General features: G+C 28.0%; 8 protein-coding genes across 14 annotated transcripts; 5 read left to right on the forward strand and 3 right to left on the reverse strand.

The window, feature by feature from the left end:
* Positions 1-748: 748 nt before the first annotated feature.
* LOC107173211 (dynamin-1-like protein) lies at positions 749-12,765 on the reverse strand. Of its 2 annotated transcripts, none has more exons than XM_089222788.1 (3): positions 12,278-12,765; positions 2,382-3,794; positions 749-1,844 (listed from the first exon to the last, which is right to left on the reverse strand). In XM_089222788.1, exons 2-3 carry the CDS (start codon positions 3,768-3,770, stop codon positions 1,248-1,250), a joined length of 1,986 nt encoding a protein of 661 aa, XP_089078914.1. In that variant the 5' UTR covers positions 3,771-3,794; positions 12,278-12,765; the 3' UTR covers positions 749-1,247. The 2 variants fall into 2 exon arrangements, with proteins under 2 accessions (XP_089078914.1, XP_089078913.1); XM_089222787.1 differs by having other exon boundaries at positions 12,212-12,765.
* Positions 12,766-24,908: 12,143 nt separating this feature from the next.
* On the reverse strand, positions 24,909-36,005 carry LOC107173235 (VPS35 endosomal protein-sorting factor-like). Its single transcript, XM_015523688.2, is given in 20 exon segments — positions 24,909-25,127; positions 25,129-25,221; positions 25,303-25,437; positions 25,507-25,634; positions 26,153-26,315; positions 26,418-26,557; positions 27,867-28,050; positions 28,595-28,757; positions 28,826-28,995; positions 29,073-29,216; positions 30,983-31,158; positions 31,264-31,364; positions 32,914-33,083; positions 33,160-33,328; positions 33,394-33,561; positions 34,401-34,531; positions 34,603-34,805; positions 34,879-35,086; positions 35,467-35,557; positions 35,662-36,005. Coding segments are annotated over 20 exon segments (2,802 nt in total). The 5' UTR covers positions 35,700-36,005; the 3' UTR covers positions 24,909-25,100.
* Positions 36,006-39,704: 3,699 nt separating this feature from the next.
* On the forward strand, positions 39,705-44,537 carry LOC107173236 (uncharacterized). 3 transcript variants are annotated; one of them, XM_015523689.2, is made up of 9 exons: positions 39,705-40,476; positions 41,344-41,545; positions 41,739-41,991; positions 42,067-42,294; positions 42,358-42,569; positions 42,636-42,957; positions 43,070-43,258; positions 43,474-43,590; positions 44,146-44,537. In XM_015523689.2, exons 2-9 carry the CDS (start codon positions 41,367-41,369, stop codon positions 44,293-44,295), a joined length of 1,650 nt encoding a protein of 549 aa, XP_015379175.1. In that variant the 5' UTR covers positions 39,705-40,476; positions 41,344-41,366; the 3' UTR covers positions 44,296-44,537. The 3 variants fall into 3 exon arrangements, with proteins under 3 accessions (XP_015379175.1, XP_089079194.1, XP_089079193.1); XM_089223067.1 differs by lacking the exon at positions 39,705-40,476 and adding an exon at positions 40,603-40,619; XM_089223068.1 differs by lacking the exon at positions 41,344-41,545 and having other exon boundaries at positions 39,708-40,476.
* A 1,607-nt stretch (positions 44,538-46,144) lies between these two features.
* LOC107173219 (sesquipedalian-1-like) lies at positions 46,145-47,643 on the forward strand. The gene is made up of 3 exons (XM_015523654.2): positions 46,145-46,529; positions 46,602-46,790; positions 47,210-47,643. The coding sequence occupies exons 1-3, from the start codon at positions 46,325-46,327 to the stop codon at positions 47,497-47,499; spliced, it is 684 nt and encodes a 227-aa protein (XP_015379140.1). The 5' UTR covers positions 46,145-46,324; the 3' UTR covers positions 47,500-47,643.
* A 7,660-nt stretch (positions 47,644-55,303) lies between these two features.
* On the forward strand, positions 55,304-64,008 carry LOC107173205 (putative phospholipase B-like 2). Of its 2 annotated transcripts, XM_089223016.1 has the most exons (9): positions 55,304-55,667; positions 57,701-57,947; positions 58,087-58,181; positions 58,289-58,444; positions 58,572-58,797; positions 59,512-59,834; positions 60,522-60,695; positions 62,233-62,542; positions 63,778-64,008. In XM_089223016.1, exons 1-8 carry the CDS (start codon positions 55,465-55,467, stop codon positions 62,495-62,497), a joined length of 1,689 nt encoding a protein of 562 aa, XP_089079142.1. In that variant the 5' UTR covers positions 55,304-55,464; the 3' UTR covers positions 62,498-62,542; positions 63,778-64,008. The 2 variants fall into 2 exon arrangements, with proteins under 2 accessions (XP_089079142.1, XP_015379125.2); XM_015523639.2 differs by lacking the exon at positions 63,778-64,008 and having other exon boundaries at positions 62,233-62,615.
* Positions 64,009-66,526: 2,518 nt separating this feature from the next.
* On the forward strand, positions 66,527-72,617 carry LOC107173213 (putative aminopeptidase PLBD2). The gene is made up of 8 exons (XM_015523647.2): positions 66,527-66,749; positions 67,759-67,996; positions 68,071-68,165; positions 68,326-68,481; positions 68,776-69,001; positions 70,219-70,541; positions 72,001-72,171; positions 72,280-72,617. Exons 1-8 carry the CDS (start codon positions 66,550-66,552, stop codon positions 72,539-72,541), a joined length of 1,671 nt encoding a protein of 556 aa, XP_015379133.2. The 5' UTR covers positions 66,527-66,549; the 3' UTR covers positions 72,542-72,617.
* A 24,923-nt stretch (positions 72,618-97,540) lies between these two features.
* On the forward strand, positions 97,541-124,852 carry LOC107173233 (putative phospholipase B-like lamina ancestor). 3 transcript variants are annotated; one of them, XM_015523683.2, is made up of 10 exons: positions 97,541-97,967; positions 120,463-120,689; positions 120,774-120,891; positions 120,955-121,104; positions 121,166-121,412; positions 121,479-121,579; positions 121,965-122,120; positions 122,218-122,461; positions 122,540-122,785; positions 123,582-124,852. In XM_015523683.2, the coding sequence occupies exons 3-10, from the start codon at positions 120,782-120,784 to the stop codon at positions 124,125-124,127; spliced, it is 1,800 nt and encodes a 599-aa protein (XP_015379169.2). In that variant the 5' UTR covers positions 97,541-97,967; positions 120,463-120,689; positions 120,774-120,781; the 3' UTR covers positions 124,128-124,852. The 3 variants fall into 3 exon arrangements, with proteins under 3 accessions (XP_015379169.2, XP_015379170.2, XP_015379171.2); XM_015523684.2 differs by lacking the exon at positions 97,541-97,967 and adding an exon at positions 108,753-109,016; XM_015523685.2 differs by lacking the exons at positions 97,541-97,967; positions 120,463-120,689; positions 120,774-120,891 and having other exon boundaries at positions 120,963-121,104; positions 121,174-121,412.
* A 9,388-nt stretch (positions 124,853-134,240) lies between these two features.
* lwr (ubiquitin conjugating enzyme lesswright) lies at positions 134,241-141,193 on the reverse strand. Its single transcript, XM_089223598.1, has 6 exons — positions 140,849-141,193; positions 139,011-139,080; positions 138,858-138,941; positions 137,574-137,691; positions 137,336-137,480; positions 134,241-134,563 (listed from the first exon to the last, which is right to left on the reverse strand). Exons 2-6 carry the CDS (start codon positions 139,074-139,076, stop codon positions 134,497-134,499), a joined length of 480 nt encoding a protein of 159 aa, XP_089079724.1. The 5' UTR covers positions 139,077-139,080; positions 140,849-141,193; the 3' UTR covers positions 134,241-134,496.
* Positions 141,194-144,179: the final 2,986 nt, after the last annotated feature.

The raw sequence follows: 144,179 nt of genomic DNA on the forward strand, positions 1-144,179 counted from the left end.
AATACATATATTATAAAAGTCTTGGGGATCTATCTCCCTCGTCTCCTCTTAATTACACCCCTAATTATTACATATCAATATTAAATTTATTATTATTTTTAAACAGTTTACCTAAATGTTTACACAATTACAGTATTTTAAGTACCTAGGTAACACATTAAAAGGGAATAATTTACATAATTTATGTTAAGATGATGTTTGTAAGAAAGTTAACAAAAGCAACAAATTATATCTCTTTAATTTCTTGTAAAATTGTTCTCTGCTTGCAATAGTGTTCTCCTTATCAATAATATCATTATGTACTTCAATCACAAGCAGCCAGAAAAATTATAATTTTGGACATGGTTGGTGTGCACTAGTCTTCAGAGGCTGATTATTATACAATGATATAACTTGGAAATTATACATGTTGTGGGTAGGATGAGATTGCCTATGTTGTGCTTAGAGAAATATGATATTATAGAAGTTCACTTCAATAGGCATCGGTGGCTAGCGGGGTGGAGCACAGTCCCATCACTTCAATAATAAGAGAAAAATAAAAATGTTTACAATAATATTTCTTCAATTATGAACCATTATTAATATTGTTTAAAAACGTAGGTACATCATTATGGGTATTATTTTTCAGATTTTAACTATCATCATTCAACATTTTAAAAACAAGTTCCACATAACTACTTTTTTTTCTATTTAGTGACCTGCCTTGTAAATTATTTGCTCTAATACAAAAAATTCTAAAAACATATAATACTATAATACAAACATTTATTATTAATTATATTATTACATTTTAAAATTAAGAATCCCTAATATTGGTTAATAATTAACATATTGTTGTATAGTACCAAAAAATTATAGAATCTGAACAAAACTATTGAATAGATACTTACACATTATCAAGCAAGAGAACACTCAGCATCCGAAAAAAAATTGGTACTTCTGAGTTTTCCCACAATACACTCAGCCATAGTGGAACCTATCTTGATGGCAGGGTGTTGCGTGGGGATGCACACAATCGATGTGTTCCCTTGCTTGACAGAGTATTTAAGTTAATATTCAGTAGCTGATCTTATAAAATTGCAAACTACTAAATTCAGTAGTTGTGGTTTAAATATTAAGAAAAGCCGCTATAAAATCTTAAATTATTTTTAAAACATTCTAAATTATAAAAAAATTTCCCTTGTTATATTTCTTAATAATAATACAATTTAAAAATATTTAAACAAAAAAAAATGATTTTTAACTCATCAATAACATTGAATGTCAACCATATTTTTTAAAGCTTTATTTACAGCCTGTAACATCTTTTCAACCCTTGTTCTATCTTCTATTACGCCATCTTCCTCTACAAGTACTTCATCAAATGAACGGTTTAAGACATAAGGAGTAAAAACAAAATCATTCAAATGATGTTCAAAATCGTCCAAAATTAATTTCACCATTTTGTGATGAATGCGCTTGGGTACAAAGTCTCGTATGATTTCTCTTATGAAATCAAAGTAGCACTGCGTTAAGCAACGGTGGATTTTTACTTGCTTTGATGTTTCAATAGTGTTATCTAAATCATTTAAGCCACATAACATTTGTTTGAATTGTTGAATTTTTAAATTTTCTTCCTCCCGTTCATCTTCATCATTGTTTTTCACTTTGGTTGTTTTTATTGAGTCATTCATATAAGATGTAAGAAATGAATCTTGCATTTCGGTAGATGATTTCACCAATTGAAATAAAAAATTTGGATTGGTTGTATTTAAACAAGTTTGGTATGTCTCTATGTAAGACTTTATAAATTCTTTTATGTTACTTAATTTGTCATCCAGCATCTTGTGAAGGACATTCCTTACCTGAAATGAAATATAAACATTTTTTATACAAATATTAAATACCTAGGCATACTATATTAATATCTATATGATTAACCTTGTTTTTAATGTTGTAATCAAATACTATGTAGGTAGGTATAAATAATTTCAAATTTTTACTGTATTTCTACTTTATATATTGTTTTTATATGTATGTATTTATTATTATGTGTGTGCCTACTTTAAAGATTTAATTCTAATTACCAATTTATCATTGATATTGAACACAAAATTATAATTTTTTATCTAATTCTTAATATATTTCAAAATCTTTTGAATTGTAAAAAAAGTACCTATTATAAATTTATAAACATATAATATTTTTTTTTTTTTTTATATACGAGTAGAAATACACAACTATAATTTAACTTAAAAAAAAATATTTATAAGTTAGTCATAACGATATATTAATAACAAAAAGGTCACTCTTTTATAGATGACCAGCTGTATTTTCATCCAGACCTTATGCCAGTTTTTTTTTTAAACAATTCATATTTAACTTATTATAATAATACTTACATCTGAATTTATCCGCGGAAATCTTTTTAATGTTTCTAAAATATTTTCGTCAATGCAATCAAAAATTTTCAACATTTCTACACGTACAAAGTCCACACTGGACATTGATGGTTCAATGAGATTATCCAATTGTTTGCAGATCATATTTTCTAATGCTTTTTCATTCACAAAAGAACTATTGGTTATTCCAGCAGTGTTTAATAAAATTATACCAATTTGTTCATCGGTCAAATTGTGTAATGGATCAATCTTGTTAATTTTTTCCACATACTCTTCGTTAATGATTTGTGCGATCCTCGCACCACCCATAACTATTTTGTCCGAAACATCTCTTCTATTACCCATTATAGTATCACAGTATGATTTGGATATATCTTTTAATAAACCTAATATAAAAGAAACCTTACTGTCGGGTGTTTGCAATGTTTTTAACTCACTTTCAAGTTTTGTCTTAGTATCTTGTAAGTTTTTATGCAATATTGGATAGGTTTTTTTTATATGTTTAATAAGAATATCTTGTAAAGTTTTAGCTAAAACTTTGTTACCGTGCTTTTTATATATATCAGGATAGTTTGATCTTAAAAAATCTTTTTCACTTTTTAAAGTTTCTTTCATAGATTTACACTCATTGATGTCTTTTTGGCTTCTATTAACGACTCCAATAATACCAAGTTTTACCGGGATTTTATGACCACAAAGGAGGTCTGTTGTGTCTTGTATTGTACCTTTATCAATCAGGTCTAACTTAGTGACAACTGCAATGGTCCTTTCCCCTTCCGGATCCATTTTTCTAGCTATTTTTAAGCTTTCAGATGTAGATGGGTCTGTATTTGCAGTGACCACTGCTAAAATGATAGAATTTGGCTGTTTGACATATTTTAATATAAGTTCTTGGATTTGTTCATCAATATCTTCTGGTTGATCACCAACAGGTACTTTGGTAATTCCAGGCAAATCAACAAAAGTCAAATCGTATGATAGAGTAAAAACTTTTAAAACAATGGGGTCATGTGTGATACCTTTGTTGGAACCAGCTAGAAAATCAGTCTGATTTTCTATTTCATATCTAACTTCATCAAAATTGTCGAAAATGACACCAGGTTTGTGAAGAAAACTTGCCCAGGTTTTAATTTCGCCATTTTTTGTTAATTTCAGCATTGCTTCTCTGTCTTCTTTTGAGTATCTAATCATTTGAAGGATTAAGGGTGCACGAGTTACAATGCCTGTACCTCGAGGTAAAAAAGATCTACCAACTAAACTTTCAAGAACTGAACTCTTTCCAGAACTTTGGGATCCGACGACAACAATTTGAGGTAAATCGATTTTATGATCACCAATCACAGCGAACACGTCTTGTAGCTTGTTTATAGTTTGTATTAATGAATCCATTGTAAAATGTTGATGAAGTTATACCTTAAAAAAAAAATATTCTTAAAATAATTGTTACTATAACATTATTTAATTCACAAAGTTGTCAATAATTAATTATTTGTGTGGTTTCACAAATATTATATAACTAATATATTATTATCTTCCACATATGACATAATGATTATTCTAGTTTTATTTTAATGATATTATTTTAGTAGGTAGGTTAATTTTGGGGTTAATTTGGAATAGACATAATTATTAAGTAATTTCAGAAATTATAATTTGTATTTCAAACTTAATTTAGTTTTTTTAAGTAAATTAATAAATAAAAAATAAAAAAGAATCAAACTAAAAGTCATGAAATCAGAAATAATATATATATTTGACAGAATTCAACTAGGTATTTAATAATTACATATGTATCTATTACAAGGTGTTATGGACGTTATGGTACCTACCTAGTACCTACAGTATATTATAAAATAAAAAAAACATACTTGGAATAATAATTCATCATTTGTAGGTTACTTGAAATTAAAAATTTACAAACTAATCACTCTTCAGTATAGATTTTAAATTTTATGAATAAATTAAATAAAACGAAATTATTTAACTATCTAACTCTATTCTAATACATTTATTTTAACAAATCAAGTTTTTGGTTTGAAATTAAAATATGCTTTTCTTAAAAAAAAAATTATTTTTGTGTATCTTGAATTTTAATTGGTAGAACACCAGAACTTGTTCATTATTAAATTAAAAAAATTTCAAGCTCATAACATTGTATTTGCTATAATTTTTTACTGTTTCTGTGAAAGTTACAAAAACAGAACTGTTTTTTCAAAATGTATTAATGTAATTGTTATTATTTAGAAAATAATAGATTTTACAAATAAAAATGAAATTATAAACTAGATAAAATGTTCTATCCAGCTATGTTATATACAGTGGCGGACTGGACGACCGGGATACCGGGAAATTTCCCGGTGGGCTGCTGCTGGTATAAAATATATAATATTTATTAATATTATAATGGTGAAATAATAAATTAAAATATTATCTAATAAGTAATAAGTACCTATGTAATATAAAATATTATTAAACATAAAAACCTAGCTTTCTGATTAGGTATTTTAAAATGCGGGACTGGCTTGTGTTCGGCCAGACCAGGCTTACAGTATGTTACAATAATAGTAGGTCACTGTAATGAATGGTATTAAATTTGAATTCAATGATATAATATTATTGTGTACGAAAAACGAGATTTTGAGACGGTATGTCTATAATACTACTATAGGCAATAGGCATATTTTATAATATTATTGTGATTAAAGTAATTAATTTTAGTATTAGGCATTAGTATCTTCTACAGTAGGTTAAATTCATTTTTCCCCAAAAAAATACATTTGAAAATGTCATTGTATGTATAAAATGCAATAATATGTCAATATATTCTTAAAAGTTTCTTATATCCACGAATAATATTTATTTTTAAATTACAACAAAATAACCAAAATCGATATTATTGGATTTAATATATAATTTCGTCCAAATTTTTGTTTAATAATAATAAATTTATTTATTGCTAGTAGTTGATAAATGTGAACAAAGTGTATGGTTAACATATGAATTTGCTAGCTTTGCTCTATACACTGAGGTAATACCTCTTATCGTAGAGCAAGAATACTAATCTAGATGTAATTAAAAAATTTTATTTTATTTAAAATAAAGAAATAAAAATTCACAATTTGAATTTAAAATGTCTATAAGAAATAACTGTGTTTATTTATTTTTTAGATTTGTTGGTCATAATAAGAACAATTTATGAGAATCTATATTTTAAATTTTTAATCCTTAGTTATAAAAAACTGAACATTTCATAATTTTTCGATTACAATGATTGATAATTTTCAAGATTTTGATACATTTTGTCAAAGTTCAAACTTTAAATGATTATAAAAAAATTTGTGCCTATGCATTTTTAATATTTTTCAACCGCTATATAGTAACAATATATTATGAGGAGCCTTTCATTACCTTTTCACGCACTTTGGGACAACAAATACAATTTTATTGATATTTATAGAAAAACATTAAAAAACATGCAATTTTAAATTGCCGTAAACAGTTCAAAACAAGTCAAAATATTTTGAAAATGTTTTGGTGTATAAAAAATGCTAATATAAACATTTAGTCAAAATTGCATCTATCTATGGTCATTTGTTTTAGAGTTACATCAAAAAATAAAAATAATTTTTCTTTTGTTTTTCACGGCACTTTTGAAAACTACCAACTAGATTCACTACTTTCCTATTAGAAAAGATAATGTTGAAAAAATTCTAAGCATTTTTACTGTCCTAAAAGGTGATGACAGACACAAAAAAAAATTAAAAACACACATCCTTTTAAAAACAATACGAGTACATTCATCGCTCCGCTCAGAATCTAAAATAGTTATTAGATATTGTATAGACCGGTATAGCATCCACATGACGTATAAAAAATATATTATATATTTAAAAGGCCGTTAGTATATTGAGGGCCTCTACAATTATGATTTTCCCTGGCTGTGTTTTTCTCCCAGTCCGCCACTGGTTATATACCTATACAGTAGGTATACGTTCATAAGTTAATAGAGTACTCGAGAATAGTGATACCTAGGGTGAACATCTAAAAGCCATGATGCAAAATTGCAAAGCATAATATATTTCAATACCTATAACGGCTATACCCATTTGATATCTTCTTAATATACTATATAATATTATTATTAATATTAAATGTAATATAATAAAAAATTTATATTACATAATTTTAGCAACCATTCACCCTAGCTACTCCTTCACACCATAACATTTAGACATTATAAAACCCTTATGATTTTTTTTCACCAATCCGAGGTTCTAAATTCTACCCTATATATGTACTAATGTCAACCACTGTTAACAACAACAAACAACATTCTTCCCATTATTTTCAACCAATGTGAATTTAAAATTTACAATTTATAAGTTACATATTAAATTCAGTTATCATACCACTTTAATTAGTTAAATTTGATACAAGTTAATTCTATTAATTTAGCAAAAATTAATTCCAAAAATATTAATTTATAATACAGAAATTCATTATTGACCTAACCTGTATAAATTACCTCACATTTGCCTATTACAAAGACATTTTTAAATACCTAGTCAAAATAAATTCTTTATAGTAACATAATATCTGACCATATAGTTCTTATAGTGACATAAATAGGTACTGTAAAATTTTAAAATGTTTTTAATTCTTATACGTTATAACTATATTGTATTAATCAAATCACCAGAATTAGTTACTCTATTAGTGTATCTTACTCATGTACCTAGTAATGAATAATGATCAATAGTTGAATGATCATAATACCATATTACTTATTTATTATATTTTTTATTAAAATGAATAGGTATATTATTAATAGATATTATGTATGTAGTAATAATATAACTGATCAATTCTGTATCATACCTAATTAATAAATATTTACAAAATTGAAGAAAAAAATGTTGTGGAATTGAAAGGTATTAAAAAAATGAATTTGTTAAAATATTGATGAACTAAGAAAAATATGTAGGGAAGAATACCAAACCAATCGTATAACATTTGAATGATTAAGTCACGACTAATTAATTATTTCATATAATAATAGATTCCACAATAAAACATAATTAATTTGTATAATTTGAAAATACACCTAACAACAGGGTATATAAAATTATATAATGAACGTTTGATGTAAATTTCAAGTAACTATAGTTATATTTTTTTTTCAGTACAACAAAATAGGAAAATTGTTCCATGTGAAATCGAGTGAACAACCAGTATTATAATAGGTAGGTACATATTTTTATAAATTTATGATTTATCTATATTGTAAATTTGTAACAATTAAATTTAAAAATTATTTAACCATTTTAAAGAACTAAAACGAGATTCTTCAATTAAAAAAAATTACATGAATCATGTTTAAACAGTAAACACTACACACAAAAGTGTTGACCAATAAATTATAAGAAAATTTTAATTTAAAATAATACCACTTTTGCATATTTAATAAAATAACCATCATATTATCATATTTTGTATACAGTGTACGCTATTAATAGACTCACTATAAGAATACTTATTGACACGGACTACTACAGTACTACACTGGACTGGAAACGAGACGTTTACCGCCGGGCCGCTTAGTGTCCGCAAGAGAGGTGTAGTAAGGGGAAATAGTACATGAGCTAATCTGGCGCCATCTATACTTCAATGATAAACCACTAACCAAATATTGAATTCCCGCCAAATAGACCTACATTTATACATAATATATATTATATTATATTATGAAAATCACCGACTAACATATTATTACACATCGTATGTTATGTTACATCCGAACATTTCGAATTCTAAAGATAAAGATAATTTATCAGTCATCACCATAAACAAATTATACTGACAAATTACCCTAATTTTTTAAAAATGCTGCCTTATTAATAATTAAGCTTTAAAATGCGTAAGTGTTCAGTTGCTGGGTGTAACAGCCAGAATCGCGATATTAAAGTGACACTTTTCAGTGTCACAAATGATAATAAATCATCTTGGGAAACGGCAATATGTAGTTCAATAAGTAATCAGGTAAAAGACCTGAAGCAACACTAACAAATATGAAATCTAGAGGAGGTTTGTGTCACCCGAAAATGTTTTTGTTTCATTTATTGATAGATATAGAGGATTCGTTCAAAAAGTTTTGTGATGGTTATGATGTTTTTGAATTGACTGTGGACGATTTCTTTAACAAAAAACAAGACTTGATAAAAAAATTTCCATGTGTTACTCATAAAACTCAGATACTTACCTTTATAATAACATACTATATTACCACAAGAATGCATCAGTACACAAAGATTTCAAACATAGACCAAAATAAAAATAATGCAAAAAAAAAGAAAAATGCAAAACTTTATAATACCTAACAGTAATTATTGGTGACAAATATTGTAAATATCGTTCAGAAAAATAAAAAAATATATTAAATGTATTCAATGACGTGTATGAAACTATTATTTTATAATATTAAAAATAAATAATAAATAATAATGCAGTTATTAATTAGTTATATATAAGTTATAGTTTAATACGTTTGTCGTATCATTATTTATTTAATATGTGGTCGTATCATCCTATATTATATATTCGTTTGAAAGTATAGTAAGCCTGTGGTAAACCAGGTAGCGCTAGATTAGTTCACGTACTTATTCCTCTCTCTACACCTCTCTCGCGGACACTAAGCGTCCCGTTACCCCGTCACGCGCCTCCCATGACGTTTCCAGTCAATCCAGTCCAGTGTATAGTCCGTGCTTATTGACTATTATACAGACTTACAAATGTTTAGGTCTGTATACGTATACTACGACCACAGAACAATACGACTATGGGCACGTCGCACGATAACGGTTGATATTAATTATTTTTGGATTTTCTGTTGTCGTTCGTAAATTGTAATAGACTATGTAATAGCAATATGACATATAGCATTAACTATATATTGTTCTATGGTTTATACATATGTAGTAATAATATAAATAATACGATAAATACTACATAGAACCTACTCCCTATAAATGGCCAATGGCCTAAATAATTGATTTTGATTAGGTATACTCATGAACACAGTGGCGCAACCAGGGGTGGGGTTTGGGGGTTGTGACCCCTCCTGAAATGTTTTTAAAAGTCAAATATTTCAAAGTGAAGACTTTTTTTTTGCTAATTTATTTTTTTATATGTATAACCCCTCCCGAAAATAGATCCTAGTTGCGCCACTGCATGAACATTCTTTTATGTTCATGATATACTTACTATATAGACGTATCATCGTATCATGTAAAGAGATAGAGTGTTTAACAATATAATAACATTAATAACAAATACGCTATTGATAGAATATTTATTTTATTAATTTCTACATTGATAGTGTGTTGTGTTTCGTGAAGTTGTGTGAACTGTAAAGTACTGAAGTAATCCATCTACTACCAGGTACAACCGGTAAATTTGATTCGAGTAGAGCCATAAATTACTTGTATCACTACTATCACTGGTATCCAATATTCGGTAATTATTTAAATAAAACTAGCACGGAGGGCCAGTTATATAAAATAAAATAGTATCTTTTGTTGTTAAACGGGCCGGTCTCAAGTTTATTTCAATAGTTATAAAGTAAAACGGTCCGGCCTCGGTCTAGTTTAATATTATTTGAATAAGATGATATTCTGGTCCAGTCTTGGTCATAATTAAAGTTCACTGGTCTCGGCATAGAAAATATTAATAATACATTTTGTTGTCATTGGTTTTGGTCCATAAAAATACGAACCATGCAGAGATCTACAGTTTATCGGTTTAGCCCCCTCAGAACGTTAAAGCGTCAAGCTTCCCGGAAGTCGCTTAAGGTTTAGTCTCTCTAGTCTCTACTACGCTTATAAAGATAAAAATGTAAAGCATCCCGACAGATTTTACCAAATATTCGTTTATGCTTGAGTTGCCTACCTAAGCTATACAAAATATTTAAATTTTAAAATTATCATAAACCACTTCATGCCAAACTAATATTTGTACCATTAAGTTTAAAGGTTAATGATAATTATGAAAGTTCACTGTAACATTAAAGCTTACAAGATACAACACTACATTTGTTTTGCTGAATATAAGTTTGCCGTATTGCTGCGTTATAAACGAATGTAGGAAAAAAAGCCACGGGAAAAAAGCCAAGAAAAAAAATCCAGGGAAAAAAAGCCATAAGAAAAATAATCCAGGGAAAAAAAAGCCAAATTACAATAATTAAATATATATATCAAATAAAATTAAAGAATTAAATAAGGTATTATTTTAAAAATGTTTTTGGTACACATTATTGGTCATATTGTATACATTATATATATATAATTATTAATACACAGGTTATATGTTATTATTTATTATTCATAATAATATATTTTAGATTCTAAGCAGCAATGAATGAATTGATTTTATTAAACAAAAATTTTAAATTAAAAATTTATTTATTTATTTCAAGATAGCATGTAGTTCATAGTGTTCATACTGCAACATGTACATTTAAAAAAGAATCATCCTGTACAAAGTATATACCTACATTAATATTAATACATAATACTTATACATAATTATCTAGGGTGTAAGACATAAATCAATTTATTTCAAAATAATATTAATATCCACAAAATATTATATTATTTTTATTCAATGTATACATTTTATTTTTGTATATGAATACGGACAATACAGTATGATCAACTGTGTTAAAAATTTTAAATTAATTAACATATAACCTGTGTATTAATAATTATATATATTTATATTTATATATATACAATATGACCAATGTTTAAACATTTTTAATAATACTTTAAATTTTATTTTTTAATTTAATTATAATTATTTTTATATATTTGACCAATAATGTGTAAACAATTTTTAAATAATACCTAATTTAATACTTTAATTTTAATTGATATTTGATATATATATTTAATTATTGAAATTTGGCTTTTTTTCAGTGGCTTATTTTTCAAACGGCATTTTTTTCTGTGGATTATTTTTCCAGTGGCTTTTTTTCTGACTACCGTTATAAACACGTTTCCGAGAAATTGAATCCTAATATACAATTAAAGAAAAATATTTTTTTTATTCTTTTATCATGACAAATTATTTTCAAATAAAATTGTAAAAAAAAACCAGTTATTTGTAATATTATTTAAATAATAAATAATAAAAAAAAAAATTGAAAAATGTTTCTTTTTTGAAAATAAACCTATGGGTATGGTATAGACAATTTTAGAACTTTAATCACACACAGTTCAACATTTTATTGTAGTTTTAATTTATCCATGTCAATTAAGCGAGTAGTCGTCAAACTTTTAAGACAACAACTTCTGAATAATCTAAAGTTCTCAATATTGTGTCTTAATGTTCTAAACTAAAAATGTACTATTAAATAATTTTAGTACAATGGTCTAAAATGCAGCTAATTTTTATTACGTTAAATTAGTTAATTACTATACCTATCATCAACATTTAAAAATAATAAAACATAACTAAAAACACAATTTGTAAAAAGAAAAATTAAGTAGGTTGTCTTTTGAGGTCATTTTTTTTTTAATAAAAAATAAGAATTTCACTCGTAAACCGTAGTTTTATAATTATTCAAAATCATACGAATCAAAATTCTTGTCCAGAGTGGTAAAATGTGAATTATATTTATTACAGTATAATATGAATGCTATTTCATGTACCAAAGTCCCAATTCATAATTGCAAAAAAATATATTTAATTTATATTTTCTAGAACCATTTAAAAATATTATGTTTTATGGATATTACAGATCTATATTATTAAATAATGCAATAGGTACTCACAAATCGATGATGATGTATTGATATTGTATAGTTTATAAGTTATAACTTATTGTACCATATAAGTACCTTTGAATATTAAAGTTGAATGTAGATTGGCTGCGATAGCTGCGAAGAAAAAACTCAAGAATAATAATATTATAATACTATTATGAACTATCCTCTTAGAGACTACACACGATGACAAATCCAAATGAGAAATGACGAAGAGACGATGATGCTATTTATATTATTCATAATGATTTTTTCGAAAAAAAATTAATGCACGATTTCTCCCCACTCAAAATGTGATGATCGCCGTCAAAAGCGTTATCTGTCTTTATGAACCGATAATTTCTTAAAATATCGTCTAATGAAAAATAGGATTGTTTGTAGCCATTAGACTCCCATGATATAAATATTTTGCTATTGAGAAAAAAAAATAACAGATAAGATTATTCGAATTTCGTTTGTACACCGTGTATTGTGTGCGGTACTGCGCGGGTGTATGTATGAGACATGGTTATAATTATTATTTTTTACAAATACCTACTGCCAATATTTAATCACATTATAGTATATTAAAATATTAAACTACTAAAATATTATTACATGCATAAAACTGTCTATAACCTACATGGCTTTAATTGCTACTATACCTAGTATGTTGCCTAACACCTGATCAAGCATAGGGTGACCAGATGTCTCTTATAAAAAAAGAGGACATTTTTATTTTTTACTAATATTATGGATAGGTACTTTAAAATTATTCATAATATACAAAACATACTTGTGATATTTATTTAACACAATTTTATCATACTCAGTTGGCTGATTGAAGCACAATATAAACAGCATAATAAAAATCTAACATATCTATTAGAAACAATAAAATAAAAATAATCGACCAAAACTAAATGCAAATTCAAAACATTTATTTTTAACCTTTTCAAACAACCTTAGAGATTGCAGGCGTACAATCCATTGATCGGAAACTAATTAATCGGAATAAATATTTATTAATTATCTTTTGGTCTTATCATTGTCTAGGAAAGGCAATTGGTTTAAATGTTTTTATATTTTATGGCATAATATTATATTCTTATTCCATTGTTAGTTCTAAAAATAACCATACTGTGATAGTAATAATAATAGAAAAGTTCTTGTAAATCTTATCACAATATCTTATCACATCAACACAATTTATAACCACAGATTACATGTAATCTGTGATATAACTATCTACAGGACAACTTACAACTTACTGTCTACAGCCATAACAAGCCATAATCAGAATTTTGTCTATAATCGACAATCGTGTGCAATACTCATGTTATCACCAATTCTATAAATTATTTTTTGGAAATATAATATCGTTTAAAATACATTTTACCACTGAATAGAGACTACGTATAAAAAAGAGGACATTTTGACTTTTTATTTAAAAGAGCCCGGACAACAGAGGACACTCATAAAAAGAGGACAAATCCTCGTAAAAGAGGACGTCTGGTCACCCTAATCAAGCAGAGTTACAATCTTATATACTACAATCTTATAGACTTCATAGTCTTAGGTTTTTGCTCGTTTTAGATCTATGTTTAGAATAGAGTTCTTTATTTCGAAATTTTATTTTCAATACATAATATTTTAGTATGTTCTAATAATTTCCTAGTTTCTACATAGCGGTGATCGGTGACCAATTATTTATTATGCGAACAGAACGGAAAACTAATATTTAAGAATGCGGTTTTTTCGAATATAATTGAAAAATATCCAATTTGATAATTGAATTATGAAAATACAATTTCATAGATTTTATTAAAAAACCACCAGTAAAATATACATATATAATATCGTAATTTTACGATAATACTGTTTATGAAGCATTTATTTTTAGTATAGTAGCTACAAATATTTTAGTAAATATTAAATGTTATATTTAACTATTTAATCACTCATGAAATCAGTATCCGTGATTTACTAATTGATTATACGTGAATTTATTACACGGGTTTTTAAATTTAAATACACGTGATAGGATAACGTGTTTTTTAATTCACGTTCAAATTTAACAGCCCTAGTCCACATTGAATAACGCTAAACATGACCACACAATATGGTCGATTCATGCGTGCACTAGTGTGTATGCGGCTTTATATGTAATCAGTACCTAATCACTAAAAGTGATGAAACAACAAAATAGTATTCAGTGAATAAAAAATCTCCAAAACTAATTTTGTAAACACAGCTTTTACCACTCTGTAGTCGGTTTTTCTTTACATTTATTCTATATTAATTTTTAAATATAAAATATTAATGTATAATGGATGTTTTTGTTTTAGTAAATAATTTAGGAATAAAGAGTGAGGATCTTATCTATATTTTTTTTTTTTTTTATTGATCGTTTACAACTTCGGCAACAAAGGCCATTAGTTATTTTATTTTTTACATTACGTTTGCTTACTTATCTATATTGTTTTCCTCCTTTATTTAATTTTTAAACCAATTCCATTATACATTATCATATCATTATAATTTTGTAGACACATATTATTGTTTTATTTATATTATATTTATATTACCCTAAAATCGTGTGTTTATTTATATGGTTTTTTTTTATTATCATGTTGTATTTTATGCTAAAAATAAAAAAAAATAAATGAAATTATATTTGCTTACAGTAAAAAAATAAGAATTGTCAGGTAATGATTTTATTGCTATATTGATGTTTTATATGTATTATGTTTAAAACATTTTAATCATAAATTCATAAATGATAAAAATATATATTATTATATAATAATAATCAGCATATCATAATATTTAATTATTATTAAAATTGTTTATATTTTATCGTAGAACTACAGTGAAACCTCTAAATACCGGATATTCTTGGTCGGCGGTCGCTAACATTTTATTCGGTTTTCGGAGGTGTCTGATAAGAGAGGTTTAACTGTATAGGTACTATAAAAATCAAAACTTTTATAATTTTGGCGGAAGCAATAGCTGGCGAACACAATTTTAGATTGTGAGCTGAGTGATGAATGTATTGATTTTACCATGATGAGTGTTTTTTTTGTGTCTGTCATCACGTTTTGGGGCAGTAAAAATGCTTCGATTTTTGACTTCAGTACCTCGTTCTATCAGAAAGTGAATCTAGTTGGTACTTTGGGGGGTCAAAAGTAAAAACTTCTCAATACTTTTCTAAATAATCGAGAAAAACAAACTAAAAATTAAGGGGAAAACGGGAAATTTTACGCACATTCATTTTTCGACAAAATCGATTTTGGTTTTTGATGTAACTTTAAAACAGATGACCATAGATACATGATATTTTCACCGAATGTTTATATAAGTATATTCTATCCACCATGCAATTTTTAAAAATGTCCGACTTAAGTTGAACTATTCATAGGCATTTGAAATTTTCTATCATTATTAGTTTTTTTTAAATTAATATCGATAAAAATGTATTTGTTAGGCAAAAGCTTGAAAATTTAATACAAGGCTCTTAACATATTGTTACAATATCAGTTGAAAAAAAAAGAAATTCATAGTCACAATTTTTTTTATGAGCATTCAAAGTTTGAATTTTGACAAAATACGTTAAAATCACAAAAATTCCACAAGATATTTTAAGCTAGAAATTCATAAAAAATTTTCTTTTTAAATCTAAGATTTGAAAATTTGATACAAGATTCCTTAAAAGTTTTTCAATCTTTATCACAAATAAAAAGTCCACCGGAAATTCAAATTAAATTTTTATGAGCATTTGAAATTTAAATTTTTACAACATTGGATTTTCACATTTAGCGATTTCTTTATTTTGGTGTAACTCTAAAACAAATGACCACAGATACTTGAAATTTTCACTGAATGTTTATATAGGCATTTTATATATTTGATAAAATTTTCAAAATATTTAAATTTGTTTTGAGCTGTTTACTAACATTTAAATTTTTAAACTTTTTTAGTTTTTTTTTTCTATATAAATATCGATAAAAATTTATTTGTTCGGTAGAAAAGCTTGAAAATTTAATACAATGCTTCTAACACATTGTAACAATAGCAGTTGAAAACTAAAAGAAATATATAGTCACAATTTTTTTTATAAGCCTTTAAAGTTTAAATTTCGACTAAATACGTAAAAATTACGACAATGTTCAAATTACCTTAGATAGAAATTCATAAAAGTTTTTCTTTTTAATTCTAAGATTTGAAAATTTAATACAAGGCTCCTAACATATTTTTACAATAACAGTTGCAAAATAAAAAAAATTCTTATTCACAATTTTTTTTTACAAGCATTCAAAGTTTTAATTTTAGACAACATACGTAAAAATCACGAAAATTCATAAATTATTTTATGCTAGAAATTCATTATAAATTTTCCTTTTATATCTTAGAATTTAAAATTTTATAAAAGGCTCCTAACATATTTTTACAATAGCAGGTGAAAAATAAAAGAAATATATTAGCACAATTTTTTTTTACAAGCATTCAAAGTTTGGATTTTGTCAGCATGTGTAAAAATCACGAAAACCACGAAAATTCGCAAATTATTTTAAACTAGAAATTCATAAAAAATTTTCTTTTTAAATATTAGATTTGAAAATTTTTAATTATCTATAATATATTCTAGACAGATAAACCGTCTTCGCTCAGAATCGTTTTTCGTATACAATGATATAATATCATTGGATTCAAATTTAATTCCATCAATTACAGTAACCCACTTGTAACCTACTGTACAGCAGAGCGACATCCACGACTTACCCGCTTTTTTTTTATCACAAACGATGTTTACAATATGTACAATGTCCAAATAAATGTAGATATATTTCTATAATTAGAATTTTGACTTTTATATATCGTGCCTACGTCATTATCTTGTATGGCTATTAGCTATATAAACTATATACATAATAGTACATATTTACATGAAACATCTATACCTTGATGGCTTCATCCTTAATGTATAAGTATAATTTATTAAAGTAAGGCAGTTTTGATCTAAAGACATTGTTGTCTTGTTGATCACACTAATTATTTCTTATGTATATCATTATAGCTCCAAAATCTTCTAAGGGACGAAAAAAGCGACATCAGTAAGCGTCACCATCAAATCGTTTTATATTATGTGATCATATTATTTGTTATACACTTCAACACTTGAAGTAGAATACGATTGTCGATTGGGTGCATTGCTAATGCGCGCATACCCTTTTGGTTTACGATTGCGCGTGTTAGGCTAGTCGCTGACTGGCAATTTTCAGTTGCGCAATAGTTTAATTGCATGGGTGACTTCCACAGTGATATGTGACAATCAGCTCACATGCAACTAATTAGTTTGACCAACTAATTAGTTTGTGTTTTGCCACAAATCGTTCGATTGCGTGATTACTATCGTGCAACTGAAAATTGCCAGTCAGCGACTAGCCTTAAAAACGATTACACGATTGTGCAATGTTGCCAAATTTAAGGCAACACAATTTTCTAACTTAAATTTATGTTCTCGCGTGTAATTTAAGAACTACAAATGGTCCTGAAAATGTTCACCATACTTTTAACGGACAGTTTTATGCGCGCCATCCTACAGTTCCAGTAGTCATTTCTGTTTTAATTCAAACACAAGCCGAAACGTCCAAAAAATTGTATTCAATTGTCCAAAAAGGTTCTATAAAAAATGGCAAAAAAAGATAAGCTACTCAATGATAAACTTTAACAGTATAAATAAAACGATATTTCCACTATACCTACTTGTTATTTTATCTACAAAATATTATAGTAAATTGGGTTGAAAAATCTTATTTGTAGACAGTATAATACATGATAATTTAAATAATATTATAAGACATATTTTATTCAATTTTTAATTATTTTTCGAGGAGTACATATCTAAATAAAATATAAATACGTTTTTATATTTTTTAATTAATAATTATTTACCGGGGACTTTTATTCTGAGACTTTTCACGGGAAATTTTTTTCCTAATATCGAAAAATACATTAATGCTATGTAATAAAATTATATATTTTATATAATAGGTAATACATATGCTCCCATACACTGCCCACGCTATATAGGTATTAGGTAGGTACCTACCAGGGGTGGCTCCTTCAGAGCGGCCCGAGATTTTTTTTTTAAATCAGCCAAAAAACCGACGTTCAAGTTCTAACCTAATAAACTATTAAATGTTTATGTTTAAAACACCACACATTTTTTCTGTTGTATATTTAAAATATAAATAATAACAGCACGTCATACATAACACGTTTTAGAAATACTCAAATACACGGGATAATGATATTTAATGGCTCAAGGAATTAATAATTTATGGAGTGTTTTACTTCTTTGTGGTAAATGGTTACAGTTTGGAATCATATATCACTTAAAATGCTTTTTTCTGTAGCTATTAAAACAAAAGTCTCTAAGTTGTCCTGTTTTATTTATTTTATTTTATTATTTATAAATGTAATGTTTACTAACTGCTTAAATTTTGAAAACGGTAATGGATCAAATTAATAAAGTTTTTTAAGCTTTATATAGCATAACATATGATTTACTCATTACTGTATATGTTATGCTTATGTAATAAAGTTTTAAAGTATAACAACATTTCAAACAATTTCCACGAGGTTTCTTTTTAATTATTTAATTACACTACATATTATATTGTTCACAACAGATTTCTATAGTTCAGCACAGTCTATCTGTATAAAAATCATAAAATAGGTATCATAATTGTTATAACTTTGTTTGGTGCAGTGGCGTGGTGAGCGATGTTTACCTAATGCAATTGCTTAGCCCTAGAAATTTTTCAGGTGGGTGGGTACCCCTTGGCACTTTGAAATTGTACCTGTACTAAATACAGGTACAATTTCAAAGTCCGTACTCACTGCAGACTGCAGTGGTGGCTAGTTATAGAGTACTATAACTACATAGTGCCATGGTTGTAGGTACCTATACGCCAACAGTTAGCGGCTAACTCATTCTCATCGCAGTATTGATTTTTCAATATTATATATGATTAGTCATACTGTAGACTGTAGTCTTAAGTTATTGTTATAGACATGATTTCACAGTTCGTAAGGATGTGTGACTTAATGCCTTAATGGGTACCCAAATATTTTTTTTGGCACACAAAATATAATAATACCTATTTATTTATAATTTATGAATTTATTATATTATTTAAATAATTAAATTTATAACTTAATTGTAATATTTGTAATTTGATTGAAAAGAAAGATAATATTGGGATATGGTAGATAGTTAAAAGGAAAATCCTATAGTACAATAGAATTTATGGCAAGGCGATTTTTGAAAAATATTGCAACAAGCCAGTGGAATGCAGTGGCGCGTGAACAATTTTGTAGGGTAGACAACAAGTCAATTAAAGATATGGTGTTATATAAAATTTATTTAAAAATTAGATAGATAAGAAAAGTAAAATACTTAAAAAAACTATATTTGAAATTTGAATAAAAACAAACTAAATCGATTAAAGAGCGATTAAAAATATTTTTTTAACGATTTATTAAAAATAATAGACATTATACATGTCACATGTGCCATAAACCACAATCGGAAATTCGGAATGCAATTAAATTATTAAAATATTACGTTGAGACATGTCTCTTCCATCCATGATAAAAATAATTAGGAATATTTCTATCATGCTTTCATCCATATAATTTTGGTAATACCCGACTACGTCCCCCGTTTACTACGCCATACGCCCGTCATTAATAGTGAGACACACACACAAGACACAATTCAATATGTCTATTAATATTTCTCGACCGATTCGACGGCGACGACGGAACCATAGAAAACAAATACTGAACAGCGGGGCGTATATCGATTGCGCCGAAATGACCTTTTTACCTGTGAAAAATCTATTGATTCCGCCGGCTATCGACTCCGCCAAAGTTTTCTTTTTTTTGATTCCGCCGGTTAATATTTGTAAATTATTTATTTTAATGAAAACAAAATATAAAAGGCTTAAATTAATATACAATTAATTTTCAATTCACTAGTAAAAACACTCGTAGTCTTAGAGCATTACCTAAATATATAACTTGAATTTTGAATTCTCCAACTATACTAAACGTCTTAATCTCCCCTAACATATTCTATAATAATATACGTATAGCTATCGCATATTATCGTGTCGGTTTTATCTTAATCAATATAATCTATAAAATTGTATCGAAAAGAGACATATTTCATTACACGTAGGTACATCGGTATTATTAGAAATAAAAGTAAATATTGTACAATATGTTTTGTGTCCAAATGATCAACATTTAGTGACAGTTGTAGTCTTGTTCGCGTGTTGCATTATACATATACCAGATACCTCGACACCTCGTGTTAAAAATGAATTTTGAAATCGTTATTAGTGAAAGAAAAAATCAATTAATATCATATAAAAGTTTTAAATTTTATAACAAAGCGTACTATTACCTATTTATTTTATTTGTACTAAATTATATTATTTTTGCATTTTTGGCGTTTTTAAAATAAATTGTAGAACATTTGATTATTATTTACTATTACCTATTTATTTTATTTGTACTAAATTATATTATTTTTGCTTTTTTGGCGTTAACTAAATAAATTTTATATCATTATTTTACTATTTTAATACATTTTACTTACAAAAATGTTTGAATTATTTTTTGAAATATTTATATTTAAACTTTAAAAAAATTGATTTAAAAATACATAGTCGGCGGAATCGATAGCCGGCGGAATCAATAAATAAAAAAGTTCGGCGGAATCGATAGCCGGCGGAATCAATAAATAAAAAAGCTCGGCGGAGTCGATAGCCGGCGGAATTGATATTAAAACGGCGGAATCGATAAAACCCCGAACAGCGATTACGGTCTAGATAAGATATAAATAAAATTATACATATTTGTAATATATATTTATTATTTAGTCACACTCGTTACTCACACAGACACTGTAAAGACGAATCAGTGGAAATAATATTTTATTTATAAAATTATGAAAAAATAAAATACTTATGTATAGTATATTAGCATATAATAAACAACTGTCAACTAATTTTTAAAATTAAATTATTTTATATTTTTGGATAGACAATGAATTGTCGCCACCGGTGGAATGTGAAATTGTGAACTAAGGAAATAAATAATAATACTATAATAGTTCATGTGGGTATATGGCGGACGTTTATTGAGTAAAGACTAATGATATAAAAATAATAATAAAATATCATAAATAATATAGACCTTCGGTGACACATCGACACATCGTTGAATATTCAATAGTTAAGTGCACATTAATTATTATAATTCCACATTTTTCTAAAATACTCTCTTTATACTCTACTATCAAGGTAGGTATATATTTTCATCATCCCTCCCCGAAATAAAACTTTAATTAAGTGTTTGACTCATATAGTCATACTTGATAGACTTTTTAAAATGTTGTTTTTACATTTTTTATTTTCTAAACGGAAACTGTCTTATTTAACTATACCTAATAAAAATTTACTTTTATTTTATATTAAACCTAATATATTAAAGATTCAAAATATTTATGTTTTGAAATGACAATTTTATAATATTTCTATTTAAAAAGATATTTCACCTAATTTAGAAGAAGCATTAGATAGAATGGGTAAATCTTCTCAACTGCTAGAAAGAGCTCTTTTATTTAAATACATTTATATTTATGTGACATTGTAAATAAATAATGATTTACTATACCTATATTAGTTTTTTAGTACTGAATTTTAATTTTAATTATTATCAATGTATTATAAAATCTATTTTCTAATAATACATTTTCATATAAGCAAGGCTTATGTTTAATGCATAAAAGACTGCTTCAACAGTCATCCTTGTTAATTGATATTTTTAATTATATTATTACTATTTTATGTATAATTAATTATTATTTATTATAGTATTATTTATACTAAATTATTGATGACGTCTTATAACAAAAATTCAAAATTAGCATACAGAAAATTATATATAGTTTGAGGGGGGGGGGTAGTGGGTGGGTCATTGTATAAATAATTTGCTTAGGGTTTGAAAGATGTTCGCCACGCCACTGGTTTGTTGTTCAATCAAATAATATTGAATATGTACTATTTAGTATTTATAAGTTTTCCATCATATATATAAAAAAAAAACACTTGAAACTTAAAATTTATTTGAAATTTCCTATACAAAGATTTAAGTTTTTCTATTTTATTTTACTGAAGAACCTCAATATATAAGATCTAAATCGTAGTTTATCGTGTAAATAAAATTATAATTTATATTATAGTTGTAATAAATTTTAATAAATTTTAATTGAATAACATTAATAATAAAAGTTAGAACTAAATTATTAGTAATCTTAAAATTATATTTTTGGGTGCCAAGTCCTGGTTTTGAACTATATTTTTATTAAAATACTATAGAAAACTATTGAGTACCTAATATGTGATATTATAGAAACATAACAATACGAATTAAAAAAATTAGATTTCAAAACATTATTCAAGAAAATTATTCGTGAGTGGGACACAAATAGCTGATATTGGGCATAGGTCTCTTAAACAAATTTTTTCTATTATATTATAAACAATTTAATTTTAATGATAATTCTATTTTCTATAGATTATTATTTATAGAACTTCAATGTGTTTATTTCCAGTAATCAATGCAAAATACAAATAATTAATATTGCAATATTTCAGATAACAGATTAGTGAATCGTGGACGACAACAGTATAATGTTTAAATTTAATAATATAACAATATTATATTGAATTATCGTATATAAACAATAAGTTGTATAAACCCAAGCGGCTACCAGACTGTGTCATTGGCTATCATTTTTATTCAAATAAATACTGTCTTACAACAAAATATAATTTTAGGTATGATTATTATCGTATTATTTATGTTATATTTTATAGATTTTAAACATACAAAACTATTATTTTAATATGAAAATCTTAATAAATTATTTATACAACTCGGCCCCATAATAATTCGATTATTCGACCAGCCCATCGAGAAATTTCCGGATCTCCCAATCTATTAGTCCGCCCCTGGTACCTTCCTATCCGTTTATGGAGGATGGGTAAAAACGTATAGGTACCTACATTTTTGACTTTGGTGGGAAAATCCATCGGTATTAAATTAATATCCGATAACTTTTTTATGCAACAGACCACGGTCCACGGGTGTGCCTCAATGGGTGCGCCATTGCACAGCTCGAACCTGATTATCATTGTATATACGCGAGAATGGAAAAATACGTTTCTGAGCAGTGTCAAACTTTGACACTGTCAACCATATAATATGCAATTGTTATTTCAATAACAATTAACATTTTAAATTCTGAGCAGAGCGATAAATGTATTGATTTTACAATTATGTGTGTTTTTTGTGTTAATCGTCACTTTTTGGATCTGTAAAAAATCTATCGATTTTCTTCAAAAGCGTTTTTTTTCGGTGGGAAAGTGAATCTTGTTGGTACATTCGGGGGTCTAAATTTAAAATCTCAAAAGTTTTCAAAAGCAAACAAGGAAAACAATCAAAAATTAAGGAAACCTTGAGATGTTTATATGCCTATAATGAGTAACTCTAAAAAAATTACTGTAAATAAATGAAATATTCACAACATGATTAAGTTAACAATTTCTATATGCACCGTAATATTTTCCAAATATTGCGACGTTTAATAAGATTTTTTTAAATTAAAGCCGACGAAAAAAAAATTTTTAATCGGTAAAAAAACTTTTGAAAAGGTTAATCAACGTTAAGGTGGTTAGATATTCACCCGTAAATTAACAAATTGTCATAGGTACAACGATTTGTTTTTCTTTAATAACTAATAAAGTAATAACTATAGGAACTTGAAATTTTCAATAAATGTTTATCTGATCATTTTCTTTACGTTATGATAACATTTTCAATATGTTTTAACTCTACAGGAATTACTTATGGACATTTGAAATTATTTTAGTTTTTTATTCTATAAAATGTCAATGTTATTTGTTTAGCCAAAAAGCTTGAAAATTTAATACAAGATTTTTAGACACCTAATATTTAACAGATCATTACCTATACCATTGAGTATAGATATATTAAATCTATTTAATTAATATTAATTATATTATATCTATACTCAATGCCTATACTTACCCGCTTTTTTAAAAATTAATAAGCAAATTTTCGATCTGTCAAAAAACTTAAAAATTTAGCATAAGATTTTGTAAATGAAAATTAAAAAAAAATGTTGAGTATAAATTCACTATAACTTTTTATGAGTGTCTCGAATTCGAATTCAAAAAATTATCAAAATTCATTGAATTCTTCAAACAACATTTGGAAAAATCGGACGAATCAAATGTGGTCGAGAGAAAATTGTAAAATAAGTAAAACTATAATTAAAAACAGGCAAAACAGCTGAACCATGAGCTCATCATTAACTAAATGATAATATATAAGCTTGTCAGTAAGATTGATGTATTAAATTTTAAATTATGTTTACTCTTTTTTTTTCTTGTTGACTCCCTGTATGAAATTTTAAAGTAAAAGTAATATATTTACTAATTTACTAAAGTAGTAGGCAGTCCAAAATAGAGATAGGCGGTGAAATATAGTAATGCGGCCAAAATCTTTTAGAAAGTAGACATGCCAAGAGAAGAATAAGAAGAAATAAAATATTTAAAATCTGTTTATCTTGTAATTTCGCTGTAATATATTTTGAAATTGATGATATAATAACTTAACTATGTATGTATATTTTCATAACAACAAATAAAAATATAATAATAACAACAATTGATGTATATAATATAATGTTAATCTTAGACAAATTTGTCATTGAAAAATAAAATAAATATATATGTAATATAATTAAAATATATTATCTGTTGTTATTTAATTGAAGATTTGATAGGTATTCCTGTGATCTTGTTTATAAATTTATGATAAATTTCATCCTCTTCGTTTTCACAGAACTCTTTGATATAAGTTATCATATTTTCCTGCAGAATAAAATTTAGTCAATATGGAATAATTATTTCAGTTGATACGAGGCGTGTACAGAGTCAATCAAACATATTTACTTCAATCTTTGGGTCCATGACTGTTTTGCTTTTTCTCGACAACTTCCAGAGATTGACTGCCAACGTGGCCATTTGGATTTCGTTTAAGTCCGCTCTGACAACGACGTGCAGGAGTAATTCAAACGCCAATTTCGACTGAAAGAAACATGTCACAAATGCCATCAGTCACCACAATATATATATTATATATTTATTTTTACGTACTTGACTATTTGGTTTATCCACAAGACTATACAACCGTTCAAGTATATTATCCAACACCACCGTACAAATCGAGTCTACATCAGCCACAAACTGTGGTTCACGGCCGTACAGCACGTCGTTGGAGTCAACTGCAGTTGAGATACCACAGGGTTAGCAACATAAGACTTGGTATATTATGCAGGTTTACAATGTTTTTATTTGTCATTAATTATTATACTCGGATCCAGGTTTTTTATGGGGGGAAAAGAGGGACACAACTTTTCACCCTTTTATTAAATTATAAATAAGTATACCTATTATAATTGTCTATTTTCGAAACTCTGGTCTATACGAACTTACGAAGAACCTCGTATAAAATTATTAAGCCTTAGCGTTAGCAGTTAGTTAATAAAATGTTAACTAGATAAATGATAATATTGTTAAGAATTTTGACGAATTTCGTAAAAATATTTGAAGTTCAAACAGTTATGAACAAAAATTGTGCCCATGTATTTTTAACCTTTCTAAAATTATTTTTAAAACAACTTTTGCAAATTCTTGTATTGCGTTTTATAGATTTTTGACTAAACCAAATTTTTTATTAAGACGGGACCGTCCTTTTAAACGTCAATATTATACTAAGTTTATATATTATATAGGTACTTGCCATCGGGTATTCTGTAAGGATAAGTGTCCAGAGTTGCAGTGGCCAGTATGTCCAGAACGTACAAATATAGCACGTGCGGTTGCATCGGATCGATCCACGAATATTGTCTAATCGCTCTGATCAGCAGCTTCATCTGGTGCAACACCTCGAGATCGGGACAGTCCTGGTGAACGGCATTACGCATCAAACATAATTATAAATAATTAATTAATACATATTTTACATTGTACGAGCAACAATGTACAACGTGTGATGGGTGTATTACCGGCACGACAAGCAAAATCGACAGCATTTGCTTTGTGTATGACACGAGTATGGGTTCGGCGTTGATGGTGAGGCCGTCCACTTCCAGCGTTGCCGGGAAATCACTGATCACTGTAGACGCTGCTTTAAGACATGCATCCGCTAAAATTTAAATGGAACATCAGAAATGATAGATTTCTGCTTTATTATCGATGCACTGCACCATATATAGGTGCGAATGCGCGCGATGAAGTTCGATAAAACTCTATGATTTTAACCGATTATCAAAGTTAATAACGATGAAGCTTACCTATATCTATAGGTAATTTAAAATCGATAAATTTCAATAAAAATACAATTAAAGAATTTATCGGTAGCTGGTAAGTAGGTACAATAATAAGTAATATGGTAATGATCTGATGATGTACTCATATACTGTTGAGTATATAAGTATATTGATGTTAAAACAAGCAACATTTGACAATGCGCTGTAAACGAATTATTTATCATAATCCATGATCTATTAATGCTTTTTTTACATGATAAATTCTATAAATATTTATTTATTGGAATGTATGAATTCTAAATTATAGATGTTTCCCTTAAAAATTTTAAAAATCGATTAATCAAATAGCTTTTTTCTAGTATATATGTCGCATCCACTTATAGTGTAATCGTATTTTTCATGAAATAGATGTCCATTTAATTAACTACGATAATATCGTGTAAGTCAAATTTTAGTTCATGAAATGGACATATATTTTATCCATTTCATGAATGAAAACTCTTGTTTTACACTTTGTGTAATATTTTAAATTAATTACATCAATAGGTAACTTTTTGTGAAATTGAAATCTTTAAATACTACATATTATATTAAACTCTTATTTGTTATGAAAAAATACAATCAGATTATTATAATATAGCAACTATATAATAATATAATTACCTTTATATTATAACTTTGCTTGAAATCGAAATCTTTAAATATTATATTAATAAACTCTGATTTGTTATGAAAAAATAAAATCAATTTAAATTAAGTTTACTTATTAATCTATTGCATATTAAAATTATTTATAAATATAAAAAAAATAAATTATAAATTACTAAGTGTAAAATAAGAGTTTTCATTTCATGAAATGGATAAAATATATTATGTCCATTTCATAAAAAATACGATTACACTAAGTGGATGCGACATATATATATATATATATATATATAGGCGCAATTTGAATCGACTTTCTGTAAGTGTTAGATTTATACTGATCCACTGATCCCTTTATGACTGTACATACTTATAAGAATATCAGTCACTAGATATAATATCATTATTATTACTTATTAGTATCATTTGAGCAAATAAATAAAGAAGCTTTAATAAAATTGTAGCACTCTCCCGAATTGCGCAAATGGATATTGGATACACAATATTACACATCATATAGATATTTATAGCGGCTCATACCTTGTCCAAGACATCCATTCAACAGCGAAGTCTGTGCGGTTAAGATGTACAATTGAAGTTTGATGAGTGGTGAAGTGATTGGCGGAATGGTAATATAACAGTAAGCGGAGCAAGCGCGAGCAAAAGAGTTCTTCACCTGGGCCCTTGAGATCGATACCAATTGGACCATAAGTTTGTTGACACACTAAATTGTCATCAAAAAGTGCATTATACAGATATTTAGGGTTTAACTATTTTAAGACTTAGACGGGCCTTATTCTAAAAAACAGTGGGATGTGGGAAATATCAATACTGTAATTACAATAAAATAGAAAAAAACATATTCTATTAATTTAAATCCATACATTTTAATGATTTCATCATTAAGATGATTCATCATCTATATAACTTCATTAGTGGCTCCGAACACGTATTTTATGGGATGGGGGAGTATTGTATAGTATTTAATTAGAGTGACTCTATGATAGTTGAATTTACAATATAATTATGTGGGTGGTGGTGGTAACTAATGTTTATACTTTGCGCCACCAAATGAAATACAAGTTGGAGCCACTGAATATAATCAATGACAACACATTATATTGATATATTTATCGATTTTAAAAATAATCACTAATATGCTCACTCATCAACGCCTTGTTTCTTTCGGATGTAATAGGAAAACATAAGGACTGTTGTAGAATAAGGTGTTGTTGTATCGAATATGGAGGGAGAAAAAGCTGTCTCACCTGTACGAGGGCAGATTGCACGTAGTCTAATCTAATAAATGCTCCCCTGGCTTCCATATAAAAATTCAAATATTTCTCTAAATCATTGCCGTAATCGACGCGGAATATAAAACATGCAATCAGGCGGCTAATTTGACGAACTTCGTCTTCGACGGTCAACGAGCTAAAACCAATATAACAGAGGTGATTTTAAAACTAAATATATATTTGCCTTTTATCATAACTACATACTCAACGGAATCGTGTAAGATCTTGCACATATACATCAAACAGTCGTTGATCACGGGGTCACTGGACACGACGTTTTCACCTCGCGTCCGATACGCTTCCAACACGATTTTGCATGTTGCTGATTTGTTCATATCCGATCCAAACATGTCTAAGTACGGTAATAAATAGTTCTAGAAACACGTATTAAATTTTTTTATCCGTATAGGTTAACTTTAATTTATATCAATTTGAATGATGGGAAACTTACCAAATGGAATGTATCCTCAAAATCTTCTATGTAATTCAACAGATGTTGCAAGATGTTGTGAAGCTGCGTGTGGAATCTTTCTATTCCGACACGATTGCTCAAATGTCTCGTTATATCATCCATGAAGACACTTATTTCTTTATTCTTAAAGTAATAAACAAAATGTATTATTAAATATATACATGTGACAAAATAGTATCTTAAGTACAGTAACTTAATAGTATATTTGTACAGTAACTGTATAACAATATAAGCTATAACTGTTGTACCAGTGTATAACAGTGCTGAACAAAACATCAAGGATTAAAAACAAAATAACTTTCTTTTAATAATATGAACTTAAATTCACTAAAAGTCTAAAACTATCATACAATTAAAAAGAAACAATAATTTGGTATTCATATAACAGTTATTATAATTAACAACTGAATTACCTAAGGTGTATATTTAAATAATTTATAATTGTTTCAACTTATTCTCTTTTGATTATTTTTCATAATTGAAATAATGAAACAGCAGCAAAAATTAATAATAATAACAAAAACAAATTAAAATTATAGTTAGCCTCTTGATTTTTGGTTATTCAAGAATAATTTGTTTTACTATGTATAGTTCTAACAACATAAAAGATTAAAATATCAAACAATGTATGGATCAATATTGTATTATATATGTTACGGGCAATGTGAACCACGGTATTTTTCTAATAAATTAAATTCAATGACATTTTTGTTATCTATCGTACTGCCTATATAAGCAGCTCGCTGCTTTTCTAATTTAGGGGGACAAGGATATGAATATATGATCGGTGTACTTGTACACAGGGTTGCAAAACAAATAAATGCAAGTGTCGAAAAGCAGACAGGTTATGTAATTCTAAGTGTCATTCTTCTAAATCTTGTACAAATAAATAGGTAATGATAAAATTATAATTTAATTAGAAAAATTACAATAAAATTAGTAAATTTTAAAGTAATTTAATTTATTAGAAAAATACCATAATGATATTAGTTAATTTTTAAAAATTTAATTTATTAGATAATATAATAATACGATATAATATAATATATAACATAATGATGTTAATTATTTTATTTTTTCATTCCATCAATATAATAATATAATGAATCCATAATAATTGAATTAAATTTATTAGTAAAATTATATAATGATATTAGATAATATTCTTGGTTCACACTGCCCGGGCAGGACCACATTGACCGGGCAAAGTACACTTTGTATTCCACATTGCCCGTAACATATATATTTATGCTATTATTGAATATTTATTCCATATCCAAAAAAATAATGATAATGTCTCATTTATTTAGGAAATTAAAAAGTAAAGTCAATATCAAAGCAGTCAGAGTTGAAAGTATTTATTGAATTATTGAGGTTGATGGTTAACTATACATTATTAAGATCAACTAGAGTTTAAATACTGTGAAAATCTTATTAAAAATCAAAGAAATCATTCTGCTTCACATCAAGTGTCAAGTACTTGAGTACACTTAATCATTGAGTAACATGTGATAAATCATTTTATACAATTATATTTTTACTATTAGGAAAATATTAATATAAATATCTAATGAAAGTTCTTTCTCTGGCGTTGATTTTTGAATAACAGTAAAAAAATAAAATAGTTTCCATTTAATTAGAAAATTCCAATAATTTGATTATTTTGAAAAGTTCTGCACATTTTTTACTTTTGACCCCTAATTAAATTAAATTAAATTAAGCTAATTAAATTTGAATTTCTATCATAAAACAATAAAACCACTCTAAAGTTAAAGATTAGATAAACAAAAACACTCCTAATCTAAACGTACTGTAAAAATTATTTCAATTAAATTCTTGGATTCCTATAAGGCATTTTAAACTTTATTAAAATAATGATTAAGATTTACCTTAAAATGTTTTACAATGAAGTATATCCATGCTTCAGCACATGCCATAAACCTTTCAGAGTCTTTAACTTTATTCACCATATTCCATGCTTCGCTAAAAACATTTAAAGCGTTTGGTACGAAATGACCCCTTAAACTCTTGCCAAGATTTTGTACAACTAAAGTTTGTGGAAACACTAAACACAAAATTTAAAGAAATAAAATAAGTTATAGTCAGTATGCAAAGGTAAGGATAATTCATACTAAATTTGATAAGACATAATTCAAGTATAGAAACAAACCATCATATTCCCATTTGGCTATTAAATTGATAAGATATTCTGCTTTTATTGAAAGATAATTCCCAGGAAATGTGATGACTATGGTGTTGATTAGAAGGCCACTGGAAATAAAGGTACACTATTAAAAATAATATGTACTTGAAAACAATTAGTTAAATATATATATCATTGAGGTGATAAAGCAAGGGTGGGCAAGAAGTATAGAATCCCACCTCACTACTTTCAATATTTATAATCAGGGCTCGGGACTTATAGCACTTAAAATCATTAAAATAAGCACTTAAAAAAGCTCTTAAAAACATCATTATAAGCACTCAAATAAGCATTTAAAAACTTAAATTTTTGCAAAAATATTTATCAAAAAACAAAAACTAAAAAATTCTAACCAAAAAATCAAACAAAATAAAAATAAATTTTTATCTTTATATTATAAAATAAATTAAACTTGGAACTCGCGTTGTATGCTATCTACCTGTACTTTCATCACGTTATATGTTATCTTCCTTTCGGTTGATATCTACTTTGTACTGAGACTGATATTGCAAGTATAACCGTATAATTATAAACATCTATAATACACTCTACAGCCTATACACTTTACACATATCATAGTTAGTTGATATATAACTTACGGTTTGGCTCGTAAAAGTGGTGTGTACTTAAATTATTTTTTTTCAAAACAAAATGAAAAAATTTATTTACTTTTATAGAAATGTTATTTACAATGACAAAACTTGCAAACAACATGGTGTTTTGCCCACTGCTAAAGCATAACAAAAAATAAATTTAAATAATGAAGTATATGGAGGGACTATATTAAGGAATATATGAAGAATACTCAAAAAAGTGATGGAGAATGTAAAGTTATTATAGAAAAGTGTTTACGTTGTCAGAAGAAAGGATGACAAATATTTGAGTCCATCAGAAAACAAAATGAATTCTTTACTTATGTTGACATAAATGGAAAAAGTTTCAAAGTAAAATATTATGGCTTAAAAACACGTGGTACCACCAACTTATTGAAATGGCAGTTGATGGAAGAGTGGTGACATTCACTCAATGCATCCAAGAATCTTTTTGAAACATTTTTTGAAGATATGAAAAAAAGTTCTTTAACGTAATAATGTCCAGATACCCAGACGAAACCTACAATTGCAAGATAGACAATTATAGATAACATACAACGCCAACAAACAATATTGTGGTAGATACATTTTTCATGTAGATAGCATACGACGCGAGTTCCTTAAACTTCACTTTCGAGACTTTAAGGATTTTATAGATTTTCTGAAAAATAAAATGTAAACGATATTTATAATAGTTGAAAACATTATAAAAACATAGAAATACAGGTCAAGTAAGCAAAAATAATCAGAAAAACTGGAAATAAGCATTTCTTTGAAAAATCGCTAAAAAAAAGGCACTTTCAAACTTCATAATTAAACGTATTATAACATGACATACACATCCATAGTACTATGCTACATTTTAAGTCAACCCATAAAAATAAGCAAATGCTTTAAGTCCCGAGCCCTGTTTATAATAATATAAATTATATTTGTAATAATCAATTGATACATGTTAAGAATCAGCAACAAAATCATTTGACTGCCACTGATATGTTATATTGTAAACGTTAAATTAACATACTGGAGGTTTTGTAAAGTACACCACCTAACAATCTCATCGAGACTACGTGCATCTTTACCAGCGCTCAATCCCTTTACTATCCACTCTAATGCTGGACACAAAAGTTGAAGAAATTTTTCCATGTTCATACTTTGGGTTTGAATCTCTTTGCACACAACTCTGTTGTTTAACTATGAAGAAAAAACATATTTAATTAGCTTTAGTAAAATTCAACAAATTTACTACATACAAATAATGATAATTTACCTGCTTATATGTCAGTAAGATATCTTTGAAGCTTTCTTCAAAAAAATTTACACTTAGATTTGTCAAAACACCAATTCTACACAAATAACATCGTGCATACCATGCAACTAATGGATTGCCAATACCTCTAACCATTTTTATAAGTCTTAATAGAGCAGCATTTTGTTCACTGTTAAAAATAAAATTATTATCACAAGTTGGTGGTAAACACTAAACAGCTTAACTCTAACTAACGCTGGTTTAATAAAACGGTAACTGCGTAAAATAGCTGCTTCGATGTACAGTCTAGGTATAAGCTCACGGATGGATGCAATTTTAAAAAACCAATTTTGACAAGTTTCTTTAGCTGCATCTGGCACCATGTCGGGAGTGAATTTATCCGGAAGCTTGGTTACACAACCACTAAAGTAACAAATTATAATAAATAATCTGATTTTTTATACTATATCTAAGCCTTCTAAAGTATACAGTTCAATTTCTTATCACATTAATTTACCTTTCATAATGAATTTATTAAACTAATAACTTTTGAAATTTTAAAACATATTTAATGACCATTTTTTAATCATTTAGAATTTTTATATTATTCAAAGAGTGTTATGAGGTAACACAATTAATTTCAATTAGTAACCAACCTTTTTTTTTTTGTAAATTGTGAAGCAAATCATTTTTTAAAAATTTTCGATAATAGTTTCTTGAGTTATTCAAATTTACTTTCAATTTAATAATAATATGAATAATAATTTTTTTAAATTGTTCTATTACAATATAAAATAGATGATAAATTGCATATAATATTTATTATATTTTGAGAATTTTTATAAATACAAATTGTTGATAGATTAATATAACAATATTGTTCTTAAAAAGTTTAAATCAAGGGCTAATTAAAACCCATTATTATTCTTTTGTTATATTTAGCACACAAAGTTAAATTATTCAAAAACTATTTCAAACATTTTAACTTAAATACATAAAAATTTTCAAAAAAGTTATTAAATGTACAATGCATAGGAAAAATGATAAATTGCATCTGGAAAAAAGAAGTTGGTATCACTACAAGAAATTTTTTTAATTATATTTAAAATTTAATTATTTGAAAATATGGCCCATAAGTATATTAAACAATTAGAAATCAAAATTTGAATAAATTCATTATTGAAAGAATATATGATGTTGAGTATCCTAGATGAATCACTCTGACTCCGTATATCTAATATATGTATTTGTATGTATCATACTCAATCATTTCTGATTTTGATTGAAGCCTCTTGAATACCAGATTTCCAAATAAGTCTAATAGATCTGTTACTAAAACAAATTTACTCGGATAAAATTGCAATGGTGAAGTGTAGCTCAAAATTTTGGTGCACTGAAAAAATGTCATCGTAACATATATATAAGTTAAAAATCTTATTGAATACAACTAAAACTAATAAATACCTGAATAACTATTTTCAATGCTTTAACTCTTTGTTCATTATTCCATGCCTCTATAATTTCTTTACCTAAATTGTCCATATGTATCACAAATTCTTGTTGTGTTAGGTCATATAGTTCTTTTTCTGAATACTCCATCTGGTCATCAAATTCTTCTAATTCTTCTAAACGTGATCGTATTGTAGCACTCTGCAGACTTTTTGAAACTAAAATAATGATAATATTTACAACAATGACAAAATATTCCAATGTATCAACAAATTTAATTAATTTACTCACATGAATGAAATGAGAGCTTTTCAGAAGTAGTATAACTGTTTAATATACTCTGTTTAAAATGAGACCAAGGTTGAACGTCATCAATACAACTATTACCTGTCTCATCAAAATCAGTAGGAATTAACTGGGCAGGTCGACTGAGTGGATCATCTCCATAACTAATGGTGGCAGATAAAGGATCATTAACAATCACATTTTTACTAGTTACCTAAAAAAATATTAATATGTTAACAATGGTAAATGGTTAAAAATTAAATTTTAAATTGTTAACAAGAGTAAAAAAATAAAAATGAATTGTTTTATGAGTAAGAATAATCATGAATTATAAAAGTTATCTATTTGAAACTAAACATAATTCTTACTTAATATAATTTAGGAATTTTTTAACTAAGTAGTCAAAAATAAAAACTTAAAAGATAACATAAGAATAAGATCTATTGTTTTCTTGCAATTATTGATTAATAGATTTATATATATATATATCTATTATCTGAATTCAGCCAAAAAATAAATGATACAATTACATTGCTTTTAAAATTGTAATCGAGTACACATATTCAATTAGTGAAATGACATAGAATTACATACTTCAATTGAATTTTTCAGCGGATGATTTACTCCACATTTTTCTAATATACATTTCTGCTTACGCTTGTGGTTAATTATTGGCTTACTGTACCTGTTGAGTTAACATAATACAGAAAATAACAAAATGTGTATTAAATCATATTGGATTTGACAACATCACAGACTATGGTCCACCGATACATTGGTTTTACTCACCAGTTCCACTCATATGCACGAGCCGAAGTTGACGACATATTAGCAGTCTATATCATACAACTATCACAACATCTAACAAATAAGAGCATTCATTGTAATCCATAAAATGAGTAAAAATCGAAACAATGCTTAAACTATTATTTTGAGAAAACCAAAAAAATTCTTTCAACGAAATTTTTTAGAAAATATGGGTAGTAGTTTTGTTGGGTATTTATTTAATGTCTATCACACGTCGTATTCTCTCAGTTGTTATAGACTACAATACAAATTACAAAATATTATGAATTTATGAAAAGTTTTCATGTTATACAATAGTCATTATTTTTATAGTCTGTACTCTATGATTACTGATTATGTCAGTGTCCCTATCACATGTCCTTATCAATACACCGGTAGTTATCATTTAAAAAGAGGGCAAGTAGTTGTAGAGTCCGGTTTTGTCATAAATTCGTGATGTTTAAAAGTTCAAATTTTAATGTATATTTCATTAAACTTTTTAAAGCTTACAATTTTTTGTTTGTGCTAGCTGGAAAGCTAAACTAGCAGTTAAACTATCCTTTACTATATGTTCTACAATTTATTAAACCTATTAAAGATTGTAACAATTTTAATAAATTTTAATAAGGCGGTAATCTGTGTTATACAGGGTGATTTTTAAAGCATGCTCGCCCCATTTTTATGCTTAAATTATGCATATATTCAAATTTTGATTTTTGGAATATTTAAGTGTAGTTAAAGGTGATATTTTTGAGTACTTAGATTTTTCACAACTTTTAAGGAGTATCCTGTAGCGATACCAACTTTGGTTTTTCAAATGACAACCTATATGTTTTAAAGCAAAATGTGATTCAGATAATTTTTCTGAAAATTTTTACATATTGCAATCAAAATTTGAACGAAAACTTCCAGAGTTATTCTACTTGAAATACTAAGGAATAAGGATAAAAGTCTAATACTTAAATGCCTACGTTGTAAATGGATACGATAATTATAATTCGGTATACAATATAAAAATAAAATATTTGTTAATAATCACTACTTATTACTAAATGGCCAAATATTGCATCTGACAATTTTCAAAAGAAAAGAAAATATGAATAAAATAATATCCTTTTTATTTTATCCATGTTACCTATACCTTATAGGCAACGTTAATATTTGTATAGCATAGGTATACCTACTTATAATAAAATACCGAACAATAGTGTACAATAGCACATTTTATATTGTATACCGAATTATAATTACCGTATCCATTTACAACGTAGGCATTTAAGATTAGACTTTTATCCTTATTCCTTAGTATTTCAAGTAGAATAACTCTGGAAGTTTTCGTTCGAATTTTGATTGCAATATGTCAAAATTTTCAGAAAAATTATCTGAATCACATTTTGCTTTAAAACATATAGGTTGTCATTTGAAAAACCAAAGTTGGTATCGCTACAGGATACTCCTTAAAAGTTGTGAAAAATCTAAGTACTCAAAAATATCGCCTTTAACTACACTTAAATATTCCAAAAATCAAAATTTGAAAATATGCATAATTTAAGTATAAAAATGGGGCGAGCATGCTTAAAAAATCACTGTATACGTTTTCTTTGTTGGAACATATACGTATAAGTTTTTGACCTGTATTTATATACTTTTTGTTTTTATATTTGAATACTGTTTATTATTAACTAATAAATATAATACCTGCTGATTTATTTAGTGAGAGGGATAAAGCCACTTTTTTAATACCTACCTTATAGATTTTTAGTTTTATCACAGACTGCCATTACCCCCTCCCAAGATTTTACCCCACATTACGCCTATGATCGATCGTGTAGTAATATAATAGTAGTTAATAAAATAGAGCGTTAATTTGTTGCGAGGAGCTAGTGTCTGTAAAAATACTTAATTTCTTAATTCAACTTACAAATAGATGTAAAATTAAATATTCAGCTTTGCTCAAATATAATTCATAAAAAGTCAACACCCAATGGGAAAAATGCATCCTTGCTCATAGTGGATTTATTCTCGAAATATACGAGAAAGGATGAAAAGATTATATAGAGAGACACACGATACTCGATCGTCATTCACGTGACGAAAAATTACTTTTATTATTAATTTTGTATCTAAAGTGCATATATTTGACATTTTAAGAATGGTACATATTTAGTTTTTAAATTGTTGCAAAAAATGAATGGATTCATATTTAAAGATTTTTTAAGCCTATAATTCTTATCGTTGATGGGCTATACATTGTATGTATAGTGCGATGGCGTAGCAATAACCTATCCATATTTTGCTTCTCTAATAATTTTGTTTTAATAAAATTTTGATTTTCAAAATAAGGATTTTCTGAATTTGAACTCTCAATAATTTTTCTTTCTAAATAATGCTTTCCTGAGTATTGATTCCGTTTACACTATATCCAAAATTTGATATTCCGAGTCTTACAAAGCGTGATGCGTCCGCTTATGAAATTGTGGAGTCCACGATTATTTGCAACAGATTAATATTGGACGTCGAGACAACGTTTATATTTGATTTTAAGGACAACTGTCACTGTTGTCAGATCGCGGCCACTCGGCAGTATTAATATTTTTTAAAATTGGTATTACGCTAATTATGAGTGGGTACGGGAACGTCGGGTACAGTCGTACAGATGAAAAAATTACGCCAATACGTGTGTAAAATGTAAATTTAAACTCATTTACATGATATCATCAAGGCGACTGCGATTGCGGCGGTGGCAGGTCAATGCCGTGGTTTGATCCGGGGGCAAGGAGGGGATGATATTATTGTAGAAGTGTAACGGCGCGCCCGTACGAGTTCAAATGTCGGTCGACCAACTGCCATTGACCCAATACAATAAATAATACGACGCGGCTAAGGTCTTAGACCTCAAAATGCGTGTTTTGGTAGAGCGAACGACCGACCGCGGAACTACATCCTACACAGACTTATAGACGGATGACTATGATAGTAATAATCATATTTTTCATCACGGTACAATTGATTATTGGATAATAAGATGAATAACGAACACAGAAAAGTAATTTACGATAGTTTTTCGTGCGATAGTGATATCCGGTAATGATTGAGATTATTGAGACTGAAAATAATCAGAATAAATAAAATATTATAGAACTTATTATACGATCAGTGATCAAACCGGCCGGGGCCAATGAATTTAAAGATATTAAATATTTTACAAAACGCTTTCTTGTTCTTCATTAAAGTTATCTTATAAGCTATAACTTATATATTATTAACCCATACGCGTGGACGCGTGGTACGTCCATACGTAGACATACATAGACCATAGTACATTAATACTAAACTGTTATAATATATTATATTAAGCTATTAGAGAATATGACGTATAAATAATAATTAGGTATACCACCATCATAGACCATAGCGACATTTGCCAAGGGGCAAGGAGGCTATGTTTACTCATAAGTCACACACTATGGTTTATATTCTATATATACACACATATGTATAACGTATAAATATAGATTTATATAAAATGTAAGCATCGCCTGATTGATTTGTTTTTTATACGATTATATTATGTATGATACGTTATGAGTATATTATGGCTAACTTCAATCAATATATTCATTGGGCGGCCCAGAGTTCCCCACAAGGAGGGGGGAGGGGGGTTCAGAAGGACCCATAGTACTGCGGCCCGGCGTTCATGCAAATAATTACTTCAATATAATATATTAGAACAATGTTTCAAAATTAATTATTATTTAATAGGGGCCCGGATTTAGTACTGTACCGGAACCAAAAATATGATGTGGGGGAGGCCTAGCTATTGCTCATTTTACCACTTATACGTAATATAAAGACGACTATCCGTCAATATAGATATTGTTTAGAACTATAATATGGCCATATGGGCACAGATTTTTATAAAATAAAATATTAATTACGTTTCATATTTTATTTTGTAGTACGTGGTATGACCTTATTGTAAACTACAGTGATACGCGTTATCAAAATCAGAACAAGGATGTGATTTTATTATTATTATCATAATTCGCCATCGTCATTGCCAATTCGCAATTCGCCGCTTGTCTCAGTGACACAGTGTAATAGTCTAGTCTAATATTTTCTGTGATTTAAAATCTAAATAGATGGTAAATTTACCTAGAAGACCGCGAGACAATACTTTATACGTCCAACACGCACGCAAAAGCTCGCCCAGCAGACCGACTGCGTACGATCGCTATAAACTTAAGAACTTAGATCTTCCACTGTTTTAAGTATTGAAATTCGGTGATTATCGAGTTCTCGTCTCCCTTCTCCCTTACCACGACGGCCCCCACTCATCAAATAATTTTATCTTTTCTCCTTCGTCGTCCGTCTGGTTGGGCGAGAGGGTACAACAATAGACCTATACAGACAGGACGTGTAATAGTTCTAAAACGTTAACCGCAATAAAAACATAATAAACAGTTTGTGTGTGAGAGAGACGGAAACAACGTAAGCAAAAAAAAATAATCAAAACAAAACGGAAAAATATTATTGTCTCTGGACGTAAGTATGTACTTACGTAACAACAGTCAACGGTACCAACGTACCTAATTACTTGAATGTTATCGAATACTTGGTGCGGCACGCACGGCGACCGACCTGCCGCCGCCGATCCTCTGACATCCGAGCTTATAATATTATTAAAAATATTACAAACAACAGTTCAGCCGAATTAGCGACAGAAGCATCGCAAGCGATTTAAAATTCAAATGCCAATATCAACGTCAAGTTAAAGGCGTTGACGAAATTCGTCACCGTTGTCTAATTTTTTTCTTTGTGAGTATTATCTCGTAAATATTATGAGTTAATAAGTTAAATTGGGTTTAACCGACGTCTATTCCATTGTTCTATTAGAAGGAATTAGGTTAGTAAAAAACTTTAAACAAAACAAACCGTATTCGACCAACATTTATAGATAGGTAAGCGTTTTTATTCGTTTTCCAACAGTTATTTTATCGTGCTTATGGTTTTAACTAGCAATTGATATCAATATTGTCCAGCGTCAATACCTGCTCATTCAGAACATCAGCATCTTAGATAGGTCATTGTTTGAGATATTGGTTTTTTACCAATATTTGTTTATCCAATAATATGGAAAGTTATTCTACAACATCCAAGTTATCACTCACTGTCTGCTGATTTTTTTTGAGATAGGATTTATTAATTTACTTAATAATTGAGCAAGTCTTGTGGCTGTTAAATTACATTCAACTTTATTAATCATTTTTATCATGTTTTGTAATGGTAATTGTTTTTTTTAATTTACTTTTAATTATTTGTGATTATTAGTCTGGTCCTATTCTTATGGTATGTTTATTTACTGTTGTGTTGTTAAAATATTAAAGCATTTGCATAAGCAACAATACGTTACTCTTTTCAGCATTCAACTAAGATTCTTATAGTTTTGTTATTTCATTATTGTGTGACAGTAACTTTTCCAAATAATTGCATTGGAATCACTCATTTAAATAAACTAATTAATGCTATTAAATGTGTCAGATTTATTTTTAGTACAATTTTTTCTATAACTTTTAAATAAATGAAGTGCATATATTAGTGTCTAAAATATATGGTTAACTATTTATTAAGTTGAATATCACAAAATATTGGTCTACTATGTTTTTCCTATTTATTTAATTTTAGATATTGCAACAACTTTAATCACTATGCCTCCATACAATCCAGTAAAAAATCTACAATCTTTAGCACTAGAACAGTCATGCAAATACATATTAAACATATATAACAATATGAAAAAAGATGTAAATGGATCACGTGAATATTTTATTAATAATGTACATGCTTGGGCTAGAACTAATATCTTGAACTATACCAAAGTTCTATTGTAAGTTAATATTTAAATTATAAGATTTTTTTGTATTAAACAGTGATTAGGATTATGTTAAAGTAAATTCAAAACAAGAGATTTTAATTGACAAATCCAAAACTCAAGTTGGATAGCTCTTTTATATTTATATTAAATAAAATATAACATTGGATTGTGATTTATTAATTATATATTATCTATGTTAATTTAGGGATAATGGCGAAAAAGATAATGAAATTTGGAGTGAACTAAACTGTGTAATGATTGACACAAATCCATACATAAAAATATTAAGTGTTAAACTTAGCATGTGGTTAATAATATTAAACGCCATGTTGGACATTGGAGTTGCTCGATTACCACCTTTATTTCTTCACGCAGGTATGGAAACAGAATTCCAAGAGTTTGTTTCTATATTGAACCGTAACAATACTCATCTCAAAGAACTGTCAGTGACCTTTCAAGTGAGCATTAATAGATTAATAGATGGTATCTTTGCATTTAGCCATTGATAATTTACTGTCTAATATTTTTTGTAGATGTCAAGTAAAAATAATTACACTCCAGCAGTGTATAGTTCAATGTATAACCTTCAGAAAACATTTCATGAAGGTTTAGCATCTAAACTAGTTCATTTAAAACTCGGTGCTATTTGTGATAATGCAATATTGAAAACTATTGGTGAACATGCTTTATGTTTAAAACATTTAGATATATCCGGTTCATGGAATGTTGACGAAGCAGGCATCAAACATCTATTGTTTAAAGTAAAAATTATTTTTTATTACCTGCCATACATACAGAATCTAATGTGGATAATTTGCCTCTAGAATGATGTATATGTAGAGACAATTAACGTATCAAATGAAGTACTTTGTCAACATCTTAGCCATATGTATGACAATAAGTCGTTGTTGAATAATTGTTGTTTTACTTTGGAAGAGTTGCGGATTCAGGATACAAATACAGAAGATGCTAGCTTGTTGATGATACTTGCATGTGTCAAGAGCCTAAAAGCCTTAGGTGGTTTTCTGTACTTCAGGTAAGACTATGAAAATAATCAATATTTTTGAATAAAAAAAGATAATAACATACACTTGATTATTAGGAACATTGGCGATGCTTTGGTAACTGTATGGGAGAATTCCCCTAAGCCACGGATATTCCAGTTAACTGAGTTGTATGATATGCAGCTAACAGGCAAAAAAATAGCCTCACTTAAGGAATGTCTACCACATCTAAAAAAGCTGTACACCCGGCTTTCATGTGTCTGTACGCCTGAAGATTTTGCAGATCCAGAACAGGGATCTATGTTTTGGGGCCGTGTACAAACACTAACTATTGATCTTGATTACATGATGAATTTTCATTTTATCAACTTTGTGTTTAACTATGGTCGCAACTTGTCTGAACTCACCATTCTTGACCAGGTAGACTTCATCAAATAATTTATACTTATATGAATGTCATATTGTAGCATTAACATACAATTTAAATTATTATCACATGTTTTATAAATTAACAGAAATTAATTATTTATAGGAAGCTGATATAGATGTGGCCAAACTTCTGGCAAGTTGTCCAAATTTATTAGTACTTAAAGGATTTTTGCATATTTTTGAAACACCAGTTGGAAAATTTACTAAACTGAAATCAATCGAATTACACATGCCTACCGTCGAAACAATTAATTGGTTTTTTGAAAACTGCCCTTGTTTAGAAGAAGCCAAGGTACATTTGTTCATTATACTCTGTTCAAGGAGAGAACACGCCATACACCAGTTGAAACTGGTTCACCCACGTAATAGCCCGCCATTGAGGAACTAGCTTTGATAGCTGTGTGATACGGGAGGGATGTTCAGAATTGACGTGTTCTCTCACTGAACAGGGTATAGAATACATTATATTCTATATAATTGTTTGATTATAATAAAATTGGTTTTCAGTTATATAGTGATTCAAGACACCTATATTGGAATACACAAGTTTTTGAGAGACCGCCTTTAATAATGTGCAATAATCTCAAAAGATTAGAGATTTCGTTCAATGATGAACACCCAATTGTAAGTTTTGACTTTAAGGAGATTGCAAACATATTATAGGTGTTTAGGTTCGAGTCGTAAAAGTGTGTGGATAGTAAATTATTATTAGTGTGTGTTTACTCATACACCTGCATCATACATATTACGCACCTGCATGCATAATATGTCACTTAGTCATTAAATCAAAATATTCAAAACTAATTTATGAATCCGAAATAGCTATATGCTTGACAAAAATTTAAGTACTTCCAGTAATTTGATAATTAAAAATATGTTAAGATGTTTGAATGTGTAAACAAGTTTACATTGTATTGGTCCAAGCACTTTTTTAAGTATAGCAACATTTAACGAAAACAAACAATTTAAATTTTACGTATTTTTTAATATTTAAAATATGGAAAATCTAGTGTTTTATTGATAACATCTTTACATTTTTAAAATCGATCCACTATAAGTACTTCATGTTTTTTGACAGTCCTCTAGATTGTTTTCATGAAATATGTGTGGTGTTTGCAATCCCTTTAACACATTCTTCAAAATATAATAATGTATGATTTTATTAATTTATTATTTCAGACTAACCATCAAACTGTTATAAAATTTATTGAAAAGTGTTCAAAACTTCAACATTTGGGACGACTTGATAAATGGAACCTGGATAAGAAATTTGTAAAACAAGTAAAACTATATATAAAAAAGATGAACTATGAGCTTAATATTTACTAGACAATATTATATACATTTTTTGATAAGACTGATAAAATAGATCTTAAATTATGTTAAGTCTCCTTTTCTCTTGTTAACTTCCTTTATGAAACTTAAGGTATTTTTATACTACCTGTAAATTAAAAACTTAGTGTGTATTTTTTAACCTCACTGTGATGTATTTTGAAATTAATGGTATGATAAATAATTAAGTATGTATATTTTCATTATATTATTAACAATAAACTTATATAATATGTAAATTCTTGACAAATTTTTTATCGAAAAATAAAATAAACATTTTATGTATTACCTAATATGTATGATATAATATTATGTATTGTTAAGAAATTAAATAATCTTATTTTTTGTAGGATTCTCAAATGTATAATATTATTATTATTTCCTCTTTAAAAAAAATGTTGGATTGGTCTTAACAAGGCATGTGTGGTCTCTAAACAGCATTGACTAATGAGTTATATATTTGAATGCCAATTTCATAAAATAATTTGTAAATGTCAAGCTTCCCCCTAGAAGAAAGACTAAAATATATTCAATTGATTTTTTTTTTAAATTGATCTATTTTAAATTTAATTATAAAATTAAAATACTTATTAGCATTTTGCATTCTAGAATGAACTAGAAAATATTTAATTTAACTAGACCCAAATGAAATGTGTTAAAGACCACTGATAAATATAAGCTATGAGACATAACTAATTGAGTTCATTTTTCATTACGATGACACAACACATTATTTTTTATTAGCTACAACCACAGCAAGATTTTATCATGTATTTGTGAACAGTGAATGCATAATATATTAATATCAAAATGATTAAATTTTAATAACTATAAATTATTAAAGGAAAATTGAAACTTGAAGATAGTTCTAACATTTACCCTGTCAGAAAGTACAGATTGCATTCAAACTTCAAATACTGTTGATTCATCTGATTCAAGTGTTTTACAATAGTTATGTTCATGAAAAGTATCATCGACATCCCAACATCTACTATGTTATACATTTTTGATTTCAGATTTTTTTTACTCTTCTTATGAGTTATTCTGTAGTTAATTTATAATTTCCTTCTTTAAATTATCAATATTCCTTAAATCCTGTGTTAGTAATTGGCCTGTTTTCTAAGTGAAATAAAATATTATGTTTTAATTAATTGATAGAATTTTGTAGGATATAATCAATGTAGAACCATCAACAGTGGTGAGTGAATTGTTGATACCTTCGGGAATAACGGCCAGCGGGGAACAAATTCTGTTTACCAACCTTCAATTTTTTTGAAATTACTTGTTTTTAATTTTTTATGTTTAAAACTATGGAGGCAATTTATTTTTTTGGCGGAAACTAATATTTGAGAAGTTATAGCTTTTCAAAATTTGCGATTTTGTTTATAGCCATCCGTGCAATACTACTTAACTGCCATGAAAAAAATATATGATTTTTTTGTTTTAGGTATTTTAATCATAGACATATAATGTATAGTTACATACATTTTATCTTTATTCTATGGTTAAATACACCATCGTTTTAAGCATAAAAATTAAATTGTTTTAATAAAATTAATTAAAACTCGTTTGGATGGATTGGTAAAGTACATTTTTGTCAAATAGCAGAATTCTAAATTATACAGTAGATGTAGAACAGACTAGTAGACTGTAATACTGTCTATGGTGAATGGTGATGGTGCAAAATGCATGAAATTTAAATATTCATCGTTCATCAAAAACATTGATAGAATTTCACGTTATCAGCATTAATGAATAAATTGGTTGTTGGCTAATTTATTTTTCTTCTTCCAGGAACTTTAGTGAAAAGTGCCCAAATTCTGATAGTATATTATGTGATAACTGATAAAAGAAAATTGAAAATATTTTTGTCGAAGATTCGAATTTTCTTCAAATACTAACTTGCTCTTATTAAAAACTTAAAAATAATTCTATTTTAATAGAATTTATAACGTATACATTTTGCTCGATTAATATCATAAAATGTCAACAAAAATTACATATTAATGTGAACTAAGCAATCCCAATGAAGATAAACGAGAAAAATTTATCCGCGTATTCGACATCATCATCGCCAGTGGACAAAGAAGGATGGCTTTGCAAACGTGGCGAACTTAACAAAGGCTACCAGAAAAGATGGTTTGTTCTTAAAGGCAACTTGCTTTTCTATTTCGACAGGAAAAGCGATAAGGAACCGCTCGGTGTTGTGATATTGGAAGGATGTAGCATTGGTATATTTTGTTGATGCATTATTATTGATTGTGTTGGTATTAAATACATTTGTTCTTTATTTTGTTCTTTAGAGTTAGCTGAAAATGATGATCAGTTTAGTTTTAAAATTATTTTTCATGGTCCCAATAATAGAAGTTATATACTGGGAGCTGATAGCCAGGAGTCAATGGAACAGTGGATGAAGTCGTTGGCTTGTGCCAGTTATGATTACATGAAGTTTATGGTGGCTGATTTACAAAGACAACTCAAAGAACTGGAAGGTATACTAACGTTAATTTTTAATATTAATAACGCAAGTGATAGTGCTAATAATATTTAACACTTTATAAACTGTTCACTGAGAAATGTGGTTAAGCTCAAACCAAAACATATAGTAATTAACCTGAACCAAAGTGGACTTACTACCCCACTTTTAGGTCCCAGTCTTATGTGAAGTAACCACATTATCAAGGTGAGTAGAGTATAAAAATGAACTAAATATCCATGCACTTTATGCACTTATAAAGCAAAAATATGTATACAACAGTTTTGTCATGATTTTAATTTATAGCTTATAGTAATAAATCTAAAAAGGTAAAAACAAAAAAATGCATGTGCATTAAAGGTCAATCCCTTATCATTACCATTAGATTATTATAATAACAGAAATTAATCATGTTTATTTTACATTTTTATTTAGAATCACCTGTTCGAGTAACTCTTCAAAAACCAAATAACCAAACGACCCAAAAAAAAGAATCTAATGATCAATCATCCCCGCAACCACCACCCAGAGGTCGCAATAATCCTTTCAACAAGCCGGTGAATAGTCATCAATCACCTCAACGTAGAGATATAGTTTCATTTCGTAAGACATTCAAAGAATTGCACAACCAACTTGGCAGACCTATACTTAGAGATAGAAACGAATGGAGGTTTGGATTGATGAAACAAGAATTAAATACTCAAGAACCACTCATTACATTATGATATGTTCTATATTTTTTGTTCTATTATGTTATATAATGTTTATGCTATAATTTTATTTGTTTGGGATTTTTTGTGTTAAACTTTATGGCTCTATAAGTAACATAATCTTTATTTACTATATTATACAGTTTATTTTTATCCATACATGCTGTTTTTGTTTAACAATAAAATTTTTATCACAAGATACATATAAGCCACGAGACTATAATTAATAAAACATTTTGAGGAGGGTGTCCAAAATTTTTTAAAATAGATTTTGGGCACTCATCATTTTTATGTTTAAAATAAAACAACTCTTTATTCTTGTTATTAATAGTTTTACTAAACATAACATAATACTTAATGTATTAGTCAATAAATATTCAAATGTAAAATTATTCTACCTCTGAAAAATTTGACGGTATGGAAGATAGTAGTGCTTGTGGACCCCAGCCTCCCAGTTTTGGCCTTGCAAAATTGCAACTGTATCACATTAAAAACAGAAAACATGAGTATGAATAATACACAGTAAATTGTACAGTAAAACTTTTTGGTGGGGTGTTATAATTATTTTATCTAACTACTTGACAGGTTGACAGCAACATTACACTCCATTGTTGTTGCAATGGAGGTAAAGGTAATGTGTCACCTAAACTTTATGTTGTAGTTTACAGATTATATTCCTTATAAATAATATGACCATTAATATAATTATTTTGCTATATTATAATCTAATCTAATCTTTATTTTTAGGTATCCAACTTGTATAAGGATAGCTATGGCTTGTTTTCAATTATATTATGTGTTTAATGAAATTTGTAAGTTATGTTTATAAAACTTATTAATATATTTATATTCATTAATACATTTATCCATGGTCTATAATAATGTTAATACTTAGTACATCGTTATGTTATAATAATAAAATAAGAAATAATACACACAGTTGTTAACATAAATACTGCTATAAGATAAAAATTAAAACTGTTAGTAAAACATGTAGTAAATTAGTAAACACTTTGTGAACAAAGTGATCATATATTTATTATAGGGGATAAGTAGGTACCTATTAAGTAGATATTCTAACATTGCGAAATCTAGAGAAAGAATAATTGATTTAGCTTCATCACTGTTAAAATTCATAAAAATCTTGAAGATTGGAAAATTATTTTTCAGTTAGAAATTAATAGACAAATAAAAGTTAACTACAGTTAAAAATATAATAAAAGTTTTTCTTTTCATAGTTAATATAAGAAATTTTAATGGAGAAGATTTTCCGCAATTAGAAAACTATCTTTAAGGTAAAATGGAAAAAAAAAGTTACCGGATAGTTAAGTTATTTATAATTATGAAATATTTTTGATTTCTATAACTTGTCCCATTTTTTATATATTTACTGTAGTCCTCAACTTGGATGTACCTTGGGGGTCCCGGGAGGACCCGCCCTAAATACGCCACTACACATTTGTATCATTTATGCTATTATCATATTTTATGAAAGCTTCAATAAATTTCAAATATAATGTATTGCATTAAATGTTATTATCATTAAAATTAATGAACATATTATATGCCTTAAATTCTTCCTATTTGCATTTAATTGATATCAATGTGTTAAGTGTTTAATAAACTATTCTATAATTAATTTTATGAAAATTTTGAAATAGTCATAATCAGAATCAATTAAGAATATTTTTAAATTAATCATTGGGTTAAACGTTAAACTCAAAATAACGATATATATTAAATGTTTGATTATAATACTAATTGTTTAACCAATCGTAAATGTTTGATATTACAAATTATAAAAAAAAAATCAAGATTAATTTGATCGATCATTGTTCATTGATAATATGATTGGTTATCGTTATGTTCTAACGACTAACACTATTTTTTAATATATTGTAACTTTTGATCGAATTAAAACTAAGAGGAATATAATTTGTGTTTTTATCACTGGTACGCATTATTCTACAACAATATTCGTGTTTTGATATGTATATTATTTCGATATTTGGCTGACCTCTATATTTTGAATACTAACCTCGGTCTTCGAAGTACCTATATGTTGTTTAGTTATTTTTCATATTATATAGTGTCTAGCTATATAAGTATTGTAATTGTAGAGTATAGTATTAGCCGTTTGCCGTTAGGTATGGCCGTATGGGCATTGATTTTAAAATCAATGGTATGGTAACAAAATATAGATCACAATATGATATGAAAGCCTAATTTTTTGTTTGTAAAAACTAATGAGATTACATAAAGAACATTAAATCAGTCTGATCACTAGCGTCACAAATCGTGTTTACGGATTTAGAATGTATTGATTTTACCATGATGTGTGTTTTTTATTATTATTTATTTTTGTGCCCTTCATCACGTTTTGGGGCAGTAAAAATGCTTCGATTTTCGATTTCAGTACCTTGTTAGATCAGAAAGTGAATCTAGTTTGTACTTTTTTTTTTGGGGGGGGGGGAGGGGGGTCAAGAGTAAAAAATTCTCAATATTTTTCTAAATGATCGGGATAAACAACCTAAATATTAAGGGAAAAACGGGAAATGTTGCTCACAATCAGTTTTCGACAAAATCAATTTTGGTTTTTGATGTAACTTTAAAACAAATGACCATAGATACATGAAATTTTCACCAAATGTTTATATAAATATATTCTATCCATCATGCAATTTTAAAAAATGTTCGACTTAAGTTGAACTATTCATAGGCATATGCAATTTTCGATTATTATTAGTTTTTTAAAAATTAATATCGATAAAAATTTATTTGTTGGGTAGAAAAGCTTGACAATTTAATACAAGACTTATAAAGTTATAACACATTGTAACAATAACAGTTGAAAACTATTAAAAATACTTAGACACGATTTTGTTTATAAGCATTAAAAGTTCAAATTTAGACTAAATACGTAAAAATTACGGCAATGTTCAAATTATCTTAGATAGAAATTCATAAATTTTTCTTTTTAGATCTAAGATTTGAAAATCTAATACAAGGATCCTAATATATTTTTACAATAGCAGTTGAAAAATAAAAGAAATGTAGTCACAAGTTTTTTTTACAAGCATTCAAATTTTAATTTTGACAACATACGTAAAAATCACGAAAATTCGCAAACTATTTTAAGCTAGAAAATTCATAAAAAATTTTCTTTTTAAATCTAAGATTTTAAATTTTTTAATAATCTATAATATATCCTAGACAGATAAACCGTTTCCGCTCAAAATCGTTTTTTGTATACAATGATATAATATCATTGGATTCAAATTTAATTCCATCCATTACACTATTACAGTAACCCACACTCGTAACCTATTGTACAGCAGAGCGACATCCACGACTTACTCGATTTGTTTTTTTTAAGCTGCTAGTAATTTTCTCTTTCACCATAACAAAAGTACTAACTAAATCCAATGTTTTTTTTGGATACATTTTTGGATAAACGATAAACCATCTTTAGAGTTGATGCTTAAAGCTTTCTACTCTAAAATGTGGACATGCATTATTCATAGGAACTATATACATATAGGTAGATGGTATGTCATTACGATTTTCATTTAGCAATGTTATTAACATACTCATAAATTAACGAAAGCTTAACGATGGTGTTTACTCACAACTCACATAATATAATTCTGAATGATAAATAAAGGCGGGTTTCCTCTACACTCGTTCATCGCGCAAATCCCATAGAACTATTTTATAAGTCTATGGCAAATTCTTTGTTGTGATTGGTTGGTTGGGTTAGGTTACCACACGATTAACCACATTACCGTGTTGTTAGACATAATTTAACCATTGTATCTATTCTGTGGTTTAACATTTCAAATGTACATGGCACACGTTATGCTACGGTTAGGTATCCATGTAACGCTGTAACGACGTTTTGGATAACAATAGAATCAGTTGTGTCGCCTTACAGATTTTTAAACAATCCGCATCCATAATAGTGTAATGTCATTACTAATGAGTATTCAAAACACAAACAATACAAAACAGTAAACACACACAACATTGTAAAATAACTAAAATCAATACAATCGTTGTTCATGTGTAATATGAAATAGAAGGCATACATGATATTATGTGAGTATACATATATATTCATAGTTAATCTTTCATATTACATATGATATATGGACGATGATTGTATTAAATTCATTTCATATACATATACGTTATCTAAAAAATTAAACATTTTATACATTTTTGACAATAAAATAATTTGAAAATTTACGTGGTTTTGGTAAATTTAAAAATAGTACTTAATATTACCTATGTACCTTATTTTAATATTTTTGTATATAGGTATCTACTTTAAATACAACTTATAAGAACCTTGTGCTTGTTACATTTTTAAGTTTTTTGACTCCACGAATATTTTTTATTGACATTCATAAAAAAATTTAAAAATAAATTTAACTTTTGAAATATTTTAAATATTTTAAATATTTTAAATATTTTAAATACAGCCATCAGTTTTTCTAATATTTATCAACTTATACTTATTATGAAACTGTTTTGGTTTTTTAAACTACAATAAGTCTACAAATAAACACAAACAATAAAATATTGACGTCAAATGTCTTCAGGTCACTGCCACCTATACGGTTCACGTCTTGAATGGACGTCGAGTCGTCGACTATCCACTCTGCAAAATAATTCGATTTGGTGGACCCAGGTAGAGTGATCAGCTTATACTTGACGGACCGATTGTGGCAGCTCGTCGACGGGACGAACTGTATTTGTTACCACTTGTTGTCATCCTCTCTGCCTTTGACGACACAAACAACTTAATGCTCTTTATTGGCGCATATAGAATATGACGAGACGTCACTTCAATGCCATGTGGACTAGCAACCGATGGCCGTGGCGCTGTTCTATCGTTAACTGTATATGGAAATCATTGATGTTTTTCCGCATTGTCAAATCGCAGCGAACCACCGCCACTAAAAGCCGCGTTCTCTGTCCTGTTCACGGTTACGTCAGCCGACCTTACTTCTGTTACCACCGCAACAAGTAGGCTGTCTAGTGTCTCGGCGATCATCGACGACTGCACTGGCGCCCATCAATTTCCGTCTGGATTTAGGGTATGGCTTTTGGTAACGATTTCTAGTGCCAAACATAACGCCGGCACCGATTTTGTTCGTACATTTTATGGTTTGGGAATCTATTTCAGTTAACAGGAATAATATTATATACTAGATACGGTAAAATACAGAACGACCAACTTTTCTAAATGTATATATTATATTATAATTATAAGCTTAATAAAATATGTTACCTATATAAGGAAAATCTAAAATCCACTAAAAAAATTTAATAAAATAAATTATATGTATTCTGGTTGTTGAAATATAATATGCAGTGTAATAAAATACCACAATATGAATATTTTTCAACCTAAACCCTAAAATCAATATTTCCACAAACGGCATCGTTAGCGTAGGCTATAATTTGTTAGATAGGTAACTCTCTAAGCTCTTTGAAAGATTTCAAAATAAGTTCTGGTAGGTTACAAAATACTTATAAGTTATGAGTAGAGCAAGGATTTATATGGGCTAAAAAAATCATCAAATATGCATTTAAAAATATACACTTATGCATCAAAAAATTAAAAATATGGCCTTAAAAAAATTAATTTTATTATTATTCTATACATATAGATATATGTATATAAATTTTAATTATTTTATTTATTTTATAAAATTTATTTGGAATCTTTTTTGAATGATGGATCCCATTCTTCTAAATTATTATTCTGCACCAAATAAAATAAAAAAGCTATTTTAAAACAATTGTTAGAATATTCTCAAATATTTATCTTACCTAAATCAGAATTGCACTGAATTATTAAAATTTCTTTGATATTTTCAAATAGCAGAGAACGTCTTTTATCTGTCAGCAGGTTCTTATATTATGGCGAAGAACTTCCTTTGGCGTTCACTGACGTGATTTTCGATAAACCATATCAAAATATGCACTAAAAGCTTAAAATATTATGCTTTTATAATACAAAATATGCCACTTAAACCCAAAAATGTCCAAATATGCAAAAATATGCACTAAAAACTTTGAGTATTTCATCATAAACGTTATGAAATGTATTTTGTACTTAACAAGCATACGATTAAAGTTAACTAGAAAAAATATGCAAATGCATAAAAGTCCTTGCTCTAGTTATGAGCATAATGAATGTTTTATTTCTCTGAATGCATGATAGTCACTAGGTATGTTTAATAAAACAATTAATTTATTTTTTCGTTTAATTTAATCTTCGATTATCTTTTTCGATTAAGGTAAAATAATATAATGAATTTAAACTACATGTGATGAACTGTCGTAGGACATGTCTTGTTATAAATAATTATACAATTAATTTTAGTTAATGGTTATAATAAAATATTTAACTATACAGGATATAAATAAAAATAAATAAAATTTACATAATATTATATATTTCAATATCCCTATATACCTATATTTAATAATAAATAATTATAAAACAAAACAATTAGGTATACAGGATAATACAGGATAAGTAATATAATATTGTTGATCATGAACGGTGATACTATTTTACCAAATTCTACAATTTATACCCCTGCTTTTTTTTTTTTTTAATTTAGAATTTAGAATTTCACATTTTTTACTGAAGATAAGGTATGCATTTTGTATTATAATAACTTTTTAGTTTTTAACCCAGTTGATAATCCGGGTGCAGTTTAAGAATGGATCGTTTTTGTTTTTATCACCAATATATTTTACTTTTCAAAATTCATTTGACCTTTATTATTTTGTGGGTTTTATATTATCAATATTATGCTAGTCATCGTTTTATCATGTTTCACTTGCACTATCTGTAGTGTTTATTACATTAAATGATTAAATTGTAGATCACTAGATTTTACATGTAGGTAGTATGTACAACACATTATATCATACACGCATATGCCCATATATATCAATACATTATAGATATGTTTAATATAACGAAATATTGTTGCACAATATTTGTAATTATATGATTACCACGATAAAATAAAACATTATGGTTAGTATAAGTAATAAGTGTATAACTATTAACTATTATTACAATGATATTAAAACAATGTTAATGTATAAAGTAATAATAATAATAATATTTACATAAAAATATATCAACAGATTATTTTGTACACTGTAATATTATTATTATATTGAAGTATACTAAACATAACAAAGAAAATTAAGTTATAAACACTGGTAGGCATACTTAAAAGACTAAATACCATTTAGTGATACTCATTTCTCATTAGGGTACATTGGGTACAAAGTACAAGTGTATTCTATATATGTTATAGTTAAATACGTTGGTTAATCTTTATATATTTAAGAGCGTATTATAATGTATTATAACTTATAACTTATAAGAGTAGGTAGGTACATAATAATATACAATATATAACGTAAATTGGCACATGAAACAACGTTACAATATTTCTGATATTATATATATTTTTTAATTTGCGTCAACTTACAATTAATGTTTGTGAAATGTTACAATTACAATAACAATATATTAATGTTATATATTATTATATAGCATTTACCTATTGCATTGTTATTGACAGTAAAAACAATAAAGAACCTGTATCATAAAATATAAATTAATGATCAATACATACACATATATTTATAATTAAGAATCACCTTAACACACAATAGAAGTAATTTTTATGTCATTAAAAATATAATATATTGAGTCGGGGGAACGACGTGGACATTGCAAAATATTTGTACAAATATATGAGTACAATGGTACTTTTAATATGTCGTATTTATATTATTTAAACAGATTATATACTCGTATTATATCTTTAGCTTCAGCAGCAGAACTATATTGGTTGATCATCGATCGCATTTGTTGTACAAGCCTTATACTTATGTCTTACAATATAACCGTACAATCATCGTCCATTAATTATTATGTCTGCCAAAAAAATCGCAATTGTCGTGATTTTAGTGTCATCTGCGATCATCTTGATGCTGCCAATGCGGAGTTCGGGCGATAACCAGCCCCAGATATTTTACGCTATTGCTGACGACAACGATAATATTAGGATTCGACTCACGGAAGATGGTAGACTAGTCGGCAAAGCTAGTTACACTCGGAGTATAAACGTTACAGGGTGAGCATGTATAATATAAGTATGTAGAATGTAGATACCAGTGGCGCCGAAGTACAAAATTAAATGTATGGCAAGAATCTCCAACAACCACCCACCCACCCACCCCCGCCACCTACAACACAACCCACAAATAAAATTTGAAACCTCTCACAAACAATTTTCTACACACTCTTATTTTTTATAAGCTTTTTCTCCTTTTTCCAACTATGTAATAATTAACATAAATATATAATATACAAATTATGTTGAATTGCCTTCAACGATAGTACTTACTACAAAATACAAAGATATAAACAAAATTCAACCTTTTATTTTATATTATATTATACAATATACAGTATTAATAATAATTATGTCCTTTCATAACAATATAAGTATTAAACATGTACTAATAAATCAAACATTTAGTTAGAACACTACTTTTAGCTGCAAATAACAAAATTACATTTTCATTATTAATAATTATATCTTGCTCACATGATATTTTCATTAAACTCTCGAGACGATCTTGTGACATAGTTGTTCTTAACTTTGTTTTTATAAGTTTTAATTTAGAAAACGTTCGCTCTACGCTACAGCTTGTTACAGGTAATGTAACAGCTAATTTTAAAACTAAATATAAATTTGGAAAAATATTAGCTAATTTAGCCAAACAAAATAAATTAAATAATTCCCTCGTGCTTGCTATGTTATGATTACCAATTTGTTCAGAATCTTTATCCATACCATCGTAACTATATGCATTTAACTCTAGCGAATCTTCATAATCAACTATTACATTCGTGTTAAGATACTTAGGAAGTACAATACTGTTTTCTATTTCTGTAAAATGTTTACAAAATTCAATATATTCTGTTAATAATGTGTTTTTATCAATTTGTGTGTACATAGTACACAAAGCGTCAAAGGCATCACAAGGTACAATGTGTGGATTATTTTTTACTTCTCGAATACGACTAGATACAATCTACCCTGATTTTCAAATTAAACTTATCCCTCTAATAGATAACGCAGCCATCTCCAAATATCAGACTTTTTTCCTGCTACATACAAAAATCTCTCTACAAACTGAATCCTCTGGATAGCGGACAAAATTTCAGTAACTGAGTGTGTCCGGTGTTAAAATTTTTCACTGTTTATGATTTTTCTGTCATTGCAATATTATTTTATACAGCCATATGAGGCGCTGAATAAATCGTAAAATATTTATTTCTTGTGGATTTGATAACTAAATTTAAATAATTTATAAAATAGTTGGTAGGTATCTACTTATAGATAGGTAGTAAAAAAAAATATTAATTGTACTAGCCGTTCAATACTATAATGAAAACTTCTCTAACGGGAACCTCTGAATAGCGGATACCTCCTAATAGTGAACATAATTTTAATGTCTGAAAGGGTTCGGTATTCAAAGGTTTCACTGTACGAAATCTCTAGGAACTATATAAACTTATTTGTTGCCACAATCTAACTATTATGTTATCATTTATTAACTAGTTATTATTATATTCAAATTTAAAATAATTTTCAGCATTCAAGTATTTAATTAATATAAGTTATATAATTTAAGATCAATTTTGATTATTATGATGCATAATCATTCATTGTGTCAATATTTTATCATGTAATTATTTGTTACATTTCAAAAAATGTTTAGTTTCAAATTGGTATCAGACGACAATCATATGAGATACATCATATTACGTGTAACAAAAAAGATATATGATTTGAGTGGCAATCATGTTTATTTAATAATTTTTGCAACAATTCCAAATATTATAATTTAAAAGTAGGAAAAAAATATTTGAAGAAAGGTCTTCAATATAGATTATAAACAATAAAGTAGTATTAACTACTTTTAAAATTTCTTTCCAAAATGTAATTCTGTATATATACATAAATTATATATCCATCGACTAATAATAATAACATTATGCCTATAATATGATGTTACCTTTCATAATAATGCGTGCTTACATGATATATTTATAGATAAAACAAAAAAACAAATATTGAAAATGTTGGTTTTCCAGGTGGGATTATCTAGAAATACTTACATCCATTAAGAAAGATGACGCCACGCAAGCCTATGCGGCTGGTTTGTTGGAAGGATACGTTACTGCTGACTTGATAAACACTTATTGGCATAATGTTTTTAAAAATTTCTGTGACGGTCTAGCTGATTTGTGTGCAAAACTTGATGAATTCTTGCGAACGAATAAAAATTGGGTCATATCCCAAGTAGTAGAGAAAAATGGAACGGATTCGTATTGGCATCAAGTTTGTACCTTATAATTATAATATTATATTCATTAAAAGACGTTATCAGTTTTTAACGTGGATCACAAGCTTTATATGTCAATATATAGCCACATATGTGTTATGTGTATACTGTATACAATGGGTCTTACGTTTAAAGGTTGATCTCATGTACAAGCAACTCGATGGATTATACGATGGATATAAGCTGAATACAAAAGAAGGAATGCAGTCTTTAACATGGGAAAATTTTTTGTGAGTATATTTATATTAATAAATATTTTGAGATCTTTATAATTTATTATTTACTATGATATTTAATAATTATTTTTAAAAAACAAAATTGTTATGGTTTTGAATAGTTGGATGAACGTTCAAGAAGATTTATTTAATTTATGCGATGCCTTTAATTCATCGCACCCTCATAAAAAACAGTTAGGGGTTGAATCATGTTCAGTTCTTATAAAATTACTACCTGGATCTAAAGAGTTATTCTTATCTCACGTTACTGGGAATCGGTACCTACATTTTATTATATTATATTATTATGTGTATTAGGTAGGTATATGTGGTATTATTTTCCGAGATCTTTGTGATTAAACTAATATAATTATAATATATTGTTCTTAAACGTATATTTTATAGGTACGAAACAATGCTGAGAATACAAAAGCGATATCGTCTTAATTATAAGGAAAGTAAATCTTCGTATCAACTGGTGTTAGGACATGATATAACATTTAGTTCTTATCCTGGATTCCTATATTCGATGGACGATTTTTACTTGATTTCTTCGGGTTTAGCTGTCACTGAAACCTCCATTTCAGTTTACAATCCACAGTTATGGGCCAATGTTCAGCCAGTTGGGCAGGTATTAGAGATAAATACGTAAAGAACCGTTAATGTTTAACTATATTATGTAAATATATATGGTATAGGCGCATAGCTATATAAGTACATTTTCAAAAGTTATATGTCATATGTGCAGACACTTTACAGGAGTAATGAATTACGTTATCGGTAATAGGTAATCGAATTAATAGGTTTAAGAACTAATTTACCTACTTAAACATAAAATTTTTCTAAAAACGTACAAACAAATAAAATAGCAAAAATATTGATTTAATATTTAAACCGATTCGTAACAAATCGTGGTACATAGTATATACATTTTTATACATACTAAGACACTGAACATTTCTATCTATAGTCTATACATATAATTTATTATTTGTGACGCATGTGCAGGTATTATGCATCAGTTTTATATCAAAATTATTGAGAAAAGTACCCAAGGAGTGTATCTTCATATCACACCTAAATCACCTCCCCCATTTTCATTGATTTACAACCAATTTATCTAGTTGTTTAAGAATATGATATTAAATAAACCACGCGTCCAATACTGCAAATAATTTGTTTTAACGATTTGAGCTGTATATTAAATTATATGGTATCATTTTAAATTGTGATAAAATAACTGAGACATTCTTAAACAGTGCCGCAGATGAGTATCGAAAATTAGGCGAAAATACATGCTAAAAAAAATTCGTGTATTAATATACCGTTATAAATGATGATGAAGGTAATGGTTTTCGTTCGGGCGATGGTGGCGAATCGGTTAGCGTCTGATGGATTAGCCTGGACGAAGTTGTTCAAAAAATACAACAGCGGTACGTACAACAATCAGTGGCTGGTGATAAATTACTCGTTGTTTCGGCCAGGCCGCAAAATGCCTAGAAGAGGGTTGCTCTTCATGCTCGAACAAATTCCGGGACTGGTCGAGACGCGTGATGTGACCGAATTGTTTACGAACCAGACGTACTGGGCGAGCTATAACGTGCCATTCTTACCGGCGATATCCGAGGCAAGCGGTCAAGACGATATGGCAAAGCAATATGGAAATTGGTAAGATAAAATATGATTTTATGGCGGCGATTTTTGCTACGATATACTTGGCGAACCTATAATGTATAGGTAAATATAGGTAGTTGGGTCACATTTTAGTAAACATACCGGCGGGTGCAGAAATGCATCATATTTTATGAACATGATTTATATGGTATATGTATATTAGTATATTATATTTCATAAATGTATGTGTAAATATTGTACTGTAGAGATTCAATGCAGATTGATTACTGGATCCATACATTACTAAAAAACTTGGGTAATTTTGAGTCATTTAGAAGTATTTTGGAACCAATAGTTTTCACAATATTTGAAAATAATCATAGGCACAAATAGTGTTTGAAATTTGAGGGAGGGGGGGGGGGGGTTGTAACTCAGGTTACCAAAAATTACACATGGCGGGCAAGTTCCAATGTATTTTGCTGTAAAATCATACGATATTTTGGGGGCTATAGCAATTCTAGATGAAGCTAGCCCTATCTAATCCCCTCTGTTTGCACCTGTCAATAATTTTATAATTTTTTGTATAACGTGATTAATATAGTGCCTGTAGAAACAAATGTTCATATTTATAATATATAATACCTATTATATACTGCTGCAGTATCACCCGTGTTGCCTATAACACCCGTATATTATATCATATTTTTATGCGTTTTATCTTTTTGCCTTGTATCAAAATAGGTTTTCATACCAAGACACTCCCCGGGCTCGTATATTTGCCAGAGACCATGTCGGTGTGACGGACATGTCAAGCATGATGCGTCTGATGCGTTCCAATGATTTTAGAAACGATCCTGAGTCCAGGTGTGAATCTTGTGATCCTCCGTATTCGGCTGCAAACGCCATTTCATCCAGGTTAAAATCAATTTAACTCTTTAATTTTTAATATTTGGGTGAAATGAATTATTAATACATTTAAAGGAAAATATATTATATAGGGCAGCTCGAGAGATATTCTTAATGTTTTAATTTTTAATTTTTAATTTTTGAAGAATTAAACATTTAAAATTTTAATACTATCCTATCTAATTTTAAAATCAAAATATAAAAAAACCTTCAAAGTGCCCTAGATATTTTTGTCTGCATTTGATAATATGTCCTCAAGTTGGTTATTAATTATTTAATTTTGATATATATATATATATATATATATATATATATATATATATATATATATATATATATATATATATATATATATGTCGTAGCCACCTCGTGAAATCGATCATTTCATGAAAAGATGACCATTTCGTGAAATGGAAACACGTTTTTTATACTTTGTGAAATTCAAAAATATTTCTCGAAATGGTCACTTTTTCATGAAATGATCACTCAATTTTATCATCGTGTAATTTTTTTCAAAAAGTGGTCGTTAACTTTGTTCACTGAAATACAACATTTAATAACTCATTCTACTTTTCTACCCTTATAGATTTTACCTAAATAATTATGTTTAGTAATAAAGTTTATTTATATCATATTAATTTAATAACCGTATTGTGAACATTTTTTATTAATTAGAGCAGGAAAATTATTTGTGACAACGACTGTTATATTTTAGACTATTACCTTTAAAACGAAACACTTTTATACGAACAACTTAAAATCCCTGACTTCCAGATATTATAGTATTATACAATTAGGACAGTTTCACGCAAGGTTAATTCTTTATGATCATCATTATGATTATGACTTTTATCAAAACCAATAAATATCACTTTAAATAATCTAGTAATTGCAGAATAAAAGTCGTATAGAATAATTTAGATATTATTTAAGTATTTATTGTATTATTTGACGAGGTTAATATGGATAAAATCAAACTTGACGTTTCCGTTAAGTTGTTCGTGTAAAAATGCTTGTGAAACCAAAAGATGTGTTTGTTTTAAAGGTAGTCTAAAATGTAACAGCCGTAGTCACAATTCATTTGCCTGCTCTAATTAATAAAAAATGTTCACAATACGGTTAATAAATTAATATGATATAGGTAAATAAACTTTATTACTATATATAATTATTTAAGTTAAATTTATAAGGGTAGAATAAGTTGTTAAATGTTGTATTTCAGTTAACAAAGTGAACGACCACTTTGTGAAAAAAATTACACGATGTTCAAATTGAGTGACCATTTCGAGAAATATTTTTGTATTTCACAAAGTGTAAAAAACGTGTTTCCATTTCACGAAATGGTCATCTTTTCATGAAAAGATCAATTTCACGAAGTGGTTACGACATATATAGTACTAGTATAGTATATATAGTATAAACACACTATAGTAGTAAATTATATTATTCCGTGAAAAAATTATTAACTATTATTCATAAACATAAATTATAATATATATTATATACACCTGTTGTACGTAACTGTGATTGTCGTTGGGTTTTGTAGGAATGATTTAAATGACAAGGACGGCGTGTACCCGTTTGAAGCACTTGGCTATTCGAACCAGGGCGCTATAGATGCCAAAGTGACGAGCCATATGACCTTCAAGAAGCTAAAATTTTTGGCGGTCTCTGGACCAACCTGGGGTACCAAAGGACTTCTCGGCGAGTTCTGTTGGAGCAAATCACGCGCGGCCAATGTCAGTCATGTCGGATTACCTGACTGTTGGAGTTTCAAACCTAAGTTGCACCGATGGCAGTGGAAAAACTAGATCTAAAATCATCACCCTCGTCACCTGGGTGATCGCACAAATTAGGTAGTTAGGTTATCGCTATTGAATGATGAAAAACATATTTATGAATGTGAATAAAAATTTAATTTTAGTAGAATATTTGATTTTTTTTTTTTTTTTGGGGGGGGGGGGGTCTAGTCTGGTCACCCTGGTTCGCTTATAAGTGATAGACATTTTAAGACATTGTGATTTAACAGTTTTAAACGCGTACTCGGTTAGGTAAGGTTATGCCAACCACCAAGGTTAATAACAAAAAAATACGCTGGCATCATTTTGCAGGTATTTTGGAACCAGAGAGCAGCTTTTTGAGTGTTTATTCAACACATGAAATTACGTACAATCGAAAAATTATTATTTTAAAAATATAAAAAGTGAAGAATATGATAATATTAATTACCAGTAATATAAGTAGTTATAATAATTATGTAATTAAAAAATAAATAAGTATGACATTTAATTTAATTAGCTAAACCTAACGATTTTTACATGCGTTATCGTTATTTTTTAAATCAAATGCATTAGCATAGGTAGGTGTTGTATTATCTTACTGATTTTGAAAAATAATTTAAAAGAGTTGATTATTATTCATTTGCTACCAATAAATAAATTTAAAAGTTTAGATTTTGTGATCCATTATTCATTAATTCTAAACTAAGTATGGATTATGATTAAAATAGCCATGTTTAAAAACTTACAATTAAGAGGACGCCACACCCGCATGTGTTGTTTTCGTCGTACAAGTGCGTATAGTATACCTAATTTTAACGCTCAGCAGATCACGTTTATCTCCGTTATTTTAAAATTTAGAGTGAATTGACCTATCATAAAAATTAAAGACAAGATTATTACCAAGTGCATCTCATATGCTTTTTATTATATTTTAATTTTAATGAGATACACTATGAGATGCACTCGGTAATAATCTTGCCTTTAATTTTTATGATAGGTCAATTCACTCTAAATTTTAAAATAACGGAGATAAACGTGATCTGCTGAGCGTTAAAATTAGGTATACTATACGCACTTGTACGACGAAAACAACACATGCGGGTGTGGCGTCCTCTTAATTGTAAGTTTTTAAACATGGCTATTTTAATCATAATCCATACTTAGTTTAGAATTAATGAATAATGGATCACAAAATCTAAACTTTTAAATTTATTTATTGGTAGCAAATGAATATCTCATTAAAATTAAAATATAATAAAAAGCATATGAGATGCACTTGGTAATAATCTTGTCTTTAATTTTTATAATAGGTACATTCACTCTAAATTTTAAAACAACGGAGATAAACGTGATCTGCTGAGCGTAAAATTTGTTATGCTACGCACTTGTACGACGAAGACAACACATGCGGGTGTGGCGTCCTCTTAATAAAGATTTTTTGAATCCAAGTTTCATTTACTAATTTTTATAATCTCAATGTTTTAATAAATATGTATTTTTATATCGAATTTTTCAGGTATCAATTAGAGAATGCATTTATTATTTAGTACTCAAATAATTATTACATAATATAGTTAAATATCTAAAGTCAATGAAAAATCGTTATCTATGTTTTTTCATTTTTCAAATTTAATGTTAAATGTCCATGGCATTCTGATTAGTGATTATGATGATGTATTATTATATTTTGATTTATAATTATTTAATAAAAGGAGAAGTTGTCTTCAGGGTGTATTTTTACTAAAATTATTAAATACCTCAATAGATAGACCTTATGTTTTAGAAAGATTACATTTTTAAGTAGGTACCTACTCATGTAGTGTAGTAGTGTACTCATTAACCTAACATGTTAAAAAATTTACCATTCGGGTTCTTAGTGATAAATCCTTGCCTCACATACACGTGTTCCAAACCAACCGTTCTATCCCTATCACCTTATACAATAGTTAATGGTTATAGTTTCGAATTCGAGATCAATAAAAAAACGACATAATATAAGAATGGTGGTAAATTATACTATATAAGCTAAATAGCTATCGCGGTCATTTGTTAATATTCACAAATAGGTACCTACGATAACTTACTTTTAGATATTATATCATATTATTTTCAACAGATTTGTTAGACCGTCAACTAATGGTGGCAATCCATTAAAACACAACACGACTATTAACTTTAAGTGTAATGAAATTACGTATAATCAACTTAATGATATAAAACGTATTAAAATACTCGATAATTGACAGAAATACATTAAGTAAATTTTAGTTTAATATATTATTATTAATCAATATTCAATAATCAATAAGTAAATTACATTAAACACTCGTAAAGTTTTTAAAGGGTTAGGTTAGCCAGGTCGGTGATATACGATTGCGTACGATTGTCCCTTTTAGTAAAACGATTGCGTACATTTTTACGATTGCGTACGATTTCTCTACCTAGGCCTCAAAAACATTACGATTGCGTACGAAAATGAGTGCAACGTTGCCATTGCCAACATGTACTATTAAATTAAATTAAATTAAAAATTAATAATAATATAATTTAAAAAAATCATTAGTATAATATTATAGTTAATTAAAAACAAAATAAAATATTTAGGTATATAAAATACAATAATAATACACGTAAACTATAAATTAAAACGTTGGTAACTAGTTCCTGATAAAAAAAATTAATTTAATTTAAAACAATAATAATAATATAATTTAAAAAACCATTTTTATAGTCAACTAAAAACTTAAATTATACAAAATACAAATTATAAGTTATAAATTAAAACCAGGCCTAACCTAACCAGCCAGATTAGGTACTGCGTGTACTACACCAACGAATTATTGGTAGGTAGCATATTACACGAGTAGGTTAGGTAGTTATGTTATAGTTATAATCTACCAATTTTTAAATTAATACTAAATATAATAGAAATTAAAATAGTTTTCTAATTGATAATATTTCTTAGATTTATTTACGATTATCACCACCTGAATTTATGCTGATAATAATATGAATTATTTTATGGACGTCATAAAGTTTATACTTAAATTTTTGAAAATTCTCAGACTAGCACTTCGTATGATGTGTATAAGCGAGGTTCAGTTAGTATAAATGTATAAAAAGTTTTTAATTTATATTTAAATTTTAAATAAATAACAAATGATAATAATTATTACCTGCAGCCCATTGCCTATTAATTATTAAATATTGTTAAATAATTACAATTAACGTATTATTTAAATTTTATTATAATATTAGATAGTTATCGATATATTTTTTTGTAATTAAGACTTTATCAAAGCATTTTGGCTGAATTAACAAATAGCTAAATAATAATAATAACCTACCTCTCAATAATATAAATTTAAGAAATTCGAAATTGTGTTATACCCAAATGAATAGTTTGTTTTATATAATTGTATGTAGCCATGTAGATATCTTAGCGAATAACTATGTATCATATTATGTACCTTTTTTTTTTTTCCGTTTTAACCGACGACGCCGCGGGATCTGCTTTCGCATTGCTTCCACGGCGCCGCCATCGTTTATTGACATTATCAATCATATTATGTACCTATATTCATGTGCATAGCTGTTTGTTCAAAATGTTTAACAGCTTCTATTAATTTTTAAACATTCTCCGTGGTTTACCGCTTACGCATCCAATAAAAAATATGACCATCGTATAAAAAAGTAGTTTTATAAGAGTTTGCTTTATTTTAATTTTTTTTTTAATTTAAAAAAATTGTTTCACTTATTTTATCTATAAAACATATTATTTATTCTCGCATAATTTTACCATTAGAATTTAGAGTACATCAAATTAGAAAGTAATATTTAAAAAGTAATATTTTTTCTTCATTTTTGTTTTATTTTAGAATTAATTTATAGCTATTAGCTGTCTACTTCACAATATTATATTATAGGAACAACTTATATAATATATGCTCCCGATATCTTATCTAATAACGTTATACCCATTTATAAACTAATTTAATTATCAAATGGATCAAAAGTCATTGACCATTATGCGACTCGTTAATTTCTAATTCACAACACATTTGTTTAGTATCAGTAGGACAATGTTGTCAATAAGATGTATAATTCTCTCATTGTTGTCTGTTTGGGCGTTACAGTGTTTGGCCATACAGAAAAACCAAACGCTGCTAGCGGTGAAAAAGGCCAACAATCGAATAACTGTCCAGCCTAAACTTTACATTGTTAAGCCCAAAGAGATAATTATCGGTAAAGCCAAATTCATAGACAGAATAAACAGCACAGGGTACGTATATACAATTACAATACAAAAAAAACCTCAATAAATAACGACTTAAGTAATTTTTTTTTGTCGTTTTAAATACCTAGGGAAATATTGAGTTACAAAGCATAAAAAAATATAATAATTAATAACAATTCATTCCGTGAAAAAACTTAAAATGTAATACGAGTACAAGGTTCCTCGTGAGTTGGTATTACCTAGCGGGAAAAAAGTGTAAATCCAATATCCATAATATTTCTTTATAAGCATCTGAATTTAAAATTTTGACAAATTTCGTAAAAATCACAAAAATTCGCAAATTATTTGGAGTTAAAAATTCATAACATTTTTTTTTTTAATGTTATCTAAAATTTGAAAATTTTATACAAGGTTCCATGTAAGTAGTTCATAGTGTTCATACTGTAATCGAAAAATCTAAAAAATACATAAATACATAAATTTTTTTTTAGCCATTAACGATTTTAGTAGTTGCTTTTTGTGGTATAAAATTATTTTTTAAATTAGCAAAATTTAATTCAACCTACTGTAGTACTAATACTTAATAGTAAAATAAATTAATTTAATCACAATAATAAATCATCAAATATACTCGACAAAATTATAGGCTGACAGACCATCTTCGTTCAGAATCATTTTTCGTCTTGCAATGATTTTATATCATAGAATTAAATTTGACACTTCCATTACTGTGACCCCTTATGTACAGCAAAGCATTACCCACTTGCCCGTTTTTTACCATTTATAATTAAGATATCAGGATTTCATACTAAACTTTGTACTTATCATTTTTATATTTTTTAATGGACTAAACATTTTTATTCATATAACTGCCATTACATAATAATATTATGACTATAATCATGCACTACCATGATATGAAAAACGGAATGTAAGAGTGCCAGACAGTATGTCCCAAAAGTCATAGTAGAATATTTTTAAATTGTTCTGAGTATATTCATAGATAAGAATTTTTAGTCAATTAATTATTTTCTTGATTGAAACAAAATTTTAGATGGGCTTTTTTAGAGATTAGGACTTCACAAAAAGCTAAAGACGAAGATCAAGCTTATAGCGCTGGGTATTTGGAAGGAACGTTAACAGCCGATCTCATATACAGTTATTGGTTCAACACAGCTAAAGGCTATTGTACCGATCGGCCGAATGTCTGTCAACAACTAAAAGATCACATGACGGTTAATAAAAATTGGATTAAATCGAAATCAAATGAGTCTGACCCTTATTGGTACCAGGTTTGTTATTTTTTTCGATCATCTTTCGGTTTTTCGATACATCTTTCATTATTTCTGCATAAAATATTATATAGGTAGGACTGTATTACAAACAACTTGATGGATTGTACGACGGATACATGCGAGGCAAGTCACGCGATACACCCGATTTGACATGGGACGATTTATAGTGAGATTATTGTTATTTTCATATACTTATAAATCATAATAAGTTCTTTATTATGATACCTATAGTAGGGTTATGTGAAATTTTTCACACTATACGAACATTTTAAAATTGTTTCGTTATATATGTTGCATAATTTGAATTTACATTTTTTTTGTTATAGCTGGTTGAATGCCCTGGACGACTTGGGTGACTTATCAATCGCTTTAAATCCGTCAGACACCAGTAATCGAGTCTTGGGAAGTGGATCATGTTCGGCTCTCATCAAACTGATGCCAGAAAACAAAGACATACTCGTGTCACATGTGACGTGGAGCGGGTAAACACGATGGGCAATAAATTATAACTGGCCTTCGCAGTTTAATAAAATTTTATTGAATATAATTGTATTACTTGGCGTATCTGGGGGAGGGGAGATTAGACAATTTAAATGACTTCGTTGTTCAAATTAAATATTAATAAGTAATACAGTCAAATTTTCCAGACACACCATACAATCTACATTATATAGAACGTGGGTGTACGTGTGGCATAAAACGTAGCTACGTGTGTCGTGTAGACATCGTAATATGACGCATTTTATTATATGATTGATCCTCTAAACTCTGCACAGGTACGAAACGATGTTGAGAATCCAAAAGAGATACAGTTTACGGTTCAGGAAGAGCAAAACGTCCAACAAACTGATACGAGGGTTCGATATGTCTTTCAGTTCATTTCCTGGTGGTATTCAATCAGGAGACGATTTCTACCTGATATCCTCTGGTTTGACTACTATGGAGACCACTATTGAAAATTATAACGATTCCCTGTGGTCTAACGTGAAACCAATCGGCCAGGTATGTATATTATAAACATGCATTTAAAAATAATATTTTAGGTCTTCATTCCTTCATAGAGATCGTTATCAAAGGTGTGTGGAAAAAATAAATTGAATTCTGATTGATCTCTAGCATATATCGTGTGTTAATTGATCGGTGGCAACTGTTAAACTTCATTACAAATTAAAATTCGTTTTCAGAAATTTTATCGATCATCTAAGTTGGTTTATATATTAGATATAGCAAAATATTAATACATACATTTATACTAAAATAACAAAATAATTAATATTCAACTGCATTATTTATCATAGGTACATATTATTATAGCTATATGCACGGATGTACTATATGGATAACTTGCCTATACTAAACTCCTTAAAAATGTTACGTATCGAATTTAATCCATTAAAAAAAAGCCATTCCCGTATTTGTTGCCTTCAAGGTCGTAGCCAGTAAAAGTTTTATTTATTTTTCGGGGGGGGGGGGGGGGGGGTAGATTAAAAGAATCAATAAAAATAAATAGGTAAGAATTGTAGATTGGAAAACTACATATAAGATATGTTTGAAAATAATAAGCAAACGACTAGGACAGTTATGATACATGTAAATATATAATGCGTAATATATGATACATTATTGGTAGCTATAATTAAGATTAAAATAAAATTTTATTTATATATAGCTACCTACCTAACCTACATAATGCTATACTTCTTCCAGTTCTTATAACTCTCCAACAGTTTATGCCACAATTACTAAATCATTTCACCTTTCTCGATTCTGTACTATTTCTCTTCAATTTCGTAATCCAAAGTTTTTGAATCTTTTTCTATTACAATTTTACACTAATCTACCTCTTCTTAGGGCGACCCCGCAGACTTTTCCTTCCAGCTTCCAAGTTCCAATCCAATACTACCTTGATTTCTAGCTATTGTGTCCTTACTTGAAATAGTTTAGATTTGAAGAATCTAGCAAAGTAAGATATCTCTGCTTTTGCTATTCCCGTCCATATTTCACGTCATCATTTTTTGTGCATAGAATATAGAAAGATCCCTATCCAGATACTGAAAATCTTTGACTGCGATCCCAAAACATTCAACCATGTCAATGTTTAAGCATAACACACGCAGGAACTTAACCTTAAATCGTAAAATATTTTATCATAATATGATGGAAATTTCAAAATTTGTATGTATTATGTATTTTGTACAGTAATAATGTCCATAATATAGGTATTGGAGTTTGTGCGAGCAATGGTCGCGAACCGTCTGGCTGACAATCCAACCGACTGGGTGGACTTATTCAAGCTTTATAACAGCGGTACATATAACAATCAGTGGATGATCCTAAACTATGGAGCCTTTCAGCCGGGAAGCTCGTTACCGCCCAGAGATATACTTCACGTCCTCGAACAGATGCCCGGTCACGTGATGCACGACGACTTCACCGGCCACTTGATCAACCGGACGTACTGGGCCAGCTACAACGTGCCTTATTTTCCTTTTATATTCAACGTAAGCGGAAACTATGAAATGGAAAAACGTCATGGCTCGTGGTAAATTTAAGTTGACAAAATATGTCAGTAATATATTATAAACATTAAAACATATAATATAACTATAGCTGATCCCTGTACACTTTGTTGCTCGTTAAAAATACCAACTCTATATGATTCAAAATTTGTGTTTTATACGTTTTTTTTTGCTTTTTTTTTAATTTGTCACTTCCTGCGACAAATTCTAGTGGATTAAAAAATTTATAAAAACTCGAAAACGCGAAATAAATAATGCGAAAACAATAATAAATAGTAATAATTAATAAATAATCCACCTTAGATTTGAAACCAATAGCAACCTTATAATATACAAAAATAAATATTTAGTATAATTTTGGCAGAAAGATGGCGAATCAATTGTAATTTTTAGTATGCAGGTCATCCTCTTACCCCCACAACTTAAATGGACTAAATTTATGCCAAAAACCTGCTACACAATTTTCTCTTTCGTTTAAAAAAAAACCAAGAAGATTTGATGAACAATTCCAGAGTTTACCCCGTACATAGATTTTCATTTCACATTTATATAATTAGATAATAGATCCATAGGATTATAGATACCTAGATACTATACATTATAAACATACACTGTGACTTGGGGTTAAGGCCAAACATAAAGTAGGCGCTAATATATAGTGGTGTATACAAGGGAATGAAAGGTGGATTGCCCCTCTTGGATTTATTTTAGTGGTGTTGTTTTCATGAATAATTTAATATTTTTTCGCGTGTTGATTATCAGTGTCTGAAAATCTGCGATAATAGAATATCATTCAATATTAGAGCTATTTCAAGCAAGCCAATTGATTTGGCAATATAGGTATATTGAAATGGGAGTCCAAGTAATTATAGATCGATTTACAAACAAAAAAATTATCTTTTGGTATTATTAACTTAAAAAAATGTTTATTTCTTATATAATATTATAGTTTTTTAGTTTTTTGATTTTATAAGATTAATCTGTTATCTGAAAAATTACGTTAACTTTATATGTGCATGTGTGTGGTGGGAGAGGGTGTGGTCCTCGTGTTATTTTGAGGTGTATTACAATTATTGTAAATTTTTAAACACTTCTTCTTTGATTAAGCTTCGGATACGCCACTGGGCTGTGATAATTCGTAAATAATATTAGATGATCAATTTTATTATCACTATCAATAATGATTAGGTACTTACAAGGCTATAACTTATTTTTCATTATAGCCTAATAATTATTTTGTAAAAATGTTCCTATCATAGATATATGATGTAATATAAGTATTTTACACAAATTACTTTTTTATGTAAAAACATATATAGTCCTATTGTGAATACTATAATATTATGAAGTATGCGAGTATGCTGTACGCTGATTATTTATGATATCTTATGACCCACGTCCCACACCTAATATAATTTGTTAATTACGCAACGACAGATGCGATTTTTAACGATTCTAATAACATGTGATTTACGTTTAAAGGTTCTCATACTCCGAAACACCTCGGGCTCGAATATTTGCCAGAGATCATGTAAAGATCCACTGTGATAATTGTATGTTGCATGTGATGCGGTCCAATAACTTCACACGTGACCCCGAATCCCGGTGCGACTGCAATCCACCATATTCAGCGGAAAATGCGATATCTGCCAGGTATTTGATGTTCAAACGAATAAGTTTTTAATATTTTATCACGTGGTTAGGCTACTCTATGTATATTGGATATTAACAACGGTTGTGCGTTAAAAATGTTTGTGTTAGGAACGATTTGAATCCCAAGAACGGTACGTACCCCATTGAAGCGTTGGGTCATCGGTCACACGGGGCCACTGACGTTAAAGTCACTTCAAGTCAGCTATTCCAACAGTTGCAATTCAAAGCGATTGCAGGCCCAACCCAAGGTAGTAACAACAGTTTAGGACCATTTTGCTGGAGCAAATCAGATTTCAAAGACAAAGTCAGTCATCTTGGCCATCCCGACTGCTTTGATTTTAAACCAGTATTATATCAATGGTCTTTATAAAGTATGTAATAATGTGAAATCAACGAATTGTGATTATAAAATACAAGTTTTAAATACATTTTATATAAAATTTTAAGATTTTTAAAAAAATTCTAAAAATAAATATATTGAAAAATATCCGTCAAGTAATTGCTCTGCTGTGTATAGCAGTAGGTGTCGTTTATACCTTGTCTTTGAATAGGCACTGTGATGGATGTGCTCTATTTGAATTCAATGATGAATAATAATTGTATACGATGAAAAGTTGTGGACTAGGTACCAGAGGGTACCCTATAAATCATGCTGTCTTATCCGTGGTGCACCAGGCACGAGTGAAGTAAACAAATATTTTGTGAAATAATAATGTTATATTAATTATTGATAGAATAATGTGTAGTAATATTAATATGAATAATATGATGTACACCTGTTTATCTGTAGTATAACAAGTGTTATCATTTTCCTACGCGGAAACGATACTTGATCGACGGCCAGGATTTATTTGCGTGCCTATCTTATTATACACATAATATTATTATCGTGATCGGACAGTTTTTACTTTTTTTCTCGACCAGTATCGATAGGATAGCTTACAAAAACAACAAAAATAATAATTATCATTTACTAGTTTACTACCTCAGAGTTATGAACTTGTATTTTAGTAGGTTCAAGCGCAAGTAAATTGCAATCGATATTAAATCAGAATTGTTCATATTTTCATTTTTCCATTTCACTGATTGGCTTTTTGGGTCAGACAATTAAACATTACTGTTATCGGTAACTTTACTATGTGTTTCTTATTTTTTATTCGTACTCGCATTTATACAAGCCCTTCATCGTGAACAGTATACATCTGCATAATATGTCCAAGTAGTGACGACAGCGCTACCTGCAGTACCGACAGCAAGAACAGCAGCAATATTATATATTTGTACGCCATACGCTGCAGCTGGCCCAGCACCTGCAATATTGGTAACTGACACCTGTCGTCGTTCCGTCTTCCGTAATCGTAACGCATTTGGTATAATACTATAATATGTCCAGTCAGCTGGTTTGGCAGTCATCTCATCTCAGATGTACTTCATTTTTGCGACAAACCGCAGCAACAAAACGGTTAATACCTGCACACCTTCCCAATGAGTTTAGTAGGGGCTACGAAAATGCACACAATTGCGGTTAGGTTAGGTTAGCACAATTGAGTTTTCAACGCAGCCTGCTTGCGCAGTCTGATCCACTTGCGTCTTACATGTTCTACCAAGCCATCTAAACGCATAATATGACAATGTTATGAGTGTATGAACAGTATATATTACATCGATTTATTTACGTATTAAATAGTTGACGCGATGAGGTTAGAAATTTAGAATAGCTAGTGGAATATGAAACAATTTTTTTATATTCTCGGTATAATAGAAACGACCAAATTTGTATTACTTGAGTAGAGTCAATATAATTCACATTTTTCAGATTAAAAAAGCTATCAATGTTATAACAAAATGGGTAATATAACAAAAATAATAATAAATAGACGTATTTTATTAGTCATTATAACCAGCGTGTGAATACAATTCAAAATGAATACCTATGTCCTACATGCATTTTACTATAATACTATATAATTTTTAAACAAATAAAAGAAAATCGTGGCTCAGTTTGATTTTTACAATATGACTACCTATACAGAGCCTTCAGTGCCTTGTAATATATTCACAGCATAACTGCAACAATAAAAACGCCAATGGAGTGTAAATAAATGTCGTCGCTCGGAATAGTTTCAGCAAAATGTATTACTATTTAGTGCATGTTTCATAAATGTACTTAAAGTACGAACGTTATACTCCTTCCACACACACTCACGCTTTTGCACGAATCTTTGTAGTTTAGTATACTCGGATTAGTGATTTTTATTGCCAATCTTTTTTCCTGTCATTATAATACATTGCACAGTACAGTGCTATCGGTAGCTCTGAAAATGTTGAATATTCAAATGACAAATACATAAAACTGCAGGTGATGATAATCGTTAATATTATATAATGATTATAATGTGACTATAAATATGTGAGCATATAGTATTAAACATACTTGATAGACGAAAGTAGACGTGTTTTAAAAGTTTTGAAGTTTTTTCAAGGCCTCAAAAGGGTAGCCATACTCAAATAAATAAAAGCTTACAAATTCACAAATTAATATACGAGTATATACGTTTTATTTTAGTTTACACAGGTAGACTTTAGAACGAACTTGATATTTAAACTGAAGATGTACTCGTATGCTTAAAAATTTAAAATCTACGAGTCTACGACAGACGAAAAAAAAAATAATCTCCTTATTCGAGGTCATTAACTAATAAATGTGACGATTTGATGCATGCTTTTAATTTACCTCGTCTACCCAAATAAGCAATGAAACTAAGTATACCTACTAAATAGTAAATACCAATTTCTATAATTAATATTTTAATTTGACATCTGTAACCGACGGAAACCATTTATAAACAAGCATTATTTTTTATTTCCATCGTGAATATCAAAATTTCTAGTTGAGCATACCTCTTCAAAAGGCTGCTGGGTTTGTACGTTTACATGGTAGTATATACGGTACTACGGTTTAGCACGAAGCTACTGTCAACATGTCAAGCTCCAGCTATCATATACTATCGTCTATCATAGGTTAAGCTTTACGTCTATCAACCAGTAAATCAGTTGGGATACGTTCAATTATATATATGTATCTACATTCTACATACATTATGTATGTAGCTATATACGCAGATTGCAGATAATTGTATTATATTAAAAGATAATAATCAAAATTATAGATGATAAATACGAGATATAATACGTAGGTTCATCGATTTATTGAAATATTGTTATCTATATTATACAGGAAGTGTTTTAAAACAATATACTTATTTAAATATTATCTACGACTATCATTTATATAGCTATTGGTTTTGTTTTTGGATGAATGTCAAATAAATTATTACCTTCCATATTTTTACCTTGAGTATATTTTGATGGTTGTGATTACAGCATTATGCTTATGCTAAAACATATATTCGATAAACTACCTATCATGTAAAGATATACTGATTTACCTACATACGTCACAATACTAACACATACATTTATTTTTTATTTTATGCATAACTCATTAAAATAATATCGTTATAATTAATCAAATAAATAACACGTAAGTAAAATACACGCATTGTGGTTATGTTATACATCTAAGCATACCCACACATATATAGCCAGGGTTACTGCAATCCAATATATTGTGCGATCAGCAGTGCACGATTTAATTATTAATTGCTATGCACAATGCAAATATTATCATTGTCCTATACAATATTACAATACTCTATTTACTATTTAGTGGATGGATTGTTCTAGGTATTGGGTCTAGGATATTGCTAATAGGTATAATACTAAATTATTATTACCGATATTTGTCTGGAATCTTTGCAATTTTTAATATGTTTGTGTTAATATTCTATACACGTGATAAGTGCAGTACATCCGTATACTACGGAAATCAGATACAATAGGGTATAGGGTAAGTAGGTACCTACTTACATGCAGTACAACAGCAAACATCTAAAATCTAATACGATTACTATAGTTATTTCATACAATATGACGATTCTATATAATAATATAATATGCATACGTATTATATTATACACCCACAACTCACCTAAAAAAAAAAAAAACAAAAACAGTGGTATGTTGAATAATAAGGTTTTTAATACTTAAGTGTAAACGTAAGGTATAAAAATCGCAATCAATTGAAGTAAACCATATTATGTATTATTGGTATTAATGATGAATTCAATAACTATTTTATCCGAATTGGTTCACATAGGTAATAATCCAAATATTATATACATAATACATCATTCATATTATATGTAGATTTTAATCACAGTTGTTTATTTGATTCAATCAACACTTATGAAAAAATTAATTATTACGATTATGTATAATTAAATTTTATACTTAAACTCCTGTAATTGTAATTATTATTATTAGTGTACGTTACTAATCTAACCATATTAACTTAGTTTTTTTGAAATATCCTGCTAAATTGTTTATTTTTAAAATGTTTAAAATCGAATGTAGATGTACCAGATTATATTGTTTCATTTTTATTTCTTGGGGCTTGGATTATACTAAATTTTACAAAGTATACTTTTTAATTTTTATTCATATTATAATTTGTTACAGTATCTGATAAGATTATGTATATACAATACATACTTATATTGTATAAAAACAATTTTAAGTTTAAAATGTATGTACCAAATAAAATAAACAATGGGTAATTAAATCCATTTTTCCAATTTCCCTTCAAAATTATACATACATTTTAAGTTAAAAAACAAAATTAATTATATTGAATAAATTTGAAAAATAAAAATAATGCCATATAAATACAACCTAACAACTTCAGTTATTACTTATTATACAACTAAAATATTTATGGAATAAGTACAATGTAAATATTGTTAACTGACAATAAATAATAGTAAACTTTACAGGATCCAAGCCCTATTTATTATTATCATTGGGATTTTAATATTTGGTAATATCAAATCTTTATGCTGTGAAATGGTTATGTTTTTGCAAATATTGTCTGATTTTATAGCATCATTTAATGTTATGTTTTACGCAAAGTTTAATCATTCAATTTTTAGTAAAAATGTGATCTTCTGCAGTCTTTAGAAATGAATTACCATTTTTTTATTTTGTTGATACCACAGAAGTAAAGGAATGAAATTATGCAAGTACAAAAACAAATTTTACAGGAGAGATAAAACAAATACTATATGATTTTTATTTTTTGGCCAAATATTTCTGTTTGTTTTTGAAAATTTTTTTGTAAACAAAATCGGGTTAGCAAATTAATTTATAGTAACTACCAAATAATAAATAATATGATAAATAAAGTTAATTTGGTATGTGTTTGTAATAGTCATTAGTCTATCATGAGTTCATTGTCATAATATGCAAAAACACATGCTGTTGATAGTGTTTTTAGTAAAGATATCATACATTGACTTACAATTAAATACTTCAATAATATTATTTTTTATGATTATATCCTGATCCAGAAGAAAACAGGATATATTATACATTTGTCTTGTGTTACTTTACTTCTGTGGTATAATAATAATAGCGTAATACAATTCTTACATCAATTATTAACAGTTAAAAAAAGACTTCTACATTTTTTATGAAATATACATTTTTTGTAAATGACTATAAACACATTAATTTTAGATTGAAAGCAGATTTCTTTAAATAATAATAAACTTTTGATGTTTACATAATTTAAAAGTACTTAAGAATTTTTTCTATTAGAGAAAATAAATTATAAATATAAGCTAAAATTATTTGTTGTACAATATATTATTACGTATAAGTTACTATGTATTTATAATATATTTACATTAAGTGTTAAAATTGTCTTCCACTTTGATTAAAACTTATATTTAATCTTTTTTGAAAGTTATTTATACTGGCTTCTTTTATTACTTCTGGTGGAATATTCTTGCATTCAGTTATTTCAATCAATTATTAACAGCAACATAAAATATTTTTTATTTTATACATTTTTATCCATTGCGATTTTCAATTTTCAAATGACGAGGAAAACTATTATTAGTTTATTTATTACTGTCAATTAAGTCTAATGAAGACGTATTAAAGACTAGGGGTTTTTTTTAGGGAAAACATAATTTGCCATACATAATATGGATTTAGAATATTTTTTTTTTTAAACAGAGATCCGAGACATTATTATGGCTGGGTTTACTGAGTACCCCACGTCAACCCTGCCACTCATGCATAAATATTTAGTATTTGGGGATAAACGGCGACAAACAAGTTATAATTAATTTTATTCTGATACGGGTTCATGGAAGAGACGATGCGAATCGTATGATAACGATAAGTGATAACACCATTACATGCTACCTGTCGGCGCGCGTCGTGTGGTTAAAAATTAAAAATGAAATTTATAAAAAATTTGAATAGCTCTCAAGCATAGAGTTTTGCATTAATTAATGTTGTTCATTCACTAAAAAGTAAAATGTATTTAAAAAATCCTTTACATAATGATTGCAAAAAAAGTATAGGCTTCCATTTGAATTTTTAAAGTTGACCCTCAAAACCCCCCTAAAATTTTGTAAACATTTATTAAATTGTGAAATCATAATAAAAAAACTTTTGTATCATACATTTTTCACTATTTTGAATATTTATATTATAAAATGGCTGTAACATAAATTTTAAATCACCCTGTATATACGATGTGCAATTTAATTTAATAACCTCTTTAAAACTAACAGTATGCAATGTACAATCAAAATTCACAAATCATACATTTAACTATAATATGAAAATTAATTGATAACTGAATTTAGGTTAGGTTACAGTTCTGCTTCTGGATCTTACAAACACAAAATTAAGGTTTAGATTATTAAATTTGACCTCATTATAAAGAAAGTATTAAATAAAATAAGTATCTATATTCTATACATTTATTGAAAAACAGACATTTTGACATCCCCTCCCCCATCAACCAAAATCCAATTTAAAATATTTTTGAAAATAATTAAATATTAGAGTGAATTTGTGCGATACTAATTTAAGTGAAATTTTATTTATTTTTTTTTAGGGGGGAACTCGTGGCAACAATTTTATTGTTTTTAATTTTGTTGGTATATACAAATATACAATCTGTTTCTTTAGAAACAAATGATTTTTTTCCATAATATAAATCAACTTTTCAAAAATCGTTTTAAAGAAAGTATAAGCTGCAAGGCATTTAAATATTTAATCAGCTCATAATAATTTTTTTTAAATTCATTATCAAATCGGTATTCCACAAATTCACACTAATGACTAGGGCTAGGATTTATATGCATTTGCATGTTTTTTTCCTTTAGTCCAAATTGATTGGTTGTCAGATTTGTCCACGATTTGGCTTATTCTCGTTTAAATCGGACCAATTTTTTTTTGCATTTATCCGTTGAATTTTTGTAAATATATAGCATAAATACTACCTATTTTATCTTAGGTCGGATGATATCCGTTTGTTACCTTATCGTTGCACGTTGGTAGGACGACCGGTAGAATTACTTACGCATTGTTATATAGTGAGATAGCACAGAAAAATTGTATTAGTACGTCGTGTGTTGCGTAAATGTGCGGACGTTTATACTTAATAATTTGAATGGTTTTAATAACAGTGTCCAGTATGCCGAAAGTTCAAAGTGAAAGTGCCAAGTTACATCTAATAAAACTAATATTTAATGTAATAATATGAGCTAATAATAAGTATAGTAATAAATTATGAATTGTTATAAATAATAATAAAAATTTGTTTTTGCATATTTTGGTAAATAAAATGCATATTTTACAATTTTTTATTGCATATAAATTATAGCCCTACTAATGACATAGGTACTATAGACTCTATAGTATAGAGTATTAGTAAAAAATAAGTTAAAAATCTAAATTTGAAGTTGACGTAAACAATTTACGTAATTAAAATACTATTTTACATGAATATTTTACTTGCATATTTGTACATTTATTTTACTTAGGTAGGTAGTGTAGTAAAAATAAAATGTGGAGACCATATATAATAATATGTTTGTATTTTTTAAAGTAAATTATCTATATAAAATATGTGTAAGTTGACATTGAACAATAATTTCATAAATAGAACAACTATAAAATAAAACATTTTTATAAAAACAATTTTAGAGTTCGATTCTTTTAAACGAACCAATCAGTTCGTATGAAAACCAAAAATAACATCTATTGAACTTTTAATTATGTAGTACAATTATTATGATTAATTAGTCATTAGCTATCACCTTTGTATGTGTAAATCTCACTCAAATTAGAACTTATAATTTGTTGGCGACTAGCGGTTTCCAATGTTGGCTAAAATTCAGATTTTTGTGATGTTTCTGCTCTTGGATAACTTTCAGTAAACACGTCGGAATAATCTAATAATAGATGTCCTAACATAACACAATAGCTAATAGCATTAAGTTATTATTCTAATAAATGAGTAATGACCTTGCAAATGTGTTAGAAAAACTTCGTTAAAAAAAATTATCAGTATAAGATTGTTTTTTTGTAAGTTGTTAGAAACAACTAACAAGTGACACCGCTGCAGCTGTGTTGGTTATTTTTAAATGTGCTCAAATTTTAATAACACGAAATATTGTTTCTTCTTCTCTATAAAGTTAATATACGTTTTGAAATTAAAAATGAGCTGCAGATAGGTTAAGCAAAAAAAAAAAAATAATAATAATAATAAAATTAAACTGGAAACAATATAAGTAGAACCAGGGAAGAACCTCCAATATGCACAACCTGCGGTGTTCAAGTAACCATTAAACACATCCTCACCGATTTCCGAACATATCTCAGTACCCGTACAAGCTTCAACCTACCCGAATCATCACTTTCAGAAATATTGAACAACAATCCTCAATCCATTACCAACATCATACAATTCATCACAGCCACCAATCTTCTAACCAAAATTTAGTTTAATTTAGATATAGATACAATTCATGTAATTTTTTTTTCTCTTTATATATATTTCTCACTTTAAACCCAATGGCCCATGTTGCCCAAGGTATCATTAATAAAAAAAAAATATATATAAGTAGATACAACCTTACAGCAAGCTTTATGGCTTCACGACTACAACCAAAAAATTATAGCCATATGTTCATGTAAGACGTATACATGAATGGATACGTCTTACATATTAACTTCATAGTTCTTATCCCACCATTTAGTTAATTATTTTCAGTATTAGTACCATGATTTATTTTAAAATTAGAAAATTTAAAATAAAATTGCCTTTATTTACTATAAAATATATTTCATATTTAAACCAAAACTTCATAGTATAATGAAGCGGAAATAAATATTTCTCATTTCGCTTCAAAATTTAGATGTATTTAATCTTATAAATTATATAGTAAATATTAATAATAAAATAGTGTCATAAATATGTTATCATTTAAAAAAAAACTTATTTATTTAACCGGATCATCTAGTTTTAGCTATAAATTAAAACATATGATTGTAATAACATGTATTTTAAAACCAATAATAGATAATAGTAGGTACCTATGATTTTAAACCATACATTTTTGATTTGTTATTTATAACCAGGCACGTATCCAAAATTCAAATTTTCTGGAGGAAGGAAGGCTGATCATAATTATGATTGCAGTACTCAGATATTTTTACTTGCTTATTTTGAAATATTAGTTTATTTTAAACAAATATATATATGAATATTCAAAATTTAAGATTATAATATTGAAGTAGATTATAAATATTATGTTACGTATTTAATATTTAAACTATAGTGAATATTTAAATAAAATAAATATATTGTTATCAGCATTTTGATTATTGGTATACGTATATTAACTAAAAGTTCCGTAACTCCAACAAACAAAATATTCTGTATATGTAATCAGTTAATTGAATAATGTTAACAAAACAATTAATACTTTAACGGTAATTAATAATAATTGTATACCAGCTACCAACAAATACAAATTTATAAAATTACAACAAAATTATTAGTTTTGAATGAAGAGTAAATTTGTAAGTATAACAAAAATTACTTGAATCAATACAAAATATACCATTATATTGGTGGAAAAGAGGAAGTCACACTTTTGGTAGAAACGGGTAATGGAAAATGGTAAACAAGGAAAAGGTCAAATTTTATGAAAACGTGTTACGTCCGTTTATGCAATTGTAAACTAATTAAGTAAATAATGGAATATAATTTAACCATAATATGTTTAAGAGCTAATTTCGTGTCTATGATTGACCAGTGGCACCGAACTCTATGTTAAGGTCGGGCTATGGCTTGACATATTTTGAAAATTTAGGATAGGGCCGCTTCGTATTGACCACTTTCCTCTCCACCGTACACCATTTTTTCCAATATTAAGATATTGGGCCTCTTGAAATAATTTTCGCCTTACTAGATTTTTAGGACCACTCTTTGCAATCTACTTAACTACAGTCTACAGAAATCATTAAATTATTTAGTCACGATGTGTAATAGCATTAAACCTATTATAAACTACGGATACAGAACAATCGTTGTAATTATATTACTAACTTATGAAGCAAAAAGAAAAAATCATCACGTGCCACATTTATTTTGTAGATTAACAATACATTTTATTTTGATTGTAATACCTAGGTAGTAGGTATAATACCTAACATAGTATAATTAAAATAAAACTATGCATAATTTAATAACATACCTGACTCTGGTCTTTTCACTATAGATTGCATAGATTTTAAGATAAAAAGAATTAAGTATGCACATTATTATAAACAATCTGCAGGATCATACATCGACTGGATGTTGGAAGCTGGATGGGGAGCAGGAAGGGTACAATTTTTATGCCACACTACAATATTTTTGACGCCAGTCTGCAGATAGCAATGTTATTATTTTAAATTTAAATGCAATGATTAAATCATTGCATTCATAAAACGATTACAAGTGAAGTTTAATACATTATAATATTATATACTATATTATTATTATAAAATAAATTAGTTAATATTACTACTATGACTATCTAATGGTATGAACATGGACGATGGTAAATTTGACAATTTTTTGTATTGCACTAACAATAAAAAGTTAAAAATATTAATGATAATGTCCTTATAGTGTTCATATACCATATTATGTTTATATACTTATATGCTGCCCACTATTTAAATGCTAAAAAGGATTGGTAATGGTGTTCATATGGAAGGATTAACATCTATCTTGAACAAAATATAACGGATAAAGAATACAATAGGTATAACATAATATTAAAGTCGTAGTCGATAATAATTATACGTAAACAAAATACAATATTATAGTCTATATTATATAGAGTCCTTCATTAATCACGTACGTATTTCGTTGGCTCCTCACAATTTAAAATATTACAATCGTACAATCAATAATATTAGAATGCAATTGTGATATATATTTACACGATAATTTTCGCGATTTACAAGCTGTTAGATCATGCGTAGATTCAAACATTTTTCGTTGGGAGCTGAAGAAATGTTTCTCCGTGGAGCCCAGCTAAGGCTCAAAATACATAGTTGTATTTGTATAGAAATATATTTTATACCAATGTTTAGAACGTAATTAGTATGAATTTTTATTACTATTATAGTCAAATATAGACCAGAAATTCCCACGTAATTTCACGCTGCACAATAAATTAGCTTTCGGTATTCACACATTTGAACATTTCTAATCTCAATAATTTGTATACCTACCGTTGATTTAATATACAATATGTGTGTTTAATTAATGCGTTAATTTAAATTTATCTATTATTTCTACTGCCAAAGTTGAGGTAGCGATTACTACACTTATTTTAATTCAATCTCAAATATATATTAGTTTTACAAGGATTTTTCGATTTTTATGTGGAATAAAACCTTGACACACCCGAAATTGCGGAAATTATTTGTATAATTAACATTTCTTTTGTTCTGTTAAAGTGTTCAACTGTTAAAATGTTGCCATCTGCTTTTATACTAAAAATCACCACCCATATACTAATTATTGAAAATAATTCACTTAAAATTAACTTAATATAAAGTTAATAGTTCATAAACAATTAATAATTGGTATTTTATTACATTTGTGTAGAAAAATATTACTTAGGTAGTTAGGTGAGTATAGGATTTGATTTGATACATAGGATAATCCTTTAGTTATTATACGAAGTGATATCGATTGAAAGTTTGAATTTTGCAATTAATTAAGTTATATTTGGAATTTTTACCTAGAACTGGATACATAGACTTTTGTCTATACAGTTTAGGAAGATATAGTTTCGTTTTATATGTTTGGCCCAAGTTGAGCGCGTTTGTCAAGGACACGAGCTGAGTATTCAACGCCAGTAACCGATGCGCGATGGTATGATTTTATTTCACAGAAATGTCGAATAGATTTCGTCTTATCTATAAGAGGACACGTGATGATGACAATGTGATTGCGGAGACTTTTTGTTATTTATTTTTTCATTTGAAATATCATACTTCCATGTCGTTAAGATGACGTACGTGTCCCCAGCCCCCCCACATCGGATATTTCAAATTTTTTTTTGGCAAAAAATTAGCATGTAATTAGCATGTATTTGCACGCTTGGTCCCGAAACTCTACCGTCATTCGTTGGTTCGCAAAATCCGTTTTTCTAATTTGCACGTGTCCCCAGCCCCCCCACAACTCGAAATAACTGGAACTGCATAATCGCTTATACGCCAATATTTAGCATGTAATTAGCATGTATTTGCACGCTTGGTCCCGAAACTCTACCATCTTTCGTTGTTTTGCAAAATCCGTTTTTCTAATTTGCAAGTGTCCCCAGCCCCCCCACAACTCGAAATAACTGGAACTGCATAATCGCTTATACGCCAATATTTAGCATGTAATTAGCATGTATTTGCACGCTTGGTCCCGAAACTCTACCGTCATTCGTTGTTTTGCAAAATCCGTTTTTCTAATTTGCACGTGTCCCCAGCCCCCCCACAACTCGAAATAACTGGAACTGCATAATCGCTTATACGCCAATATTTAGCAATTCAGCTATTTTCTCGGATATCGATTTGTTTATTATAACTATTTTCCTAAAACTACGAATTTGATAATTTAGTTTATAAATTCAATTAGTTGTTTAAATTGGTTAATTTTTAATTATCATTGTAGAAATAATTTTTCAATTTGATTAAATTATTAAAATTGTTTGCATTTTAATATTGTAGCGATTATATTATAAAAATTGAAATAACTTTTTATACATTAGTTTATACTTTTTAAAATTAATTTTATACATAGGTAGGAATGACTTTTTCTTACATGTTAATAAAATCTAAATAACAAAAAAATATTGACATTAAATTGTATACAATAAAAATTCACAACTGACTTTTGTCGTGCTTTTTACGGGAATCGGTTTTTTTTTTAGATCATCAAATATTTCCCAATTATTTGATGCCCCTCTCTTAACGTATGCTTTGTAGTGTCCAACTCTAAAATCGCCCTCTAAAAAAAAGTTATTGTTAATAACTAATTAATTAATATAAAAAGATAACACATTGAATTCAATTTTTTCAAATAGTTTGCATTTTTGCAATCGTATAAAACTTTATATACAAGGTGTAACGGAATGGCTCGAAAAATGAAATCAAATATTTTTATCAATATTAAAATTTAAAAAATGTTTTAATATAATTTTTAATAAAATTATTAAAATTGTAAGGATCATAAATAATTTAAGATTTACTTATGTCTGCATATTTCTAAAATAATATTTCGAAAAACGATTTTAAGGTTTTAAATAACTATTAATCCAAATAAATAATGTCATTTTAGAAAAATATCAAAAAATATACTCCATGAATTAAAAATAAAGGATTCGAAAATAAAAATTGTATACTGCACTTGTAGTGCATGCGTCTAAAAATTATATTAAAACATTTTTTAAATTTTAATATTGATAAAAATATTTGATTTCATTTTTCGAGCCATTCCGTTACACCTTGTATATAAAGTTTTATACGATTGCAAAAATGCAAACTATTTGAAAAAATTGAATTCAATGTGTTATCTTTTTATATTAATTAATTAGTTATTAACAATAACTTTTTTTTAGAGGGCGATTTAGATATGAGTCTTCAACATAGTACTGAAGCAGCAAAAATTGCACAGATCAGACTATGTGACATTCCACAAATATTGTGCAATGCAAATCGCACATTTGAACTAAGAGGTGTCATAAGTTTTTTGCCTGGAAAAAGTAAACTAAGGAACTCAGTTGGACACTACAAAGCATACGTTAAGAGAGGGGCATCAAATAATTGGGAAATATTTGATGATCTCAAAAAAAACCGATTCCCGTAAAAAGCACGACAAAAGTCAGTTGTGAATTTTTATTGTATACAAATTAATGTCAATATTTTTTTGTTATTTAGATTTTATTAACATGTAAGAAAAAGTCATTCCTACCTATGTATAAAATTAATTTTAAAAAGTATAAACTAATGTATAAAAAGTTATTTCAATTTTTATAATATAATCGCTACAATATTAAAATGCAAACAATTTTAATAATTTAATCAAATTGAAAAATTATTTCTACAATGATAATTAAAAATTAACCAATTTAAACAACTAATTGAATTTATAAACTAAATTATCAAATTCGTAGTTTTAGGAAAATAGTTATAATAAACAAATCGATATCCGAGAAAATAGCTGAATTGCTAAATATTGGCGTATAAGCGATTATGCAGTTCCAGTTATTTTGAGTTGTGGGGGGGCTGGGGACACGTGCAAATTAGAAAAACGGATTTTGCAAAACAACGAATGACGGTAGAGTTTCGGGACCAAGCGTGCAAATACATGCTATTTACATGCTAAATATTGGCGTATAAACGATTATGCAGTTCCAGTTATTTCGAGTTGTGGGGGGGCTGGGGACACGTGCAAATTAGAAAAACGGATTTTGCAAAACAACGAAAGACGGTAGAGTTTCGGGACCAAGCGTGCAAATACATGCTAATTACATGCTAAATATTGGCGTATAAACGATTATGCAGTTCCAGTTATTTCGAGTTGTGGGGGGGCTGGGGACACGTGCAAATTAGAAAAACGGATTTTGCGAACCAACGAATGACGGTAGAGTTTCGGGACCAAGCGTGCAAATACATGCTAATTACATGCTAAATATTGGCGTATAAGCGATTATGCAGTTCCAGTTATTTCGAGTTGTGGGGGGGCTGGGGACACGTGCAAATTAGAAAAACGGATTTTGCGAACCAACGAATGACGGTAGAGTTTCGGGACCAAGCGTGCAAATACATGCTAATTACATGCTAAATATTGGCCTAGAAAAAAATTTGAAAATAAGTGATTTTGATGGGTGGGGGGGTCGGAGACACGTGTCTACAGCCCCCCCACCTATTTTTTGATCCCACGCCTAATTAAAGCGCGTGCAAATTACAAAAGTTAGCATGCAAATACATGCTAATTACATGCTAATTTTTTGCCAAAAAAAAATTTGAAATATCCGATGTGGGGGGGCTGGGGACACGTACGTGTTAAGATGACTTTCTTAACGTTGACTAGCCAAAAAAAGTTGATGTATAATATGGTATACTGCAATACTGAAATACAAAATTTAGTTATAACTTATATTATGATTATACATCAATGTGTGTATTACGTGCGAAACGCTGACCTAAATCGGCTGACGTTCGGTCGAAAAGAAACCCCGTTTAGTAGACCAATATTATGTAAAATGCATTTACTCGTATTATATAAGCTCGTGTACACTGACACAATGCTGTACGCTATACGCTATAGGGTAACTATAATATATTAATATAATATGTATCAAATAATTTACACATATAATATGATATATATTGTTGATATACATTATCTCATTGCAGTGATGAGTTCAGAGCTTACTTTTTGTCGTTTTTTGTATTACACACACTTTTAGTACAGCATACAAATACGAGCCACTGCGTGGGATCGTTGGCCTTTTTATTTAAATAAATTATCATACACGTATGTTTTAACCTGTATAGTTTACTCGTATATCCTTGTGTTTAATTGTTTAAATAATTACGCATCTATACATATTTGTTAGAAATTATTGAAATTACGTTCTTCTCTAAAATACTACAATTAAGAAACTATTGTCATATAGACATCGATAAAGTATACACTATTTTCGCGGGCATAGGTATATAGTAGTGTTGAGTCGATCCTATTTTTTTTTTTATGTCGAACCAAACCGAACATTATCAAAGTCGTATTGTGAACCCAAACCGAACCGAATCAAATAACTATTAACATTTTTTATTGAATTAAAATTCAAACTCAGCATTTCATTTTATTTTATCATAATACAATTAGTAATATTACTTATATTACCTAATCGCAATAAAATTAAAATAATAGTTATTAGTTTAATACGATTATAATACTTAAATTTTAATTACGATAAACTATAAAGTAGAGAAAACTAATTTGAGATATCGTTGATTAAGAATATTTTCTAGTTCAATTTTCGTACAGTTAAAGATACTTGATATAGTTCGGTTCATAATTTTTTCATACTAAGTTTGGTTTGGTTCAAGATTCGGACAAATCAACCCATCAATAACTTATATATTTTACATAGGTATGTAAAACTAACGCCGATATTATTAATTATATAAATATAATATGGCGTATACAAAATATATATATATATATGGTATGGTTGTCATGACTCGGGCAATATCGATATTTCATGATGTACTCGATGTAGGTTAGGTTGAAGTATTACCTGCAGGTAATGTATAGGTAAGTCATATAATAAACTATAGCGTTAATCCAAATTAGTCACTATCATTGTCCCTGCAAATACAGGGGAAGGGGTGTACCTACTTATACTTTCTACACTATCGTAATTTTTAGAAAATATTATAGGAGTAGCAGTAGGGAGCTTTATTCCCTCCCCTCGATATAAAATTTGGGATATTCGCGCTTATTATTTCCGAGACTGAATTGAATAACAATAAATTAAAATAAAATATACACCTAATATAGTATAATGGCGATCTTTTGTAATCTACGTGTGGTCGACGTCTAGACATTATACTAACAATACGCTGGTTTATACTACAATAAAACCATATAATAGACATATATATTATTATAATAAATGGTTTAATCAATGAATATATATCTAACATATATCATTAATATAAACTATTAAGTAAAATTGTATAAAGATTCGTATGTCTCCCGCGCAATTAGTCAACTATACGCTACACAATAATAGCAGATTTAACAATTATACTTTTAAACTCACATAAATAAATAAATTATACTAAATATTTTATTTTCATTTTTTCATTAAAAACTAAATTACGTTTTCCTTTCATTACGTGACGGCATAAAAATGTTACATGACCAGGTCACTTGGTTTACATTTGTAATATAATCCTTACTCACGTTTTACTTTTTTACGTCTGACTTCGCACAAAATGTTTATAGTATTATAACGTAAAAAAAAAAATAATAAAAAATAAAGTTGATTAGTCTGGAAAAAATATGAAATTTGCACGTGTGAGTATAGTATAGGTACTATAATGATGCGTACATTACATAATACCTACCTATAATATAATGTAATTAAATAACTAGTATCGGTATCACAGAATGTATTTTATTGATAATTCAATAATTGATTTAAAAACCTAATTGAATCCTTCTGATTCAAAATCAATGAAATCTGATTAATATATATTCTTTTACAAATATTGAAAATATGAAAAATATGAATTTGAATTAATTAAAATATCTACAACTAAAGATTTTTGGCTGGAATTATACCACAGGCAACTATAAGTTTTTAATTCTAAGTCTAATTTTATTTCATTAAAAAAAAACATTTCGGTTTTAAAACTATACAGAATAAAAATTCAGGTGAATACCATGATATATTTAGAAGTATAACTTTGTTATAGAAGTTCCAAGATTAGTACATTGTACGTACATCAAATACTGAAAAAGTATTAAATACTGGACTACCTCTATCAAAAGTGGTTTTGTTTAAATAAATGTCTTCATTTTTGCGACATATGCATGTGCTCAAATCACAAACTTTTGAGTTGTTAGGTATAATTTGTTATGACAATAATTGCTTATGCTTACTTAAAACACAAATGATAGATACATAATTTTGTATGGTGGAAAATAACATTGATCATTTTGGTCATTACTTATTCATTAGGATCCATTTTAAACAATGCCTAGATAGAATTCATTATGAGGTTAGTTATGGCCGGCCAAACCATAATTATTGACGTCGACAAAAACGTTATCGCGACAAACGTTTTTATCACTATTCGGTGGATTTGGTGGCGATTATGTATTATTATTTGTTTTAAATGATTTATAATTTCCATTTTGAACTTGAATTTATTTTTATTTTTATTTTCAGTTTAAATTTAAACAAAAAAAAAATCAAAATAATGTTTTATACTTATTTTAACTGTATAAATAAATCACGAAAATTAAACAATATTGTTTTACTGATAAATTTTGATCACTGGGCATGGTACTAGTGATAAGTATAAATCAATATGTGTATATTAAGTTTATAAGTTTATCGTATATATTTTAAAGTGAAAATAATTGATGGATAAATATATATGACAAATGGTCTTGTTAGTTGTTATATTATTTTTAAGTTGCAATAATAATAACAGGGGCGCTGAGGGTGTTATATCCTATGAAAGTATATTGATCAATATCGCAGTCTAAGAACAGTAAAAGATTTCCTTAAAAAAAAACTGAGCACGCTCCTGAATATTACATTTATAGTTTAGTACTATGATAGTTTTAAATTTTAGTAAGAAAACTTTTGTATAATTTAGCACCTTCATTAATGATTTGGCAAGAAAATATGAATAAAATTGGATGAATATTAGAGTAAAAAACCAAAGTGTGATCACACTTTCATTTTTTTTTTTTGTCTGAAGACACTTAACCTAGAAGAAAAAATCTTAATTATGCAGTTTTTTCAAGATTAAAAAATATTTTCATTACTTTTTAAAACAATAGGAAAAAAATAAAGAGTAATATTGAAATGTGTAAATATTTTTATATTATTATTAAAATATCTAATTGTTTGGTAACCAGATTGTTAGTATTTAATGCAGTAAGATTCCTACTATAAGTTGTTAATGCTAGAATAAAAAAAATTGAGCTTTAATCCATAATAATTATTGTGTGTGAGCGTTTGAAGAACCTATTGAAGTACCTATCCAGATTTAAAAGAACATTGTTCATACAATGTTTAAATGAAAAATATGTGATATTTATTTGTATAACGAATTCCTAATAATTAAGTTAGCAGAATGCAACAATTCGTAAGACATTTATTAAAAAAACGATGAACGATAAAGGATAATATACCAAGGTACATTAAAATATTAATAGATGTTTTTTTTTCTTATTATTATCTAAAGTTTTTCTGACATAGTTATACAGAAGTAAGTTTTTGGCATTTTTTAAATCAGATCATGATAGGTATAAATAAGAACTATTTTTTTTTTATGTACTGCGGATTCATAGATGTTTTGACGAAGAAAAAGTTAAAATAGATGTGTAGTGTATATACCTAATATAGTGTACAGTATACACTAGTCTATATAGATAAACTGTTAATTTGATACATACCTAAACACAATATATGTGGTAGGTTAAGTTGTTAAGTACCTAATTAATATTTCCATAAATAAATAATGTGTATGTTGAAAACTTTGAAAGTAATCTTAGACTGATATCGAAGTATTGCATATAATACTTGTATTATATTCTTAACAGTTTAACGTTAAGGCCATGATTGGAGTATGTATTTTATAACCAGAATAATTATCGCAATTCCTGATTATTGTTAACTTGTTTGTAGCAATGAGATATTATGGCAATAAATTTACCCATAATAGTATATTTTCTTATTCTTGTAAATACTTTTATTTAAGCCAAAAGGTACTCAATGTTCGGAAATTCTAATCTGTCATTCATCGGAAACTTCGTCATACCTCACCATCTGTTGAAAATATTGGATTCCAACAATAGTTCATGATAAAAATTAAGAAACGGTTTATAATAAAAAAAGTTCTTCGTTTGAAATTTTACAGTACAATATGAATAGATTTTCTTTGTGATTTAAAATCGTTTTTAAAATTTTTGAAGAATTTGTGGAAATCCAAAAAGCTATTAAAATTGTAAGCAAAATATGCATGGTCGTTTTATACAAAATGTTTACCATTTAGTTTAGTATAAATTTAACGTCATCATTCGAATTAAAATTTAGTATACAATTGTCGACTCTGCAATAGTATACTGTGATCTTCAAAGTTAGTACAATAGCGCCCCATCTGAAAATATCATTTTAGCATCAGACAGCAGTCATCGTTATTTTCAACAAAATAATCTATTTTTATTTTTGTCGTATTGTACTATTGTTCCTCTTATTACAATTACAATTTACTAATCAATAGGTACTAATTTAGATGTAATTCAAGCCGGTTAGTACTAATAGTTTAGTAGATATATACATTATACAATCACCATTTGACAATAGTTATTTATTTATTAGATACTATACCAATATAAATATTCAATGTACATAATATATTTGTATCATTGTTCATAATTAAGTTGTAATACTTTGAGGCCTTTGAGGTTAATTTTGTTATGTTTGTATTACTTACCAAACCATATGTTATATGTCATCTGTTAGTTAAAAAATTGTGCAGTGCAGGCCTGTCCAGTTAACGAACATTTAACAAAACAGCTGCAATACTCATAAATAATAAATAGCAATAGGTATTAAAATACACAATATTAATGACTTAACAGTTTTACGTTTAAGTAATATGTATCGAAATTGTTTAAATTAGTGTGTGAACTAACTCATAGTAATGTATAGTAAGGTATTAAGTATTATAATAGTGTTAAATTTATGTGCTAACCACAAGTACCAAACACATATGATCAATTACAATAAACTATATAAAAGTACTTCACAATAAATTGAACTCCATTGATTAATATAGATGGATACGTTTAATTTTTGAATGGAATTGTAAATAATAATTATAAAATGTAATTCATTACAATAAACATAGATAAAATATATAACTGGGGTGTTGTACCTACTCTTATATAGACATATAGTTATTCATTTTTAAATCATATAAAATTGTTTTAAAATATTAGCAGGTTAATGATTTTATTTACATCAGTTATTTGATTATGTATTTTTTTATAACATGACCATTAACCACCAAATGGTAACTAAGTATACATATATATATATATGGTAACTTAGTATACATATATATATATATATATATATATATATATATATATATATATATATAGGTTAGGTATCTATCTAGATAGATGCACATTATGTTTAAATAAATATGTCATATTAGTGCATTACTTTATATATATAGTAAATACGTATACAGAAATATGTCAAGTTTGAAGTTATATACACAAAAATAATTTATTAAAAGTTGTAATATAATTACGGTCGTTATAATTTCATAAAAATCGATTGTTGTCGTATTATGCGTTAGGTACTCATCTATTATAACATAATTGTCTATTTACTGAAATTAGTTGGACTGTATGCTTTACATTAGTTATTAATTTATAGTAATCATAATATAATTTCTTAAAAAAACATTTATATAATCTTTACTAATACGATTAATAGCATGATTTTTATAACTAATATTTGTCTAAATAAAATTAACAGGCTTATTATAACTGTATAATATTATAATATATTCTAAATTGTATCTGCTATTTGAGTGTTGAAAGACGTATTTCAGTAACTGAGATTTTTGATTAATTGTTACTAATTTACCTACATAATAATTTTATTTCAAATTGTATAAATGTGAAGTACTTAAGATGATTACTCATTCGATTAATTTTAATGACGATAATAAATAATAATTGAATATTGCTAATTGAAAAGAAATTTTTCATACCACAATGAATTTTATAAAAATGTTCATTCGGTCAATGTTGTCCAAGTAAGCCATCAGGCTTTTATCTATTTGTATTATATGTTCATATATTTTTGTATAGTGTGTGTGATGTATAAAATTTTCACTCGTATGCAAGTGTATTGTATAGGTTCATTACACTTACTAAATATTTTAATAGCTGGAATATACAATTGAGTAGTCTTAATGATTTATTTATTTATTTTATTTTCTAACCTAACCTAACCTTTACGGCTTTACTTATAACGATAGTTTACGAGTATGATGTATTTGGTTTAAGCGATTGAAAATCTTTTTTTTTTTGCAATATAATTATTTTATTTTATAATATAAATAAATTTACAATCTGTAATAAAATAAAAAAATAAGTAAATATCGATTGAAAACCTATAATACTATTAACATAATAAAGTATTATTTTAACATATCAGCTACTTTACCTATCTCAAAATTCACAAATGTTTTTAAAATAATGAATAGGATTTAACACGCGAAAATTATCATGTAATAAAATGAATAATTGCATTCTACATTATTATCTTAATTTTTACTACTAAAAGAAAAAACTGTTAATTCATTATCAATCTACATTGCTTTTTTTATGAGTATTATGACATAGTACAAACAATTCCGAAGTGCCATGAATGCTCTAATATTGTAAGTGGCCAATTATCTTTTTATACATATAAAGGATTTTAAATTTTACAGCATGAATTTACTAATTAATATATTATAAAGTACAAAGTGAATAATAAGTGATAACAGAAAGTTAATCAATTCAAAATAAATTTAATGCGACCGTCTTAAATTTACAAACGTATACTTACCTATATGGATATATGTATTGTATATAGGTACACAAAATAAGAGGAACATCCGAACATTTATAGTTTTCAATCAATTTAATCCTAAGCATAAAATATTAAGAAGTTACGTCTTAAGCGTATTAGATATTGGACATAATATCGAAGTTTTTATAGTTCTTATATATAGTTATAAACTTATAGTTTTATTACAAAGCGTCCAATAATCTAACCTAACCTAACCTTGATATTTCATTTACATGAGTGGTTATGGCAATATGGCATGTTATTTGTATTAAAAAAGATATGTGGAAAATGCCAAAACTATTGAAAATTTAAATGCAATATAAAATAGATATGTAAAATGAAATCACAAGTCATCTGGACTTTAAAATACAAATCTATTTTTATTTATTCTTTAAGGTTGTAAATATTCACTTTCTTTATACAAAAAACATTTGTACGAATACTTTTTTTATACCAAATTTTGGTTAAAAAAAAGAAATATGTAACAAACTTATACATTTGGACGTGCATATTCAGATCCTAATGGATACTACCAAATATAATAATACACTACAGCTGGTGGTCAAACACGCTGCAGGGGTTCGAAAACATGGACGCACTGCACAACCCTCGCGTAGATATCGTATTGTACGAGCACGTAAATGCACACTGTCTTGTATTGACACTATACGTATATTATAATTATAGCTATATAACTGTAGTCGGATATCGCATACAATATTATATTATACTCAACAGTGTATAGTTACTATAGTATAGCTTACCTAAACCTGCTATGCTAAAATAGTGTACACCTAAATTTATATATATATATATATTTATATGCTTGTAACAAGCCGTATAACCGAGGGGTGATTTTGGGGTTACAACCCTGACAACCAGTTTTATAAAAAAAAAAAAATATCACTACCAATGTAATAACTTATATAAATTTACGGTACATACAACATAATAACGAAAAAACATGATTTTTTAATACTCCTCCGAATTCATATGAACGTCGTAGGTACTCGAGGAACTCTCATAACTATATAATATATTTGACTCTTTACTCTTGTATATAATACAGTATTGTCTATATTCTCATCGTGTACATGAATACATGTTGTATATACATTGACGACCACGCGTAATAATAAAAAAAAGAGGATTAATTCTCCGAAACCTCGTCGGTACTATTCTATAATATTATGCACATTACACCTATATTATATTATTGTTTATTAGTATACGCGTGCCTTTAAATTTTCATAAACACGAGCACGCGACGATAGCGATATGGTAGAAAAAATGGTTATGCACGCGCTGCATCTATATATGCTCACATAGTTACATAGGTGGTATACGTATATATGGTGTACAAACACATCTGCTAGCACGACAAGACTATTGTTTAGGTAGGTACCTATTATTGTTTAATATAATGTACCTTCATTTGTAATAGTTCAATAGGCGAACCTGAACGCACATGGAACCAACCGATTGATTGACCTAGAGAGGTGTGTGTGTGTGTGTGTGTGTGTGTGTGTGTGTGTACACTCTCCATACCGCACACACGCACACGAATATTGGATTCTCTCCTATAGCCACGTGAATGGAAACTTCTTATAATATACCTACCATATTTATATTTTATAGACGTATGCGTGATACACAAAACGCGTACACGCGCGCTTGCGCGAGATACGAGTTCACAGGGGTTCATCCTGATAGGTCGTTCAACCCAACACCACGAACGCTTAGAGAAAACAGCAAGAAAACGCTATAAGATAATTCGGTCATAGTTGTCGCCCCCTAGCGAAAATAAAGTGATCATCGTGGCTGAGTGGATCCGATGACGGCGGTGGAGACAGTGCGCTGTCGTGGTGCCTCAACAACCGGTGGTAGGTACTGATGAGGGCGCCAACTGCTAAGCATGATTATTGCTTGGCCCTAAATCACCCAGTAAGGTTAACTGTCAGTTGTAATAAAATAAAATATATTATTCAGTACGATCAAATAAAACTGCCATGTATTTTGTACATGGTCCAACCATTTTTTTTAACACCTACCAAACTGGACGGCATAAAATATTCTTGCACTCCGCCTGGGAATATCTATATACAGTTGCGGAACTTATGCTGCAGATACCTAATTACAACGATAATCGTCACGTGACGGTGGCGTATGCGGTATACCCGCCAAGGAGAAATAAAATTATAAACTGTAATATGATATGTATAGCTATATGCTATATGTATTTACTACTATCTCCGCGATCGACTTGAAATGTTACTATAGAATATATTTGGATAGCACCGCGCAAAGGATACACATATACAATAAAGTGACGACTGATGAAGATAATATAATTAATCGCGTGATCGCCATTTTGGTCACCATTGACCGCGCGCATGTAACCCTATATAGAGGGGTCCCGTCTGTCGCGGTCCAGACACAGTCGGCGATGGCGGCGGTGGCGACGACGGCGCGGCGGCTTGCGAGCGCGCGGCCAGGCCTCTCTCTCCTCAGTCGTCCGAACAACAGCTCAGCAGCACCGACTCCTTCGACCGGCTGCCCACCCGGTTGCCCGCGTACGGACTTCACGCACACGCCCGCTGTGCCGCGCGTCGTCGTCGTCTTCCGTCCGCATATTCTTCGTTTCTATTTTTATGTTTCTCTTTCCCGGCTTCGGTTTACAACACAATTCATTATCATATATTATAATTTACAATAAGATTATATTTAATATATTCTTTCCGTTATACTTATCACATACACATCGCAGGTGCCAAGTGTGTATATATATAACGCACACAACCCCTTCAAAAAGGTAATTTCATATTCGTTTCTGTTTCTCTCGTCACCCAAATACGTTTTGAATGAAGAACGCACGTCAAGATAGTGTATCTCATTACCAGAGATTGCTCGAAGTCACAGGTAAATGTCACAAATACAAATACCCTTACGGCTATATATGCAAATATACAATTATAAATAATACATATTAAACGTTACTGCAGATAAAAATATATAAATATACAATATTATAATAAGATTGCATGCTGGGTCACATAAAAATATATTAATTTCGTGGTTCTTAATTTTTAAGGGACCATTAGGCATTAGCTCACCATTGAATAATAGGTGTTTTTTCGCGATGCAGTTTTGATCAAATTGTTTACTAGTTTGAGCGAGTACCTAATTAGTAATCACCTAAACTGGTAACCAAATTGCTCTGAACGATTGTTCATATTGTAACCCAGCAATAATATAGGAATATTCTAGTGCGATTATCATACCGCAATACTGGTACACCTATTATGTATAGCTGCACGTAATGTACCTACCTACTGTGTACATTGGTATTTCGGTTGTAGTATCTAATTATTTCTAAGCATCGTTTTATTATTTATATAAATCGTTTGATATTTTAAAACGGCCAAGAGCTAGCTAGAACAACTGCGGCAAAGTCATAAAATCTCGCACGTGCATCGTACAGTACCTAATACCTACTATAGTATATAATGTCTTAACATTATAATAAGTGTGTAGGTAATGTGTATCGTGTACGCGATAACAGCTGGTTGAGAAATTAGGTTTTTAGAGCGCGCGCGCGCACACACACACACACATACATACAATATGATACGCGCGTATTTGCACTCGAACAGTCGAATCTCCGCTGTCCTCGGTGAGTCCAGTGTTAAAAAAATTTGCCAAATCGCGTATTACACACGTGGCGGTCGCGGTCGGTCGGACGTGGATGACGGTTGACCGATTTTGGGCTGCAAAAAAGTTTCATTATTATTCCTGCACAAGGTTCATTCAGTGGATATCGGACGCATGTATTATGTATTTTCATGTCATTAATTCAATTCCTACATAATGAATTGTATACACTATACATAATACATATATAGAGAGAGAGCCATAAAGGAATTTTAAATTTCATTTTATAATTATTATAATTTATATATATGTATTATGTAAACTATACGCCACTGACGTCTAGGTAGACGATGATGAGAATTTCAACCACAGAAATATGATTTGAGATTCGGTCAATAATTGTATTTGTACATATAACCTCTAGCTATACATATATTTGGTTTAACTTAGACCGACGATGGTTGTTCAAATTTGTATATTATGAGAATAATGTTCATCGCGGTTGATGACAATTGAATGAAGTTCTACGTATGTACGAGGTTTTATATGACTAAATTCTTACTCGAAAATTATAAAAATAATTTCCTTAAATTAAATATACGTAAATAAGAGATGGCGAAATTATTTTATAATTACCAACAATAACTATACCTATTTAATATTATGAAATCGATCATAACATCATCGTAGTCCATAAAGATAAAAATTCCGATTTGATTATAAGGTACCTGCATATAAATAAATAATAATTAATAATAAATAACATATATACGGCGTAGATACTTATTATAATAATAATGATTATATGAGTTATTTCTCAATCGTTAGTTTGACATTATTGCTATATAATTTATAATGAAAATGACAAATTTAGGTATCCATATATCAAAAAAATGTATATTGTACATAATTTTACATAACTGTTATTGTGTTAAATATGGTAGGTAATTCAATACAATTTACCGTAACTATATGTTTTGCAAACCTTTCCTGGACATCATTTAATTCGTTTTATGCATGGAAAAATATAATATTTTTCTTTAATCTATAATTAATTTGTTTTTCGTTGTAATATTCATTAGATGATATAATTTTTTTTTGTAAGTAAAAGACCCTCAGTACATTCGTGAATCATTATAGGTTTACAAATGATTTAAATAATTACTTAAATTAAAATTTCATATAATTATTCTAATAGTTTTTAAATCTTGGATCAGTTATATTATACAATTATAGTAGTTTTAATAATATAATACATACATATAAATAAACACACCTATGTATATAACTATACAACAATTTAATATATATAAAAAAAACATATTAAGTTTATTTGAAACAACTTGTTTATTATGTATTAAAAACTAGGTAGTCAATATTTATGTACTTACTACTAATGAATTAAATGCAACTTAATAATTATAAATAAAATAACTAATTTTAAATCCTAGCGACAAAAAATATAGTTAAAAAAATAACGGATATCCACAATAGTCGTGATGTCATCATCAGTGCCGAAACAAAGATAAATGCCTTATGTTGATCAGATGACAGTATTGTACTTCCGAAAATATTGCTGTATTTGTATTATTTAAATTTTTTTTATGAATACGATCTTAATACGTACATAATTTTCAAGCGTGTCCAAACTAAATCTATAGTGTTTTTAGTAATAAAAAAAAATATATATATTAAAATCAAATATAGTCTATTGTAATTAATAAATTGTATGATACCAATTACCAATAATATAAATTAAATACCATAAAATAATTTTATCATACGAGACTTCGATATCGATATCTATAAATTTTAACTTGAATTTATATAACTCATCAGATTCCATTAGAATAATAGATAATGAAAAATAATAAAGGCAATATTTATAAATAATACAATAACAAAAATTACTACCTTACAAGTATGAAAAAATAAGTGAAACGTACAATTTATAGCATAAGTATATTATATTAATATATTACTTATTGGTATCAGAAATTTATTACATTTTTCTAATAACCATGTAAATTTCAATATTTTCTAATCCTTTCTCTCGATTCGTTCTGCAGAAATTCTATGGTTCATCAGCTTCTATAATTTTATAATATTTTTACTTTCAACTTCGAAAACATAATCATAATAATTGTAGCATATTGTTTTGCAACTATATAAACTTGCATTTTTAAATTATTGTTTTGTATTTGATCTATAATTCATATTAACTTGGTATTTACTATTTACGTGATAAAAAACATTATTTTATTTAATATGTAACTGATTAAAATGTTAATCATAATTGTAAAATAATTGTCATCGTCCATCGACGCAGTGCACTTTTTTTATTGTTTTTATCAAAAGGGATGAAGTGTCAAGTGGTCCATATTAGACAATTTCTTTTCTAGAATATTATAATTAGAATTGTGTAATTTATTAATCTATGTTTTGCAACAAGATATAGGTAATAATAATGTTTACACTAAAAGAAAACAATATTAGTAAAGCAATTAAATAACTGAAATTAATTTTAGCGCGAGAAACATGAATTAAACAAAAACGTTTCTCCTACATTTGAACTGATGTGATAATTATAATAGTTATATACTATTTCAATGTAATTTGTAGTCGAAATCGCAGATATCGGTAATAGAACAAGTAAACAAAATAAGGTCAAGTGGCCAACCATTGACCCTATTAAGTCAATATTGTTTTATATAATAAATTCATTTAGTTTGAAATAAATTATGCAAATATTCCTTTGCAATGATTACCTATTATAACAATTAAACGGTCAAGTGCGTGTCAATAACATGTAATGTAATCAGTCTCTATTTAAACTATATTTCGCACATTGTACATGTCATTAAGCAAACTTCAATAATATTTTTAGCATTAAATTTTCATTATAAATAAATTGAATATTTATTGTATTACAATATTATATATTTTTGATATATTTCAGTGTATATTAATACATTTTTCAATGAAATACAAACAAACGTCATAGCAGTCCTTATAAATTACAAACTACATTTTCGAATATAATACTTACTTGAAGCTGTACTAACCATACGCTCGAAAGCGTGTAAGTACCCTGCACTCTGCAGTACCTAAAATATGTAACAATTTGTGCCTATACCAACAATGTTAATTATAGATTGAGGCAAAACAAACGAAAATATACATTATTTTAACTATTTATCAATAAATAATTTTTTTCTCTAGAAGCAATCTAAAAGTGCATAATTTTAGAATAATAATTTTATGTTTAGTATAGTTGAAATCAATATAGGCATGACCTAATAAATATTTGCACGCGAGTACAACAACTACACTCGTATGACAAGTTCAGCATTTTTCGAATAGGGTGGTCTCGTTGTCAACCATTGCCCTGTGGAGAAGCAAGATCGAGCAAAAACATAATGCGACCACCCACTTTCAAGATTTAATCAAAATAAGCCGATAGGCGATAAGTGAAACATTATCTTCCTATTATAGTTAATTTATCATTTTCAAATTTAATGTTGAAACAGTAAATAGTATATTAATGTATCATTCACCTGTGATTTATCTCAATATATATTATATGTTTAAGGAAACATGTTCAATGCACTTATGTACTATACCTACTCGTGTATATTATATGCAAATTCAATTTTTCTTGTAAGATTTTAAAACACGAATATTTACAAAATATAATGCGATATAATAGTATAATACTATGATTTAGACTTTTGTTTAGAGTTTATATTACGATGATTGTTACATCAAAAGTCTATAGTTACCTACTATTCATACCTATATGATTATTAAGTATAGTTTTAACATTTTTGTACACATATTAGCTGCATACTATATTGTACATATTTATACCTATAGGATTTTATCCTACATATTTTGTACACATCTTATGTATTCATTATTCATATTTATGATTACACCCGAAATATTTGGATGATATCTTAATATTATATTGGATTATATAAAACAATATCATCATAATAAAGTGCTAAAAAATTTTTTTTAATATTAATATTTAATGATGTATAAATTATAATACAAATATTAATTTTCTTATACGCTTTTCTATATAATTTGATTTACCTAACTATAAACAATTGAATATTGAATAAATTGTTTTTTTTTATATATATATTAAAAAGTAGGTATTTATCTACAGTTTTGAAAATCAGAGTAATATGTGATAAAAATATTCAATTTGCGTGGAGTAAATAATCCTTACCATTTTCACTATTTTTATCTATAAACTAAATGCTTATGAATGGAAATAATCGTGATTTTTTTTTAGATTATAATATTATATTTATTCATATTATGAAATTAAAAATATAGGTCATCTTAAAATATTAGTTATCCTTTATTTAAAAAATTAATAAAAACATTTGTTTTGTAGAATACCTGAATACAAGAATCGGTTGACATAATGGGTGGGTGTCTTACGATAAAAAATTATCCTGTACACAGAATATAATCATATATCTGCGACTCTAATCTATTCTTTAGATAAGTATAGTAGATATATTAAGAGGACTCCAAACTCGCGTGTCATGTTTTCGTCTTACAATCACAGCAACAAACAAAATATGCAAATTTGCATTCAGCAAAACCAATTTTATGTTGTTGGTTTTATTATTAGAGTGAATTTTTATAATATTATCAAACTTAAAATTAAGAATATTGATTAGGGAATATTATGAGCTTTAAAGTTAAAGTGAATTTTAACTGTGTAAAATATCATAGACTTAAAATGCTCATAACTCATTTTAAAATTTAAATATCAATAACACGTGTGAAGTATAGGTATCTTATGATAATATTCTTACTTTTAATATCGACAATAGGTTAATTCACTCTAAAATTAAAGCTGCTAACAACACAAAATTGGTTCTGCTGAACATAGATTTGCTATTGAGTTCGTTTATAAGACGAAGATAATATGATGATTCGGTGTCCTTTTTATACGTTATCATATACATTTAGGTGATCATATTGTGCAAACTAAGATGTAGGTACCTATGGGTTACTGATATGTGAAGTGTTATGAAATTTCAATAAAAAAAAGAAAATAACGATACATATTATTATAAAAATGAAAAGCATATAGCTGTATAATATGTACTTATATTAAATAACGGAGCACATCATTTTGAACACAAGGATAATGTTATATTATACAGATACATGCTACGTATTTGCTTTGGCTCCTAAACGCGAATATTGAATATAATATTATTTATTATACAATTCTATATAGGTATAAATCCTTTTACGACGACTGACGAGTCTGCCCTACCCGCGCATCTATGATTACACGGGATCGTCATATAGGTATAATAGGTATATCATTGAAATAATATCAACCATTTGGAGGAAACGAATAAAACTGTCACTGTGTAAACGTATGTCAAAAAATATTGTTGTGTTATCATTTCTTGAACGTAATATGACATTTTATAAACAATTAAACGACAAAAAACAATACTAAAAACACTATCTTTATGTAAATATATAATATCTGTGTTCTGCAGTAATATAGCCTATAAGTACCTATTATCATATTAATGTGACATTATAAACGTTATTCATTGAATGAGTGTTGGATATACACAAACGCGACTAGGTATATACAAATACAATATACATAATTATATAATAATATACATTATACATATAAACACCATTACACCCATTGAAAATACGACATTCATATATATTCTATGCGTGGTAGGTATACATCATAAGTTTACTGCGCGTCGACCTTCAAATAGTAATTTTATGTTATAATCTATAATAGGCTGTAGGCACCTATATTATAGTCCTATATATTCTATATAATAAACTGTGACCATAGTAGGTAGGTATCTATCTAAGTATCTTATATATGTATATAATATATAGATACCTACACAATAGTTCTGTGCGTTTTTCAATCAATCGAAGACTATATCTATAGGTACATACAAACAAAATAACACAACTTCTAATAGCGTTTTCCACCACACTGCACTGACTGCACCAGTGCATAATCTTATGTTCCATCGGCAAGATTAAAGTGCACTGAGTGGACTTTTTTATGTTTCACCTTAATCCACAACGTCAGTTTTTTGCATTCAGTGCAATGGCCAATGATAAGTACTACAATACCCAATACCCATTTAATATTTTATTAATTTTATGTATCAGTGATAACTGATGATAAGTATAGATTTTATGTTTCATCTACACTTACATCAGTCCACACTAGGACGATTATCAGTGAACTATACCAGTGTGTCACCTTGGTGCGATAGTGCTGTATGGTGGAAAACGCTATAAAATTAGATTTATTAACTAATCACGCGTTGATATAGCTAAGACTCAAAAAGAGATGATTCTGCATTTAAAATTATGTTTATCATTTATTAATTTATCTATTAAATAATATTTATTGGTAGGAATTTTTGTTTGCTTTTATTATGAAATAAATATCATATATTTACATACTGCCTATCATATATCAATGATATAATACAAACTGTTGAATGTTTAATTGACAATGACTCCGAAAATTTATGAAAATACATTCAATCTTGTTGTAAATGATTGATTTTTTGTGATCCTCTGATAACTGTGTAAGGCAGAACTATTCATTCAAACTTTTTTTTTATTATGTCTCTTATAATTTTATGAGTAATCGCTCAAATTGTTCATAAATAATATCTTTATTAGATTATTATTGTTAGATCATTTATACTCGTGAGTTATTTGTTTTATTTATTCTCAGAAATCAAAAGACAAAAATACTTTAAGCTTTAAACTGTGCTGTAAATATTAAATAGACACAATATGCCGTCAAAATTTTTTATTCAAATATAATATGGTGCTGTGTGATTTAATGTTTCTTTTTATTTCGTAAAAAAACTAACCTATTATTTCTATTAGTTTGTTTTATAATTATAAACATACCTCGTGGTTAATGTTTCGTGCATTTGAACTTAAACTAACATTATCATTTTGTGATACGCTACACCGCCACTGATTATAACAATATGGCATATAAAAATAAATAATATAGAGATATGTTCAGTGTACATAGACTTTCCTATACAAGGATAGTGGTATTAAAATAAACATACAATATAAGTATATAACATACCAATTCAAAGTATCAATGTCTACAACCTATAAACTATCAATATGTTGGTGTAAGACTTCACACACTTATTGAAATCTATTATTTTACACGATTTATTGCATTTAAGGTGCAATATAATATTCATATGTATAATGCTTATAGGTATTTATTATATATATGTAATTATAACTATAATAATTATAATAGATTTGAAAATAATAAATCTACTATTAAATTATATAAATTATAAATTGCTATGGTATTTTTTAATTAAATTGCAATGTGCAATGAATATACCTAGTCTGCTAATAAATATATAAATTATTAATAAATTGTCCATCACTTCATTTTTTAAAAAATACATACTCTAAAACGCGTTTCCCACGCATGTCTGTTGATGTATTTATGCAGTAAATTAAAATATATTATACAAACGATTAAATGTACTATTAATTTTAAATCGTCCCATAAAATAATAATGCATATAGGTACTTAATCCATATTATATCATATAGGTAGTGTATACAAAACGACAGAACATTAAGTGAAAAAAATGATTTTTTTAGGAAATTTACATTATTCTTCAGATTGTGTGTGTGTCCCCTGTAAATTATATGCACGATCCGCATTCATTATAAACAAATAACACATTTTCTCCATTATTATTTTATGTTTCATTCTACGGCGCTCGACGCTCGGCACTCGTATATACGAGTATATCGCAATAATGTCATTATATACAAAAAAAAATATGTTTTAAGAAGGTACGATGGCTTAAAGCTTCGGGAAAAAGAATCTTGTGTATAAACCATAACTCCGAGGAACCTCGCAGTTATAAGGTTTGCTAGGTTTGGAATGGCATCATTAAATACTAGATTCTTAAAATTGTAAAAAAGTAAAAATATGCGTCCTACTAAAGCATAATAGAGCGGTTTGGAAAAAAAATCACATCACTACCTACGTGCGTCGTGCAATTCTCTTACATACTACTATATACATATACGATATACGTACAGAGTAATTTAATCATGTTTTAAAGGTTTCAAACATCACACAGACACATATATATGACATCTCGCAATTTGAATACACATATTATATAATTTATAAAACAAATACATTATAATATATTTATATATATATTATGTATGACATCAATGTCGAGGTTAGGTAATTCAGTGCAATTTCAAACATTCGTAGATACATATTGACACATCACAATTGTTAATTAAATATTTAAGTCGTCTATAATTTATACTTATTTAAATTTTAGTATTTTTACTATATTTTATATTACAAAGGTACATGATGTTTTTAAATCGCAATAGGTACCTATACTAATAATTAATTTCAGACTTCAGTGACATTGTATTTTTACAATAGTTGTCATAAATGTCGCATAGAATATGTCTAACCTAAAATACATATTATTTTTATAATTTTACATTTTTACATTTACTTATAATATCTAAAGCCGTCCCGGAAAAAACGAAACAATTATAATATTATGCATTTATCTTTATATACCTAGTGATAATTTATACGTTATATATAGGAAAAGTACTAAATTTTCAAACATTTCCAGGTTAGGTTGCATTTAAAAATATACGTATATTAATATTCTCAATTAAAATTATTAATTAGCGTGCGCGCGTGTGGTTAAAGATTCTTACCTAACTTAATTTAACTTAAACATTAACTTACCTATTGTAATATACTTCAACAGACTCAACATCAAACCATTCTCAAGTCCATATTATTTTTAAACATTTCAATACACAAAATATGCTAAATAATAATGTCTTGACCTTAAACTTAAACTTATACTAACAACTAAAATAAATGTATTTAAACTTGATGACCTATATATGATATGGTTTAATGATTATATGTTATGTTTTATACAATCTTATTTTTTATATAACCTAACCATGTATCACGTAAACTAAATAGACAAAAGTAATTTTATCTCTTCAAATATTTAAATTTAAATATATCTTATTACACATTAATTCTGTAGAAAATACGATATAATTATTAAATTATAATCAGGTAGAAAGTACACGAGAAACTCGGTTAACTTATTTACTCATCGTATACCGCCATACCGGATATATTATGTACTTAGTAATTGTATAGTAGTAACATCGTATAACTATATAAATAATTACTTAATATTAATCATTTTTTTATCGATGCTGTTTTTTTAAGTACTAAATAAATAGATTTTTCAATAAATTAATCATTAATTTTGATATAATGTCATACCTATGCGTGTTTTCGAGTGCAAACCGACATAAAATCTTTGACTACCTATAGATTCGTATGTAATGTATACCTATATATACAAGATAATGACTTAGTCGTAAACGGGCTATAATACAGGCAATGTAGTTATAGATTAATTGAAATCAATTATCAATCTTTACGTCACGTTTAAGACTCCGCATAAGTATATAGACTTAAATTGCACGTATCCAATTCTTATAAAATCGGCCGTGCAAAACACCACTGTACAGAAAAGGTCAGGCGCCATGCGATATAAATCAAATTTGGCTATATATATTATATAAGGATCAATGTAACACGTTTTTACTCAAGAGTGTGGTATAATACACCTACAACTTATATGCATATATATAATAACTATATATATAACTTACAAATAGATAACGAGCATCGCTTTCCACGTACGATATTATAATACCTACATATACATAACTGTACCCATCGCATGCAAATATTAAATCTGGAGTTCAAATGATAATAATAGTAATAATTAAATAACGCATCATACAGACACACACACACGCACACACATACGTGCATAATCGTCGTATTACTATCAGCGTCGAAGTTTATTCATCGCGGTCGGCCAATATATAAAAGTCCAATGCCGAACCAATTCTCAGTCAGTACTGCGCCGGTTAACGCGAAACACGACGACCGCACGACCGACAGCCAACCCGTCCATCACACACGTGCTAAATATTTTATTACTTCGGTGTATTTTTTTTCTCATTTTCGTTTTTATTCTCACGTCTTAGTCGCGGGCCACCACTCGCGATTTACAAAATCTCAGAAAACGTACATGTGCATGGTTTACTTCAAACCGAATTCGCACAAAAATCTATCCTATAGAGTTATGTACAGAGCCCTCTACTTTTTGTTCTGTCGAGACTCTGGTAAGCGATTTTAATTAACCACGATAACAATAGCAATATGTTGTAATATAAAAACGAGTGCATAGTACATTCATAACCAATCTATACATATATATAATTGTATTCTCTTCCATACTAATTGCCTTCAGTCTGAATTTTAAAAATTGACAAAGTAATAATTAAAATAATTAACGAAAACAATAAAAGTAAGTTAACTTTTAAATATTTGGACAAATTAAACCTATAAACTTGCTATCGTTTTATAAATTGAAAAGTAATTATCTGTTAGTATTATGAGTATTATAGGTAAATCAAAAATTACTTTAACAGTAAATGTGGGTTTCTAGTACAGTTATTAATATATTAGTTGATAATTATAAGAAAAAAGTTATTGACAAGACCACATTCTGAAAATATTCCTACTGTAGCACTTCAAATTTTGATAATATAAAAAATATAATATGGATAATTTATGTGGTTGTATAAATCCGTTAAGACGATAATATACTTACCTAAATAGATTATAAATATAGTTGACTATAAACTATATATACCCATACTGAAGGAGTACACCAAATTTAAAAAAACTCACGACTTTTTGTTTTGTTTTCGATAGGTACAGGTTGTAATTTAAAATTTCTAAAATATATCAAGTTTATTTGTTATATTATACAGAGATATTGAACATTTTGGGTAAAATATTCTGAGACAAATTCAAAGAATTTTTTTTCCGGTTCAATTACATAAATAAGTAAAGTTTGGTACAAAGTACAATTTTTTTTTTCATTGAGCATATTAACATTGACAGCAAAGGCCATTAGTTACACTTATTTACAATAATGATATAATATAAATATGTACTGATACAATGGTAAGTTATTTAATTAGGATAAAACATTTTTTTTTATATAAGATTGAACAATTTTGTTTTTCTTAAAAAATTAATTATGTCTAGGATTTTTTCATGAATAGGTCCGAGTAGTGTGGAGTCGAGGTTGTATGATATCTTATGTTCAGCTCGTTCTTGGTTGTAGATTATGCAGTCGGCTATTATGTGTTTTATTGTTAATGCAATACCACAGGTTTGACAAATAGGGGGTCCTCTTTTGCCATAAGGAAACCATGGGTGATTCTGGTGTGTCCTATGCGAAGTCGGTTAAGAACCGTCTCCTCTTTCCGGGTGAGTTTTGGGTTCGTCCACCGACGGATGTCTTTTTTAATTTCGTTTAATTTAGTGTTTTGTAAGTTCCAGAGTCTTTGCCATTTATTTATAGTATATTCGTGTATGACATTTGGTTTATTATTTTTTTTTTTATAAAATTTATAACCATGCATATACACTTATATAGAGGTTACTCACTATATATACAGGTTATAAATATAACTATTTATCCTGTTTCCACGTCATTAGCAAAGACAAGCAGAATCGATCAAATACATTTTTACAAGAAAAAATCTGGATTATAATATTCAAGTACTATGCCTATGTATTAGGTGTATAATAGTTATGATGAAATGTAATATCATTACTTCATTCTATTGCATGCGAATGTAACGTATACCTCTGCGGCGATATATAGAATTATATAGGTTTGGCCGTTATGCCCATTGTAGAGTATGGTATCAGTATATGGTACCTACCTATAAGTGTATATTGTTTAAAATATCATCATAAAATAAATCATGAGACGTATTATATTAAATACAATTCAATCAGAACGGTCTTTAAAAAAAACCACTATACAATAACATCACCATTTTCAGTCTACATGAACGATTTGAACAAAATTGAAAATTGAATATTATTATTGTTCTCTTCTTGTTGACTCGTGCTTTCTTGTTTTTAGCTGAGTTTAATATCTATAGGTTTCTACTTATTTTTAATGTTTGTATATAGATAAATAAATACAGTTTATTAATAATGGTGAATAACATTTTAATCATAATATGACGCTATAATAAAGTATTTCTAGTAAAAAATCTTATTTATATTGTATAGGCATACCTCAATAATATCTTATATAATAATATGAAGCAGCATTGTTTTATGTTATTTTAAGAGTACGTAATTTTTTCCGTCAAGAAATGGGGTTGAAATTTGACTTTATCTATTTCATAAAGTCTATACTCATTTTATGAAGTTTTGAAGCCTTTAACATAAGTTGTTACAACCGAAAATATCTAATTTTTCACGGAAGAAGATAATGTGATATTAATGTTTCTCTTGTAATAATAAAATCACTTACAAAAATGTTAAATAGGTACACCATTTGCATATCATTAAAAAAATAGAAACTTTTAACTTTTTTCGATTCTATATAACTAATAGATACTTCTATACTATTACTCATAACATAATAATATAGAAAGCAGCGTGTTACAGTTTAGTGAGAATAGTTTATGACTTATGAGTTATGAGTGTTATGACTAATGATATTATGGTTGATGTTCTTAAGCCTAAACGGATATGCATATAATATGATATATGTAATATTATAATCACAGCTAGTAAACGCTCTCATCTATAAGAAATAAATAGTAATAATGAACCAAATTCTTTGAAGTAGGCATAACAATCTCTATGTGGGTAATTCAAATATGTACTGTGTGTCTGGAAGGGAACAATATATTAATTATAATTATTCCATTTAATTTTCGGGTCATTTGAATTTAAAATTGGTATCTCTTTTAAATAGATCAATTAATTTTACTAAGACGATTAGTATTCAAAATACTTTTGGGACGTTGTCAATATACCTATAAGTTATATAACATATACGTTTTACAGCAAGAAATGTATGAAATACCTATTATTAATAAGCGAGATGCATACCTATTATAATTATTTAAAATTTATAATAAAAATTAAATAAATAAAAAAATACTCGTGACAAGTTACAGTTATAACAGTTATACAATAATGTTCCTAAATATTTTGTGTTGTAAATTGTAATACCTACGATTATTGTTTTATTATTTTTGACAACATGACGTCTGTTAACGTTCAACACAAACCATGAAATACTGAAATTACCAATATTAATATATACATGATGATTATTTTAGTTGTTTCGATAAGAATAGTATTTTAGAATTTAAATATGAAGAGTGAAGTTACAAATAGTAAAGTGCACCGCTACAGTTCATACATATTATTTTATATATTATCTGTATTTCCGTTGTAAGTTTAAATGTAAAAAAACCGAAGTCACGAATATAATTACTATAATTATTTGATTATCCATTATAAATAATAACATAAATATAATATGATAAATAATAGCATATTACGCTAGTAAAATTTGTCACTTTTTATGTTTTGTTTATTTATTCGTATAAAGTTAATTTTTTTTTAATTTAATCATTCACTATTCTAGGTTACGTGATTTACCTATTAAAATAATAGGTACTACGGCGATATATATATTTACATATGGTCTCACAGGAACTATAATTTACCTTAATTATTATGGGCGTTTATGCCATCCAAAAAGTGAGGCAACAGGAACTGTTATAAAAAAAAAAATGCATCGTAGGTACTTAACAAAAACCCGGAAAGTCCTAATGCGTGAATGCAAATGCATTCGTTGATAATTGGGGGAAAGAGACCATTCAATTATGCATACTGAGCATTGAATTAGTAATTCTTTTAACAGTAATTCTTTTAACAGTAAATATTTTATAAGTTTAGATAAATAGATTATATTAGTTCTTATAACTACCTAATTAAATATTCATTTGAAATGCAATTTTTATCTATACAAATTCCCAGAAACATATCCTACTAAGTAATAAGAAATTTTAAAATATCTTTTTATTAGAAAAAGTAAAAACCTAAAAAATATTTAAAAAACGTCATTTAACACTTTTCTGGATACAAAATGTTTACTGTTAAAACAATAACCCAGATTAGTGTATTATTGTATTTTTAGTATAGTTTATATACGGTTCGTTCGTTCCTAAAGCTTTATATTCGTTTGGTAATAAGAATAGATTAAAGATAGGTGAATATTATAGTCGTTATTATAATTCATTTCACTTTATAATTTTCTAGATTCTAATAAATTCTATTGTTTTAACTTTAAGACTTTCTATAAAGTATATATTATATGTATTACATGCAGCAATTCGATCATCATATTATATTTTTTTATTGTATCTATTTATGACTAAGGAGATACTGCGTAATAGTTTTCTCAGTACGCGTTAGTTAAACTGAAGCAATTGAAATTTATTTGACCAAAAAAATAAAAATATTTATAATGATAAACGCATTGGCTATATTGTATATAACATTTTATCAATTTCAAAACGCGTTATTCTGATTTCCAAGAAAACACTACTGTCTAAAAACTAAAAAATTTAAAACCTACAACTAGTTTCACAAATTATAATTTTTCAATTGCATACGACGTCATAAATATCTTGAAAATTATTAACTTGACGATGACTATTTTCTTAATATCTAATACATATTTAATATTTACTATGAGTGTTATTTAAATAGGTAATAACAGTATTTAATTATGGAATTTAAATAGGTAATTAGTAAAAAAGTAAAAAAAATGTTAACTAAACCAATCGACATTTTTATATTTATGAAGTAATCACCAATATACGTCAATGGTAACGAACATGGCTCGTGCGTCATCATATTATACATTTAAAATACAATGAACTATTGTTATTATTCCAATAACCACAAAAATTATTTATATATATAGTATCTATATATTATATACAAGGTATATTCTTAATAATATAAAGCGCTCAGTTTCAGTTATGTTTGTTTCTAAAAACATTACTTTTTTATGTCCTGATTTCTGAGTTAGGTTAGGAATTGGGATAATTATATAAGTAATTAGACATGCTTTTCATACAAAACACTCAAAGTTTTGTAGTATATTACACTTAACCTAAAGTAACTATCTATTAGTTAACTCGTAGTTTTTTTCAGAAACTGTAGGATGTTTCACTCCAAAATCTGGATGTTTTATTTTAAAATAGATGGAACAAAAATTACAACGATTATAAGGATCTAAATAATTATCTAACTGAATTTTAACTATAGTTGGTAGGTATCAAATATAAAGGTAAATCAATATAAGGTTTCAGATTCAATTTATGTCGAATTAAAATTTGGACCATCATTATATTAATGAATATTCATAAATGAATATAGATAAAACATCGTAAAAGTATACAAAAAAAAAAAAACTTAAAGAATAAACATTTCATAACATCACTTAGAAAATTAAACTAAAAAAATATATATACCTAGATAAAATTCAGATTAGTTGAAAAGTTTTCAAACAATATTATAGTTACATAACAAAAATATAATCACCCTATATATAATTCATGCAATGAAATTCTTACAATGATTAATGAATAATAACCAAATACCAATTATAAATGAACACACTTACACACACCATACATCTGGCAATAACATGCGTGTATTCATCCTGCAGGATGAATTAGATAATTATAACAGCGAGCGTATGACGAGTATGCGTTCATCAGAGATATTTTTATTCTTACAATGGCTGTATATTATTATGTATGACATTTTATTATTACTATCATAGGCAAATTGTACATTAAAAACAAAACTTTTGAAGAAATAATTTTTTTTTTTAAATTTTTTATTCAGATAATTTTTCAAGATTTTTACATTTAAAAATGATATCATACATTCTTAATTTAAAAATCCAATGGAAAATATATTTCGGAGTACTTCAATACATAGTAATAGTATTTTCAACGAGTAGTTAATTCGTTAAATAGTTAGGAATAACTATTTATAGGTATTTGAAATCATAACTAATCATTAATCAATAATTTTTTAAAATTTTATTTTCTTTTGTACCAAAATAATGCTCCAAAAAATATTCTGATTTAGAATATATGAAATTAAAAAAAAAATACTTATAAGTAATAACTTAGGTATATATAATAATAATAGTAATTACTTAGGTATAGTCGATTTATGACATAAGACATAACCATATAGACTGGCTATACCTGCAAATACGTTAATATCAGGGTGCCGACATGATGCAGCCTGTTTAGTATACATTTATATAATATGTATTGTACTGTATCAGGGTAACCTAGTAACCGAAAAGTGCCACCTATCGAAAACGCGAATAGGGCTGATCTATTAGTAAAAAGTCTATGGATATAACTTTAAAATTTAGACCACGTGATATGATTTGAATTCGTGATACGATCATATCATAATTTATACCTACATATTTCAATTAAACAAATTCAATACAATATAGATAATTTATTAATAATTAAAGTAAATATAGTAATTTTAAACCCACTTCAACAAAAAAACGGAGAATGACGGTTGTACAGAATAAGCTTCACGTGGCTGCGTATAACATAATGTTGACATACCTACGCGCGTATGATGACGATGATAACCCAAATTAACAATTATACTTACTTAAAGTTATTTATTTTAATAATTTACTAGCGATAAATTATAATCAATGCGCTATTGTTGTAGGAGTGGCCCGGCCACCCACAACTATAGATAATAAATAATAATCGAATAGGACGAAGAAGCGGATATAACCACTTCTCGACTACCTTACATAAGACATGTGCTGCTGGTAGTGAAATAAATGTTTACCACTCAAACAATATATATTCGTACTTTGTGAATGACACAATATTCTATATTTAGTGAAAATCGCATGCAAAAATGTTGTAATCATTGACGTTAATTTAGAGAGAGCAATGCGTGTATGCATTTACGTGTAATATCTAAACGTATATAATATTATGGTAATACAAGGCATTAAGGCGTATGCACTATATGCAGTCATGCAAAAATATATAAACGCTTCGGCCGTCAAAACTATCAAATATTTATTTACAGTAATTTATGAAAAAAGGAAACCATGAAACGATTTTAACTTCTCTCATATACATTGTATAAGTTATTCTGGTTACCGCGGCAGGAATATCGGGATGCTAAAATATATTCATAAACTTCACTAATACTGATACAGCGCATCATAAAATATGACCCTAAAACTTATAATCGATACACATAGAGTCTTTAACTTGGAGTACAATTACAAATGATAACGAACAAATAAGAATAACACAAAATCGACAAAAACAGAATCCAATGTTTGGCATGTAATAAAAAACAATTGGTTGTCCTTGGAACTCTCTAGTCGAACTATTGCAATATATACACACACGCGTGTCTCCCTGATGGACTAGGAACAATAATAATCTTAGCTAGCTCAGTTGTAGCAATTTTTTTTACACATAAATACCTTATTGCAAAACTAATAATCACTGCAGCTATATACAGTGTACAATATATTAAAATATTTGTCATTGAGTAGATATTGATCAACGGATCAGTCGTCCATTAATATTTGTATATCAGTTACCTACAAAAAACTTTTATTATCATTCATCATTCATTCATATAATATTATACACTTTGGTTCGAGTATATTTTAAGTATTATATAATATTATGATAAACGTTTTAAAAACCCTACATAGCTACACAATAATAGTGCTATTTATGTCTGTATAAATTGCAATTTCTAACCTTATACCTAGGGCTGTTATAAAGTATAAGTTATACCTATCTCACTGTCTCTCACAAAAAATAAAATATATTATACACCTATATTGAGGATTAATGAAAGAAAGAAAGGTTCTATCCTAAGCTTCATAACTCAATATTTATTATTGGTTGGCCATTGAATTGAGGATTAAGAATTAATATAGAATTAACAAATCGTGTAAATCGTAACTAAAATGTAATCTATATTTTATAATGTATAAAATCAAACCATTTTGATAGTGTTATACCCATTATATTTTGTTCTTCTTTTATTAGACAAGAATACGGAAATAGAGAGAGAAGTAAGTACCTATGGGAGTACATTTAAACATATTATATACACACAGAATGACGTAACCTTGTAAATTTTCATAGCAATTATTTTTTATAATCTATATATCTATTATAAACTATATTAAAGAACTAATGAATCGAAATCATGTACTTTAGTTATAAGTCAATCTCATTCGATAAAAATTACATCATAATATATATAGTTTCTGGTTTATAATATAGAATAATAAATATATTTGCAATTTACTAATTTATGTAATATCGGATTCAAACCTTTAATTATTATTATATATTTGTATATATGTAATAGGTGTATGTATAGTAGTTACAAATAAAATAGTAATAATTGCGCAACATTTTATATGAACGTAACACAATATATATTATAATATATAATATAATATTTATATGTTAGATTTTCAAATTTCAAATAAGGTTTTAATGTTAAAAGTGTAGGTACTAAGTATATAAAGCGTGCTACAATTCGCACAATGAAATATTTATAATAATTAAATGCTGGGCGAAGGTCTATTAATCTAATTCTAGTCTACATCTACTAAACCATATGCAGCGTATCCATATTATATTTTTGGAATATGGATATATTATAATATACAACAATATTTCATGGTTGACGCGCGTCCATATGAATAATCATTATTCATTAAAGTTAAACCCACGTCCACGTGACCTAGCCTTATACGCGAAACAATTTTCGGGAGTCCAAGATGTTATATCCATTCGAACAATCGAATAATAAATACATTTTTTTTAACTAAAATGTTAAAAAAATTTGACGGTCTGTGCAACATAACACATATATTATGATATTATACAAGTTCAAAACGGCACGTTAGCATTAGCATTTGATTTGTTTAGACAAAAAGAGTTAAAACATCACTACTAAATGTGTCTATATTATAAACATTACACATTGACATTATACATTAATGAAACAGTTATACAAAATGTTATTCGACGCTATGGAATCAGTATAATAGAAAACTATATAGAGATAATTTTATTTTTCTTAGTTTAACCCCAAACTTATATTAATAAAATAGAATTAAGAATTAAGATAATATATACGCAGGGCTATTCAATATGTAAATGATATACAACTATGAACGTGCTAATTTATCTGATCGCATATAATTATATCTTAATAAATTATAGTTATAGATGGGTTTTTAGATTTTCAATATTACCAAACAACCAAACAATATTTGGGTTAGGTTATAGTAAGTAACTTTTAATACTGATATACATTTATACTTATATAATTATACCCATGCGTTAGGATAAGAAAAAATTATATATTTCTTACATTTTGGCGACTGTAATAAGTAAGGTTTAATATCGTTTAGATATTAATTAATAATATCAATATATTTTAAATTTCAAATAGTGACCATATAAAATTATGTATCAGATAATTAAAAAATATTTTTGAGTTTAACAGTACCTATAACAATAGCATTGTCCTAATTATTATCTTTGAAATAAAACGATTTCTGTAATTATTCAGATTAAAAAAGAGTAGTACTTAGAAAATCAAAATACATGTAGCTATGTTAGGCAAGTACAATTAAATTTAATACTTTTTCTTTTATGGATTAATATGTGAAAAGCTTTGGCACCTGGTGTTAAAAAACACTCATGACATACCTGTATGATATAAATTTGCGTTTCGTTAATTGTTAATTTGAAATAATAACCTACAATAGTACAATGCACAATATTTTAATATGATAACTCTGCAATAGACATTATTATATTGAATGACAAACGAATAATTGAAATTAAAATGTATGAAATCGTATTCGTTTTTACGTTAGAATTCACCCTATCCAATCATCTATATCATAATTTTATGTTACCAATATACTGGCGATACTGTTTAAATAGGCGCACTTAGTTTTTTTAACCTTCAGTTGTTTTGTATATACATTGTAAACGAATAAATCGTAATAAGAAAGAACCTAATCTAACCAGAAGTTTCATATCAGTTAATTGTCGTTAGATTATTTTATGCACGTGACTAGTATTTTTTAAATTATTTTGTTTAGGATTATCATTTGAAGTTATAGCGTTTCTAATGAAAAACGTATCTTTAAGAATAAACTTATTGTAATTATATAATTAGTGGTAAATAAATTAGAAGTGTATATCTACCGAATAAAAATAACTAACGATATTTTAACGCAATTTATTAAAAATAAAATATGATTAATAAAATACACATAGAAAGACATAAGTAAAGAAAAACTCAATCTTTAAATGTTAAAATATTTTTACTCTGATTATGTTTTTTAAATCTATCAATTCTACTTGCTATCGAAGATTCGATGCAGTACTCAGATACTAGACGAAGAAATTATTTTAGAAAATACAAAAATAAGTATTACCAAAGAATAATATACAAAACTAAAACATTTCGACCTCGTTAAGGTCATAGACACCACTTGGAACAAGAAACTCATCAAGGTCCTCTAGTTTTTTACCCGTGTGTTCCGTTTTAATGTATGTGAACAATTTCCTGTTGATATACATATATATATATATAGTCATTTAGGTGACATATATATTTTAAATATACGCAAAATCTTAAAAATTTACATTTTCTTATCATTGATGATGAATATATGATGCATTATATGGCTATAATATGTATATGTAAATATTATTATATTATTATCATTATCATTATCATTATTATACCTATATTTAAAAAAAATATGACAGCCGTGAGTCACCATGACTTGTATGTAATTATTTTTAAAGTTAAAAATTCAGTAATTAAAGGTTATAAAGAGTTGAGGAATTAAGGTATAATTATCGAATCCGAAGCATATAAAAATCTCAATATTGTCTTTATATTTCTATTTAGTTAAACCCTAGGGATCAGTGATAATTGAGTAAGCTTAAAAATACTCATTTTTATATAATAAGAAAATTTGCATTGTGGAAACTATAATTTCAAATTTGAACTGAAATATTTTTTATCAAGCTTGTATGATATATTACAAATCCTATATATATTAAAATTGCTATTAACTTAATATTTTAATCGATAAAATATTAGTGGAGACGAGACAGAAACTTGATGTGCCGTTAGATTAAACACCAGTTCAACAATATCAGTTTCGTACTAAATATTTAAATACCCAACCAAACTTTATTGACGAATATTGTGTGTTAAAATACAATAGGTACTTTAAAATATACTGTGTAATATGTATAGTTAAACAATTGTAAAACTACAATAATAGTTAATAAAAATAATAATATTATTATTTTATTTAAATGGCTTTTAATCAAATTATTTAAACTATATCCGGTACTGAAAAATGTAAATTTGTATTTTCTGAACTACCTATATCTAAACTACAATTATTTGTATTCTCTATCTTTATTTTTTGTTTAAGATAAATGTACTCAATTATTTTTTCAGTTACTTTGTATATTACATGTAATACATATCTAAGTAACCATTAGAATAAACTACAAATAGCCGAGTCCGTATATTCTCTAATACATAAATATAACGATTTTTTTTAAGGAGTCATTCAAATATCTTACCAAAGGCGGCTGATTCTAGTGATCTAAGCTCACAACAGTTGCCGGTCCCGATCGTCGTTTCCTATTTCGATGGGTTGAGACGAACTCTGACGAGTTTCCAGAGCCTGAAAAACTATCTATATTAGTTGGTTCAAAGGCCGAAGGAGACATAATATATTGGAGATTTTTTGAAGAAGGAAAATTAACTTATTCTAGTCAAATCGCAAGGTTTGAACTTAAGCCAAATTTTAAAAATTTGGCAACCGAATATAATTTGATTACTCGAAGAATTTGACTTTCTTTCTACCATAGATACAGAAATGTTGAAAGTAGTAGGAGCATCATGGGCTCAGACGCAACTGTCGTGGTGTTTGATTATTGCAATCACTTTGTTGGGTTTGCTAGCATTTTACTTTGGAGGAACGATCAGGTAAAAATTTGATACTTATCAACTGTTTCATAATTATCCGACTATTATTGCGTGTTTATTTAGAAACGAATATGATGGTAAATATGCCGCAACAGCGTTTTGGAGCAAAGAATTTGGAATGAGAATTGATTTCTGTGGTCAAAATAACGACCCGCTTAAAGTTAGAAAAGGAGTGGCAAGAGCTTATTATAGACCGGATTTATCTGAAAATGGGTAACAAAAAATTCAACATTTATATTATTAAGAACTCGATATTTTATATAATTATATTTAGATGGGCAGTTTTAGAAGTGGAGACTCAGGCGGAATACCCGGACTACGTACAAGCTAAGGCTGCTGGATATTTGGAAGGAAGTTTGACGTGGCGGATGATTTATTGGCACTGGAAGAACACAGTGGAAAACACATGTATCGGGAGAAAGAACTTTTGTGAACGTATAAGAAAGTATTTAGAAGAAAATGCTGAAGAAATCAAACGAACGGCAAAACGACGAGGCGAATCAGACCCGTTTTGGCACCAAGTAATTTAAAAATATTTTCAAAATTGTTTCGAAAAAAATATTAAACCTATATTTACGTCTGTCTAGGTTGATATGTTTTACATGCAATTAAAAGCATTGGAGGATGGTTGGCGATTTGGCGTAAAAAGAAGCAGACAAGACATTGACATACCATCTGTAGACTTTTTGTAAGTCAATTATTTTATTTTTAATAATTTCAAACTAAGAGCTTTTTTTCCAATAATATCATACCTAAATTCATATTTACTAAGGGTATTAAGGGTATACAGATAAAACTTGACATGCATTTTATAATGTATTTTAATACTTCATACGTGTTACAATAGCATTCAAATAATTTTATTTCTGTACATTAATATTTAGACATAATGGAATTTTTAGCTTTGCTGTTCGAAATATTTCAACGTGATATACTGATTTACTTAATCACAATGTTAAAAATGATAATGCAGTTTGACATATTATCCCATTATTACCAAATTTAATATTGTATTATCAAGACAATGTTAATAATTCTAAGTGCACGTAAAAAATACAATAAATTGTTCTCAGATGGATGAACATCATGCCAGATTTAAAAAACTTCGAACAAAAATGGAATGCATCAAAAGATTTTAATCCAGATAAGCCACCTTTATCTGCTACATTGGTAAAAATTATCAATACCAACCCAATTGATTTTGTATTAGCTCAATCTACATCTAGATAGTAAGTAAGATTTAATAACTTTATTTGCATTTCAATGATTTGATCAGTAGATAATTGTAAAAAATAATAATAATAATAATAACATTTATATTTCTAGTTACGGGTCAATGTTGCGCATACAGAAACGTTACAATTTTGGTTTCCATGAAACTGAAAGCGTTGACAGTGCGCTTGTTAATGGAAAGATAGTTGAGTTTTCGTCATATCCTGGATCCATTTATTCTCAAGACGACTTTTATAAGATCACCAAGAAAGGTTCTGTGTCGGAGACTATTGTTATAGGGACAGAATTACAAAATAACAACAGACAACTCTGGGAAAAAATTATGAAGACCGATCAAGTATTTAAACATTCACAGTGATTAATTATACAAATATACAAAGTAAAATTGTTGAATACAAAATTGTATTTTAAACAGGTCCTGTTGGGTGCTAGAACCATGGCGGCCAATCGTTTAGCGAGTAACAGTAAGAAATGGTACGAGGTGTTTTCAAGAAACAATAGCGGCACCGGAAACAAACAGTGGCTGATCATCAGCACAAATAGCACATCAATCGCATTTGGAGTCATTGAACAAATGCCCGGCATTGTTAGCTACGAAGAACTTTCCAAAACACTTTTGTCCAACGGTTATTGGGTCAGCAACAGTAGTCCGTGTCTCAAGGTCAGTTGTTTAAATATTGCCCTCGCGCAATTAGTTCGTACACTATGGACTATGGTGTATGTATTTTCTAGGTTTCATGCTAGCGCGATCGGTTAAAAATGTACGCTATTCCCTCGATATACATTTCCAAAGAAGATTCGGCAAGGTACGCGTACATTTAGACATCAAGACGAATGTCCACTACCCACAGCCAAAAAAATATCCCAAATATATTGCATCTGCTGGTTAATCATTTCGCCATAGTCACACTAAATGAGACACGTAAATAATATTATACAGCCTTAAAATACCTAGGTATAACGTATACAATCAGGCTACTGTAACTGTGATTTTAACTTCCCAAAGGTCAACAGTCGACAAACATCAAAAAAACAATTGATTTAAAAATATTCCGTTTTCGTTAAAAATACATAATAAAATATATACTGATTATTAATAATGTATACTATTAGGTACAATAGGTAAATACAACATGATTATTTATATTTTTAAAAACTATCAAGTTGAAAAATTTTACATACATTTCTTGCTGTCAACATTTCAATGTCTATGTACATTTTAGATTGAAATAAAAGTTAAAAAGTATCAAGACGTCAAACGTCTACTTATATAGAACCGACTTCTATCTACCACATATTCGATGATGCTAAACTCCTGTGACCCGTTGAAAAACCTTAAATATATGAGACCTCGTGCTTATATAATTGGTACAATATAGGTACTTGATGTATTTTATATAAACGCCATAAGCGATAAATGTTTTTTTGAAAAAAATTGTCTCTTGTGTGGTTCGCAGGAAACTTTTTACATATCAAGCGGTGACGAACGGGACGCTGCAGATCACCCGGTGGCGATCATACTGCGCAACGGGCAGCGAAATGTTACCGATATTGGAACGCTTGTGGACCTGATGCGAGGCACAGAGATGTCGCTGATCGGCCGAACCGACCTGCTGGGCGTCAAAACCAACGCCATGTTCCGCCGGTTCGCCAACCAGTCGTTTGTGGAACAGCTGACCGCGGCCAACCGGCTTCAGTCGGTCGACATGACGGCGCCACTGAAAGACGACCGGCCAACAATCGTTACGAACCGGCTACCTTCATCCGCTGTGTCCGACGACAAATTGAACACGGACAAGTGTTTCACCGGGCTCGTGGACCTGAAGGTAACTTCGGCTAACATGAACGGTTACTACATGGCCTCGGGCCCACCGTTCACCGAGGACCGCGCTGAGGTCGAACCATTCCGGTGGTCCGAGAGCCCGATCAGGCACTTGCCGCATTACGGGCATCCGGATGTCTGGGACTTCGAGGTGGAGGCCGTCGTTTGGGTTTGGAAATGACGACCTGACATCTTATATGCATATTACAATTCTGTAGTGTTATTATACTTCCCACTAGACAGTACCTATATAAAGTACTACGGAGTATATCAACGGAACATCATGTACGACCCTTAAAAAGTTAAAACTACGTATAGATAATTTTCACGAAGCACGTATCGATTAGATATCCCAGTGCAGATGACTTATTACAATTAGAAATTTATGTCTCACCTACAAAACAAATTACACAAACTCGAGGTTTTGTTTTAAATCCAATTCTCCTACTTAACCTAATTACTACGTAATATATGTGATATCTACTGCCTATAAACTATGGACGATAATAGTAATATATAATCTAGAGATGAATTGTGATTATGATTATGAGTTAAATCAAATTATCACACTCGTATCTCGTTTATAGTATTATAATATTGTTGCAGCGAAACGAATATCAACATATTCGATGTTATAGTATTTTATCTAATCACACGATATTTTATTCGCTACTACTTAAATATTACAAACTTTTTTTTCCAAATCACTACAATTATTACCATTTTTTTTATTTTTATTTTTTATTTTTAGCACTTTTATAGACTATTTTCTGTATTTCCTATTTCTCAATATTAACTTATATTATGTAATTTTTATTTTAAATATACGATGCAATGATGCAAATGTTCTTGTTTTGTAACATGCAATGTGATGTAATTTTTAAATAAAGATTATTTTAAATCGAATTTAACGGTGTTTAATTTATTATTTTTCACCGTCTTAATAGTCTGAGAAATATACAATAAATAATCACATCAGTAGGTACATTATATTAAATTGAAAACCATTTACGACTAATCTTAACATAATAAAATCAACATATTATTATGAGTTGTAAACGACAATGATAGTTAAATATTGATAACATTAATTACAAAAGATTTATTATAGTTATTACTTATTAGTTTATTACCTTCCTAATTATTAGTTATCGATTTAAATCGACTTAATAGTTTAATTGCACTCTTTTACGCTAAAAAAGTCAATAATTATATTTTATTCAACATAAATAATTGTATAAATATCAACAATAAGCAAGGATGTATTTTCTAAAAATGTATATTGTTAATTCTTAGCGAGATGATGAATGTATAATTTTACAATTCTAATTCTTCACAACATTGTACACCAAAATACCATACACTATTTTCAATCAACATGTCTGATTTTTTATGTATTCTAATCGTCAAAGACTTCTATCAAGTTTAACAAAAGATTTAAAAGAATGACTACATTTCACTTTCAACTTTGATCAGTGACGTAGCTATCATAGGGCAAAGTGGGGTAGTGCACTTACAATATTAGGTAAATATTTTGAATTTTCAAAAGATAATATAAATTAATCCAGTTTAGGGGTTCGGCTAATTAATTTACTCCTCCAGGGCCCTTACCCATCTATGTCACTGACCCTGACCTTCTCATATTATAACACCCAAAATGAAAAAATTACTTATGTTTACATGTAAGATAAAATTGATATTGTAACATGTAAAAAACAAAGGATTATAATGCAGTTATCGTGATAAGTACTCAACTGACGGAAATTTATTTTATATTGTTTTAATTAAAAAAATAATAAATGAAACATTAAATACATTATATATTTAAATATATGTATAAATCTATATGTATTTAAGTAATTATAATATTATTGTTAGTTTACAAGAACCTTAATATGTATGCGGTTTTGTCCTGTATTTTATCTAAAATGTGTGGTTTTTAGATTCAACGAAAATCGTAGGTATGATTAGAGAGTCAAGTGTATGTGCATATATATACCTGCATAAGTGGTCGCCGACACGGCCCACAGGTCTATACTGAATTTTACGTTATCCTATAAGTAATTACTAATTATTAATAATAATCTATAAGAATATTAAAATGTGTGATATGTGTTTCTCTGTATTTATTAATCACTGCTTAATGTATATGTACCTATTCCATCACGAGCAAACAATGAAACTATATAACTATGAAAAAAAATAAATATGGATTAATAATTCATAAGGAACCTTAAAACATACGTACGAATAAATTGAATTTTTATTTTATTATAGTTAGTGTATGTAGTATGTGCATGAAATAGATAGACCCGAGGGACCATTTGTAAACACTAATACAAAAAACCCGTAATAAATACCCCTAAAATTGTTCAAGTAGGCAACTAAATATGTTATACCTTATAATAGTTTAATCTAAATTGTGATAGTGTAGGCATCCGCACTTGATGGTTTATAGATAATATCAAGCAAACAAAAAATGCATCTGCATGGATACAAATAAGACACTAAGAAGCAGGTGCGTACTCAATGGGGGGGGAGAGGTCGTGGGGTTTGAACCTCCCCCATGACCTCACTAACCTATGTAGTCTTGTGCGTTCGTGCTTAAGGGAGAGGTTTCCACAGTGAGACACGGGACACAGTGATCCATTTATATTTATAAGTCGACTAATTTAATATTTAACCATCAGATGGAGAATCCAGAAGATTCATAAAATCATAATAAACATAATGGTCAACTATTAGTCGCGGATATAGATACTAGTATCTATATCCGTGCTATTAGTAAGTTCGGGTCAAAAATGATACTATCATCTTATCATAATATTGTTATTTTTTGTAATCAAAACGTGAAAAATGTGAGCTTCCTTTTTTTCAATTTTGGTATCGAATTTTATTCAAAGTTACGTATTTTAAGGTATGTATAAATTAAATTTTTCTTGTGCACAATTTAGTTATATGCACAATTGTTTATCATAAATATTCATACGAGAATAATAAAAAATCTGCAAAATAATAGATCGGTATACAGTGAGACAGTACATAGTGAGACAAATAAATACTGTTGTCTCGCTGTACCCAACATCAGTTAACTCTAAAACAAGACTGTTGAAATAAATTGTGATGATAATATTGATGCATAATATTAGGTTATGATTTTAATTTAATTTTTAAAACTTAAACATAAAACTTTTGTAATAAACAAAGTGAATAACTACATTTTTTTAATTGTACAAAAACACAATTAATTATTTTAAAATTTAATTGTTTTATCATATTATATAAATGTTGTGAAATGAAAAGTTTAAATATAAAAGATAAACTACAAATTTAAAAGGTTTTATATTATGTACCATAGTGCCCCGTGACGTGTCTCATTGTGTACAAGGCTGGCTCACAGTGAGACACTATGACATTTAAAAAAAAAATTTCTCTGGGTTGAAATTTCGTTAAATTTTAGAAAGTATTAATATGTTTTTTAATGCTCAATAATATTTAGAATAAAACCATAACGCTGTTGAAGGATTATCACTTAAAACCAAAACAATATTTAAAAAGTAATTTTTAGTGTCTCACTAAAACTGTGGCCACCCCTCCCCTATATATAATATAACTCACAGGAGCAATTTTCTAAAAAAAATTTTTTTTAAGGGAAAAAATAAACAAAATATATCTGTTTTAAATCGTATGTCAACATACAACAATTGCATGCATTATCTGTTAAGAACTGTAAGATTAGATAGGTAAGTATAAGAATATTTTTAAAAAGAAGGTGACAAAGTCCCAGTGATAAAAAACAAAATGTTCAACCCCCCTCCCCATTGAAAACTCCTGCATGAGTACGCCTCTGCTAAGAAGTAAAGATATAAATGAAAATCGTTTATAATAAACGAGACGATGAAAGTTAATTATAGTGGAGTGGACCGGTGGGAAAGTATAAATGATCAGGTTGGTCTGATGCAATGATCACACTGCAGGAGCATACACAAAATCTTTGAAACCAAACTTATAAATTACAATACGGAAATCCGATGATTGTAAAACAACAGGCAGAGTTGGAGAGCAATGATCAACTAGATGATTTAGACGGCCTCTCACACAATTGGCATGAAATTTCTGGTAACTAGTGTAATTACGCATAGGACTAGCTCTGACTGACACTGACTAAATGATCTGGGCGTCGGGTGACCTCTCACACAACTCACTTGCTGGTGGGTTTGCGGGCTTACATTAAGTACGTAAAATACTTGGCACCGGTTTCTATCATAGACAATAAGCAATGGATGACAAATGATAGCTGCTTGCCAAATATATATTTATATAACACCAATAGTGACACTATATGTTTATGCCAAACCTGCGTAACAATATTGTATAATAATAATTAATAAATGACCTACGAGCGATATCGTTTTGGACAGATATTCTGCAACTATATGAGAACAAAAAATCAATGTAACAAAACAACCGTGGTACTTAATATATACGTATATGCTGCATTAAGAATAAGAATGGTAACGTAAAGCGTACGTCCACAATGTGATATGAACGAAAAACTAACAAAGGTACGACGATAAGTGCATACGCTGCGAAATCGAGACGACAAGGGTGATCAATAAAACAAAAAATCATAACAATAAACATATATTGATCTTACGTAAAGAATGCGAAAGTTATAATCGCGAGTAAATTGCAAGGTATACAAGAACAGAATAATAGATGTGCAACAATAATAATATAAAAAGCGGGTAAGTCGTGGATGTCGCTCTGCTGTACAGTAGGTTACTGTAATGGATGGGATTAAATTTGAATGCAGTGATAGGTATCATTGTATACAAAAAACGATTTTGAGCGGAAACGGTTTATCTTTCTAGGATATATTATAGATTGTTAAAAATTTTTAAATCTTAGATTTAAAAAGAAAATTTTTTATGAATTTCTAGCTTATAATAATTTGCGAATTTTCGTGATTTTTACGTATGTTGTCAAAATTAAAATTTAAATGCTTGTAAAAAAAAAAATGTGACTATACATTTCTTGTATTTTTCAACTGCTATTGTAAAAATATTTTAGGAGCATTGTATTAAGTTTTCAAATCTTAGGTATAAAAGAAAATTTTTTTATGAATTTCTAGAATAAAATAATTTACGAATTTTCGTGATTTTACGTATGTTGTCAAAACTAAAATTTGAATGCATGTAAAAAAAAAAATGTGGCAAAATAAAATTTTTTGCGTTTATAACTAAGGATTAAAAATACAACACTAAGTTATCCGTAAATTTTACTTCAAATAGCTATAGAGAAAATTTGAAGCGTCATTATAGGAAAAATGTTTTGAGTTTTAAATTTTTATGAAATCGCGTAACGATAACGATTTATCCTCGAACCAGGTATATGTATATCTATGATAATATAAGATATTATGAATTATGATAACTACATGCAATGTTTTTGGAAAAATTGATTAACCATGCCTTATGCAAAATGCGTCCTAATTGAAAAATAAAATATTTGTTTCAAAATAGAAAGTATGACAATATTTAAATATAATATATCCTATAGACTGACAAATCATCTCCGTTCAGAATCGTTTTCGTATACAATGATACCTATCTATCATTCAGTGGCGTAGACATGATTTCTGAAAGGGGGGGGGGATCAAAAAAAAAAACGACAACTAAATGGGAGGTGAAAATTGGAAAAGCCCCCACCCTCTCAAAATTTTTTTCTAAGGTACCTAGTTTAATGTTTATGGTATTCATGTTGAGCATGATTATTTAAAGTCTGATAAAATTAATAAAAAATAAATTTTAAATATTTATAATATTGAAAAATTCAAAATGTGTAAACATAACTTTATAGACATATGTCATACATATTATATATATAAATATATAATATACTGTATATTGTTGTCTCTATAAATAATAAGATAAGCTATAATAAAGCATAATCGTAGTCGTCAATCGTCATCGACCACATAAATATTACTGTTTACTTTGCTAATTTTCTATAAATAAACGAAAATAAAATTATAATGGTACCTATTCAGTAATCAGTATATTGAAAAAACTGTCAAAATTCAATAGCTCGATAGATCACAATTCACAATATGAAAAAATATTACATTATAGTGCATACTACATAATGTAAGCCAAAACAAAAAATAAAGCTAATGGGGGGATCTGACCCCACGTCCCCCCCTTGTCTACGCCACTGCTATCATTGCATTCAAATCTAACCTACCCTAGTCAGAGGTCCACCTCACCACTTAATATACAGCAGAGCGATACCCACTTTCCCGCTTTTTTTTTATAGTTATTTCAAGTTCAAATTTGGATGAAATTACATATTAAATAATCAAGAATAAAAATTTTAGTTATATTATTTTAATTTAAAATTATGATTTGTGGGTACTTAAAATGTAAGATTATACCATTTTATATTCTAATATTAATAGTTAATGTCATTAATGACTTATATTAATAATTTATAGTAAATTGTATATATACTATACTTTTTAAGTTATTTATAGAAAATTTGGAATTTATTATATAGATACCTAGCCGTAACTACCTACATTTTTTCTAAACAATAATATAATTAATATAGTATAACCTATCCTAGACTAACAAACCGTCTCCACTCAGAATCGTTTTTCAGATACAATGATATTATATAATTTAATTCAAATTTAATACCATCCATTATTGAGGCTATTATATCACCTTATCGGAAGAAGTGGACAGTGGTGTTAATGATTCAAAGGTGGCGTTTTTATAATATAATTAAAGGCTGAGACGATTGAGATGGCAGTCAATTTCAGACCTCAGTGGGAGTTTTCAAAGATATTTTTAGAGATATGTTGTCTTAAATGATGTACGAGAATTTTTTCTAGTTTGTTTTACCTAGGGTTATAGTCGGGTATTTTTTTATATGGATTATTTGATTGTTTAGAGTGAACAAATTAGAATCTGATCCGATAGAATAAAATTGAGCAAAAGATTTGGTATATCAAAATTAGGGTGATTTCCAAACCTCGATTAACGAAAAAATCAAAGAGAGAATTAGGGTTCTATTTGTGTGAGTAGCCCAGTAAATTGGCCTGGGAAGAGATAAATTCCTTATGTAGATTTTGCTAACTAGAGAGTCGAATAGGGATCAACCTCTAGTGTTGGTTGTTTTGGAGTCCCAAATTGGCCAAATTTTATACTTAAAACTAAAATATCATCCTAATGTTTTACCAAGAGAATAAAGGTAGAGATTAAAGTTACTAGTAGTTACTCTTACTTTAATGGCTTGTCCTGGAGAACAGTTAACAGGTGAGATAGTGGAAGGAATGTGGTTTGACAATAAGAAAATGTTGGTAGCTTGAAGGAGTGAGATTTTAAACTGAGAAAGATATTATATTTATTATTATATTTATATTTGACTATGATTGAAGATCACAGAGTGGGCTGTTTCATCTGGATGATCACAAAAATATCTAGACATCTAGTATAATTTGGTATTTGGAACGCTGGGAATGGAATTAGGTGGGCTTCACAAATTAAGACTAAATGTTTTTTTAGTAGTGAAAGTTTTTAATTTATTTTTTTGTCTAATTATGCCATTTTTTTTAAGGAGTATTATGAAAAGGTTAAGAATAACTTGATGAAATTTTTGGAAATTATAAGACTATTATTATTAAAAGAGTAGGATATCTTAAATCATAGCTAACAAGGTGTATTTAATACACCTTGGTGTATAAGATATACAGGACTGGACATAAGATTGGAGGGTGTGGAGATTAACCACATTTTATAGAACAGGTGGAGTGCAGGAGGTATTTTCCTTTACAACATTACAACTTACAAGTGCCATCTTAGTGGATACTTATGGAACTAGATCACAGCATAACATATGTAGGTATGCTGTATTGCTGTGTAATATATAGTTCCTTAAGTATCTGGGGGGGATTATTAATGCTATGATAAAAGAAAAATAACTCCTGCACATCGCCTGTTCTTTAAAATTTGTAACCATAATCTTAATCTGTGACATAAAACATTTTATTATTATATACTAAAATATCAACCATTTTGGTATATTTTGCTAACGAATGACGGATTTATATTAATAATTTATATCAGTGATACTTATTGACTATTGTGTATTAACTGCATTCAAAACTCGTGTCAATCAAATTACATTGTTACTTTTTTGGTATCGTATATACTATATAGTATATAATATTGTTACTATATACAGGCTGTCCCGTGAGGATTTACCCATTGTGATATCTCCCGACTAATGGTGATATCGGAATTCTGGTTTTGTAATAAGACTCACAGGGATAAGAACTACAATTATTTCATATTTTGATTTATTTTAATGTTTCGGTAAAAAAGTTAAAAAATATATTTTTATATTCAATAATTTCCAAAAAAAAATAAAGATAGCCATTTTGTAGCAGAGTTGACATGTTTAAAACATCAAGTTTAAAACACATGTTTTAAACTAATAAAAAAAACAAATTGCTTATTGTTTTAAACAGATAAATAAAATCATTCATTAAAAACATTTTTTTTTTTTAATAAATAAAAAGAAACTTATAAAAATTAATTCTACAATCATAACCAAGGGAATTGATTTCATAAAATCATTGATATCGTAGGGTTGATGGTTAAATTCTGTACATTATGTCAATATGTCATAATATACTACCATATTCCTACGTGGATAGGTCCTAAAATACTAATATTTTATCAATTAATAAGTTGAAAAACAATTAAAATAATTATGCACAAAATAAGAATGAATAAAATGATCACGTTACACGACTGAACAAGGATAGGTAAGGTAATAATAATTGCGGGAATATGAAATACGAATAAAGATAAACGTCAAACGTGAAAGTGAAACGGTCAAACATTCGAACGTTATCACTTACCAATAATCAGTTATCAGTGTTACTGTGATATCAAATTGATTATTATTTATTTGGAGGTAATGTGTTTCCATAGATAACAAAACCAATGAACATCAGGTTGGTTGATTAATCGGTTGGTTAGATGTAAAACGAGTTTTAACTTTCATTTAATATTAAACAATAAAACAGGAGTTTAAAACAGTTAAAAACATTTTAAAAAAAACATTTAACAACAAACATGTTTAAAACATAAAAAACTGTTTTTTTTGTTTATTTAAAAAAACATGTTTTTTACCAACGCTGTTTTGTAGAGTATATTTTTTTGAAAATAATGACGTTTCAAAATTTTATATTCATTAATTTCCTGATTTTTAATATTTTTTTTAGTTTTGAGAAAAATTGCGAATTATTTAACACCGTAATGTTATCAAACATGTGATTCGCCACGCCGCGCGCATTCCCATACAGCCGGCCGAATAATTTCCGTGTTCCTAATAGTTATAAATTTATAATCATATATTATTTCTTCAAAACTAGAAAAAATATTAAAAATCAGGAAATTAATGAAAATAAAATTTTGAAACATCAATAATTTCAGAAAAATAAACTCTACAAAATGGCTATCTTTATTTTTTTTGAAAATAATTTAATAAAAATATATTTTTTTAACTTTTTTATCCAAACAATAAAATAAATTTAAAAATGAAATAATTATAGTTCTTATTATAAAACCAGAATTTTGATATCTCCATTATTTCGTTAGATATTGCAATGGGTAAATCCTCGCGGGACTCCCAGCTGTATACAAGTATTTGCAACTTAATCAACCAATAATTGATTACAGCTCAATTTATATACCAATAATAATATGGTTACCAGGTTCAACTATACAGTTACAACTAAACGGATAGGACATTGGCAAAGCAGCTACATTAGAGTTCCGTCACAGGGACCTTTTATTATATCAATTCCGTCTGTATAAATTTAATTACTAGTTATCTTACCAATTTTTATTCATGCTTTGTATTGTATCATCTACTAAACATAAAAATATAAAACTCTTGAATCAAATCTAAAAGCATTTACATATGAATATTAAGTATAATCAATTTTTTGAGACATTTCCTTTTTAGTATTAAAAAAAAATAAGGATAAGAAAATGCAACCAAAAGTACAAGAATACTCATTCTAAAAATTTTAAATGGGCAAAGAAAAAAATATGGAATTTTACAAAATCAGTCTTGCAATGCAAAACATTAAGAAAATTAATTGATAAATGATACAGTACAATTCAAACAATAATTAACAATTAGATTCTGTTGTGCGACTTCTAATGATTAGTCGTCGTTGTTGTTCTTTTTGTACAAGAAAAGTAGCATTAAATTGTTTTGTTCTCAAAATATTTATAAATATAATGTAGTAGTTAATATAAATAATAGTACAGCTATAATATAATAAAAAAAAAGAATACAATCTTTTGATGTAAAAAAAAAGAGAGAAGACAATTGAATGTTTAATGTTGGTAATAATACAATTGAATATTTCTTATTGATTACCAGAAGTGAAAAACATATTGAGAATTGTTGCTATTATAATAAGGTAAACAAATAAATTCAATTCTTCTCTCTGCCAACTATACTTATTCTGCTCTGGACATCGCTTTGGCTTGTGCTCGGACACGTTTGTCATATTCTACACGATTTTGGCTAAAAAAAAAAATAATAATAAAAATAAATATGCTTTCTACTATTTCAATTAAGCAGTAAGTTAGCTTTTGTATTTAAGTGAATTAACCTATTACCTAACTTGTTAATTACATTATTTGTGTTTGTATGTTATCTTTTTACACAATATTTAAAATTGTAAGCAAATTCTACAGTCCTGAAGATTAAAATCATACAAAATAAAACCTACCAACACAATAGACCTTTTAAAGAACCACAAACAATCAAATTTTTTTTTTTGTAATTGTATTTTTATGCCATGAATATTTACACAAGACTAATATTGAGAAGTAAATGAACATAAATGTTTCTGAGAAATGAAAATTATGCCACATTGTGCAGCTGCCACCTGATGTAACTTTTACACTCAGACGCACATTTCAATATATAATTGAAATTGCATATATTGCACCTTACTATAAAAACTACCAAGAGCAGTACTCTTTAGTACGATTGTAATTTTGAAAAATCGTTAAATTTCTAAGATTCTAGATCCAGACTATCATATTTAAGAATCGTTTTTTATTTTAAATCAAACGTGCCCAGAATAAAAAAAAATGTATTTAAACTATTTAACAAATTTTTGAATTAAAAAAAACTTAATTTTAAGGAATCTCTAAAATTGAAAATTAACTTCCCAAAACGTATAGATATTTTTAATTTTATTAATGAATTATGTATACATAATAATATATTAAAAATTAAAATCGAACATTCCAAAATAGGTAATTTACCAAGCATATGCCTCGTACCCTTAATAAGAAAATCTTGAATATATCAATCAACTTAAATCCGTGTATCTACTTGAATTTTGATTGAGGTTTTATTATTTATGGTATTGTTTAAGGCTCAGTTTCTAGTAATTTTGGTGTTTTTTTTACCTTTAACATAATTGTGTTATGCCACTAAATGCTATTATGTCATATTTTGTTTTTAAAGCATAATAATCTAGCCGGTTTTGAATGTAAGTAGTTTAACCTAATTTATATTATAATTATGGTCTAAAATGGTGATTGTCTAATCGACTAGAGTGTACAAGTTGTTAGGATTTTTTAAAATTATTATTTTAAGTTTCTTGAAATTTTAGATATTTATAAGACTTATTTCCTTGATACAATTATAATTTTGTTCTGATTTCATTTTCAGTCAATTCTTAGTGTAGAACTTGCTGTATGGTGTATGCATATGTATATTATTATTCTCTTATACAAATGACAAATATATATTTACATGGGCATAAAAGCCATTCAGCTATGTATCACTAACATCACATATAAAACTAGCCTGACAATTTTACAGGAAAACAATGGTGGGATTTAAATTTTTTTATGTACTATTAAATTTCATAATGACAATAAATCAATTTTTATTTCTTTCATGATCTTTTAGCAGCTAAAAGTTTTAGCTATAAGTAAGAGAATGATCAATTAATTCTATTAGCACAAAAATGTGTCATGTTAAACATTTTTAAGATGGAGGGAACCATAAATATACAAAACTACTAGATGGCCAATTTCCTATATATCCGATGTATTACATTGAAGTTTGGCACCATATGCTGTATGGGGTTTGTTTACATCTGTTATCACATATTATTATAACACCATTTACTTCGAAAAAATAAAATAATAAATATTCATTGTGTGAATATGTGATATACTGATATCTGAATTCTGAAATAATTTTTATGAATTTCTGATGCTTTTAATTTATAACAATTAACAAATGGTCAAAGAATGCAATATTTAACAAATAAAACAAAAATTAAATTACAACACAACTACATATTGAATGTACTTATATATTAAACTAAATTGTTAAAAATGTCTGCTTTGACAATAAAAAGAAAAACAGATATTGAAACTTACAACAAAAAAAAAACCTGAGATTATTACCGTTCTAGGCTTGGTTTTTTTACACCAAAACGCAGAACAAGACATCACCATAGTTATATTAAGTACTGAAACTATTTAAATAATATTTATAGTCAAATACAAATAAAATTGAACAATTGAACAAATGTACAGTCGTTAGCTACTTTGTCAAAGTTCAAAATCCCAAGATTCCCAGTATAACCACAGTCTTAATTCCAGATATAAAAATGTATTAAAAGTTTTTAACAGCCCACAAACTCCAGTTATCACATTAGCATAATGTAAACACACAGACTTCTATATTAACTAAATAAGTAACTCCAGGGATAAGTTGTAGCTGGGTTCGTCCATTTTCTCAGTTGGCAAATAGTATGTTATATCATTTATGTATATAGTATATATGGTAAATATTAATTGATGTTGTATTGTATCTTATTATTTCTAGACTTGTTTGTAACAAAAAGATAAAAATAAAATGATATAGATGATTTTGTCATTATTATTTTATCTCACTTTTAAAACATTATGTAATTTGATTTAATCCTTGTACATTTTGCGTGTGCCAACCGACAAAATTACAATCGCCCCCATGTGAGTTTTACTGATACCAATCTAAATAATATGAGAGTAGCTTATCTAGTTAGTATAGAAGTCTGAAAAAGTTAACATTATCCACACAACAAATGGCAAATAAACGCATTGAAAAGGACTTGTTAGTAGTCAGCCATCTAGTAGGTTTTATATATCTATGAAAACCACACATGTGAGATTGTGTGATATATAGATTGATGTATGACATACCTTTATTTACTTAAATGAGTCTTATACTTACAAATATTTTTAAAGCTAAACTGTATATTTTATATTAAACAATAATTACCAATAAATAGTGTATGCTTCTGCTTGAGCAGGATCTTTGATGTTGGGCTCATTTAATAGATCTTGTATCCCCAACAATATCTGCTTAATAGTAATAGCTGGACGCCAATCTTTTTCTTCATCCAATAGTGATAAACACACTGTACCTAATTAATCATGAAAAATCCTCATGCATATTTATAAATTCAATTTTAAAAATATAAAATAGATATGATTAATAAAACTAATATTATATTTACCGGAAGGGTAAACATTAGGGTGGAATAAAGGAGGTTCAAATTTGCATTTTGGTGGACTGGATGGATAATCGTCCTTGAAGATCATACGTAGGAAGTACATTCCATTCTCCCAAGGAGTCTAAAAAATATATTAATATGAAATTTTTTTTAAATGCATTTATTTATACATGCATACATACATCTGTTAAATATGTATTTATAATTATATTGGTTTTATAGTGTTTTTAAATATACATAATATAACGATGCGTCTGAATATACATAAATGAAAGAAAATGCTCCGATCCAAAAATATAATGGAGATTAGGTAATTAAAAGGATGCCACACCAGCACTTGCTATTTTTGTCGTACAAGTGTGTAGCATAGCAAATTGTACGCTCAGTAGATTATGTTATCTCCGTTAGTTTAAAATGTAGAGAGAACTGACCTATTATAAAAACTAAAGGCATGATTATTATCTAGGGCTTTTCATTATATTTTAATTTTAATGCGAGTTATGAATATTTAAAAATAATTGTTTGATTTAATTGTTTGTATATCTAAAAATATTCATAACTTGCATTAAAATTAAAATATAATAAAAAGCCCATTAGATGCCCTGGATAATAATATTGTGCCTTTAATTTTTATAATAGGTCAATTCACTCTAAATTCTAAAAACTAGACTCTCAATGCACAAGATAAATTATAAGCCCATAGACTTTGTAACAAAATTAGAGCTATAATCAAATTTATGTAAGATTAGATATTCTCAGTTATATTACCTATTGGATAGTTTTCATTAGGAGTAAAAATGTGAAAACTATCAATTTTACAATATTATGCTGTATTTTTTTTTTTAATAAGTTATTTTCACCATCAAAAATTGTTATTTTCTTCATGATACAATAAATAAATAACATGAAATTCAAAAGTATACTAGAATTTTGAAGATTACGAATTGTATGAGTTTTTGAAATTTAGACCATAGAAAAAAGGAAACATTAATCATATTGAAGTTTTTTTAGCCATATTATATTATATATTATGTTTAAAAAAGTGCACTACAATACTTGCAACATATTTCAATTTAGAGGTACTAATTCCAATAAATTAACATACATATATCATACAAAATAATTTATTTAGACTATATTTAATTTATACAAAACACCTTGGTAATAGATGTATTTTGCTCTAATCCAGAACAAATGTTTTAATTAAAAAAAAGATATTTCTTTAAAACCTTGCAATCATAATCAGACACAGGTATAAAATTAAATAAAAATGTTAATAATACTTACACTCTTTCTTCCAGGTATATAGCATTCCCATACCATAAGGTTTAAAGAACCATCTGGATTCTTGCCTGGTTTAGCGACAAAACCCTTAAGATGTAAAAAAATATATTGTTTTAACTCATAACATGTAGTGTTTTAAAGCAAATTAGTACTCACAAATGGATGATCTTTCCTCCATCCTTTACGTTCTTCTGATAATCGAGTTAATGCAATACCAGACATTTTTCTGAAAATAATAATATACATATAATCAACAATATAACTTAAAGACAATTCATTACAGTTCAAATACGAGTACATATGTACCTAAATTAAAACATTTAAAGGAATTTTAATCAATAACCAACTAATTATAGAAATTATGATGATTAATACCTACTGTATTATGTATCTGTTTTAAGCATTGGTTTAAATATTACCTCTGGTCATTAGTATTTACATTTAATATATAGCTAACTGACAGATTAAATTGAAAAAATTGATTTGATAATAAAATGGTGGCAAAAAAATATTTCAAACATATTTGTATATTCTAAAATGTAAAATAATAACATATGAATACTTATTTAAAGCTAATATATTATAGCACATATTTATAAATATTTAAATGAATGTTATATACATGAGAATATGAGTTGACCTTAATTTATTAACACACAACTTACCAAAATTTATGTTCAGCAGTTCCGATTTTGTGTTGTAAGCTTTAATAATTTTGGGAAGATTGCTTACATTATAAATTTATCTATTAACTTAAAGGTTGGATCATTATCTATGTGCTATAGTTAGTTTCTAACAATATTTTAATCTTTAACCAAACTATTAGTATGTAAAATTATATTTAAAAATGCTTTTAACTCACTTTAAAATTAAAATATCACAAATACTATCAAGAGAATATAGACAATGTTTAACCCTTAAGTTTGATAATAGCAGCGTCGGATAGTCAAAGTATCTGCTCACAAAGTTATAGTTTTTTTAACCAGCCTTAAAAGGCCTATTTTCAAATGAACATTTTTAAATTGACCTAAATATTACGTAGCGCACTGAGATAAATAAACATATTTAAATTTGTATTGTAAAATAATGCCCTAACACCTATGATTGGCCATCTTTTTGAGCGACCCACCGAGATTTTAGCTCACCACTTCAAACTGGGTCTGGATAATAGACTAAGTAATTAATATTAAATCTAACAACACAAAATTGGAATTGTAGTACATAAATTTTATGATTAATACAACACATATGGGATGTAATACCCCATATATTATAAACAACATGATATGATTGAAAAGATCCAGATTTAGTTCAATTCTAGTCAACACATTACTTGCATACTTATGTTATCATATTGTTAATATTAAATCATTATTAGTATGGATAAACTATGCCTTGTCACAAAGGTACCTCACAAAAGATCTGCCCGAAAAAAGTTCTATCCACCCCTTGTTTACTTCTAGTGACATCATGAACTTAGCTCCTAATTACATCTACGAAACATACAAGAGTATTAAGTGCCAAAAACTACTGCCCTAAGGGTTAAGTACAATTAAATTGAAAAGTATTCAATCCACACACACACATATATATATATATATATATATATATATATATATATATATATACCTAAGTCTAAGTACGCTTGCTACTTTTAATGCACGAAATACATTTATCTTGGTAAGTAAAGTATCGAAAATCAATTTCTGAGTAGTCATTACTTAAATACTCAACGCACAATTCGTATTAGGTAGGTGAGTTTTGGCCATGCCCGTATAGGGTATATAGTTATCGTTTAATTCTACACATCGCTTGGAAATCATATGAAGTACTCAACAACACATAATGTAACTAACCACAAAAATGCGGGCCGCGCGTACGCTGAGCTTGGAACTCAAATCCAAAAAGATCGAACGGAAAGCAGACAAGTGTGCGACAAAGGCGATGATGCGGCATTGCGGCAAGTAATATGAACTCAAATACTCAATACTTACGTATTGTCCGAATCAGACGGAGTGTCGAAGGAATGCACACAATATGAATTTCTAGGAGAACCGCCGAGTGGACAGCCGCGGCGCACGAGCAGCTGATGAAAAACTGTAACGATAAACGAACAACTACGGTGTAAACCCGCGGGAGATTTCAGTTATCAAAACGTCGGCAGAAATCCGAGATCGTGGTAGTTGTTACGACGGGGGAACGCAGAACGAACAATGAAATCACAAGCGTCAAGCAGATCGTACGTTGGATACGGAATACCAGTAGACATGCAATAGCCAATAATGCGTCTAACCCAATACCAATTACCAGTCGGTCATCTACGAAGGCCAAGGAACTGAAGGAACCTAATGAATCAAGCAGTAGAGGGGGAATTAAATGCTAGACATTATTTAGGCATACACTGACACGGAACGCGTAGTCAGGCCTGGAAACAGTGTAGCCGCGCAGAAGGTATCACAAACAACAGTTGCATTCTTGTAAGACGGATTTTTACAAACCTAATTATTTTCATTATTTATAATAATTTTCTTGTAATTTATGTCATAAAAAAAAATGATTGTTTGAAGTTTCGAAATATTTTCCCATTTCGACTTCTATTGGTCTTTTGATCCTAGATTACCGACTCAAAAACTATCGAAATATTAAAGACCAATGACAACAAGTCTCCATTATGGTAACGTGGTTATAAAGGGTCGCCATTTCCTAAATTATTGGTAAACACAATGAAAAACAGGCTAGCCAATAACGGGTTGTTGTTACTTGAAAAGGAAAAATACCAAAATGTACGATCTCTTGAAGAAAACACGTTGCATTTGGAATATAAAAACCTCGTTTTGGTTGGGTCAGTTAAGGAATCCACAATTGAAATACATGTTCACTATTCACTTTAATGTGATTGATTGGTTAGGTTAGGTTATAACAAGATTAACCACGTAACCGTTTGTCAGCAGGAATTAAGAATTAATTCATGGTTATTAGACATATTCCGTGTGTTCATCACTTAATCCAGCGGATTAATTGGAGTTTAGGTTAGGTTTAGGGAAAAATTATTCAAATTTCAAATTTATGATAAAACCATGAAGTAAATATAAATATTATACAATGAGTTGAGTACCACTTAGGATCCGTTTTACAATCACAGTTTAAATCTCGGTTATGATTGAACCATTAATTTTAACGGCTGATTCCGTGGTTTAACGGGCTCTTAATGTCTAAAGCTGTGTCCACACCTAACAAACGTTTGGGGAAACATTGTTTGTCGAACGTTTGTCAAACATTTTATTAAATGACAAGAAACGTTTGTTTATAATTTGTTGTTCGCTATATGTTTGCCAACAGTCGTGACCATGTCAGATATAGAACAAGTCGCATGCTGCATTGGCGCTGCTGCGTTTCTTATAATGCGTAATAAAATATCAAAAAAAAAAATAATAAAAAAAGAAGGTGGTGGGAAAGACAACTTTTTCAGAGAACACACAGACATTGGGTTTTTAATTTTCCTTAATCTAAATTCAACTGATTCCCCATACACTTTTAACTCATCCCTTTGTTGGTTCTCTTGTATTTTTGAATAACAAGATTTCATAATTGCATATGCTTCTTTCGTTTGATCATCATCTTCATTATTTCTTTTTGGCATTTTTAGGCGTTTTGGCGATAAAAAAAGTTTCTTTTTTTTTTATCTAAATTTGCTACACTTTGCTCAACATTTTCGGAATGATTTTCAATTTCAACAGAATTCAGTTCACTGACAGTATCCTCATTACCCGATTCTGATTCAAGTAAATCGGAATCCAATAAATTACTTTCACTATCTTCACTGGTATTAGATCGCGTAATTCTCGGAGTATTTCTCTTAGATAAAAAGTGGAAATATTTATATGCATACCAAGGTATTTTGATATCATCGCTAGACATACCAGATTTTAAAACCAAAGCCTTTTTTTCTCTGCGATACTGAGTTAGAAGAGAATCAATTTTTTTTCTTACCTCTTGTTCCTCAGCGTTAAGTTTGTTAGCAGTATCAATAAATGCATCAGTACGTTTTATCTTATTTTTATAATCGGGAGATTTTGTGTTCCATAAGCAACTGGCATTCTCATATAATTGAATTAAATTAATTATTTTTTCTTTGGACCACTTTTCACTCATTTTTTCACTAGGAAGTCGGTATATTAACACTAAATAAAAAATAGAAAGAATAAAAAAGATACCAGTAACCGTGTGCGGTGTACTGGTGTCACGCGCAAACTGAATACTGGTTTTCTTGATAATTAAATTTAATATTAGTTCAATAAGAAATACTACATATATATATTTATATTATTTATATATTTATATTATATTATTTATATTAGAATATTTATTTATAAACGCGCGATATTACTGCATTATCTCGCTATAGTCTGGAATATCACACAATTTAAAAATAGTATATTGTTTAAATAGTCTGTCACGTATTGACACATCACCTCACGTATGTATCCGTTCAGAATTTAAAATTATTAAATTACATTAATAAACATTTAATTAAATAATTAAATAATATAAATTATTATTATTATTTAAATTAATATTATATATTTAATTATATAATTTACAAACATACATTCAAAATGTTCGCTTAGTGAGCGAACATTTTTGTTTGGATTATTGACAAACAAATTTGTTTGGAAACACGTCTACATCAAACAAACGTTCGAAAAACATTCGTCGAACGTTCGACAAACGTTTGCTAGATATTTTTGGTGTTCGGCGAACGTTCGTCAAACGTTTTTCTAATTGTTTGTTAGGTGTGGACGCAGCTTAATTATCATAATGGACAATGGTTGAGGCAAACAATTAATTTGATAAACCAATTACATTTCGTGGAACTCACTGTAATTTATGATATAATAAATTTATCAATCATCATTGTTGATATTCGATCTTACGATCTTCCATAAACATTTAAATTTTTAATTTAGAGTTACTTTTTTTCTTGTGTAAATAATATAATTATACATAGGCGCATACAGGGCCGGATTTAGGGCAGGGTCCAGGGAGCCCCGAGACCGAGGCCCCCACAAAATGAGGGCCTCATCTCAGTTGGATTTGTTTACATATAAAACACGATAATAAAATATTTTCAAAATAGATTTAAATCATAATTTCAATAAAAATGTTTAATCCTTAATACTGTCATAAATATATAAATTTTTTTTTAAAAATTTTTTTTATTATTTTTTATTTGAGTTAAACAATCTATACAAGTTATGTATAATAAGCTTAAGTGTTAACAAATTAAGATTACAGCCAGAAAAATATGAAGGAGAAGCCACCGAC

Source organism: Diuraphis noxia, unplaced genomic scaffold, assembly GCF_037042655.1.
Source record: "Diuraphis noxia isolate RWA-SAM2 unplaced genomic scaffold, SU_Dnox_SAM2 contig0003, whole genome shotgun sequence".
NCBI lineage: Eukaryota > Metazoa > Arthropoda > Insecta > Hemiptera > Aphididae > Diuraphis > Diuraphis noxia.

Excerpts from the sequence above, each read along its gene's own strand:
- lwr (XM_089223598.1), bottom strand. The coding sequence starts at position 139,076 with ATGTCTGGTATTGCATTAACTCGATTATCAGAAGAACGTAAAGGATGG. Across the intron at positions 138,942-139,010 it reads GGAGGAAAGATCATCCATTT|GGTTTTGTCGCTAAACCAGG; the intron begins GTGAGTACTAAT and ends TTACATCTTAAG. Across the intron at positions 134,564-137,335 it reads GAAGCATACACTATTTATTG|CCAAAATCGTGTAGAATATG; the intron begins GTAATTATTGTT and ends TTTTTTTTTTAG.
- LOC107173205 (XM_089223016.1), top strand. The coding sequence starts at position 55,465 with ATGTCTGCCAAAAAAATCGCAATTGTCGTGATTTTAGTGTCATCTGCG. Across the intron at positions 55,668-57,700 it reads CGGAGTATAAACGTTACAGG|GTGGGATTATCTAGAAATAC; the intron begins GTGAGCATGTAT and ends TTGGTTTTCCAG. Across the intron at positions 60,696-62,232 it reads GCAAACGCCATTTCATCCAG|GAATGATTTAAATGACAAGG; the intron begins GTTAAAATCAAT and ends TGGGTTTTGTAG.
- LOC107173213 (XM_015523647.2), top strand. The coding sequence starts at position 66,550 with ATGTTGTCAATAAGATGTATAATTCTCTCATTGTTGTCTGTTTGGGCG. Across the intron at positions 66,750-67,758 it reads GACAGAATAAACAGCACAGG|ATGGGCTTTTTTAGAGATTA; the intron begins GTACGTATATAC and ends ACAAAATTTTAG. Across the intron at positions 69,002-70,218 it reads ACGTGAAACCAATCGGCCAG|GTATTGGAGTTTGTGCGAGC; the intron begins GTATGTATATTA and ends TCCATAATATAG.
- LOC107173236 (XM_015523689.2), top strand. The coding sequence starts at position 41,367 with ATGCCTCCATACAATCCAGTAAAAAATCTACAATCTTTAGCACTAGAA. Across the intron at positions 42,958-43,069 it reads AACTCACCATTCTTGACCAG|GAAGCTGATATAGATGTGGC; the intron begins GTAGACTTCATC and ends AATTATTTATAG. Across the intron at positions 43,591-44,145 it reads TCAATGATGAACACCCAATT|ACTAACCATCAAACTGTTAT; the intron begins GTAAGTTTTGAC and ends TTATTATTTCAG.
- LOC107173233 (XM_015523683.2), top strand. The coding sequence starts at position 120,782 with ATGTTGAAAGTAGTAGGAGCATCATGGGCTCAGACGCAACTGTCGTGG. Across the intron at positions 120,892-120,954 it reads TACTTTGGAGGAACGATCAG|AAACGAATATGATGGTAAAT; the intron begins GTAAAAATTTGA and ends GTGTTTATTTAG. Across the intron at positions 121,413-121,478 it reads CAGACCCGTTTTGGCACCAA|GTTGATATGTTTTACATGCA; the intron begins GTAATTTAAAAA and ends ACGTCTGTCTAG.
- LOC107173211 (XM_089222788.1), bottom strand. The coding sequence starts at position 3,770 with ATGGATTCATTAATACAAACTATAAACAAGCTACAAGACGTGTTCGCT. Across the intron at positions 1,845-2,381 it reads TTCCGCGGATAAATTCAGAT|GTAAGGAATGTCCTTCACAA; the intron begins GTAAGTATTATT and ends ATTTCATTTCAG.
- LOC107173219 (XM_015523654.2), top strand. The coding sequence starts at position 46,325 with ATGAAGATAAACGAGAAAAATTTATCCGCGTATTCGACATCATCATCG. Across the intron at positions 46,530-46,601 it reads ATTGGAAGGATGTAGCATTG|AGTTAGCTGAAAATGATGAT; the intron begins GTATATTTTGTT and ends TTTGTTCTTTAG. Across the intron at positions 46,791-47,209 it reads ACAACTCAAAGAACTGGAAG|AATCACCTGTTCGAGTAACT; the intron begins GTATACTAACGT and ends ATTTTTATTTAG.